The 123,982-nt window shown below is 35.7% G+C and overlaps 1 protein-coding gene, 1 long non-coding RNA gene and 1 pseudogene across 9 annotated transcripts; 1 reads left to right on the forward strand and 2 right to left on the reverse strand.

Moving 5' to 3' along the window:
- Nucleotides 1-14,299: 14,299 nt before the first annotated feature.
- LOC141506961 (uncharacterized) lies at nt 14,300-22,850 on the reverse strand. Of its 2 annotated transcripts, XR_012474041.1 has the most exons (3): nt 22,702-22,850; nt 22,364-22,602; nt 14,300-14,965 (listed from the first exon to the last, which is right to left on the reverse strand). It is a non-coding gene; the product is annotated as an uncharacterized LOC141506961 (long non-coding RNA). The 2 variants fall into 2 exon arrangements; XR_012474040.1 differs by having other exon boundaries at nt 22,364-22,850.
- A 25-nt stretch (nt 22,851-22,875) lies between these two features.
- On the forward strand, nt 22,876-99,867 carry RPGR (retinitis pigmentosa GTPase regulator). Of its 7 annotated transcripts, XM_074214187.1 has the most exons (19): nt 22,876-23,058; nt 28,764-28,812; nt 29,471-29,596; nt 30,027-30,119; nt 32,045-32,107; nt 39,157-39,315; nt 40,435-40,584; nt 43,300-43,458; nt 45,922-46,077; nt 50,147-50,325; nt 56,680-56,862; nt 58,428-58,602; nt 65,154-65,257; nt 69,523-69,588; nt 72,268-73,458; nt 88,014-88,199; nt 90,076-90,133; nt 93,244-93,332; nt 97,943-99,867. In XM_074214187.1, exons 2-19 carry the CDS (start codon nt 28,788-28,790, stop codon nt 98,156-98,158), a joined length of 3,378 nt encoding a protein of 1,125 aa, XP_074070288.1. In that variant the 5' UTR covers nt 22,876-23,058; nt 28,764-28,787; the 3' UTR covers nt 98,159-99,867. The 7 variants fall into 7 exon arrangements, with proteins under 7 accessions (XP_074070288.1, XP_074070289.1, XP_074070287.1 ...); XM_074214188.1 differs by lacking the exon at nt 28,764-28,812 and having other exon boundaries at nt 43,303-43,458; XM_074214186.1 differs by lacking the exon at nt 28,764-28,812 and having other exon boundaries at nt 22,877-23,058.
- On the reverse strand, nt 36,581-36,809 carry LOC141506960 (small integral membrane protein 1 pseudogene; annotated as a pseudogene).
- Nucleotides 99,868-123,982: the final 24,115 nt, after the last annotated feature.

Raw genomic sequence — 123,982 nt, forward strand, 5'->3', positions numbered from 1 at the left:
AACAGGATTTCTGTTATAGTATTAAATCAATATGGGGTGGGGTAATATGCTAAAATACATACTAAGTACAGATTAAATTCCAAATCAATATCATAAGATATAAATGCTGATTATTTTCTCTAATATTACCAAAAAGAAAATTCTTTTATAAGTGTTTTCAAAATATATTGTTTTTTAAAAGTTTTTTTGCAAGGCAAATGGGGTTAATTGACTTGCCTAAGGCCACACAGCTAGGTAATTATTAAGTGTCTGAGACCAGATTTGAACCCAGGTACTCCTGACTCCAAGGCTGGTGCTTTACCCATTATGCCACCTAGCCGCCCCACTATATCACCTAGCCACCCCGATAGTTTTTTAAATCACATTTATTTTCATTTACAACATTTCTCATTTTACTAACAAGCAAGACTTTTCTAGTTAATAAGCAGAGTTATACTCATCTACTGAGTATAATTAGACAATTCAAAAGGTTAGAAAACCCATCCTTCTTATACTCCTGGATCCTGGGATACTGAGTCCCTAAAGTAGTTCATCTCCTCTAATGATGTAATGAATTGGACATTGGATTTGAACTTGGGAGGACTAGAGTGGAAGCCTGCCAATGGATACTTAGTAGTTGGAGAGATCCCTGGACAAGACATTTGACTTCTTCAGGTCTCAGTTTCCTCATCTATAAAAGAGGGGGCTGGACTCTCAAAAGTTCCTACTAATTCTAAATCTATGGGCCTATGACCTTTTCCTCCCATTTGATTCTCCACTTACCTCAACTTCATCTCTCCTTTGTCCCAATTCACTGTGCTCTTGGAGTCTCCCATCATAAAAAGTCCAATGTTTTCACTTTCTTCCTAGACCCTCATGTCATCACCATCTTCTGGAGTTCATGAGACCAGATGGAACTGTATGCCTAAACATTATTTCCAGTACTAGGTATACTCCTGACACCTGGTCCAGAAATGGAAGTTAGAAAATTTCTGTATATTTGGTTTATATGTATATAGATATATGTGTATACATGTGTATTTATATGTGCATACCTATGTGCTCAAATGTATATACGCATGCTAGATATGCATATGTATAAATACATAAATATGTTTATTCTCACTTTTCAAAGTATATTACTATATCAAAATGAATGACTTTCTACTTTTTAAGGTTTTTAGAAAAAATTAGTATTACTTTTTGTCAGCAACCTTTCCTGCATCTGTTGATTAATAATGCAATTCTTCCTTTGGTTTTAATGTGATGAATTGCTTTAATTGTTTATCTAATGGACTTCCAGTGCCGACATAGCAGAGTGAGGAGGGAACCTTCAGAACTGCTCCTAAATTTCCTTCTCAGCAACCAGAAATAATCTCAGAGCAGGGAAGCAGTTTACCATTCTGCCAAGAACGGTCTGTCTCACTGGGGCGGGAAGGCAGGAGCAGCAGTAGCCGGCCTCCAATCGGAGGACCACTAGCATGGCCCCGCTCTCCTGCAAACTAGCAACCTCTTAAGTAGGCTCCACCTCAACCAGCTCCCTCACTCAGCACAAGCCGCCAGAAAGTTCTGGACCCCATTGGTCATCAGTGGAGCCCGGCTGCACAGCTGGCCAACAATATCCCCCCAAAGGGATGGGGGAGCGCAGGGCAGGACAGAGTCCACCAACTGAGAAACTGTTTCAATGGCAACCCTGTAGCAAGGCCACAACCCTCGGGCTGAGCAGTAACAAAATTATTCCTCCAGGGCCTGTTAGCAGAGAGGGCCTGTTTCCATAGCAACGCAGCTACCACTGGGACTAACCACCAACCAAGATCCCTTCTTTGGGGTCGGCCACCAGAAAGACTCTGTTACCATAGCAACCCCACAGCAAGGCTCCACTCCTGGAACAGACCAGCAGCTACATCCCTAACCCAGGAGAGGCCAACAGGGAGGCCCCCCACCCCACAGTACAAGTCAGAAGGGAAGCCCACCCTCTAAAGAAAGCAAGCAGCTAATAAGCCCTGACAGACATTGAAAATCAACAGTAAGACCCAGAAACCCAGCTCAGAAAGCTTGGGATGGTGGAGGGACCAGAGCCCAACTCTCACATAAAAAAATCTAAGTCACAAAAAAGGGAGAAAAATTAAGCCAAAAGCCCCACCAAAACAAGGAGCTTGACTTTAGAAAGTTACTATGATGATAGGGAAGATTAAGGCAGAAACCAAGAATAGAACAATAGTGCCAAAATGACTACAAGTAAAGCCTCAAAAAAAAATGTAATTTGATCTCAGATCCACAAAGAATTGTAAGAAGAATTTTTAAAAGGATTTTTTTGAATTATAAAGACTATTTATTTGAGTTTTACAATTTTTCCCTAATCTTACTTCCCTTCCCCCCCCCATAGAAGGCAATTTGCCAGTCTTTACATTGTTTCCATGGTATACATTGATCCAAATTGAATGTGATGAGAGAGAAATCATATCGTTAAGGAAGAAACATAAAGTATAAGAGATAGCAAGATCAGACAATAAGATATGATTTTTTCCTAAATTAAAGGTAATAGTCCTTGGTCTTTGTTTAAACTCCACACTTCTTTCTCTGGATACAGATGGTATTTTCCATTGCAGACAGCCCCAAATTGTCCCTGATTGTTGCACTGATGGAATGAGCAAGTCCATCAAGGTTGATCATCACCCCCATGTTGTTGTTAGGATGTATAATGCTTTTCTGGTTCTGCTCTTCTTGCTCAGCATCAGTTCATGAAAATCCCCCAGGCTCCCCTGAATTCCCATCCCTCCTGGTTTCTAACAGAACAATAGTGTTCCATGACATACATATACCACAGTTTGCTAAGTCATTCCCCAATTGAAGGACATTTACTTGATTTCCAAGTCTTTGGAAATGTTTTGATGTTTTTACCCTTTTTCATCATCTCTTCAGGTTATATACCCAATAGTGGTATTGCTGGATCAAAGGTTATGCACATTTTTTTGTTCCCCTTTGGGCGTAGTTCCAAATTTCTCTCCAGAAAGCTTGGATGAGTTCACAGATCCACCAGCAATGTAATATTGTCCCAGATTTCCCACAACCCTTCCAACAATGATCATTGTCCTTAAAAACAATTTTTAAAAGTAAATTAGGGATGTAAAAGAAAAGTTTGGAAAAGGAATGAAAGTAATTCAAGAGAATCATGGAAAAATTTAGTCAATAAGATGGAAAAAGATAAATAAAAATTTATCAAGGATATTTACTCTAAAAAAATAGAATTGGTCAAATGGAAAAAGAAACACAAAAGTTCCTTAAAAATTAGAATTGAACAAATGAAATATGATGACTCTATGAAACATCAAGATATGATAAAACAAAAAAGTTTTTTAAAAAAGAAAATGTGAAATTCTCATTAGAAAAGCAACTGTCCTAGAAAAATAGATCCAAGAGAGATAATATAAGAATTATTGAACTACTTGAAAACCATGATCAAGATTTAAAAAGTCTGGACAACATCTTTCAAGAAATTATCAAAGAATATTGCCCTGATATATTAGAACCAGAGGGCAAAATAAAAATTCAAAGAATCCACGAATCACCACCTGAAAAGGATCCCAAAATGAAAACTCCTAGGAAAATTATAGCCAAATTATGGAGGTCACAGATCAAGGAGGAAATATTGCAAGCAGCCAAAAGGAAACAATTCAAATATCACAGAGTTACAGTCAGGAGTACACAAGATGTAGAGCAGAGAAGCAGTTTGCCATTCTGCCAAGAAACCTCTGTCTCACTGGGGTGGGAAGGGACCAAGGTCCAAGAGCCCCAGTAGCCAGCCTCAAATCAGAGCACCTCCAACCCCAGGGCAATCCATCATTGAGGCTCCACTCTCCTGCAAACTAATAACCCCCTAGGTAGGCTAGAGGACTTGGAATATGGTATGTCAGAAGGCAAAGGAGTTAGAATTACAGCCAAGAATCACCTACCCAGCCAAAGTGAATATAATCTTTCAAGGAAAAAAATGATATTTAATGAAATAGAGGACTTTCAAGCAATTGAAGCAGATTTCAAACTAATTACAGGCCAGAGATGAATAAAAATTTGACCTCTAAATAGAGACTCAAGGGAAATCTAAAAAAAAAAAAGAAACAAGAATGAGAAAAGCATTTTTGCTTATATTTCTATATGGTAAGAACAATTAGAAGGAGTATATATAGATAGAGGGTATGGATACAAGATGAACTTGATGGAATGATACTCCAAAAAACAAAGAGGTGAGAAAAAATTGCATTGGGAAAAGAAGGTGGTGGTGGGGGTTGAATGATGTAAATTATCCCACATAAAAGAGTTATTCTAATGGAGGAGAATGGGGGGGGAAGAAAAGCTTAAACTTTATCCTCATCAAAATTGGCTCAAAGAGGGAATAAGATATACACTCAATTTAGAAATCTATCTTCCCTTATAAGAAAGTGCAAAGGGATGGAGATAAGAAGGGGAGAAAGGACTGATAAAAGGGAAGGTTTATTAGGGAAGGTGGTGATCAGAAGTAAAACTCTCCTGAGGAGGGAAAGGGTGGGGTATAAGAGTGGTGGAAATAAAAAAAAGCATGGGGAAAATACATAATTATTATAAGTATAAATAGAATGGAATGAACACATCCATAAAATGGTTTTAAAAACAGAATTTGGGGAGTCTAGGTGGCGCAATGGATAGAGCACTGGCCTTGGAGTCAGGAGTACCTGAGTTCAAATCCGACCTCAGACACTTAATAATTACCTAGCCTTGTGGCCTTGGGCAAGCCACTTAATCCCATTGCCTTGCAAAAACTAAAACAAAACAAAACAAAACAAAACAAAAAATAACCCCCAGAATTTTATAATATATAGTTTACAAGAAACACATTTAAATCAGAGAGATATTCACAGGGTAAAGGTAAGGAGTTGGAAAAGACTATTATGCTTCAGTCAAATCAAAGAAAGCAGGTAGCAATCATGACATAAGACAAAGGAAATGCAAAATAGATATAATTAAAAGAGATAAAGAGAATATATCATGCTGAAAGATACCATAGACAATGAATTCATAGCAATACTAAACATTTATACAATAAATGCTATAATATCTAAATTTTTAAGGAAGTTGAAAGAGTAACAGGATGAAATAGATAATAAAACTAAATTAGTGTGGGATCTCAACTTTCCTCTTAGAATGAGACAAATCTAACCAAAAAAAAAAATAAGCAAGAAAAGAAGTTAAGGAGGTGTATAAAATTCTGGAAAAGTTATATATGATAAGACCTCTGAGAAATTGAAGAGGAATAGAAAGGAATATACTTTTTCTCAGAAGTACATGATACCTACACAAAAACTGACCACATATTAGACGTAAAAGTCTCAAAACCAAATACAGAAATGCAGAAATAGTAAAAGCATCTTTTCCAGATCATAATGCAATAAATATTTTACTCAATAATGTACAATGGCTAGAGAGAATAAAAATTAAATAGTCTAATTTTAAAGAACAAGAGGATCAAAGAATAAATTACAGAAATAATAATTTCATTAAAGAAAATGATAACAATGAGACCTATCAAAATTTATGGAATGTAGCCAAATGGATTCTTAAGGGAAGTTTTTTTATCTCTAATGCTTACATCAGTAAAAAAGTGAAAAAGCAGATTAATTGAGCATGCAAAAACAAAAAAAAAAACTAGAAAAAGAACAAATTAAGTATTTCCACCAAATTGGAAAACTAGAAAACTAGAAAAAGAACAAATTAAGTATTTCCACCAAATTGGAAATTCTGAACAATCAAAAGAGAGATTCATAAAATTGAAAAGAAAACAACTGAACTAATAAAACTAGAAGCCAAATTTATGGAAAAAATTCAATAAAATAGATGGACCATTCATCACTTTGTTTTAAAAAAAAGAAAGGATAAACTCACTACCAATAAAAGGAAATTAAGACAATATTAGGAACAATTTTGCTCAATTATGTACCAATAAATTTGATATTCTAAATGCAATCTAAATGATAATCTACAAAAATATATATTCCCCAGATTAACAGAAGAAGAAATATTAAAATAATCTATTTTATTTTAGATTTTTTGCAGGGCAAATGAGGTTAAGTGGCTTGCCCAAGGCCACACAGGTAGGTAATTATTAACTGTTTGAGGCTGGATTGGAACTCAGGTACCCAGACTCCAGGGCAGGTGCTCTATCCACTGTGCAACCTAGCCGCTCCTAAAAGAATCTATTCTTAAAAAAGAAATTCAACAAGCAATGAACTTCCTAAGAAAAAATTTCCAGGACTAGAAGGAAGTGAATTCTACCAAACATTTAAATAAGAATTATTCTCAATACTATATAAATTATTGGGGAAAATAGGTGGAGTCCTAGCAAATTCTTTTTATAACACAAATATGGTGCTGTTAACCAAACCAGAAAGAGCTAAAACAGAGAAAGAAACTGACAGATCAATTTTCCTAATGAATATTGTTGCAAAAATTTTAAATAAAATACTAGCAAAGAGATTACAATAATATATCACAAGGATCATATACTTTGGGATTTTTTGTTTTGCAAGGCAGCTAGGCAATTTTTAAGTGTCTGAGGCCATATTTAAACTCAGGTACTCCTGACTCCAAGGCCGTTGCTCTATGCACTGCCCCACCTAGCTGCCCCGGATCATATGCTTTGACTAGGTAGAATTTATACTAGAAATGAAAGAATGCTTCAAAATTAGGAAAACTAACAGCATAATTGACCATATAGCAACAAAACCAACAGAAAATATATGATTATCTTAACAGATGCAGAAAAAGTCTTTTGGCAAAAATACAGCATCCATTCCTATTAAAAAAAAAACACGTTATCGAGCATAGGAATAAGTGGACAAGACAATGAGCCTGGAGTCAGGAAGACACATCTTCCTGAGATCAAATCTGGCTTCAGACTCTTACTGTGACCATGGGCAAATTAACTTAACCCTGTTTACCTCAATTTCCTTATCTGAACAATGAACTGGAAAAGGAAATTCCACACCATTCCAGTATCTCTGCCAAGAAAACCCTATATGGGGTAATGAAGAGTTGAACACAGTTGGAAAAAACTGAACAATAATTCCATTCTGAACTCTCCTGTCTGTGTCACAAACTACTGTGCAAATTTTCAACATGATAATCATGAATTTAGGCATCAGAGTAGCTAAGCAGGCATCATTAGGAAAATTCCTCCCACTTCAAATGTCAGCATTTATACACCCTGCCTCCTCATCTCACTAGTGTACATTTGGTCATGGTGGATAATATTTGGCTGAGTCTGCATCCTAAGAAAAATAACTTGGACCTCATACATTAGTAGCTGAGCTTACCAAATCATAATTCTCATTTTTCAATACCATTCATCAATTATGCAAAGTTTTTGCTAAAATTGAGATAATAAATTTGTCTTTTCTAATGTCAGTCAGATCCCAGTTCTTGCTATTAAGAAGGTTTAATTTTTACAATTTTAACAAATGAATTAAAATTCACTGATATTCTTTTATTTGGACACAATAGAGGTTAAATTAAAAGTTTTTCACATTGAAGTTTTTTCCCCCTCTTTGTTCTAATTAGTATTCATGCTGTCTCAGATAAACATTTGCTGACTTGCCTTCTATGCTTCATCATTTGTGACCAGGAAGATGTAAAACAGGGAGGAACTGTGGTAGCACATTATGTGGGTGGGAAGGAAAATAAAAAGCATAGATCTTCTCCATCTGACTTTGTTAGTGGAGGGAGAAATTTTTTTCCTTCCTAGCTGAGGTCTGCAAGAAGAGAATCTTATGGATTTTAAGATTTTTATAAACTTCCCCAAGTGGGGTAAAAGAAACCATAAATCTGAGGTTTGCCCTTAGGCAAAGTGCAAGTAGACCATTTGCAAAAGTATTTTTTTCTGACTGGTTGGAACTGAGCCTCATTCCTGTTTTCCACCAGAAATGATCATAGCTATTCTTTGGTAACAAAGTCAAAGAACAGTGACTACAGAGGGGGGAAATTGGAGAATATTGTATATGGTAACAGCAATATTGTTTTAAAACTTTGAGCAAACAAGTCATTTTGACTATTCTAAATGCCCAAATTAAATCTAAAGAACATATGAAGATGATTTGCATCTATAAATAGAAGTATATATGGATTAATTATATAAATATATACGTATGTATGTATAAATGTGTGTATGCCTGTTTGTGTCTAATGGTAGCCATATCTAAAGTGAAAGTCAGAGGTGAGGTGAAGGTAGCGAGGGGAAAAAATACAAAAGAAGAAAAAAAGAAATGTAGGTGATATTTTTGTTGCATATTTGAAAGGAATGGCAAATTGTACATAATAGGCTTGCAGTTTCATGTGCAATCATCTTTTTTATACTATGTTTTGTAAATGCTTATTCCATTCCATAAATTGAAAATAAAATTTTTAAAAAAGAGAGCGAGAGAAGGGGGAGTGGTTGGACAAGCTTACATTCTGAGCCAGAGCAGTAGGAACCTCTCTCCTCTTGTAATAGCCCAGTAGATAGATTTCTCTACCTTATGCAAATAACTTTCTTAGACCTCCCTAAAGAGGATATACTTTTCTCCAACATGAGAAGTCATCATCGTCCTTGGGTGACTTCATAAATTAAGCTGCGGAAGCTTCCTCCAGACAATGGTTACTCTTGTACCAGTGGTTTCTTCTCAAGTGCTGGCGAAAGGAGAAAAATGCCCATCTATAGCCAGTGGAGCCTCTGATGGCACCTTAGGACCTCCTGAATGCACAAGATTATCTGGCCACTCCCATCTCAGAACATTCATTCACCTAGAAAGGAATGAATACAAAGGAAACAGGTGCCCTTGGACAAATGAAATCCAGATTGGGGAACTACAGCCTGGATGCCACTCATGGTAGTCTTTGTTTCACTTAACAACCTGGAAAGAAAAGAGATCAAGACAAGAGCAAGTCCCCTCTTTTGTAGGCATCCTCAGTTTGGCCCAGTACCCCCTAAGTCATCAGTTCTTCTAGGTCCAAAGTCATTTAGTTTCTTGTCATAACAAAGGACCAACCCCTAAACACACACATTTTCTAAATCCTTCATTAGGATTAAAAATAGACAAGGAATATCTATGCACACTCTCTATAAAAAAATAATAATAATGCTAATAGCTAGCATTTCTAGAGCATTTACTATGCATCATTTAATTAAATTTGGTTAAATTTAATTAAAATTTTCACAATGATTATCACTTTTAACCCTTACAATAATCCTGAGAGTTAGATACAATTATTATTATTCCTATTTTACAGATGAAGGATCTGAGGCAAATAGAAATTAAGTGACTTGACCAGGAAAACAGAGCTAGTAAATGTCCAAGGTCAGATTTGAACTCAGAACTTCCTGGCTCTTGGCTATAGTGCTCATCCATTTATCACCTAATTGCCTTTGTTATTGTTCATCCTTTGTTTTGAAAAAGACCAATGTGGGGCAGCTAGGTGGTGCATTGGATAGAGTACCTGCCCTGGAGTGAGAAGGACCTGAGTTCAAGAATGGCCTCAGACACATAATACCTTGGGCAAGTCACTTAACTTTCATTGCCTTGCAAAAACCAAAAAGAAAGAAAAAAGAAAAAGATCAATGGCATCACTGGGTGATGTCTTGACTTTTGAGTGAATTTGATTTAAGCCAGGTACAGTTGCATGGAATCAGCAATCCCACTCTCTTCCAGGGTCATCAAAGTCCAGTAGCAAGATAAAAGTCATCCTTGGCATCCTTGAAATCTGACTAAGCTCGAAGTCTCCACAGTGCCTGCTTAAACCCTCTTCATAGTTGTTGGGAAAAAAATTGTTCTAATTTTCCCATTCCGCCTGAGGTAGCTTTCATAGAGGTAGGGTGGACATCTCCCCATATTACTAATGGACTTTAGGCCTGCCAATTATCCTCAACTTACTTTAGCCCATCTATCTTCTGAGATGGTTTTACCAGGATGTGGTTGCTATTCATGCCATAGGTTCTTGGAGTCATAAATGAGAGTTGGGTGAAAGGTGGATACTAATGGTAGATGAGCAGCCCTGAAAAATGCTTGGCAAGTCCTCACACCAGATATATTAATCCTCTCTTAACACTCTATATGACTCTAGCTAGCTGAATCCATCAGGAAAGGCAATTCCAAGGAAACTTTAAACATTGGATCCTCTTTGGCCAGTTTCCTATGACATATAAATTTGGATTTCTGAAGAGTGAAATTTCTCTACTCTGGCATGAAAAGCATTGGGATAGGCCCCATATTTTGTTAGCCCATAAGTACCCATATTTTGGAAAAACACTGCAGATAATCAATGAGCTGAATCTTGAATGACTATAGAGAAAAGCATATAGAGAATGGTCTAGTTTTTTTTCAACAAATTCCTGACACTCTTTATTGCAAAACTCCAATCTTTTTAATGCCAGAATTCTCTGAATGATGTCATACAACTGTGATAGATAGAACACTGCTTTTTAAGAAAAATAAAAATTTCAGACACCAACTGGAACCTACTCATATATTCTGAAGAATCATTCCCATTGCCTTTCACCTCCAGTTTGGGACAATGAGGAATGGGAAACTTTTATTTCTTTCAGAGGAACAACCAATGAAGTTGAAGTGTGCTTGAATCATAAATTTTTCCATTATTTTCTAACAATTTGGAGCCATATTTTATCATGTCCTAATCTAAAATTTGAATTGTCTGGCCATTAGTTTTTGTTTTTGTTTTTTTGAATTTCTGAACCCTGTGATTTGACCAAAAAAGAAAGATGAACTACTACATAGCAAGAATGAGAGGATATTCAATGGATAATTTGTCTGATCCTACTCCATTCTGTAACAAGGGGATAGAAGATTTCTTTGTATATGAGTCTGAAAACTGAATCTAGACTATTAGACTGATGACTTGAGAAATGATAGTCAAATTTTATATTTTTCTTCCTCATTGGGTACTTAATGCTTTACCCTCCTAGAAACTTAGGGATCAGCTTTGGTAATGAGGAATATCTGTTAGAGTTCTCTACTAAAGAGGCTTGAAGATTATCAAATACCTTGTAGCTCTGACCATAAAAGATGCTGACTAACAATCTGGCGACATTATTCCCATGACCTACCAGGCAACTTTGGAAAAAAACCAAACTCTTTGAGTTCTAGGAGTATGGTTGTAGAGCTGAGTAGAACAATTCAACCACCTTACTGACAATCAGCCCATCTAGAGACAAATGAACAATTCTTCATTGTCAAAGATTATACCATGCTCATGATTAGACACTGACAGATAGGCTTGCTTTACTGTGATGTTGCCAATTGGTTGCTAGAAATTACATATACTAGAGCTTTGCTACGCATTACTGGAGGGACCCACATCCAAAAGGACAGTGACTCTAGTCCATCACGAAAAGTTCTTTTTTCCTATAAAATCAGGTCATGGAGTAAAAATAGTTCTAGAAAAGGGAGTTAGAAGGATGTCTTTGCACAGCATTACCCTCACTATAATAAATATATTGCGCAGGTCATGCTATCATTTATTTCATGTCATGATTTTTTTTATTAGAAAGGACAACAGTAAGAGAGATCTCTATAGTATGGGCAGGGCTAATACTTTTCCTTAAAATGTATTGAGACCATCCTCATTACTTAATTGATTCAGGGGACTAAAGACCCAGGCCATTGATATCACTTCCCAGTCCCCTGAGTATAAGCCAGAGGAAATTCAAGATGCCTCTTGATGCTTAACCACTGAATCATCATTTCAGAGTCAGGGGAAACTACACGCCTCTGAATCAATGTGATGACCTCCATTCATATCTTTGTTGAATACCTTTCCCCTGCTCTAACTAAGAAAGCCAGAATTTGTTAGTTATTAAATGGACTTTTTTATTCAGTCATGTTTAAAATCATATGACTTCATGATCCTCTTTGGGGTTTTCTTGGCAAAGACACTAGAGGGGTTTGCTATTTCCTTTTCTAGTTAATTTTACACATGAAGAAACTGAGATAAACAGGGTTATACAGCCAGTAAATGTTTGAGGTCAGATTTGAACTCAAGAAAATTAGTCTTCCTGATAGACTAGTATTCTATCCACTCCACCATTGTAGCTTTCAATATCAAAAATGGACTATGAATATATTCTTTCATTCCAACCTGGAAACTAAAGTACCAGAGAAGTGGCTTGATTAAGACCTGACTTGTAACAGTAGCACCTGATTTTTTGTGGTTTATTATTGCTAATTCAGTATGCCAAATTTCACATGCTGATTACATATATGTTAGGCCAATATTCTAATACTCTAATGGATCTATGATCTCACTGATGTGGGTATTCCCTCCAACAATACATCTCATATTCTACCTTTTCCTGTCTATCTTGCAATGATCTGATCCAAGTCCTCCCATGAATCCATCACAAAGAATTCCTTCAATGTATTAGGGTCTTTTCTCCCATTCTCTTGTCATGGTGTAGAGCTGGATTAAATAAATTGTCCACTGAATAATCCCTCACTTTTGTTATATAGGTAGTTTATTTTTCTTTGAGGTTATGCATATCTCTAGTGATAAACATTGCATGGGTTTGTTAACTATAAATTTCTTAGGCTAAAAATGAAATAGTCAAAAGTTAGTTTTATCCATGAAGTTTTATTTTCTAGGATTTTATTGAATCTATGGGTGAATGGTATCATTAAAGATACCAACCAAGAACTTAATGATGAAACAATATTTATAGAACTCTTACAAAGACTCATAAAATTTTAGTGGTCAAACAGTCAGATTATACATTATTATATAAAGGATCTTTAATAACTTTATGATTCTCTAACCCATCTATAAGGTCTGTTCTACGTCAGAACTGACAAAGGTCCAATTAACAACTGGCCTATTGTCTCTTCTTATGATTTTATATTTTATATTATTATCAGATATAGTAAAGACATAAAAAATTTCCACAATGTCATAAAGTATAAGAATTTGTTCAGATAGCCAGACCAGTTTTCTACCTTCTCAGGATGGTTTTTACTCTGATTGTATGAAAGGCCAAACTTACAGATACAATTAGAGGGGAACTAAGTTGTTTCACACAGACAGAATCTACCTTCAGATTTATAACTGGAGAGACACAGACCTTGGGGAGGTAAAGGTTAACATTAAGACCCCAATTAGAGGCTGATAAAAACATTTTTTGATCAGGAAATATAGAATTAAAGAGTATCAGATTTAGCTTCTTCTGGATGCTTCTTCCTCACTTGTGAATGTATTACTACTGCTTCACATCCACCATATACCCTTACAACATTGCACTTTGGGTGATTCTTTTTTAGAAATCACATTACACCATAACTTCCAGCTAAAATAAGATCAAAAGAATATTGATGGGGGAAAATGGGCCATTCTTCCAGAGAAAACATTGGGATCATTAAAAGGACTGTTCAAAACTTTTTTTTACTTGATTCTGGGTCATGCCCAATGTCAATTTCAAAATTCACCCCAGACCTAATATATACTGATAAACTATCCATATAGATTGACTGTTTTGGGGTTTGGGTTTTTTTTTTTTGTCCAAACCTATTTCATCAGTGTTAAGTATCTCCTGGATAAGAAATTCCATCCATTAATACAGATCAACAATTGTTCTAGAACTTATAGAGAGCTGCCTAGGGCTGATGCAGAATTAAGTATCTCATACAGATTCAAAAAGACAGAATGTCTTTAATCCAGACTTAAATCCAGAATTTCTTGCCTCTGAGCCTGGTTCTCTATACACTATGTCATGCTGTCTGTCTTTTCCATTAATAATCAATACATAGCATGAAACAGCAATCTAATAGAATCCATTTGATTGAATTGAAGCCTTAGAAATGTTATTTCCAATTATTTTTTTAAAATTCATTAGATAAGACTGGAAGCCTTCAAAATTTTGTTAAAATACTTTCAGTGAAGTGTATCTTAAAGCAATCCATAAAGCACATATCTTGTCCCTAGATTCATTTTTTGACTCTAGAAATAAAAATAATCAGAATTATAGCAAATTACTGAGAACTATATATTTTATCAGAAGTGATAATTTCTACATTTTTTAATTACTTGTATCACTCATAGCCCTGGGCATTCTAAGGAGCCTGTGTTCTAACAGAATGGCTTCAATATTGGAATCCTGAAACAAAGGAAGTAATTTTTTTCTTTGATTTATTCCCTCCTCTTTAACCCCCCCCCCTCTATGGTAGAGAGGATTATATCCAAAATAAAGCTTAGTTATAGCACATGTCTAGATTTACTTAAAAATGAGTAATAGCAGGCATTCAACATACTAACAGCATTTCAGTGTGGGAGTGGCTTTATTTTACCTGCATAGGAAATTATTCAAGTGGAAAATATTCATAGAAGACCATGATCAGATAGAGAAACACTGCCCATTAGACTTCCCCCATAAGGTGAGTATACTTTCCCATGTGCCTGTGTCGCCTGAGGATCTTTCAACAATAGCGGTTTTAGAAAGTTTGAGATCTCTTCACAGAATCACAGTATTTCACAGTTAAAGGGGATTTCAGCAGTCATCTTGTCTGACTGTGAATGAAAATCATCTCTTCTAAGACATACCTAAGAAGTGGTGAGCCAAACTCAGTTCAATGACTTCCAGAGAGGAGGAACTACCTCATCACCACTTTTTGACAATGCTGACTGATGACATCTCTACTACATTTTTTTTTTCATGCAACTTCCTCTCTTGGTCTTCCTTCTGCCTTTTCAGTTTAAACAGAAAAAGTTAAATCCCTTCTCCACATACCAGCCTATGAAGATAGGAGTTCTACTCCTTGAGTCTTCTCTTAGAATTAAGCATCTCAGATTACTTCAACCAGTCTCCATATGACGCAGATTCGAGACCCTTTACCATTCTGATTGTCTTCTTTGGACACTCTCCTGTTTATCAATGTCCTTTTTAAATTATGACACCCAGAATAGAATATGGTATTGCAGATAAAGTCTAAAGAGAACAGAATACAATAGGATCATTACCTCTCTATTCCTAGAAGCTATACTTTTCTTAACACAGCTCAAAATTATATGTTTTGGTGGCCACATCACCCTACTGATTCAGACTGAGGTTACATTCCATTTAAACCCCTAGATCTTTTTTCAGGATCCTAACCATGTCTCCTCTATCCTATATTCATAAAGATGGCTTTTTTGGTAGCTTAATGTAAATCATTCCATTTTTCCCTATTTCATTTCATTTTATTAGATTCTCTTTGGGGATCCTAACTCTTATCACTCAGTATGTTAATTGTCTCTTTTACTTGTATATCACTTGCAAACTTGAGGACTGTAGTTGGTTTTGGTTGGTACCCTGATGCAAATAGCACTAAGATTTGAATCCTGGACAAAGTTTTAGAATGAAGAAGTACCCCGAAGCCTGGAAGAAGGAAAATAAAGGTAAAGGGGAGAGAGGGAAGACTGCCCACCCCCACAAAAAAAACCCCAGCCCTGACAGCTCTCACATTCCAGATTTGATTTAGGAAGAATATCCTCAGAATCTTGCTATTTAATCATTTCAGTCATGCCTGGGGTTTTCTTGGCAGAGTTCCTGGAGTTGGTTTGCCATTTCCTTCTCCCACTTCATTTTACAGATGAGACAGGGTTAAGTGCCTTGCCCAGGGTCACAAAGCTGCTAAGTTATCTGAGGACACATTTAAACTCAGCTCTTCCTGACTTCAGACCCACTTCTTTTTCCCTTTCCTGTCTTTTCTCTCTCTTCTCCCTTTCCCTTCCCAGAGAGATGTGTCCTGTGATTCAATAGCATCAGCTGGCAGAAGATCAGGGACTCCCTAGGTTTAAGGAGCAAAAATGCCTTCTTGCTGTGATTACTTTATATCCTTCCCAATAGGTGCTCCATCAGTGCAAGAGTTTGGTCAAAATACCTCTAAGCCTCAGGGCCGTATGTCCCTGACCTCTGGACATTTCTTCTCCCTTAGTAGAGTGGGTTTTGATCATAGCCTGCAGCAAACAACCACAAGACCTGACTGCTGACTGTGAATGTAGGAGGAAATATTCCACTGGCAAATGATATATAATAAGATTTTGACTGGACAGGAGAAGGAAAACAAAGCTGAGTTGGAGGAGGTTGGGAAAGTTCAGAGACACAGAATTATAAATTAGGGGAAGGGGATAATCTAGAGACATCTTGCTCAAAACAATGTAGTTTTTTTGCAAGGCAATGGGGTTAAATGACTTGCCCAAGGTCATGTAGCTAGGTAATTATTAAGTGTCTGAGATCAGATTTGAACTCAGGGTTGATGCACTAGCCCCTGCACCAACTAGCTGCTCAATGTAGACATTTTTTGACAATTTCCCAAGCTACTACTAGAGCTGACTTGTGATCCAAATTTGGAACACTTACATAGAGAAGAGGTCTTTGTCTGAACTGGTGTGACCCTTACCTTGTATAAATTGCTGCTCTTTGGAAGAGCCTGTTTGTGGGGAGAACTGAGAGAGAGAGAGAGAGAGAGAGAGAGAGAGAGAGACAGACAGACAGACAGACAGACAGACAGACAGACAGACAGACAATGATAGAAAGAAACAGAAATAAAGGAAGGAAAGAAGGAAGGAAGGAATGAAGAGAGGAAGGAAGCAAAGAAGGTAAAAACAAAGTAAGGAAGGGGAAAAAGACATAGAAGGAGATAGAGACAGGGAGTAAGATAAACACACACACACACACACACACACACACAAACAGACATACAGCCAGAGACAGAGAAAAAAATTCAGGTCATCCATCCAGTTCTGAATCCATCTAATTATATTATTTTCCAATTCATCTAGCCAAAGGTCAGGGACTCTCTGAGCCAGAAGAGCAAAAATACTTTTTTCCTGTGATTCCTTTTTATCCCTATAAAGCTAGGTGCTTTAGAGTTGGTTAGGTGTCAAACAACCATGAACAGTCAATTATAAGTCAATTATTTTCTACACAAGTATGGTAGAAGATACTTTATCAAATGCTTTACAGAAGTCTATGTGAATCCCACAGCACTCCTTTGTTAGTAACTTTGACCCTGTAAATAAATAGATAAATAAATGAACAGTACATAAATCAATGAATAAGGTGGAGTTGACATGATTTTTTTTTAATAAATATTTATTTTTCCAACTACATATAATGGTAGTTTTTACCAATCTTTTTTCTTAAGGTTTTTTCCAAGGTTTCAAGGTTTTACAATTTTTTTTCCTTCTTTCTCTTGCCCCTCCCCTCGCTCCCAATAGTACCAGTCTAATATAGGTTTTATATCTGTAACTATGCTAAACATAGATTAAAATTGAGTGTGTTGTGAGAGAAGAATCAGATCCAAATGGAAGAAAGAATTAGAGATGACAAAATTGCTTAATAAATAATACATAAAACAAGTTTTAAAAATTAAAGATAATAAGCTTTGATCTTCATTTAAACCCCACAGTTCCTTCTCTGGATATGGATGGCATTTTTCCATCACAAGTCTTTTAAAATTGTCTTTGATTATTGTACTGCTGAAATGAACAAGTTAATTATGGTTGATCTTCACCCCATGTTGTTATTAGTGTGTACAATGTTCTTCTGATTCTGCTCAATTCACTCAGCATCAGTTCATACAAGTCTTTACAGACTTTTCTGAAATCTCATCCCTCACGATCTCTTATAGTACAATAGTGTTCCATCACATACATATACCACAATTTGTTCAACTATTCCCTGATTGTTGGGCATGCCCTCAATTTCCAATTCTTTGCTACTATGAAAAGAGCTGCTATGAATCTTTTTTTGTACCTTTGAGATTTTTACTCCTTTTCAGGAGCTCTGAAGGATACAGACCTAGTAGTGGCATTCCTGGATTAAATAGTATACCCATTTTTATTGCCCTTTGGGTATAATTCCAAATTACTCTCCAGAAAGGTTGGATCAATTCACAACTCCACCAGCAATGCATTAGTGTCCCAGTTTTCCTGCATCTCCTCCAAGATTGATCATTATCCTTTCTAGTCATATTGGTCAATCTGAGAGGTATAAAGTGGCACCCCAGAGATGCTTTAATTTGTATTTCTCTAATCAATCATGATTTAGAACAGTTTTTCATATTACTGTAGATAACTTTGATTTCTTTTGTCTGAGAATTGCCTTTCTATACCCTTTGACCATTTATCAATTGGGGAATGACTTTTTTTTTATAAATTTGACTCAGTTCTCTATATATTTTAGAAAGTCCTTTGTCAGAAATAATAGTTGTAAAAATTAATTCCCAATTTACTACATTCCACTTAATCTTGGTTACAGCGATTTTGTTCTATAAAACTTTTTTAATTTAATGCAATCAAAATATTTTTTATATTTTTTTATAATTTCTCTTTCTCTTCTTTAATCATAAACTGTTCTCCCCCTTTCCAAAGATCTGATAGGTAAACTATTCCTTGTTATCCTAATTGACTTATATTATCTTTTATGTTGAAATCCTGCAACCATTTTGACATTATCTTGGATAGGGTGTGAGATGTTGGTTTATTCCTAGTTTCTGCCATATTATCTTCCAGTTTTATTGAAGAGCAAGTTCTTATCCCAGAAGCTAAAATCTTTGAGTTTTTCAAACCATAAATACTATAGTGATTTACTGCTGTCTCTTTTACATCCACTATTCTAGTAATCTACTACTCTGTTTCCTAGCCAGTACCAGACAGTTTGATGACTGATGCTTTATAATATAATTTTAGATCTGGTAGGACTAACCACGTTCCTGTGCATTTTTTCCCCTCAGTTCCCTTGATAATCTTGACCTTTTGTTTCTCCATATGAATTTAGTTATTATTTTTTTTCTATCTCACTAAAATAATTTTTTGGAAGTTTGATTGGTATGGCACTAAATAATTTAAGTCAAATTGTCATTTTTATTACATTAGCTTGGCCTACCCTGAACAATTGATATTGCCCAGTTATTTAGATTTGATTTTGTGTGAAAAGTATTTTATATTGTCTTAAAAGTTTTATTTCATTTGTTTATTTAGTGATAGTTTTATTTATTTATTTAGCCAAAGCAATGGGGTTAAGTGACTTGCCTAAGGTCACATAGCTATGTTAAGTTTTAAGGTTTTGAGGCTAGATTTGAACCCAGGTGCTCCTGACTCCAGAGCCAGTATGCTATCCACTGTGCCCCCTAGCTGTTCCTGAAGTTATTTTAAATGGGATTTCTCTTTCTATAGCTTGTTGCTGTGTTTTGTTAGTAATATATAGAAATATTGAGGATTTTTGTGGGTTTATTTTATATTCTGCAATTTTGCAAGTTAATTATTTCCAGTAGTCTTTTAAATGATTTTCTAGGATTCTCTAGGTATACCATCATATCATCTGCAAAGAGTGAGAGTTTTGTTTCTTCATTAATAATTCTAATTCCTTCAATTTCTTTTCCTTCACTTATTGCTAAAGCTAACATTTCTAATACAATATTGAATAATAGTAATGAAAATAGACATCTTATTTTATCTCTGATCTTATTGGAAATGTTTTTTAGCTTTCCCTAATTACATATAATACTTGTTGATGGATTCAGATAGATACTGCTTATTATTTTAAGGAACAATTCATTTATTCCTATGCTCTCTAGTGTTTTTCAGTTTCATTTTTTTTGCAAGGCAAATTAATCAAAGGTTTATCTATTTTATTGGGTTTTCATAAAGCCAATTCTTGCTTTTATTAGTTTAACAGTTTTCTTTTGATTTTTATTAACTTCATTCTTAATTTTCAGAATTTCTAATTTGCTATTTAATTGGGGATTTTTAATTTGTTCTTTCTCTCACTTTTTAGTTGCATGTTCACTTCATTGATCTCCTCTTTCTCTATTTTATTAATGTAAGCATTTAGAGATATAGTATATTCCCCTAATAACTGCTTTGGCTGTATCCCATAAGTTTTGGTATGTTGTCTCATTATTGTCATTGTCTTGGAGGAAATCATTCTTTCTATGATTTATTATTTCATCCACTCATTCTTTAAAAATAAGTTATTTAATTTCTAATTAGTTTGGGTCTATCTCTCCATGGCCCTTAATTGCATGTGATTTTTATTATATCATGGTCTAAAAAAGGATGCATTCAATATTTCTGCCTTTCTGCTTTTGATTATGAGGTTTTTATGCCCTTATTTATGATCAATTTTTGTGTAGGGACATGAACTGATAAGACATGTGTAACTTCTTGAGGAAGGTATGGTTGTTCTTTGCAATTTCTACTTCCCTTTCTACATATTTTTTTTTTTTTTTAGATTTTTCAAGGCAATGGGGTTAAGTGGCTTGCCCAAGACCACACGACTGGATAATTATTAAATGTCTGAGGCCGCATTTGAACTCAGGTACTCCTGACTCCAAGGCCAGTGCTCTATCCACTGCACCACCTAGCCACCCCCTACATATTCTTTTTAATGATTCGTTCTAAAATTTTTCCCAGGAGTCAAAGTCAAGCTTATTTTATGATAGTTTATAGACTCCTGTTTTCCGTTTTATGAAAATTGGGACATTTTTTACTTCTCCAATCTTTTAGTAATGCTCCCAGTTTCCATGATCTTTTAAATATCACTGATACTTGCTCAACAAAAACATCTGCCATTTCTTTCAGAATCTGAGGGAGTAATTCATCTGGGCAAGGTGACTGGAACTGATCATGAGCAACTAAGTACTCTCCAATTGATGTTGGATTTTTGACTCCCTTTTAGTTACTTTTTGTCATTTCTAATGCAAAGGCCATTCTGCTTGGCAGAGAAACAGAAATAAACTAATTATCTTGTCTCTGTTTTCAGTTACTGTCACCCTATCCATTCCAAAGGTCCTCTACCTTGTTTTAATTCTTTTTCTTTCAATTGAATGCCCTTTTGTTTTTGCTTGCTACCCAAGCCTCATTTCATTCAGCACTTCTGACACTAATTTTATATATAGGAGTATTTGATGTATCTTCTGTTACCTATCCTTGTTTCCATTTTCTGTGATTTTCTATATTAGTCTCTTCAGAGAAATCACATTTTCTTACTGATTTCATATTTTTTTCCTGCTTCTACCATGGTTTTAGTTCTTCTTCATCCTTTGGTTGGAAATTATCTTCTTTCTTCAAGAAGCATTAGTGCTTACTCTAAGAGGCCAAATCCTGAATTCTTCAATATGGAGACAAATTGACAAGAGCTGGTACTGTTACCCTGGAAAATTCTCTTCTTTGGCTAAAAAGGCTAGATTTCAGATTGGAAAATTCAGTTCAAAATTCCCTCTTCTTTGCAGAGGAGACTGATTCAGTAATCCTGCCCTTGAACTCTATGGCCTCATGTGTACTGCAGAAATAAGGTCCTCATTGATCTGTCATATGTGTTGGAGGAGGGAAAAGCAAAAAATCCTTTCCCTTTAGCCCAAAAGGAAGGTCATTTTGCACATTCTGATGTGGAAGCTTAAGGAAGTGGGAGTGAAAGTCAATGAACTCATTGACTCTTTTGATAACATCTTGTCTCTCACTGAATCCAGATCTATCTCTCTGATCCATATCTGGTCACTGGACCAAGATAGCTCCTTGGAGAAAGTGAGGCTGGTGACTTTTCATAGTCCTCTCTAACTGAAATCCAATTCACTTACTTGTCACAGCATCATATCCCTTTTTTCATGGTCCTCAAAAATCAAGGACAAACAAGTACAACCACTTAGTCTCCAATTACCTTGGAGGCCATCCCTAAAAACAGAGGAGTTTCTTTTGTCCTCTCCACAAGGTGATAAGGACTTATGCCTACTTCCATTGGAGGTGCCCTTTGAATAAAGGATCACATCCTTTAAATCCCAACAAACTGATTGGGATTCCTTGTCAAATTAATTAGGGGCTGACTTGATCACTCTTCTTTTCAGCAGCCACAAAAATCACCCAACTGCAGCATGATCCGATCAGGGCTCTGAAGCTCAACAGCACCTTTTGGTGAGGAGGTACATCCAGAACCTTATCTGCCAATAACAACAGGGCTGTGTCTTTGAAATACTTTGCTTCATCAGAATGGGCCTTTGTAACTTCACAGGGTACCAAAAGCTGAACTTTGTCGCCTTTGTCGCTTCACTACTAAGATTACATTCGATTATAATCCAATCAGCAAACTATTGATTATACCAGTGAGTGAATAAAGTACCCTCTTAGCAAGCAGTTCTTCAAACTTGCTTGGCCCCGGCAATACTTGAAAAAAATAAAAAACCCACCCAATCCCAATTACTGGTACAATTAAAAAATGTACTGGTGCATCAAATGTGATCTATGATGTGTATATAACATATATATATATATATATATGTATACATACATATATATATATATATATATATATATATATATATATATATATATCCACACACACACATACATGACTTTCCTTCGCAGATGTCTGGACCCGGCCCGATGCTGGAGGTAATTCCAGCTCAAGGGCATTCATTAAGCACCTGCGATGAGCTTGCGTGTAGCCTGGAGTTCAAGGGCAGCGGCACCAACTCCACCAGCCCCTGCTGGACGCAAGGCGGGAATCTGGAGACCAACGACGCTGCCGGCCTTCCCTGCCAGGGGAAGGCGGGAAATCCAAAACACCGCCTGTCTCTAGTGCGTGCCCTGAGAAACGGAGAACCCAGTTAAGTCCACAAGCACTTGCTCGTTGCCTGCACGTGGCCGCCTCTGCTTTGAAACAGACGCCGCTACCTTTGCCCATACCGGGTAGAGATAGGGACAGCCTCGGGAGCGCAGTACGCACGCGCGGCAGCCGCCCCGTCAAGGCCCCGCCTCCCGGCTCCGAGTCCTCCGGGCCGGGAGGGGGCGCTGGCGGCGGGCCCCGGGCGCCCTCCCCGCCCGCTCTCTCCCCTCCCCCGTTCGGCGGCTTTCCGTTTGCGCTCCGCCCCGCCCCCGTTGCCCCTGGCGGCTCTTTGTTGACTTCCGGGGGCTGGGGCGCGCGCTCCGCGGCCCGTACCCGGAGCGGCGCCATGGGGACGGCGGGGGCCGAGGAGAGCGGGACGCAGCCCTAGACCGTGGCCAGGCCCCCCGACATGGAGGAGCCCGAGGAGCTGGTGCCGGGTGAGCGTGGCCGGGGGCTCCCCGGGGATGGATGCGGGCAGCGGGGGTCGGGCGTCGGGGGCGGGGCGGAGGCCGGAGACTGGGGGGGGGAGGCCCGAAGACCGCCGAGGCGGGACAGGCCCGGGCCCCGGCCGCCCGGAGGTTACCCGCGGGAGGGCGCGGCAGCAGCTGCTCGGCCGCCCCGGGCCCGCCGTACCTGCCCCGGCTGCCTCCCAGGCGGCCTCGAGCAACGGGGCCCCCGTGTGAGCCCCCGCGTGGCCCGGCCTCGAGTAGTGAGGGAACGCTGGCGGCGCCGAGTGGGGGCGGCCGCGCCCCGCCAGCACCTGTGGGCCCCGCGCGGGGGGCGGGGATGCCCGGGGCCGAGCCAGGCACGGCGGGCACGGGCCGCCTCGCCCGGAGCCGGGGCCGCCATGCAGGCCGCTCCCCGTGAGCGCCCTCCCGAAGCCCCCAGCCTGTGGGGCTGTCCCAAGTAGGGTGGTGCCGTGCCAATACACACGTATGTGTGCACATATATGTATGTATATATACACATATATATATGATATATATGTATATATCATTATGTATCCCATGTGATGCATCAGTGATTCTTTAATTGTACCACTATTTGGGATTGGGTGTTTTTTTTTTTATATTTTTCCTTCTCTATTGGTCCGAGTATTGCCAGGGCCAGGCAGGTTTTAAGAACTGCTTGCTAAGAGGGTACTTTATTCACTCACTGGTATAAATCGATAGTTTGCTAATTGGATTATATCTGATGAAATTTTGGTAGTGACGAGAAGGCTACGGGGAGTAACTTGGGTTGATGGAAAGAAGGCCTGAGTCGAAGCCACAACTTTGGCATCAAGTTCCAGGGACAGGTTGAGGGGATGAGCCACGGGGATGAGGGCAGCTAAGAGACTATGATGTTCAAATGTTGGTACAACTGACGTTTTGTCATTGAATTATATTACATGGGATTTTAGGGAGGGGGAGTGGTAATGGTAGTAAAAGAGGGCTAGGCAGTAAGTTGGGTTGAAAAAATTATATTACATGAAGTTTTAGGGAGGAGGAGTGGTAATGGTAGGAAAGAGAGGGCTAGGCAGTAAGTTGGGTTGAAAGAAAGGTTGAGTTGAACCCACAACTTGAGGATCAGGTTCTGGGACAATTACTAGATTGAGGATATGAGATTAATACTCAGAAATGAGTGAAACTGATCTGGTAAGAGCCAGGACTAGCAGAACCCTGGGGTCTCCTGCTGGAGAATTTTGTTTCTTTTAGAAGGTTTCTCAGAGATCTTTTCCAATCTCCTCAATTTACTTATCTGTAAAGTCCAGAAGGGTAAGTAATATGATCAAAGGTCAAAACTCTGGATTTCTCTCTTTAATCTTCTCTGAACTCTCTGAGCAACTTCAGACACCCCCTATGTCTTGAGCTTCCCATCTGTAAAAGGAACCTCATGGTTCTCACTGATCTCCAGACAGTTGTAAATAAAATAAGGAAATTATTGAAAAATGGAATATTGCTTGTCACAGTAGGCACATCTGGCCAGAAGGCCAGGTCTGGAGTCAGGAAGACTTGTCTTTCTGAGTTCAAATCTGGCCCCAAATATTTATTAGCAGTGTGAATCTGAGTAAGTCACTTAACCCTGTTTGCCTCAGTTTCCTCATCAGTAAAAAATAAGTCAAAGAAGGAAATGGCAAACTACTCCAGTATCTTTGCCAAGAAAACTCCAGATGGGGACATGAAGAGTCAGACATGACTGAGACAACTGAACAATAGAGAGTAATAAAAATTGAAACAGGAAATCTTTGTTTGAAATTCCTTTTTCTATTGAAAATTTCTTAGCTTCATAGAACAGCTTGTATTCTGTATTGATTTTTGCTCATTATCCTGAAGTGGATAAATCTTTGACTAATCTCCTTTTCCACCTATTTTTATTCCTTATCTCCTATGTGTTTGTGTCTTTCCTCTCCTTAGCCTTATGATTGTAAGATTCTAGTCTTTTTATTCTGTTTAATTTTTAATTTAAATAATAATTCACAATTTCACATGTACTTAACAAATTACCTGAAGTTTTAAAAATATTTAGGATAATATAAGTTTAGATAGTAAAGAGAAAAATCATAAATATGTAAACCATCTATTTTATCATTTAATTTATTAAGTGCTTAGTTGAAGGAAAAATCAGGCCCTTTCCCTTAAGAAGCTCCACATTCTAATTGGGGTTGGGGAGACAACATGTGGAAAAACTAGATAAGGATAGCATAGAATAAATGGAACATGGTGTCAGAAAGGAAGCCATTAGGAGTCAGGGAGACTGGGAAAGTTCTCCTTAAAGGTAGGATTTGAATTATCAAGCAGTCAATAAGTATTTGTTAGATACTTATTATATGCCAGATGTGCTAAGTACTAAGGATATAAAAAGGCAAAAGACAGTTCCTGTTATAAAGGAACTCAGAATATAATGGGGAAGACAGCTAGAAAACAATTGTGTACAGTTGAGGCACATACAGGATAAACTGGAGATGGTCAGCGGAGGGATGGTGCTAAGATTAAGTTATCAGGAAAGGCTTCTTGTAGAAGATTAAATTTTAGTTTGAACTTGAGAAAAAAAAACCCCAGAGAATCTAAGAGAGATGTGGAAGGGTGTCTTGCAAGGAACTGCAAAGAGGCCAAAGCCACATGATTGGAAAGTACATGGGGGGAGTAAGGGATGCGAAGATTGGAAAGGTATGAGAAAACCAGATTGAGAAGACTTTGCATGTGGAATAGAGAATATATTAAATTAATCCTAGAGGTAATAGGGAGCTAATGGTGTTTATTGATGGGGTGACTCGGTCACACCTGTTACTTGGGAAGATCTATTTGATGACTGAGTGGAAGATGGAGTAAGTAAAGATTTGCAGAAGGTGGACCAACTAGCAGACTGTTGTACTATCAGGCATGAGAAGATGAAGACCTGCATGAAGTAGGAATCAAGTGTCAGAGGAAAGAAGGGGGCAAATGTTATGAAGGCAGGGGCAGTTAGGTGGCTCAGTGGATAGAGCACTGGCAAATCCAGCCTCAGACACTCAATAATTACCTAGCTGTGTGACCTTGGGCAATTGCCTTGCAAAAACAAAAACAAATGTTATGAAGGTAAAATCAACAAGCATTGACAATAGATTGCCAAGAGACTGTCAAATCAGGTTAAAAATTTGGGTGATGGCGAGGGTAGTGTTTGTCCTTGACAATAGAGAAGTGAGATGTTTTGGGGGGGAAATATAGTCCATTTTTAGACATGTTGAGTTTAATGTCAAAGGGACATCCAGTTTGAGATGTCCAAAAAGACTGATAAAGTCTGGAAGTTAGGAGAAAGGTTAGGGCAGGAAAAGGTGATCTGAGAATCACTAGCATAAAGGTAATTGAATCTGATGGGAGTTGTTGAGATAGCCAAATGAAATCATTTGAACGGAGAAGGAAACAGAGCTCTAGGAAATAGACCCCTATCTTTAGTGGACTTGATAGATGAAGATCCCAGCAAGGAAGAAGGAAAAGAATCAAATGGGAGAACCAGGAGAGATCAGTGTGATAAAAACCTAGGAAAATGAGAAAATCAAGAAGAGAGTGCTTGGAAATGTAAGTGGTCAACAGAGATCAAGAAGGGAAACAAATTAGGTTTAGCAATTAATAAGAGAACATTAGCAACTTTGGAGAGAGTAGTTTCAGTTGACTGATAAGGTTTGAAACTAGACTAGAGAGTTGAGTGAGAGAAAAATGGTGAAGCATTGTTATTGATAGACTTTACAAAGAAGCTCCAGGAAAGAGAAGATCTTTGTCAATAGCTAGTACAGACTGACAGAACAAGGAGGATTTTTTTGACAATGAGAGCAGACAGTGACAGTTTTGTAGTCATTAGGAAGCAGACAATGAAGATAAGTTGGAAAGTGAGGATGATGAAAAGGGCAGTCTGCTGAAGATGATGGTTTGGAATGGGGTCACTTTAACACATACGGAGGAGTTTGCCTTGACAAGGAGAAGGGCCACTTCATAATAGACAAGTAAATGAGGAGGTAATCACAGAAGACATCCAGGTGATATAAAATGAGAAAAGAGAGAGTTCTTGGCCAATGATTTCAAAATTTTTTTTTCCCCAAGTAAAATCTGAGGCAAGAATTTTGGCACTGGGAATAGGTTAGGGAGACGGAAGTATAGGAGGAAGAGAGCTATGGTAAGTAGATAATGCATTAATTAGGGTGGTGTAAAAGGATTGCCTTGCCATAATGGTTATTTAAAAAAAATAGTAATGGGCTCAATCCGAACAGTTTTGTGGTTTTCTCTAGTTTTATTCAGTAGCATGTGTCTGTGGGTGGTAGGAATCATCCAAGGCTGAGGCTTGTCAGGGAGAGATTGTTATCTTAAGGGGCAAGGGCCTCAAAAAGAAGAAGAATGTAGAGTTGAACTTGGTTCACCTTAGCTAGTGCAAGGATTATAGTTTGGGAAAGAATTGAGAGGTTAGGATATTGGGGAAAAAATGAGCTTGTAGTTGCAAGGCTTAGGGAAGAGGTCAAATTATGATAGATTGTGATAGTTAAGGGAATTTCAGAGTTCATGAATTTTGAAATGAGACTTCTGGGGGATGGCAAGATCATGAATATGACTGTTTTAATGTGTGAATTAGGTGGAATGTAGGAATAGGTCATGGGAAATTCAGTTAAGGTGAGTAATTTTTAAGTTTGTGGTGTTAGAGGAAGCATCTATATGTATGGATATGAAGAGAAGAGGAAGACTGAAGGCACTGAACTTCTTGAATAAAGGAGAGAAAAGGAGTAATTAGGTGGTACAGTAGATAGAACGGCTCAGGAGTCAGGAGGACCTGAGTTCAAATGTGGCCTCAGGCACTTGATAATTACATAGCTGTTTGACTTTGGACAAGTCACTTAACCCCCTAGCCTTGCAAAAATTAAAAAAAAAGAGAGAGGGTCCTAGAGGTTTTGAAGATAACAGCAACCAGATGGATAGAATGAATCTCAGAAGCTTTAGAATGGACTTTGGAGGGAAGGGCTGTTTTATAACACTGATGATTAAGTCTGTTAGGTCATTGGTCACATTCATCAAAGAAACTTCTTAATGATTGGAAAGGAGACTCCTTTTTGAAGTGAGAGTCTTTGTGATTGTTCTGAAGTCCAATACGTCTTGGTTGTATGAAAAATGATTTTTGCTTGTTATGCAGAATCCCTTGTGCAGATTGTTTTCTTACATTTAGATCAGTGATGTTTTCAGAATGCATGAATCATTCTCAAGACTTTATAAAGATGAGAAAGACTTGTTGGTCAGTTATTGGATGTTCTCTAGAAGCTTTTCTTTTTTTTTTTTTTTGGAAATGAATAACATCCATATCTTTCTCCATTTTCCATCTTCCATCTCATTAATGTATTATAAAGGAGTCTTTTATTGCTAAGATAGTATAAACACCAGCACAGATTTGCTTGGTTTATTCCATTTGTTTTTTTTCTCAACATTACTGTTGTTAGAGATTTCTTGTTAGTACAGAATATCAGGTACTAAATTATTAATATTCTTCCATCCCTGCTGATGAAAATAAATCATCATAAAAATTGTTGATAAACTTGTTAATTTTGTTTCCTACTGCCAATATCATCCATATATGCTTTGGTTGATATGACTTATTTGATTCTCATATCAAGGCTTTCTCTAGACCTGTTTTTCCTTCCACTTGTTAGGATGATGTCTGATGCAGGGTCTAAATGGAAATAGGATTCCCTATAGAAGGTGAGTTCCTTGCCATGCTCCATTCATAAATGATGACGTACTGTTTTCATGAAACCTAGAATATCATCATAGAACTTCCAGTGAATTGGTACTAGTAGTCAAAAGTGAATGGTTTAATAATCCATGTAGAAAAAAAGCAAAGTAGATGAAAAATGCTTATTGTCCAGATTGTAACAAGTAGCTGGATGGCCAGCCCTTTGAGTTAGTACATCAGTTTCATATATTGGTATAGGCATTAGAGATGAGCAGTGAGTTGGACCTAGAAATTAATAGGAAAGAATGGGAGGATTACATTTGGGAAATCATGTAATGCTTTTAGCTATTTCAAGCTGATTCTTTGTGCAAAAGTGCATCTTTTCAACATGTTATGTTTTCCATGCAATTCTGTACAGCCAATGATTTCAGAATACTACAATTTCTAGAAAATGAAATTTTAGGTGATCCATAGGGCAAAAAGATTCATAGTGGGTTCAAGCAGGCATTAAGACTATGGTCTTAATGAAGGTCTATGGTTCAAGCAGGCATTAAGACTATGGTCTTAATGAAGGTCTATTATCAAGTGAAGTGACATACAAATTCTGTATAAGTGAATTTTTGTTTTGATTTGTGATGGACAGTGTAGTACAAATTCTAAAATAGAAAATATTTATATTTAAAGATTCTGGTGCTGTTTTCACTTTTGGAAAAAGCAAGTTTGCAGAAAATATTCCCAGCAAGTTCTGGTTAAAAAATGATATACCTGCATATCTGTCTTGTGGAGATGAACATACTGCTCTTGTAACAGGTCAGTAAAATCTTGTATGATAAAAATCAAATTTGGGAAACTTGTATTTTTACAGCTATAATTTGCTTTTAGCAATGTGATCTATGAACATCTAGAAAGAATAAGGGTGATTATTCCCTTGACCAAAGGACTCATCCAAGATTTACTTTAATTGTAAATTCTCTTAAAGTATGATTAATCTTACACACAATTTTCTAAGATTAGATCTATTGGATTAAGAAGATCATCTCTGTTAAATTAAAAAATTACTGTGTAGGAGTAGAAATTGTGTTTTGCCCAACATTTTTTAAAACATGCTTTACAAAATAGCTTAATTAAAGGTGAGATACAGTGTTGTTTTTCGAAGTATGGCTTACTTAAAGGTAAATGATCTTGTCTAACATTTTATGTTTGGGATGATCAATTTTATTAATTTTCTCTTCTTTTTCAGGAAATAATAAACTTTACATGTTTGGCAGTAACAACTGGGGCCAGTTAGGGTTAGGCTCAAAGACAACCGTCAACAAGCCAACTTGTGTAAAAGGTTTGTTTGCTTTTTTATTCTTTGCCCATTTAAAAGTAATTGACTAATATACCATTTAAGTTCTGTTAAGAGTCACTACTTTAGATGTTTATTTTTTTTTGAAGTCCTTTAACATTCATATGACATTAGTTTTTACTTTTTCTTTAATTGTACAATATAATAATAGTTTTAAGATTACTTTGAAAAAAGCTATTTTCCCCTTTGTCTGAACCTATGATTTCATCAATGTGAGGAAACTGTTGAGCTCCTAACAGCCTAGGAAAGTTGCTTAGGCCCTCCAGGAGATAACTAACTTTATCAGTTACATGAATGAAAGGGTTCCAAGGCTGAAATTGAGCCCACTTTTTCCTGACTACCCACTATGTCATACCTTATTGCATGACTTTAAGGTCAATATTTAGAATTTTAACCCATGTGAAAAAGCAGGTATTATGTTCTAGTTGACCTTGGGAGGCAGCTGAGCACCACCATAGTGGATGATTCTAGGACTGAAATCAGAAGACTTGAGTTCAGATTCTGTGCTTGCTAGCAGTGTGGCCTTGAACAAGTCACTTTGCCTACCTCTGTTAGGGTGAATCATAGCCACTACCTCCAGGATTGGTGTGAAGATCAAATGAGATATTTAAAAGTGCTTAACCCAGAGCCTGGCAGACAATAGATGCTCTATAGGTGTCATTATTGGTATTTGTTGTCATCATTATCATTGTCACCATCCTGTTGATCACAAGGGGGATACATGTTTTATCCTTTTAGGTTTCACTACTTTTTAAAATGACTTATTTTGTAGAACTGTTTTTATCTGTTGTTTTACTTTAGATCTTTAACTCTTGGTTATCAGATATTTGACATCAGTTTCTATGTAATTTCTAGTGTACCTTACTATGTATTTTCAGTTGATCTCACATGCTGATAGTGAGATGTCAGTCAATCGGCAAGCATTTACTGAGCATTTCTGTGTGCCAATCACTGGATTCTATGGTCATGGAGGCATTAAATTAAAAGATACTTCAAAGATTTAACAGTGGCATAAGGGCTGGGGTCAGTCTAGGTTGGGAATCTAAATGGGCTTTGTTTTTATGTCAGTCCATATTAAATTTTATGTATTAGTCAGAACCCCTAGAGATAGGGGAAAAATAGGCCAACATGAAGTTAGCTTACATAGTTATAGAGAATAAAAAAATTATAACAATCTAATGGCTAGATAAAGGGAAACTATGTGGTGAGAAGAAGAGAGTCAAGGGAAAAGACAAGCTTCTTTAAGAGGATAAGGACTTCAAATTGAGATAGAAATGAGAGTGAACTCATACACATATGCATGCTTGTGACATACAGAAACACACACACACACACACACACACACAATGGGCCTTGGAAAAGTTCTTAAGTGATAGAAGAGAGAAATGTGAAGCGCAATAATGAAACTGACTTTTGGCATAAGGCTACTTATGTATAACACATACACAGGGAGAGAATCCTATCCTGTCAATAATATGAAAAATAAGAGGATGGTGGAAAGCTTTGAGTGAATAAAAAAACCCCAAAAAACACATTCATTAGATATTTGCTATGTATTAGGCACTGAGATAAGTGCTTGAGAATCAAAAAGAAAAAGCTAAAATAGCCTTTGTTTTCAAAGAGCTTAGTCTTAACTTGAGGAGACTATGCCCCAAAGAAAAGTGTCTACAGGGCTAAATAGAAAGGCCAGCAAGTTGCATCTAAAGGTGCAACAGTGAGGTCAATGCTAAGTTTATTAGACAGTAGAAGACAGTTGGCAGAAGTTTGTATTAATGTAGAAGGTTCTTGAAGTCATTGATAGACTATAAGTAGTGTAATAATGTGATTAAAGGAAAATTATTTTTCTATAAAGTAAATTTTCATTTGTCAGAAACAGCCTGTATATGTTCATCTTTTTTTTTTCCTTTTAGCTTTAAAACCTGAAAAAGTAAAAATTGCTGCATGTGGAAGGAACCATACTTTGGTATACACAGGTACAGTAGCATATGTTATTCATTATAATCTCTTAGCACAATCTGAGGACTGAAATCTGTGTTCCTATGAAGTTTATGGATTTTGCATATTTCTATAAATAAGCATTATTTACTTCAGATTTGGTTTGAACATTTTATTCAGTATTGATTCTGTATAAGTCACTGCTTAAAAGTTTCTAAATGAAAATGTTTAGTATACTTAAATTGTCTTTTGGATAAATTTGGCAAAATGAATATTTAGTAGAAGAATTTGAATAATTTCTACCATTGTTGTTTATAAAATGTCCACTTGAAGAAATTCATTGGACTTATTTTGTTAGGAGTTGACACCTTATTGCACACACTATGGTCAATTGCTGCTGTTACATTTCCTTCTCCACTACTCATGAGAACTATTCATGAGTTGATTATCAAGCAACAAGCTCAACCTTCCTTGTCTCAGAAATCTGGAGTTGCCTTTGGAAGTGGAACACTTTATTCAAAAGAAACAGAATGGATTGAAAGGGGAGTTAAGATAGCATTGTATATTAAAAAGACATATTCATATGAAGGAATACAAGAACTATTAGGAGAAAGGATGGTGGAAAGCAATTATCTGAAGATCAGTGGAAGCCAAAATGGAAGCAACATTGTCATGAGAGGAGACTACAGACTAGCTGGACAAAAGAGGAAATAGGGGAGGAGTTGGGGAAACATGATACATTAGCAATGAGGGACTTGACCTGTCCATCTCTATGATGGTGGTTTCTGTCAAAAATAGCTGCTAAATATTTTCTGATTTCATGTAATAATTATTTCATTTTTCAAAATGTGAAATAACCAACAAAGAGAAATTCTGTTGTAGATCTAATATTCACCAGCAGAGATAAACTGGTTCTGGAGCATAAATGATAGGAATCTTGGGAAAAAGTAACTAGTTCACTTTAGAATTTGTGTAGAGATTGAGAGGAAATCTGGGAATAGTTTAACATCCACTTTAGATTTTTGCAAAGGAGCTTTAAAGGGCTACAGAGGAACCCTTGAATTCCTACAGGGGAGGTCACCTGAAGAGGGTTGGTAAGGATTCATTGAGAATGAGTTCTGGAGTCCAGAGAAAAATAAATCCAATGAAAGATGCGAAGTCTTGTATACAGACCTGTATAAATGCATAGGTAATTCACAACCAACTTAAATTGTAAAGACGTGTACAGAAAATAGAAGCAAGGGAAGATAATGGAAAATAAATATGAAAGCAAGTCAGTCTTTCAAAAAATATCAATAATACTAAAGCTCAAAATGATTTGTGGATGGCAAGAAATGCTTAACTTTTGGGTATCAACTTCCTAGTTACCATTTTTGTTCTATTTCTAATCCAAGGATCATTCTTGGCAAATTTTAAAAAAATCTTAGCAGATTTGCCTTCTCTCTCTCTGTCCCTAGGTATCATCTCATCCATTTAAAAAATGCAGTAGATCTTTTCTCTATCTTCATCATTTTTATCATTATGTCTCACTTATGTCTTTCTTTTCCATTCAGACAACTGCCAAGTTAATTAACTCATTATCTCTAGCTTGGACTATTGAAACAGACTCCTCTTTGGCCCCCTAACTCATGATCTTCTACCCATTTAATACATTGTCTTCTCAGCTAGCAGTATAACTTTACTAAAATACACACACATACCTGTGGCCTTTAAAAATAATTCTGGACTCTGTTAACATTTTTCTTTTCATAGTAAAATTTCTTCTTGTCTTGCCAGTCTTCTTATACATTTACTTCCCTGCCCACACTATGATCTTTCCATATTGACAAGTTGCTCTTCTGTATACATAGCATTCCAATTCTGAGCTTCAGGATTTTACAGAAAACAAGAATATTTTAGGACTATATTATGGGGGCAGCTAGGTGGCACAGTGAATGGAGCACCAGCCCTGGAGTCAGGAGGACCTAAGTTCAAATTCAGCCTCAGATGCTTAATAATTACCTGGCTGTTTGGCCTTGGGCAATCACTTAACCCCATTGCCTTGCAAAAACCTAAGAAAAAAAAGACTATAATATGCCAGATTAAGGTCATTTCCTTTCTTGAGAGAGTTACTAAAGTGGTAGGTATTGTTACCTAAAATTTAGTAAAGCAGTTGTTAAAATGTCTTGTGCTCTTCTTGTAGAAAAAGATGGATAGATGTGGGTTAGATATATATAATTTAGTAGATTCTGAACCAGAGGAAATTGGGAAGATCTAAGTCAAGATTGTGAGTCAGGAAATTGCAGGACCCTGTGCTAATTCGAATTTTTATTAGTTAAAAACAAATTATTTGTTTCTGTACTTTGTAGATGACTCAAATTTGAAAAGGGATAGTTGAATACACTTTTGACTAAGTCTGGATGCAAAATGTTTGGACTAGCTGAATCATTAGGCTCATTCTAATAAGGTAAAATTTAATAGACATGAAGGCCTGCACTTTTTCTTATTTTAAATTAGATGTCCAATAGTCATCTCAACCTTAGCATATCCAAAAGAGGTCTCATTAGTTTCTCCCCTCCTCCCATTCTTTCAGACTTCACAGTTTCTGTTGAATTAATATTTATCCTGCTTGCTACTCAGATTCATATCCAATCAATTTCCAAGTCTTGTCGTTTCTACCCCACAGCATCTCTTACATGCATCTTCTCTTCTCTACACACAGAGCCACCACCCTGGTTCAGGTTATCTCTCTCACCTGAACTATTACAATAGTTTGGTCTCTCTTACTTTAGGGGCTGTCCCAGTTATAGTCCTTACCCAGTGTGGAGGCAGTTCTGAAGTGCAGGTCTAATCATGTTGTCTCAACAAACTTAAATAACTCCCTATTAAACTCCAGGATTAAATATCAATTTTTTTTTTTGACATTTTAAAGCCCTATGCAACCTGATCCTTTTTTAACTGTTCTGGACTTTTTACATTTTCCTTCCATGTACTCCATGGCCCAGACATACTGATCTGCTTGATATTCTGCACTAGGATACTTCCCACTTTCCATCTCTGTGGTTTGTTCAGACTGCTCCTTATACCTGGAAGTTCCTCTTTACCTCTTCTTAACTCAAGTCCCATCTGATATTTGAACCTTTCCTAGGTACCCCAACTATTTCATTCACTGCTCCTTGTACTACTATTTCCACCTCCCAACAAATTTACCCTTTATCTATTTTATAAGCTTAATATCTTCATATGTGTAGGTATGGCTTCCCTCATTAAAATGTAAACTTTTTTTTTGAGGTCACACCACAGGAAAGTGGCTATTTATTAGAATCCTTCCAGTCTAGTCTTTTTTTTTTTCTTCTTTTCCATTATATTCTACCTCTTTGGAAAGGGACGAGAAGGGGTGGGGTTGAGGAAGAAGGCTGGGGGCTCAACCCTCAGAACACCTCAGTCTTCCATGGCTCAGCCTCTGCTTCTTGGGTAACGTCATGGATCAGGATGGGGACTGTTTTCTCTTGGCTTCAAGAGGCTTTGTGACATCTATGACTAGGGCCCTTCAGAAACATCAAATCCCCAATTCAGATTCACTGGGGTTTTTCCCCCTTCAGGGAAGGTCAGGGGATCTAATTCCCTGGGCATAGTACAGCAATCAAGTGCAAATCCAGGGGAGGGAGCAAAGGAATAACTTTAAAATGAAAACCTCTTTCAATGGCTCCAGAGCTGAAAGGCTAAGACAACCCGCCCCCCCCCCCCCCCCCCACCACCACCACCACCAGACACACAAATATAAGGGGAATGGGCAGTGGCACAACTGTAAGCCTGTGAGTTCAGAGAAGGAACCTAAAGCTTCAACAACAGATGGGGGGGGGGGTAAGGTTATAAATTTCCCTGCTGAAACCAATGGAAAATTTTTGGCTTTGCTATGATTCCATATTGAATCATTGCCACAGAAACAAAAATTTAGAGATGGAGGGGACCTTCAAAGCTATTTGGTGTCATTGCTGACTTTTCTAATTTTCTGATGCTCATACATATCCGGAAGAGTTGGGATTTGAACCATACATGTTGTAGTAACTCCCTGGAGGGGTGATCCAAAGGAGAGGTTGTCTGCTTTGTGAATAAGAACACAGGGGTAACCAAGGAGGGAATTAATGGGAGATGTAGTGCTGGGGCCTTAACATTTGAGTATAGTAACTCTTTCTGGGTTGAATGAGGATGGTTTGGTCTGGAGTTTTATCCTGGGACAAAGGAGAAGAGAGATTTGTATGTAGGTTGGTGTTAGTATATCTGTCTTTCTGTGGGTCTGTGTCTATGTACGATTGTCTCTTCTTCTGTCCAGTGTCTGTTTCAGTATGTGTCTGTCACTCTAGTAATGTTGTCTCTCTGAGACTTAGAATGTGTCCATCTATCCCTATGTGTTCATATCTATATCTATTGGTTACATGTGCTCCCAGAGGCCAGCCTTGGTGACCTAAGCTGAGAAGTAAGAGGTTTCTGGGTAGTGGAGGGCTCCTGGAGAAGGTATCCAGTAGACTCTGCTATTTGCACTTGTGGATGTAGTATCCGGTAGTATAGCCGAAGATGAAGATGACCCAGCAAAGAATAATTCCGCTTATCACCTTCATGGCGATGCCCATCTTCCCAGTGCATAGTTTGGTACAGATGCGCTCACAGCCTTGAACTCTCAGAGTTTGACACATTCATGCTGACCTCGTCCTGGCTGTTGTCCCATCTGCTGTACTGGACGGCGCTCTCCTGGGACTCCATTCTTCCATTACAGGAGTGGGAAAGCTGAGCTCCAGTGGGGTGGGGGGCAGGTCAGGACTGGGCGTCTGCGGCTCTGGGGGCTCCAGCGTGCGTGGATCTGGGATGCAGGGGCGCTGGCCGCTGCCCCCTCTCACCTGCAGCTGTCAACCTGGGGCTCCCCAGCTGGCTCCCAGACCCCCGGCTCCTTCAGCCTTTGGCAGAAGAGGCTGGGAGTGTCTTGCCAAAATGTAAACTTCTTGATGACGGGATTATTTTACTTTGGCTTTTGGCACCCAGGATAGTGCCTGACCCATGTTGTGGTGTTTAACAAATGTTGTGTGTTGGATTGATTTCCAGATATCTCTTTCACATGAATAAGCCTGGGACAGGTGTGGTTTGATAGCACTTCAGATAATAAAAAAAAAGTTTTGGTCTTTTAGTGGATTGTAGGCTCAAGAGAAACTAACATTCTGATATCACAACCAGCAAACATATGTAGTGTACAGATAAGAGTGGCAGGGGTTTTTGCTGTACTTTGCTTTTGTGAGATCTCAATCTGGAGTATTATGTTTCCACAGCTTAAGAAGGGCATTGATAAGCTGATAAATATCCAGAGAAGACTTACTATGTAGTGAAGATGGATATAAGTAGGGTTGTTGAGCATAAAGATATATAGGATACCAATAGCTTTCTAGTCTTTGAAGGTCTGGCATGTGTAAGAGGCATTAGACTACTGTATTCAGTTCCAGAGGATGGAAGCAGGAGTATTAGATTTAGATAGAAGTTTCAAGGCAGCAAATTTAGACTTGATGTCAGGAAAAATTTCACCTCAAACTAGAGCTAACCTTAGCAGAATGGGCTTTTTTCAGGAGCAGTCGTGGTTCCTTTTTAATTAGAAGTTATCTCTTTCACACAGAATGCATGTGGTAGACAGAAGTATTTGGGGGGAATTGGTTGACCTCTGAGGTTTCTTCTAACTCGAGTTTTTTGAATTCTCAATAATCCAGTGACCAGTTCTTGCTTAGTACCTCAGCCTCCTATTCCTTAGGAACTTCAACTTCAGCATAGCCAAAGCAGTGCTCATTAGTTTCTCCCCTCCTCCTATCCCCTTCTCTAAACTTCACAGTTTCTATTGAATTAATCTTTATCCTGCTTGTCACTTAGGTTCATATCTAATCAATTTCCAAATCTTGTCATTTCTACCCTATAGCATCTTTTCTCTTGTCTACACACAAAGCTATCATCCTGGTTCAAGTTAATCCCTCTCATCTGAACTATTATGACAGATAGGAAAGGTACATGACATGTTTATTTAAAAAGAATGATAAGCCACTTTATGTGAAAATATTACAATGAAACCTGAGATTTTGAATGACTTTTTATTTGTATTTATTTTAATAGCAAATGAAATCTCATGGGCTGGCATTGTTAATTTTGTCTTTTGTTTACCTAGTGCAATGGTTTGTATATAGTGTATGCTTTATAAATGTTTATTAAATTGCATTCCTTTTTTTCACTTAAGATTTTTGAATATATATTAAAGTAAAAATATTCTGATCATTCTTTATGTTATGTACATTTTCTATTTTTCCTCATTAACTTTTATCATTTGGTACAAATTTGTATAACCAGATGTCCCTGTATATATTATACAGAATAAAATAAAACCACATTAATTTAGATGTAACTGTGTGTTGGAATTTATTTGATAATTGGGACATAGTTGGGATATTTCTTTGTATTATGATGAATAAAAGGTTTCTAAACAAATTAATAGTGACAACACATAATAAATTGTAGCAGATTTTCCAAAAATGGTTCACAACATTTAAAATTTATTTCTTACAGTACAAAGAACTAAAGGATTTTTATTATTTATGCGACATTTGCTTTCAAATTTATCCAACCTAAGCATATAAACATACAACAATTTTTAACATCTAAAACTATAGAATTAATCTTCTTTAAATATTGAAGAATCTAAATGAGAAAGACTTCTATTTTTGTGATTATTCCCTTGTATCTTGTTTTAATGCTGTTTATTTCATCTTTAAAACATTCAACAATTGGACTTTAATTCAGGCAAGTATTTTTTGTATTCAATAGGAGTACAGTTCAGTTTTACTAAGCAGATGCATGTAATTCAAGTTGCACATTCCAACTTCTAGTTAACATAGAAATTTAGAAAAGAATTGATCTCACATCAACATATTCCCTCAGTTGCGTTTTATTATTTCTGTGATTTGTTGGATAAATTGCAATTGTAATAGGAAATTGTAGTTATAAGTCAAACTTTTTGTATTTTTCAATTTATTATTGCCACAGTAAAGATGCCCATAAGTACTTATATGTTCTTTTCTCTGTGCAGAAGAAGGGAACATATATGCAGCTGGAGGTAATAGTGAAGGGCAGTTGGGACTTGGAGACACTGAAGAAAGAACTACTTTTCACCTAGTCAGTTTTTTTTCATCCCAGTACAAGATTAAACAGCTCTCTGCTGGATCCAATACTTCAGCTGCATTAACTGGTAAGGTTCGTGGCTCACCAAATATTCCTCAGTGTCCCAGTAAGTCTCTTCTCTTCAACATTCCTAAAAACAAACCCCAGAACTTTGTGAATTTTTTTTTTTCCTTTCCCCTAAGGAAACATTCTATGTTTTGATTATAGCTTCTAACATTTTTTTTTTCCATTTTGAAATCTTAAGATTTCTTTCTTATTATTTCAGCCAAGGACTCTCAAGTACTTAAATTTATTACAAAGGCCACTTTGCATTTTCCGGGGAGTTGACAATGTAGATTAGGGTCATAAAATTTGTTTTGACTAACTTCTTAGACGCCTCCTTTGGAAATAGAAGATGTCATGCATTTAAATATTGCTACTTAATTGTCTTTGATTTGAAAAAAATTTAAACTTTTAACATTTTCTGAAGTACAAAATCTTCTTTTAAGGCTATAACTTGTTCTCTTCTAGGGAACAATATTTTAGTACATGATCTGTGCAGATGTAATTGAATAGTCTTCTTTGAAACATACTTCTTTGTTCAGTATTTTTAAAAGTACTTTGTAATTAAAGTACTTTATTTACATATTTGTGTATATTTAGAATATGTATACCACTGAATGTGAGTAATAAATGATATAATCAGATATACAGTAATTTCTTTTTTCCTTTCTTTAGAATCTACTCGTTTTGAATGTTTCAAGAATATTACTTCCATAATGTATTTAAAAGGAAGAATACCATAAACCCCTTTCAACATCCCCTCCTGAAAGTATATTAGTTTTAGTTCAGTTGCAGGTATACTTTTCTAAAGAAAAGAAAACATATTCTGATAAACGTCATTCATATAAGTTAAAGGCAGCTGTAAGGACAAAATCATCCATTCATCTCATTACTAGGTTGAAAAAATATGAATGTGACTGATACATGTTCAGTAAAATGTTTTGTCTTTAATGATTATATAAGTACTTATTTAGGAACTTGAACTAGAGAAATTGCTCTAAATATTAAGTTTATTTCTCAATGGCATTTTTTTCCTCTGAATAATTGATAGTTGAGTCTAAACACTGTTACAAAATCTTCTGAAAATGTTTAATAGCTTATTGGCACACTGTTTTAAGCCTTTGTTCTTGTCTTTTCATTTTAGAGGATGGGGACCTTTTTATGTGGGGTGACAATTCTGAAGGGCAAATTGGTTTAGCAGATGAATCTAATGTGTGTTTCCCCTGTCGAGTGGACATTGGAAAACCTATCTCCTGGATCTCTTGTGGATATTACCATTCAGCCTTTGTAACTAGTAAGATAATTATTTTTCCATTTTACTGATTTAAACAAATTAATTCTGATTAGGAAAGTTTTCTATATAGCACAATAATAATGGTTATAGTGAAATATTTAAAAGATTTTTGTTACATTTCCTTGTAAATGAATGTGGCTTGTATTTAGAAAATTAACACATTGTTTTGGTGTAAGCCTTTTATCACAGAAGTTCTTCAACTTTGTGGACCATTTTTGACAAAATAAAAATACAACCCTACCAACATTAGGCTTCTTCCTCCATTTGTAATTCATTGTTACTTTTCTCCCTTTCTCTTCCAAAAAAAACCAATTGCAAACAACTCAAAGATCATTAATTATCCTTGTCTCTTCTCTGCCTAACTTTTGTCATCTCTTGCTGTGAAAGAAAGTATATTTAATGAAAAAAGAAAACAATGAAACACAAGATTTCATTGATGTTGGCCTGGAATATAGAAGTGGAAGATCCTTCTACCAGTGTAAACTAGTACCTTCTCTTTAAATTAATCTTAGGGAGTTACTTACAATATGGAGAAGCTAAATGACTTGTCCAGAGTCACAGAGGTATTATGTGTTAGAGGGAGGGCTTGAACCTAGGCATGCCTCACTTCAAGGCCAGCTCTCCGCTTTAGCATAACAGAAAATAATTTTGGCAGTGTTTACTTAGCAGAAATCACTTTATTTCAATGAAAAGGAATATTATATGCATGAGTAGATGCATATTTAATACATGTGTTTATGAATTATATATGCATTTATATATGCAATTATATATGCATATTTAGCAGAAATAAATGCTTTAAGTTAGACTTGGGAAAATTAATTTGCTCCTTAGTTTCTGTGGGCATTTGATTCGAGTCAAGAATGCTCAATGACAGTATTGTACTAGACTAGATCCCATATAAACCTGATACATACCTTCATGCAACTTTCTGGATTATATGCTTAATTTAAGTAGTCTTTCTTGTTATTTATTTGTTTTTTGATTCACCAATTTTTGAATGAACTAGGATCCTTAAGTATAACAATAGATTAGCAAGAGAGATCAGTGTAATCCTTATTAAAAGGAAGGGGCAGCATGGTGAAATAGAAGACCTCTGAATTTGGAGTCAGAGGACTTGGGTACAGATTGATTTTGCTTCTGTTGACCATAGTGGGTGTGACTTTGGGTAGGTCACTTCATATCTGTCTGCAAAATAAGGAGTTGTTCCTCCAGACATCAGGGCTCAGCAACTTGAATTATAATCTACACTTGGAAAATATTAAAAACCTGAAAATACTTAAAATACTAATTTTTTTTTAGGTTTTCTGCTACTGTTTTTATCTTCTACTATTTGTTTTAAATAACGATTATGAAACATAGCACCTACAAGGTTTTTTTTAAATCCATGTAAGAAAAAATGGAAGGATGATTTTAAAAGAGTAGCAGATATACAGTAGAAACTGTTAAAAGTGTTTTCAATGTGAATCAGGATGTTACTAATATGTTTTATTACAATGAAAGAGAGTGGGGGGAGAGAAACTTTTAAAAAAGCATCAGTACGATCCAGCTAAAGTAAAATAAATTTAATGTTCAACTTTTTAATGGACTTCTAAATAGTAAGTGACATTGATCTTTGACCTAAACAGTTTAAACTTTTATATTTATGTGCTCTTAGTCAAATAAGGAAAAAGTTTTGGAAAATAGTAAAAAATTGAACATACCTAAGATAGATCAAGTTTTTACTTAAAGACCTCCATTGAACTTACCTACCATCTCCTGAGGTGCTCTGCTCCTCTTAGGAATAGCTTCATTGTTAGGAAGGTTTTCCCTAACATCCTTACATCAGTTTACTTCTGTGTACCCATTGCTTCTAGTTTTGCCCCCTGGGATCAAGCAAAATAATTCTGTACCTTCTTCCACATGATAGCCCTTTAGATACTTGAAGATGGCCACCATTCTTTTCTCTCCCCTTTGTCTCTCCATCTTTTAAATATTTTCTTTTCAAGACTCTACAATCCATTCTTCTGATATTTTCTTGAAATCTTGCAGAAGTTGTCCAATTTGTCATTGTTTTTCCTAAAATATAATATGCCTGAATTAAATTCAACACCCAAGATGTGATCAGAATAGGCCAAAGTTGAATGGGTCTGTTTGCTTGTTAAGCCTGGCCATTGTCTTGATGAAGTCCAAGATGGTATCATACTGTGATATTCTGGATGTTTTTTAGTTTAAATACTCTGCTTTCATAACCTTCTTGAAATTCTTTTTTCAAAAAAGTTACAAGTGAATCAGATTTGAGGATTATCATCACCTAAAACAACTGACTACTTCCTCTAAACATGAGTTTTTTTAAAAAAAATATCTGTAACAAGGAATCTGTTTACTGTCATTTTCTATCATAAGCATCTTGAGAATAGCATGTCATTTTTACTTTGTAAGTAATCTAATGTGACATATTTCTTGTATACTTGTATACTTGTGTGTGTGTGTGTGTGTTTACTCACATAGGAGATAATGACATAAAATTTTGTGGGTTATTGAAATAAAAATGATTTAAGGAAAAAATTCATTTTTAATCCCTTGCTAAATTGCTCAATTATAAAAAAGTTTCATCATTTAAGAATCACTGTTGAACATATGAACATGGACCTAGTTTAGGATCCATACTTGAAAGAAAATGGTCATATATTTTAGTTTTTGGATGAATTATGATTAAGTCTCCATCTTCCACAGCAGAGGGTGAACTCTATACATTTGGAGAACCAGAGAATGGAAAGTTAGGTCTGTCACCTGAGCAACTGAAAAATCATAGAATTCCCCAGTTGGTTCTTGGAATTCCAGGGAAGGTGAATCAAGTAGCTTGTGGTGGAGGCCATACAGTAGCTTTAACAGGTTGGTACCCAAAAGAATTTGAATTGATTTTTGTCCTTTTTTTCTGTTTGGGTAAACAAGAAGCTTAGAATAACTTTAGACTTTCAGCTAATCTCTAATATGTATTCTAGTCTGTAGTAATAAAAATCCTTTTGTATTAACTGCTTAAAATAGCTTTTGTTGCTTGTATAACAAAGGAAAACTGCCATTTTGGGTATCATTGTGGTCATCACTATTTTAATAACTATAAATTTGATGTGGGCCTAGTTTTTTAAAGGCAAAAAATGTTATAAATATATATATATCTTCTGGCTTACAAATATACTTAGTAGGATTTTGTTACCATTTTATTTCACCTGCTAACTATTTGATGAGGAATATCTATTGCATAATTCAACTGGATAAAGAAAATGTGTTACTTTTTGAAGCTTATTAACTTTTAGTTAGTGGATTCATGTAATAAAGGTTGCTTTCATGTCTAGTAAGAGTTAATGCAACTTCTAAAGTGATTTGATATACTCTTCTTGAGTTATTTACCAAATCGCATGTAGCCCATTATTTTAATTGGACTTAAAAATTGAGCAGAAGGAGAGGTGATTTGATTGCCTTTGGAAAATTGCAAAATTCTTTTCATGATACCAATGCTGCTCTCTGAAATCAAAACCCTTTAAGATTTTTTTTTTAAGCTGCTAATATCTCAGTTGTGGAAGTAGGGAATAATGTAAGTTCTTTAAAGACTTAAGGTGAGAATTATTCAAAAGGCAGTGGAGAACTACATGAAGGATATGATCAGTCTGCAGTACATTACAAGTGAAGAATTCTGTGAGAGAAACAATATAAAGATGTTCTTTAGAGAAGGCCCTCCATTAAGTATACATTAAGATGGATGTATGGAATGATGTGCTCAAGAGTTGCACAGGATGAGCAGACATAGATGGGTCACTTTTTAAAGTAACATACACGGAAAAGGCAGTAATTGGGATAAAGAGTGATTATCCTTGCTTTTGATATGACACATTCTAGTGATTTGAATTGATAGTACTTTTTAAAAAATAAATTTTAAAATTTAAATAAATTTTCTTTCAAAAATAAATTATCTCTTGTTTTTTTGTTACCTACATTTTCAAATATTGACCTTCAACAACTTCTTTGTCCCTCTATCTGAAAGCTATCTCTTAAAACAAGGGGGAAGGAAGGAAATGCCCTTTCACATTTCTTTTTTATTTCATCACTAGTCACTATAATTTCATAGCATTTCAATTATTTTTTTGTTTATTCTTTCCATTTTTGCTTTATTGTATATGCTGTTTTCCTGGTTCTGTTTATATCGCTTTGAATCTATTCAAAAGTTACCTTGCTTCTCTGTATGTATCATATTCATTGTGTTATCATAAAACACAGTATTATTGCATTTTATGTTCAGCTGGTTTAACTATTCTCCATTTGATACGTATCTATCCACTTTGGTTGTTTGCAGTTCTTACTATAACCAAATTTGTATGTATTATTTCCCTTCATAGAAGATAAGTCCTTAAATATTTAATACAACTTTTAAGTTAAAAAGTGACCACTTGAAAAATAGGAATTATAGTGCTAAAAATGAAGTTGCTTGCTTGTGACTCTTGGAGATCTTAAGAAGAGAAACCATTTATTTTTTCTGAATTGCTCACCTAAAAGAAAGAACCATTGATCTTGGAGGTCCTCTTTGCTTTATTTTTCTGTATTTATTTAATTTATTTAAATCTTTTTGTGTTTTTTATTAAGAAAATGTAATACCTCAGGAGCAGCATGGTATAGTAGAAATTCTAGTTTTCTTGCTTCTGACACATATTAAGTGATCCTGGGCAAGTCACTAGGTGCCAACCTGCATTGGGAGAGAGAGTTGAAATACCTGGGGGTTTCTTTGCCAGTGAAATTACAGAACCATTTCCTAACTATATCTCCTATTATAATAATAACACTAAAATTAATTAGGAAATTTTATTTCAATAATTTTTTTTAAATTTTTATTTATTTAATTTATTAAATTAGTTGTTAATTTATTAAATTTAAATAAATAACAAAATATAAATGTATAAGTATATATGTATATATGTGTATGTATGCATATATATGCATGTTTATGCCCACACACGGTCACATATGAACTTATATGAGAATGATAGAGAAAAGTAGGCCTATAATAAAATTACATTTACAAGTTTTTCTTTATATCTCTTTGTCTTACCAGATTAAGTCCACAGCCTTGACATCAAAAAACTTAATTTTTTTCCTTTTTCTTCCAGATTTTCTTTGTCATTACAATCTTTAACTTGGGTTTTAGAAATTCTTTTGAATTCATTTCTAAAGAATGGTACTTCACATTTTTTACAAACTATTAAATTTCTATAATAGTACATTTTTAGTTAAAATATTGATTATATTTATTGTTATTATTAAAAAGTATTTAAATTTAAAAAATATTTTGCTCCTTTTCATTTTCAGAGGAAGACATATATTCATTTGGCCTTGGACAGTTTGGTCAGTTAGGCCTTGGCACTTTTATATTTGAAACTTCAGAACCAAAAGTTGTTAAACATCTTCAGAATCAGAAAATACATTATATTGCATGTGGGGAAAACCATACAGCTTTAATATCAGGTAAGGATTCAGTATAACAATGCATTTAACTTTATAATAAAATGATTATACTGAAATGTTTCTAGAGGATAATTTTTCATAGAAATCAAATGGTTGAAGATAAATTTTTGAGCAACACTTTTCTATTATCTTGATATTCAAATATTTAATTATAATAGTACTTACCCATTTGTCTGTTTTACTTAAAACAGGAATACATAAAGGATTAGGATTAGGGTTTTGTACTCTAAAAATCCAGGTACATAGCATATGCAAGAGGGGGGATGGTTTACTAGAAATAGAATGGAGCTTAGGAATCTTGCCGCCAAGTGGTCTTTCCTTCATAAAGCTTTCTGTGTTCCTCTCTATTACTAATAACCTTTTGGCTCAGCTGCCCCAGGATACTTTATTTTGCATTTTTCTAAAGTGTTTATATTATATTATATTACATTGTATTATAATTATAGTAATGTTATAGTAATATCTGCTGATATATTTCCCCCTTACTAGATTGTTGACCCTAAGAAGCCAGGGCTCAGGAATCTAATCTTTGGATCTCTGCCCATTTTCTATTCCTATTGTGCCACATACAGTAGGCATTTGATGCTTGTTAAATTGAAATTTTTCAACTCAAAACAAGCAGTTAAAAAAAGCAATCAGGATACATGCACCATTTTGGCAATCTCTGCTAAATCCTATTCTAAAAACTCCTTGTGATGTGACTTTGTATTGTCAGACTATATAGTCTGTTAACCAATTTTGTTAAGTGCCTTCTGTGGGCCTGGGACTGTGTCCCTGCTCTAAATCACATCTATGTGCAGACAAACTCTAGTCAGGGTAAAGGGATCCTAATCTCAAAGGGAAAGCAATTCTATTAAGGAGAACTGGGAATAGCTTCTTGTGAGACTTTAGCTGAGGAGGCAGATAGGAAGAGAGTGAATCAGACATGAGAGATTGCAGTGGAAATGCTCAGCCAGGAAATAATCATGTGCAGGAACTGCCAAGAGGTGAGGGTCACCGGATCACTGGGTATATACCAAGGACGAGGGGAAGGTGTTCAAGGGTCAAGAGACAGGAAAGGTGATAGAAGACTTAAAAAATTGATCAGAGGATTTTCATCCCTGAGGCATTTGATGCTTGTTAAATTAAACTGGTGTTCAATAGGAGGGTACATGATTAGATTCATACATTAGTTAAAACAGATTTAACAGTTGTGGAGTATGTACTGGGGTTGTTTGGGGAGTGGAGGAAGGGAGAGTCAGAATTTCAAGAATTAAGAGATTGAGAGGGAAGGAAATAAACTCATGCATATGTTTATTCATGAGTCATGGGTTCTGGCAAATTCTACCAAATGGAAAGACTTGAAATTCAAGCTAGGAAAGTGAGATTGTATAGCACTAAGTTTGAAGAGGTTCATCATCAGGCTGGCTACAGAGGTGGATATGTTGACCAGAGCAATTCTTTTTAGGCAATTTAAAATTTTTATTGATGCTCCCTGCCCCGCCCCCCACATTGTTGTCATTTCTTAATTTACCTGTCCTCTTAAAAGAATTCACCTTTTAAACAAGATACAGTTAAGCAAATCAAGCCAACACATTGATGATGTTGGAGTCCTTATATGTCTCATTACATACTTTTGGTCTTCTACTTTTGCTGAGTTTAAGCAGATATATTTATATGCCATCATCATTCCTCTAGGGTCAAGATTGTATTGATAGAAGTTTAATGTCTTTTAGCATTATTTTCTTTTTCACATTATTGTGATCATTGTATATCTTGTTCTTTTGATTTTCTTTCTTTGATTTACTTTCTTTGATTTGCATGAGTTCATGAAAATTTATCTATATTTCTCTAAATGCTTTAAGTGTGTTATTTCTTATGGCTCTTGCCAAGACATAGCATGGTGTCATGGATTGAGAATTGACTTCAGCCTCAGGAAGATGTGTGTGGGTTTAAATCCTACTTCTGGACATACACTGACTCTGTGACCTTGGCTATAAGTTGATTCTTCTTTTCTGAAAAACAGTTGGGATTGAGCTGTAAAAATTATTAAATTGTTCACACAATTTTCCTTGATGAAGTGATATCAATACTGAACATTTTGCTCTAAGGAGTTTTATGACAAAAAAACCCACTATTATATTTAGACTAAGATAATTATTTCTGTGTTCTGGGAGCAGAAGACTGGAAACAACATAACTTAGAGAATACCAGAATAGATTGGGATATATAATAAAATGGAATATTAATAACCATTTTGGGGAATGGAAATTCCCTGGAATTTCACCAGTGTAGGGAGCTCTCTGTAAAAAAAATTCTTTTTTCTAATGCACAGATATACATCTATTTTTTTTTTTTTAGATTTTTCAAGGCAATGGGGTTAAGTGGCTTGCCCAAGGCCACACGGCTAGGTAATTATTAAGTGTCTGAGGTCGGATTTGAACCCAGGTACTCCTGACTCCAAGGCCAGTGCTCTTTCCACTGTGCCACCTAGCCGCCCCAACATCTATTTTTCAATAGATAGTCTTAGTTGAATCTGACAGATTGTGTGTATGAAATGCTTTTCTAAACCTAATGTTTGCCAAACTTTCAATGTTCTAAGAAGTTAGTGTTAAATAATCAATCCTCCAGAGGAATTTGGAAGGCTACCTGTAAGTTTTAGAGAGTTGTAATCTTCATTTAGTGGAAGGAGCACTTAATACAAAGTATTTGGGGATGATAATATACAAAGCGATATGTTCTAGGTCTCCTCTTGACTTTGCCATCCTGCCCCTTTGTACCACTCTTACTCTCCTCATCCCCTTTCAATTTCTGTGTGTTGCAAACTCATTGAGTTAAGGACTGTCTTTTTTTTGTATTTGTATTCCCAGTGCTTAGCTCAAGTGAGCTCATAGTAAGTGTTTGTTGTTGTTGCTCAGTTCTTTCAGTCTTTCAAATCTGTGAACCCATAGGGCTTTCTTTGGCAGAGATACACAAGTAGTTTGCAACTTCCTTTTCCAACTCATTTTACAGATGAGGAAACTGAGACAGACTTGGCTAGGGTCACATAGCTAGTAAGCGTCTGAGGCCAGATTTGAACTTGAATCTTTCTGTCTTCATGACCAGCATTCTTATTTCGTGCACTGCCTAGCTGCCAGAATGGTGCGTGTATATGGATTGCTTTTTTACCTGCTTGTTTTGACTTCAAATATTTCAATTTTGCAAACATCAAACATTAGAAAATTTTTTTTGTTTGATATTTTCTTTTTCCACTTAATTGTTATGAAAAATTTTCAACATTAATTCACTTACATATTTATTTATAGGTTAAACATTTTTCTATCCCCCTCCCCTCAGTGGCAGACAGTCTGATAAAAGTTGTACATGGTACATTTGTGTTTAACATGTTTACATATTAGCTATTTTGCATATGAGGAATTAGGACTAAGGGAAAAGAAAGAAAACCTTTGGATAGGAAGGAAAAACATTAGAGTTTTTTAACAAGTGAGCACAATATGCATTCAGATGCTGTTTTTCCCCTCCTCTGGATATAGATGGCATTGTCCATAACAGTCTCCCAGGATTGTCCTAGATCTCTGAATGCTGAGAGGAGCTGCAGCTATCCTAGTGGATCAATTCACAATGTTAATGTGTACAGGTCTTCTTGGAAAATGTTTGTTGACTAAAGCCAGGAGAGATACAGAGATAAATCAGAACATACCTTCTGTCAGGACTCTCAGTGTTGAATATCTTCACTTACTTTATCTATAGAATAGATATTGATAGCTTTTATGACTGTCTTTCAAGGTCATTTGAGAAGATTTAATACAAAGATATCTGTAAAAGTCTCATTACATGGAATTATATCTATTCTGTGTTGCTTCAGAAAGTAGAATCAGTAAAAGTAACTGAGGCATATTTTGACTCAATAATAAAGAAGTAGTTCCTAATAATTATAGATGTTAGAAGTAAGGCAGTTAGGGGGTACAGTGGATGGAGTCCTGACCTTGGAGTCAGGAGGAGGGGAACTTGAATCTGTCCTCAGACAATTGATACTTACTCACTGTGTGACCTTGGGCAAGTCACTTAACCCTGATTGCCTCGCATCCAGGGCCATCTCCAGTCGTCCCGATCCATATCTGGCCACTGGACCCAGATGGCTTTGGAGGAGAAAGTGAGGCTGGTGACTTTGCACAGCCCCCCTCACTCAAATCCAATTCAGATGCATGTTATGGCATCATCTCCCTGACGTCATGGTCTTCAAGAATGAAGAACAAACATCATCATCAGGTTAGAAAATGTGATGTGCTGCTTTTAAATTGACTTCTCTTTTACTGCAAGGATTTGAGACCTTCAAAAATCATTTCTTAGAGAATATAGAGTGATTTTCTGCATTTGGTGTGAAGTTGTAATGAATGACCTTCCAACTTTTAAGATGTCAATGTTTAAACTTTATTCTAAAGCTTGATAGAACTTGGTGGGTTTTCTGAAATTAGTATCAGTTTTAATAGGTTTTTTCCTTCCCTGTGGATAGAAGAAAACCCCAAATGTAAATCATCATGAAATTTTAGAATTGGGTTTTAGAAATAATCTAGTCCAATTCTCTTTATCAGATACTACTACCAGGGCAATTGGGTACATACCATCATTTGGAGAGTTTCCCATTCAGAAGAGACTCTAAATTATTTTAGTTCCTTCACTTAATCTGTTACTTATTCTAGTATGGCTAATGTACACTAGGAAAAGAGAGTGTTTTATCCATAGATCATGGCAGAGTAATTTTAGGGCATTGATGGTTTGGAGGCAGTGATCAGGTGATTGGAAGGATGGAAGGGATGTTGTTTTTTGCAATTCAAACTTGGGGGAGGGAGAAATCTGTTAGATTAGGGAATCAAAATATAAGAATATTTTTAGATCTAAAGAAATTCAATTCAGTGTAGGAATGACTTGCATGTTCTTGTTTTATTCTTCTAGAATAACAAAATAACTAAAATAACAAAAAAATTTTTTTTATCATCATCTTTCACTGAAAGGCATATGATCAACTAAACAAATGAGTACCATGAAGTCCATTACAAATTTGTGTAATGATAAATGCAGGAAAATTTTAAGACCCTTATATCAAGACCACATATATTTTAATACATGGTAGTTTGATTGCAAAGTAAAAACAATCTTGGAAAATATTGTTCCAGAGCAACAAATGAAAGAAACCAAAAACTTTTAGATTATGTATTGGTGTGATAACAGTGAAAAATGTGCTAGATAAGTAATGATGAAAGGATTTGAGTTTAACTCTCTGATTTCCCATTTGTTATCTGTATGACTTTGGGCAGAACACTTCAAAAAAGGCTCAGGCCTCCCACTGCATCTGGGACCATCTCCAGTCATCTTGACTCATATCTGACCACTGGATCCATATGCTCTGGAAGAGAAAGTGAGGCTGGTGACTTAGCACAGCCCCCCCCCCCCCCCCAATCCAATTCACAGGCATGTATGCCATCACCTCCTTGATGTTGTGGTCTTCTTGGAGAACAAAGGATAAACGACTACAGAATCATTTACCTGATTTGGATGCATTTTCCCTTCTGTTATTAATATATTCTCTCTTGCTTTGGATCTTTGACTGAGTTTTATTCTTCCTTTGTTCTTGGACTGTTCTAGTCTTTTTTTCATAATTTTCCCTATTCTCTTTCTGACTCCTTCCGACTTTGATTGTGACTTCTCCAAGGGCTGGACCTCAGAAGTTGACTGGCTTATGTTCTGGTTTAAATAAACAATTCCTACAGGAACTAATAAATATTTCCTTGATCTCAGTCTGTTCCCTAGGTTACTTCTAGAGGAACAGAATCCTCTAGGGAGATCCTAGGCCCCTTGCTTCAGGCAGGTCTGATGGATGTTTGCTTAGACACCCCGATTTCCTTTCCCAGGGACCTCTGCTTCTCTGAGTTCCCTATAGCCCAGAGTATTTCTGTGCTGAAGTCCAGCCAGAACAAACTTTTGATTTTCCCATCATTGGGGAGCTGGTCAGGAATAGAAAATGGGTTAGCATATGTAGCCTTCCAGAACATGGGAATGAAGAAGTGACTGCTGGGCGAGCCTGGGAAGGGTGAGGGATTGATCAACTCTACTGTTCTTTGGTTTTTACCTCGTTATGGGTTCTTCTTATCCTAAACCATGGAGACAGGTGACTTTACTTTAGTCTTTGCACAGAATTCTTATTTTGCAGAGAGGTCATGAGGAATGAAGAAAATGTCTTATCCATTTTATTGGTCTCATATCCTGGAAATTCACAGAGGTTGGGTTGGAGAGAACATCAAGAAATGAAATGAGGGAGAAAACTAGGAAGGAGGGAAGGCATACAAAAGATATTCAGGATAAATAAGAAAATAAAGGGGTCATTTAAAATACCTTTTCCAAATTAATGCTATTGCTGCTGTTACTATGTAGGAAATCCAAGGTGAAGATAGGATAGAACCTTTTTCTAGTCCTAATTAAACATTCTGGTTTGTGTTCTTTCTTCCTGGTCTATAAGGTACTGTTGTGTGTGTGAGTACTGTAAATTTTCATCACCTGGTGTCCTCTAGCACCAGAGCATTATTGTAGAGTTCCATGGGAGTGGATCAGGGATTGGGGAGGGTATTTAAGCACTTGTATTTGGTCTCATAAACTGAGATCTTGGAGTACTTGATGGAGATCTTGGAGAATTGAGGAGAACGTTGTTGTCCTTGTCTCCCTTGTCATCCTTGTCTCCTGCCCCTTCAACGTTCACTTGGGTAAGGATAAGCTAGCCGGCAGAAACCTAACACATCCTGAGCAGGAACTTAATTCTGGTCAACTTATTTTTTGTTTTTGTTTTTTGTTTGTTTGTTTTTACAAGGCAATGAGGTTAAATGACTTGCCCAAGGTCATATAGTTAGGTAATTATTAAGTGTCTGAGGCCAAATTTGAATTCCTGACTCCAGGGCCGGTGCTCTATCCACTGTGCCACCCAGCTGCCCCATCTTCCTGGTCTTCTATTTCTTCTCCTCACCTCATTCCATCTAATATTTTCTTTACTGAACTCAGTGCCCCTCCACCTTTTAAAAACTTTATATTATTTTTTTTTAATGAACTAAAATCTATTCTCTCCCTCCTACCTTTTCATCACTAGAAGCTGGAAAAAGGAAGTGATAACACATATGTATGTATAGTCTTAACAAATCAGATTCCCACATTGGCCAGGACTGAAAAACATGTCTCAGATCTGTACCTCAGTCAATCATCTTGCTATCAGGAAATAGGTAGAATGTTTCATCATTTGTCCTCCAAAATCATGGCCATGTTGTTATTGATTCTATACTTATCAGTGCATGCAAATCTTCAAATCCCCATTTCTTTACCACATATTCCTATAACCAAAATGATTTTTCTTAGCTACTTAGCTTTCTTAGCCTCTTAAATTACCTAGTGACTTCATTTATATAATAATTTCTTTAAAATAGTGCTCAATAAATATTCATTGTTTGAGTCTTATACTAAACTTCAAGACCTTTCTCTGAGTATATTAACTAACTTCTCTTATTTTTTTCCCAAAGCAAATCTTTTTTTTTTTTTTTTTTTTGGCTTCTGTGCCTAGATTTCCTGCTCACAGCCTTTGATATCTTTTCCTACTGCTAGAATAATACACCTCCTTTATTTGGTACATTGTCATTTTTCTTGAAAATAATTTTTCCTTATTAAAATTATTGCTGTTGATAAAACTAAAATTTGAAAAAAGTTTTTTCCTTGCTCTATGGCAGTCTATGATTATTTTCATGGTAAACTGTTAAGTTTAGATTATTAGAAGAATTAAAAATATATTCTATAATAAACATAAGGAGGGGAAATTTTTAAAATCTTGAGAAATAAAGGTTCATCATACATAGATTGGCAACTTGGGAATGAGTTCTTTGGCCAAGACAACCAATGAAGCAAAAGAATTGCGATAAGTTCCAAAGTTTCTCTCTTAACACCCTTCCCATTTAACAGTTGATGGTAGTACTACATATGAAAAAAAGGAGCAGGAGAACCTAGAAACATGTAACTTAACTTTTGGTACTCCCATCCAATGACCATTGAGTTGACAATAGTCCAAGAGGGAAACTCGATCATATCATTATTGATAGAATTTATAAGGAAATTGCAATAAAATATGAGAATGGCTTGCATGTTCTTGAAGTGGCAAATCAAGTAATTGATGGGGTTGATTTTATTCTTCTAGAGGCAACAAAAAAGGTAATTTCATGGAATAATTGATCATCTTACACTGTATGACATATGATCAGATAAGCAAAAGCTATCATTATGTTAATTAAAAATTTGTATGAAGACATTGTAGGAAAATTTTATAAAGAATTTAATGTGGCCCTGTATATCAAATCAGCACATTTTAATACATGGCAGTTTGATTGCAAAGAAGACAAGAGGGGCATGGTTAAAAAAAAAACTTGGAAAATAATGTTCAGGAGCAACAAATGAAACTAAATGCTTATAGAATTATGTATTGGTTTGGTAACAGTGAAAAGTGTGCCAAATTTGTAATGAAAGGATTTGAGTTCAAATCTCACCCCTGTCATGTCACATCTTATATGACTTTGGGCAGAGCTCTTGATTACTTGTACCCATAGTTTCCTCAGCTTCAAAGTGAGGAGGTTTTCCATCTCTAGATCTTTGTTACTGTATGTGTATACATGGTCTCATAGGAATATTGATAAAATTATAGAATGATTTCTGTATAAAGTGAGTATACACTATATGTAGCTTCATTGTTGCTAATCCAAATAATGTCATACACAATACTATATATATACACACATATATATATATATATATATATATATATGTACTTTGGTTTTATGTACTTTTTGAATGTAATTTTCTAGTCATCAGTTTTTTCCCCCAAGTAGAGGATATCCATTAAGTTCAGTATTTTATTTGGGGAACATTATTGCAATAATCATTATTACATCTTAGTAATAATGTGACTGTCCTAGAAACAGCATCTACATAAAAGACAATATTCTGACACTTGTTAATATTTCAGATACAGGCCATATGTATACTTTTGGAGATGGTCGACATGGAAAATTAGGACTTGGACAGGAAAATTTTACTAATCAATTTGTACCCACGTTGTGCTCTAATTTTTTGAAATTTATAGTCCATCTGGTAAGGATATAACATTTCCTTGTTTAGATGTTCATATTATAATTTGCCTGCTAGAAATTCATGGAAAATATTTCATTTTTAAGATGGAAAAAATCTTGAACTTTTATGTGTAATTCAGTTTCAAATTTTCTGACTCATTGTTTTAATCATCTCTGCCCTGAAAAAATTATCTCCTTCAGTTTCCCTCTCTAGTTTTTCTTCTGTCTTCTCCTTTGTTTTTATGCCAGTCTTTTATTTCAAGTCTTATTTGAATGAGACTCTCAAATGCTATGAGGTAGTAATTCCTGAAAATAAGTCCTCCTCATATTCATTCAGTTGCTATTTATTAAATACAAGGCACTGGGTTTGGTGCTGGGTTTATACAAAGAAATTTAAAATGACATAATTCCTCTTCTCAGGGAACTTTCTATAGGAAAAATGCAGCTTATACAGATAAATATAATGATGGGGTTAAAAGGTGAGATTCCCCAAAGGTGCCTTGAGAAAATTTTTTGGTTTTTAGAACTTTCTTACTGGAAAAATATAGTTGGTGTTTTTCACTCTTCCAACTTCTGTTTATCTGATAATGTTCATAATAGTAATCCGATGACATAATAATAATAATAATAATAACTTGATAATTTTAAAATTTCCTCAAAATATCCTATGAAATAGTTTAAATATTATTATCTCTATTTTATAGATGAGGAAACTTACAATGATAATAGGTTTTAAGTGGCAATTATTGGCCAAGAATACAGAAACTTTTTCCCACTATAGCATTAGATATAACTACTGCCTTATGTAATCTTACTTTTATAATACCTCAGTGGCAGTCAAAAAAACACTCGTTTTACCTTTTTAGCCAAAAAACATATAGGAATGGTGCTTGAAAATGGAAGGTAGGCCACTAATGCATACATAAAGATACTAGTGGAGCACACATTGAGTTAGCTTTGATCAGGGTTGGGTGGGAGGGGGGTGTACACATACACACACACACACACACACACACACACACACACACACACACACACTCTCTTAGACACACCAGTCCAAAGAGGAAGGTCTAACTATAAAGTATGTGCTAAGAACTGGAAATATAATTTCCAAAAGAGATAGTTATTTCTTCCTGTGTTATTTTTTTCCTTTGATTTGCCAGTATTTAAGAAATTAGTTTTCTACATTTTCTTAGTTGAAATTATTGAAATCTATTAGTTCTTTTTTTATTTCCTTATTTTTAAGAGAAATTGTATTTTCCAAATAGTTTTCCAGTTTTATTTTCCATGATATATTTATACTAGTCAAAATAAAATAATGGGGTTAGTACTGCCCTCTGCTTTAAATTACAGTGATTAAAGTATTTTTTGTCAAGAGAGACTCTCATTAAAGTAACATTTTAACGGAAAACTACTTTTAAATTAATTTCCATTTGAAGATGGCATAAGTTAATTTAGCTTTTATTTTTTGCTCCAGGTTGCTTGTGGTGGGTGCCACATGCTAGTTTTTGCCACTCCAAGATTGAACATATCTGAAGAAATTATGGAAGAAAAAATAAATGATAGTGACTTGACAGTAGTTTCTTCTTTTGGTGATGATCAATCTTCAGGAAACACCCTGCAGAGTACCTTATCTGCAAGGTCGCGGAGAAGAGAAAGGGTAGCTATTCCACCTTCTATTTATAATTGCTACTTAGTAATATAAAGAAAGCTTATGGGACGGCTAGATGGCGGATAAAGCACCAGCCCTGGAGTCAGGAGTACCTGGGTTCAAATCCGGTCTCAGACACTTAATAATTACCTAGCTGTGTGGCCTTGGGCAAGCCACTTAACCCCATTGCCTTGCAAAAACCTTAAAAAAAAAAGCTTATGAATAATACTGTTAAAAGATCATTAATGTACTATCAACTCTCATTTTAAACTTGTTAACTTAGAATGTTTATGATTTCTGTTGACAAGAATTAGTTTTTAAAATTAAAAATATTTAGTTTGCTTGTAAGATATAAAAAGCAACATGTTCAGAATGATCAGTATGATCTAAAAAATCTTACATATGAAAGCCAGCCCTTTTACCCTGAGAGCAAAAAATTCGCTTTCAGAAAAATTATTCAATGTATGACTGTAAAATTTATGGTTCTCTTTTAATAATGCTGTTGTGAATTTTTTTGGTTATATTTTGTAAACAGTACAATATTTTTATGTGAGATATATTTTTGGTAGAAGAAAATTTACTTTACTAATGCAGGCCACTGGAGCACAGTGGAAAGAGTACTGGATTTGGGAGTCAGGAAGACCTGAATTCTATTCTTGTAGTAGACACTGACCTTTGGCTAGTCACTTTGTCTCTGTCTGTCTCAGTTTTTCAACTGTAAAGTGGGAATAGTAGCATCTCCTTTCTCCTAAGTTATTGTGCTTAGCCGAGACCTCCAATATAAAGTGTTCTAGAAGTGCTTGTATCTTTCCCTTCCCAGAACAAGTAAGCCCTATCCCCCCCAGTACAGGAACATGAGGGTGCTGACTTGGAGACCAGTTCTCCATCCACCCCCTCACATTGTCTATGTTATTATATGAGAACTATGACATTTTTGTGTAAATTAGGGGGTTCTCTGTTAACCAGCTCAAGCCTTCCTGACAGCCTTGTCATGTCAGACTCTGCTAAGGGCTTGAGTTTCAAAGACTTGATCCAGTCCTCCAGGAGCTTATCTTCCAAGGAGGAGACAGGGTGCATGTCTATGGAAGTTCTACCCAGGCAAGAAACTGATTGAAAGTTCTTAGATCAGTAAGTAAAGGTCTTCCTAGACATAGGACTAGGCAGTGAGAATACAAACACAGTCAGAATCTGAAAGCACTTCCATTTGAATGTGGAAGAGTTATGTGGAGCTCAGAAGAATTAAGGGGTATGAGAGAAAGATTATGGAGGCAGCTTGAAGAGGAAGGTTACTCTTTGGTTTTTCTACTTGGATTTTCTACAAGGAAAAAAATTGTGTAGAAAGTTGGCTATAACTTTTTGTAGAAGTAAAAACCTACATTTTCTCATTTTTCAAAATCTCCATTTTGAAATTTTAGATAAAATTTTTTTTTTACATTTTCAGGGACCATTGAAATATGAATACTGGCAACTTTTTTCTTTCATGATTTTTAGCAAATGTGATAAATTAATATTAAATATTGAACTCAGTGCCTGATTAGTCTCATTAATAGTCTTATTTTTATTCTTTTTCAAAGGAAAACTCACCAGAACAGCACGGTCGAATGTTCAGAAATCTACCCCCATTGGAAGTTCCTTTCAAAACACCAGTGCATGCTTCTAACAGTACAATGTCTCTCAGGTTCCCTATAAATAATCATCCTGATGCAAGTACAGTTAATGAAAGTGACAGCCTACAATTAATTGATGCAGGTGACATTTAGCATTATGTTTCTTCGAGAAAATTGCTGTTAAAACTCTTCATATCATGTTTTAATTTGCTAAATGATCAAACTGTTTGTTTCCTAACCCATTTTGGATTCTTCAACAACTAGAAAGAGTCATCAGGAACCACACAGTGCTAAGGACTTTGGAGATAGATATACATATACATATACATATACATATACATATACATATACATATACATATATATATTCTCAAGATGTTAAACTCCTTCCTTAGACATCATAAACCCCAGTAAATAATTTAATTTACAGAGTTGTGAGAGCCTATTATGACACTAGGGCCTAGATCCTAGGAAGGAATGAGAAATCGAAGGGTGGGGCAGATACTTGATGGACCAGGCAGCTATTTGATGATTAGGGCAGGCAACAAGTCTGGAATAAGATCAGGAACCTGCCAAGTGTACTGCAGTTAGAGGGAATCAGGGCAGAGATCTTGTTACTGAACTAGCTTGCCATCTGAAGACTCAAGTTTATAATCTTATTAAAGTATGGATCAGTCCCAAAATGGTTTGTCCTGCAGTTGGAGAATAATAATAATGATGATAATAAGCATTTATGAAGCACCTGTATGTATGTATGTATCTCTTATCTACCTAATAGCATTTAATTGGTAACATCTGGATAAAGTAAAAAATTCAGTGAAAAACAGCAGTTTCTGGTAGGAAATTCCCAGTGTCGAAACTCTTTCCATTGATACACAATTCAATAACTAACATAACTTCATTTTGGGGATTTGTCTGGGGACCTAGAGATTCATCCATGATCACATGGCTTTTAAAATTAAAGATCAGTTAAAGCTGGATCTTCTGGGGCAGCTAAGTGGCTCAGTGTATAGACCACTGACCCTGGAGTCAAGAGGACCTGAGTTCAAATCCAGCATCAGACACTAAATAATTGCCTAACAGTGTGACTTTAGGCAAGTCACTTAACCCCATTACTTTAAATAAATTTAAAAAAAAATTAGATCTTCTGAGTCCATTCCAAGGGCCAACTCTTAGTATATTTCTCAGTATTTATTTGTAACATAAATATAGATAAAAATGTACAAGGAAAAGTTTATGACTTTCAAGGAATTTGTGCTACCTTCTCTCTTCCATTCAGTATAGATATTAGAATATAAATGGTTCTGTATAATTTTGTTGCTGCTTTGATTATTCTAATGCACAAGTGTGACACATTACTTCCATGTTCAAGAAGCTCCAGTGGTTCCCAGTTGATTTTATAATAAAAAGTAAATTCCTCTATAGGCAGTTTTAAGTGAACCATTCCTCAGACTTCTACATAATGATCTTTATATAATGTGAATTTGCCCCAACTCACCTGTGTCACTTAGTCTATATAACAAAAGCATATTCAAAAACACTTTTACACATCATGAAAAGTACTGAACTGCAGGCATATTATTATGCCATGATAATTAAAGGAATTGTAAAATGAAAGGCAAAGTTAGTGATGAAGTATACTCTGTTCTTATACAATAAAATTAATATAGGTGTTGCAGTATGTTGCCCCTTTCCCACCCACTTTATCTAACCTTTATCTCTGATCATTTGTGCAATGTTTTGCTTGCTTGTTTTTGCAAGGCAATCTCCTGTTCCTTTAAGTGTCTTGCCCAAGATCACACAGCAAATAAAGTGTTAGGGGTCTGAAACTGCATTTGAACTCAGGCCCTCCTGACTCAAGGGCTAGTGCTCGATCCACTGTACCACCTAGCTGCCCCCCCCCCCTTTTGTGTTTTTGGTTGTTTGTACAGTTTTTTAATGAAGCTATTGAGAAATGTTTGGACAGTGGCCAACTTTTATTCCTTGATCTCTGACAATCCCTAACTAGTCTTTAAACTTTTTGTTTTGTTTTGTTTTTTTGGCCAGGCAGTGGGGTTAAATGACTTGCCCAAGGTCACACAGCTAGGTAATTATTAAGTGTCTGAGGCCGGATTTGAACTTAGGTTCCCCTGACTCCAAGGCTAGTGCTCTATCCACTGTGCCACCTAGCTGCCCTTAGTCTTTAAACTTTTAAAAGTCTGAACGTATTTGAATCCATCTTTTCAATATGAGAAAAGTTCATGCAAATGATGAAATGCTTCTGCCCACTATTTTGTTGTGAACTTTTTTGGTTTGACCTTGGAGCATGATTTCCCAAAATGACCTCTTAAACCCCTTTACCCTTCTTTACTACTTAGCCCGATTGTCTTCCTTTGGGAAACTATCCCACTCTTGGGCAGTGTCATCCCACAGACCCTTCTGCTTCTATACCCTACTTTCTATTTATCCCCTGATGATTTGTCTTCATTTGGGAGACTAGCCCACTCTGGGGGAGTATGATCCCCCCAGGTAACCTTTCCGTGTTGTTCATCTTTTCATAGCAGCTTAGGTTGTTTAGGAATCAGTGGTTTCCTGCCTTTAATCTTTCTTTCCCTTAGTTTCTGCTAATCACAGCAATACTTAAAATTCCTTCTGGGACAGAATTGGTCTTTTATGTGAATTCTTTTATGTTTTAGTTGAACCTTTACCTGGTTAGATTCATTCCTACTGCCTTCAAACAGGTCAAAGTCTCTCCCTTCTCTAGATTATGATCCAGTGGCTAGAATGCTGGCCTTGGAGTCAGGAGGACAGGAATTCGAATCCAGCCTCAGACTTGACTCTTACTAGCTGTGTGACCTGGGGTGTCACTTAACCCAGATTGCCCCACCTCCAGGACCAACTCCAGTTGTCCTAATCCATATCTGGTCACTGGACCCAGATGAGTCTGGAGGAAAAAGTGAAGCTGGTGACTTAGCACTGCACCCCCTTCACTTAAATCCAGTTCATGTTTTGTCGTGGATTCACCTCCCTGATAGCATGATCTTCTTTGAGAAAGAAGGACAAACATTAGATGACGATCTCCTACACGATTTGTTACTCCTCACATTCCTTAGCCCTTTAATCTGATTTTTAGTCTCATCTGTCTACTAAAAATGCACTCTCTAAAGTTAATAGTGTTCTCATACTTTTCAACTTTGCTACAGCATTTCACCCTGAAGAACCTTCATAACCTTCATAACCACCTTCTTTTCCTGGATATTCTTTCCTCTTAGACTTTTTTGACATTTTTTTTTCCTTGTTCCCCTCTTGTTTTAACCATACCTGCTTGGTCTCTTTTCTTTCATCATTCAAATCACATCCCCTGATTGTTGGTGTTCCTAAGGCTTCATCCTAGACTCTTCCCTTCCCTTTATATGTTTAGTGACTTCATCAACTCTGATGAGTAAATATTGATACCTTGATATCTATATGTCCAACTTATTCTCTGCTGCATTATCACTTGCCTGAAGGGCATATGTCCTGGAGACATCTTAAACTCAACCTGTCCACACTGAACTTACTCTTCTTTTTTCTGGACCTTCTTTTTCAAACTGATCCAGGCATGTGGGTGTTCTTTCTGTTCCTTTCACACATCAGTTTCTTGCCTTTCTCCAAGTCTTTGTACTGATCATCCCTCTGGATTGGATGCATCTTGGGGAAGCCCAACTTTCCTTTAAGATATAGCTCAAGCACCTTTTCTTCATGAAGCTTGATTGATCTTCATACCCTTTTTTATTCTGATTTCAACAAACATCAAATATTGTGAGTATTTCTACAAAGATGTGGATTTCAAATTAAACTGATTTTTCTCAGCTTTCCTCTTCCATTCCCCCCCCCCCCCCTCCTTTTTTGCCTTTGTTTCTTGTGACTTCAGTTTTAGTTATTGTCTGGAGCATAATTTTTTTTTCAATTTTTAGATTAGAGATATATTGAAGATAACCACTCTGACTCTTGTCAGTTAGATAACTTCCTTCTTGTCTCTTCTGATTCTGCTCCTTTAGTTCTTCACCTTTTTCTTCCCTAATTCTACCTCTTCCTTCTGACCATGAGGACTTCCTCTAAATGTATATCCTTCATCACTCCTCCCTGGCCGTTCTGATGTCTCTGAATAAACACTCTCATGTCATTCACTACTTCCTTGGTTTAAAAATTCTACATGGGTAACTTCCAGATCTTTCCTTAGATCTGCACTTTCCCATGAGACCCAGCCACTTATTTCTTTTTTTTCCTTTTTTTTTTCCAGCCACTTATTTCTAACTGCTTGTTACTGTCATGTCAAGAAAATCTAAAGATTCCTTGTTGTAGTCTCTGTTAAACAATGACTGATAAGAGTTATTTCAGAATGTCTGGTTCATAGTTACTATTACCCTTCTTATAATGTATGTTTTCTTTGAATATTTTTATAGCATCTGTTCCCTTTCCTTTCAGAAATACAAATGAATTGCTATCACTTGCATGACTACTCAGATAGACATACCTATATAAATTGCGGCTTTATCTGTAGTAGAATTTTTTTTCATCCTCCTCTAAAGAATGTTATGTTAGCATTCATGTGGAGAATCCTAGGGGGAAATTGGAGAAGAAGCTTCCTCACAGGGTCTTTGATCTTCACTTGAAAGAACAACCCAACCCACACATTTTTAATGATTTTTATTCTTGTTTTTATTGAATCCATTGTTATAATTTGTAATTTGCTGATTCCTGGAAGATGCCTCTCTGGCTCCTGCTGTATGATAGTCTTTCAGTTCTTCAGGGCCGGTGGCATTTCATACCTTTATGCCATACAGTGTCATTGGTAGAATATTGGTGTGGAAAAGAGAAGTTTGGAGTCAAAACAATAGCTTTGCAATGTTTTTAAGTCAGTACTGCTCACACTCCCACTTTATTCTGGGTCTAACATCTGTGTACCATATGGCTGTGAAAAGAAGTTCATTTTTCTCTGTCATAATCTAGGCAATAGAAAGTTTTTATCCATTTGTTCTTTCCCATGTGGATAGTCAAGCCAAACTCCTTTGAGTAGTTAACAAATTTCTTTCAAGAGGCTCTTCAGTATTCTGGAACTCGACACAAGCACAATGTCATCCACTAACAAGAGCATATGGACTATATATCATTTATAGAGAATCTCTCATGAACTTGGACTCTGCACTGGATCTCCTCCAACGCAGTGCTGAAATCCTTTGACAAGCATACAGTCTCTCTATTTGATGTCTTGCTTCATGCTTAAGGTCAGAGAGTCATCATACAGGGTTATTTTGGTTATCAGTATTTTTCAAGGAATTGTAAATGTTTTTGATGTGTGAATGAGAAAAATTTTGTTGGAAAAGAGTCTTTAAGACAGCATTGGGTTCTATTGAATCAAATGCTTTTTCATAATCAATAAAAAATAATCCCAGTGGGATATTCTATTTTTTTAGTAAATTACAGATAGTATATGGCTATAGTTTATTTAAACTATATTACTTGCAAAAAATTGCATATTTTCCTATTAAGGCCCTCATTGAAGATGCCCTTGATTTGTATATAAAAAATTTTGTATAGGCAGCAAAATAGACATACAGGTTGAGAGTTATGATGTCCTCCATTACTTTAAGAATTTTCTACATGTTTATTATCTTCCCTTTTAATTTCCTTGTGAAATGATCCATCAAAAATTTAAAACTGTGTTATTTCCAGTATCAGTCATGTCTATGTATCCTTGGTCAAATCTGGTTGTTTTTCTTGCCTTTATGCACTTTCATTCTATTTCTGACCTTTCATAATGGCACAGGGGACTGTAACATTAGAATCAGTATGTGGTGGCCCTTGATCATGAAAACATTTTCTTACGTTTTTCAGTTTTTTTCTTTTTTTCTTCCATTTTTCAACTTTAAATCCCCTTGGAATGATCTTTTGAAATTGGATCTTTTAAAAATATATTGCTTATAGAAATAGTTACTAATAATTGCTATAATGAAAGATAAATTCAGTTTAAATGCTATAGTGTACCTCTTTTAGTACATCAAAAGTAATCTCTTAGCTATTTTATGTTTTTTTTGCACTCAAAAATTGTACTGGAGTGATCAAAGTATTATAATTGATGCTATTGAATTTTTCTTAAAAATAATCACAGAAACTTATGTCTTGTAAAAAAATTTTCCTAATTTTTTCTATTTTTATTTTGTGAAATTATGATTTAAAGAATTTGCTAAAGATAATAGAAATTGTCTGCCTTACCTATAGATTACTATCATTTATGTAGTTCTTTAATATTTACAAAATGTATACTATACAGCATACCTGTGAGCTTGCATACTGTAAATATTATCCTTAATTTGTATAAAAGGAACCAGAGACTAAAAGAAGGTAAGTCATTGACCTAGTTAATGAGGATTTTAGGTAGAGATTCAAACTCAGATTTTTCTGACTTTAGGTCTCATGTTTTTCCCAAAAGTTTAGGAACTGTTTTTTTTTTCATTTTATATCTAAAGCACCTATTTATAGTAAGTACTTAGTAAATGTTTGTCCAATTCAATTGAAAATAAACTTTAAAAAACTTACCTTATGTTCAATTTGTTTAGCACCTATAGTAAAGTTCCTTTAAAAAAGTCTAGCTCACATTCTAAAAAAAAAATTTAAATGCATGCTTTCTTTTATACTGCAATTTCATTTTCAATCCTTTCATTTTATTTTCAAGATGAACCAGTTCATGAGAAAGAAGAAAGTAGTTCCTCAGCAGAAGAGTCAGAACCTGAAAATGACCAGAGAAGCCTTGGAGACACTACTGATGTTCTAAATATGGTAATAGCTCTATTTGGGCATAACAGACATTGAGAAGCACAGGAAAATCAATGTAATTTCAACAAGCATTTATTGAGCACTTGGCTATGCTTTTAATTTTTCTAGATTTTTTTGTTCTGTGTCTAATTAGAAGTTGTCTTTATTGATGAATATAGGTGAAACAGCAGAGGACAAAGTGAATTCAGGAAAACTTGAGTTTGAATCCTGCCTCAGACGTTATTAATATGTGATCATGGGCAAGATATTAACTTCTCTGATGGGGACCTGTTATAGTACTACTGTTCACTGGTCAATTCACAGAGTTATTGTGAAACTCAAATGAGAGAATATATTAAACCTTAGAGTGATCTATAAATACTAGTTATTATCAATGTCAACATATCCTTGGATATATATTGGTGTTTTCTGGAATCCTGAATCACTTTATTGAATTAATTTTCATATATGTCCTTCAACAAAGTTAAAAGAATGTTAACAATTTCTGGGCTTCAATTTTACCTATAAGATAAGAGCATTGGATTTAATGACCTTTGTCAGCTCAAAGGCTTTGTCTGTTGACCTTGGGATTTTTTGGAATGAACCTGTGATTTCATTGGTATTTAAAGGAGAGGAAAATCAGCAACTCTTCTGAAACTCAGTATCTGAGAGAGTATGTGTTAGAGGCAAGACTCAAAACTACACCACCATCTGTCCTCTCCCATGAATCACGTTATGAAATTGTCTTTGTATTAGAAATTTTTTGTGACAAATAATATAATCTCCTAGACTCAGAAATGAGATATTGTTTTTATGGTCCTTGCTTTTCTGTCAACTGTCAGTGTCCCTTAAAAATAGAAAAATAATATGATTAGGAAGAGAAATCGCACAAATAATTTGAATTCCTGACCTTATAAAAGACAGATTAAAACTTACATTTGATCAGCTTAATTAGGAAATTATTTGATTGTGAGAACTGGGGGCAGCTAGGTGGTACAGTGGATAGAGCACCGGCCTTGGAGTCAGGAGGACCTGAGTTCAAATTTGGACTCAGACACTTGGTAATTACCAGCTGTGTGACTTTGGGCAAGTCACTTAACCCCATTGCCTTAAAAAAAAAGAATAAGAAAAGAAGATTGTGAGAACTGAATGACATCCATTAAACATTGTCTTTACTGTAAACAAGGTAAACTATAATAGTGTAATTCTATCACTGAGACTACTCCACCAACTTATACTCCATTCCAGGGTTGGGGGGGGGGGTGTCACTATTACTCTCAGCATTTCTAAGTTCGAACTTTGAGGGACTGAGTTTCTAATTACTTTTACCCCACTGGAGTGCTTCCAATTAATAAACCACTAAGATTCTCTCAGAAATATATAGAGATCATAAAAAAAGAGTAGGTGCAAGAGTAAAGTAGAATGGTGATTAGACCACACTTATGGATAAAAAATCACAAAAGGCCAAGTGCTTTAGGCTTAGAAGTCTTTTTTTTTTTTCAGTTTAGTTGGCATTCTTTGATTCAAGGCATTATATACTATGATGTTATCTCCTTTAAGTATCTGCCTTTCTATATCAATATGTCTTCAGTGTTACTCTGCTTCTGGCTAAATGTGTGATCATGTAAAAGCGAGAGACAGACAGACAGACAGAGACAGACAGAGACTGAGACTTAACTCTCTCCTTCAAGAGCAGTTCTTTCTCAGAAACTTTGAAATTGGAGTACTCCATCCACTCTTATCTATTGCTCAACCCCTGACTGACCTGTGTTTTCATATACAGAATTATAGCTGATACTTTTATCTGATCACCAGATGGTCCATGTATGGCAAAATACCTTATAATCCTTTCAAATTGATTAAAGGGTTATTCACATATAGTGAGGTTGTAAGTAAATTCCTTAATACTTAAGTTCACTGTGAATTGATTGATTCAGTTGAAGTATGTGGAGCTTTCTTTTATTATATTAGTTGCCAGAGCAAAAGTCAGAGGGTGAGAAAACAGCCAGGTTTCCTTTTTTTCTCTCAAACAGAGAATTTCTTTCCTTCTGAAAGTTTAGTGGTAGAACCTCCCACCCTTAAACTAGGAGAACATTATTACTTTATTACATAGTGAAAATGTGCCTCACTCTCATGCTCAAGGCATCCAGCTTCAGGAGTTAGATAAATAATATTGATCAAGGAATAACTTAAAAAAGCAATCTTACAAGCTTATGCTTCAAGGTCCAGATTTGGGACTTCTAACCAATCTTTCCAGATCATTGATTCAGTTTCAAATCCTCTTAGTCCACAAGAAGTGGTAGACAATGATTTTGTTCAACTATCTACAGATGGAACAAGGGACCCAGCACTCAGGCATTATTGGTGTGGTGCTACCAAGGCAGTAGCAGGCAGGACTCAAAATTCAGTAAATCTACCAGTTTTATAGAGGTGAATTAATTAAATGTTTGATCAAATATAGCCTATGAATAATATACAAATATTCAAATGACTTTTGGCAGAAAAAAGTTCCCCACCCTTATCTAAAGGGAAAAAGAGAGTGACTAGAGTATTTTTCCTAAGGGTATAAGATCACAACAGGGGCAGAACAGAGCTGGTTAGAAGGGAAAGAATTTCCTTATTTAAGAGAAAAAGGATGGGAAACCTTTAGAAAAAAAGCATAATACATTAAAGCTTTTTATAGCCTATCAATGAATTTAATTATTTTCCTCTTCTAATTAATCTGTATACCACTGTGTACTAAACACATTCTTTATAGATCAAAGCATAATGAGAATAGTAATAAAAATAGGGGACATAACCAAAGCAAACATACTTAAATCAAGAAAATACTGACAACTTGCATTATGAAAGAGTAAAAAATAAGAGAAGCATTTAACTGTGAAAGAAAATGAAAATGATGAGACTTATACTAAAATTTCTCAGATGTAACTAAAGCAGTCCACAGAGGAAATACTCAAACTTTTCTTCCTCTTCTAATGTTTTCCATTCTGTACCTCATGGTGTAAAAGTTACCCTAGGTTCTTGAAGTATATACCAGATAAGCTTAGCTTCTAGTCATGCCGGCTTTTAATTTGGCCCTAGTCACAGACTTAATAAGTCTGTTTTCTGAGGACCAAACAAGTATAGAGACAGACATATCACTAGTAGACTGGTCACATGGTGATGATTTTTTTTTCTGGGTTGCATCAACTAAGGAAATGAAAATATAAGATGATCTTCATTCTTCTACAGATCTTTTCGATTTTTGCAGTGTTGTTGGGTGGGGTGGGTACTAAGGATCACAAAGGTTTTAGACCATCAATCACTGTAATTTGACTTTTAAGTATTCTAAATGTACCATAGTTCAAAACCCTAGTACAAAACCTCTGAAACACATATTGACAAATACGAAAAAAATGTATTAATGAATAAACAATATAGTTTCAAAACTAAATAAGCATATCCTAAATAAGCAAATATTAAGCTTCATCAGAAATAACATATCATTTGCATTGGATAAGACCTCAAAGTCCATCTAATTCCATTTTCTAACATCCATTTAATATAATAAATATGCAGCTTTTGCTTTAAGACTTCCACTTGGGAGAACTAAAGGAAGCCCATATTATACTTGGACAGTTCTAATGGTTAGGAATGTTCCCTTTACATTTGACCCTATTTTGACCCAAGAAGAGAAAGTCTGGGTTGACTCAATTTGATTTAAGAGGGCATATGATTATTTAAAATCCAGAAAAATCTGAATAGGGAGAGCCCCAAATCCTGAAACACTAGAACTAAATAGCACTTTTTTAAGTTTCAAAGGTAGTACCTTTTTTTTTTAAATAGAACAGTAATGTCTGAGTTATAGGCAGTTGTACTCAAGTACTCAAGCAACAGGATGAAAATATCATGAGTCAGCAAATTCTGTTATCTTCTTGAGTTAATAGTAAAAAATCTTAAGTCTCTGGCCATCTAGCCCAATAATTCTCAAATTACTCAGAAGAATAGCAACTATTTTTAATATTGTCTTAAGTAAACATAATTATAAAAATAAACTTGTTGCAAAATAAATTGAGGTAACACACCAAGGCATAAAACAAATGACCTTGAGTTTATCGGATTGATGATATTAAGAAACAAATGATCTTGGGTTTATCTGATTGATTTTAAGTTATCTAAGCCATATCTTTGTCAGTGTGGCTGATTGTTAATTATGTTTATTGAACTAATGTCATGTTTATCAATGCAACTTTTTTATAGTATATGACATCAAAATCTTTTTATAGCAGGTATTTTTTTTATTTCAGACACATATGATGAGCCTGAATGCCACTGATCAATCTTTAAGATTGTCACCAATTCAAAAACAAAAGGTAAAATACTGAGAACTATTTAATGATAAAACTTATCAATATCTATTTAGAAAATTACTATTTTTCTTTACTGGTTTATTTAGAAGACCAGCAAAGGGCGAGTATTTGCCTATATTTCAGAACAAAGGAAAAAGTTTGCTCTATCATACACTATTCAGTGTAGTATATATTCATATTTTACTCATGTTTAACTGCTTAGTACCTTTCTTGTCTAGGATTGTAGTCTTGTTTGTTCTTTATTTGGCTATGACATTGAGACTATCACTGAGACCAAAAATCAGTTAATTCTTCTAAGCCTTATTTATAAAATGGTCATAGCACTCATGCAGAAAACTCTTTGTAAATCTTAAAGCTTTTTATATGAATGTGAATATTTTTTGATGTTATATTGACTTGTGACTTTGGATATTATTTTTTTTTCTCTATATCCTTGCTTTCTCATCTGTATGATAGATTTGGGCTAGATTAGTAAATGTTTCTTAATTGATAGTTCTAGTACTGTTCCTCAGCAAATTTTTTATGAGTTTATAATTTTTTTTTGAAGTCAGAGGTTCTTAATTCTTAAAACCCATAAAACCAAAAAAAGGTGATTCTCCAACTCTCAATTTCTTGTTCTTCTCAAATCTGCTTCCTTGTGAGAGTTTGTATTATAACTATGAAATTCCTTGCTATAGAACCTTTTACATTTACCATGCTACAGAAGAGTTTTGAAGTATTAACTAGAAAATCTTATAAGATATAGATCTATGATAATACTTAATTACTGCATTAAACAGTTCAATTTGAGCTATGATTATGGAAATATCTTTGATAAGATTTTTTTAAAAGAAATAAATCTTTAAAATTTACAAAGAGAAAGAATGTGGATTGCCAAATTAATGAGTAAGAAAGATTAAGTGAAGACAAAACATGTCATAATTGAGAAAGAAGGATATTATATGACTTATACTTGGAGGATGCTCTTTTAATAATTTTTATTGTAGACTTAAGAATTGGGGGTATGAGACCTCAGAGAAAACATATTTTTCACTAGCAAGTAATTGAAAAAAATTATAAACTTTTGCTATTAAAATAAAGTAAAATCTTGCTTATTTGAAATAAAATAAATCTTTGTTACTCCTTATGGAAATTTTCCTGGTAATCACATAAATGAAAAAATTATGAATAGTAGAAAACAAAGATTCCTTGAGTTGTCCACACCTTGTTAAATATAAGATATAGTATATATGATGAATCCCATGTAGATCTCTGTTGTCACTGAGTCTACCCTTCAGATTCTGGGGCTGTGTGTGTGTGTTTGTGTGTGTGTGTGTGTGTGTGTGTCTGTCTGTCTGTCTGTCTGTCTGTCTCGGTCCTTTCCCACTTTGCATCATTTAAAAATTGTATAATGGATTATGGGTTACCAAATTTTTAATGTTTTAGTATAAGCCTATGATTTCATTGAAATAGAAAGACTTCCTGGTGTGGAAATTACCTCTTCCATTGCAGATCAGTGCCTGTTCTGTTCTTAGTAGTAGTTTGCAGAACTTGCATGGATCCTTGGCAGGTAGTGACTAGTCCATGGTCATGAGGTCAGTGTGTGTCAGAGGCAGAAATTCTGTTTAGGTTATATTATCTCCAAGACCAGTTTTTTTCCACTTTGCTATTCTGCCTCTCATTGTGAGATGGTTCAGTTAAATAACTTATTCCATTATAGGATTATAGTTAAAGAGTGGGAAGAAACTTCAAAGCTCACTTGTATCTTACTCAGGCTCCTCATTTTACACTTCAGGATATTGAGGCCCAGGGAGATTAAGCATTCTGTGCCAGGTTACACAGACAGTAAGAGGAAGAGCAAGGTAGAATTTGAACCTGTGTCATCTGACTCTCAAACGAACTACATTTTATGTTGGTTTAAGAAGCAACTTGTGCATCAGAAATACCTGGATTTAATTTATCTGATACATACTAGTTATGTGATCATAGATGAGCACGTTACCCTTCAGTGACCCAGGAATAATGTGAAGATTGTTACAGATAAGTTGCATTTATGGAGAAATTTTCCACACTAAGAATTCTCTAAAATGATGAATCATAAGTTTGATCTCTTTCCAAGAAATCCCTACAATAAATCTGGTAAAGAGGACCAGCCAAAACTTTGTGAGTAGAAAATTATGTTCTGAAGATAATTCATTTATGTCTGGTATAATTTCAAATAATAATTCCATTTGAAACCTTCTTTGCTTTATTTTCTTTCTCTCATTTTTATTCATTCTTTTCTTTTTAATTTTGTACTTAGAACTGAAGAAAAAGAAATGTGAAACTAAAAAATGAAGATAGATTAAAATGTATCTTAAGTAGTGTTTTAGAGTTTCTATTTTTTAAGAGACTGTCTATAGAGTCAGTCTAAAAGTATAGTTTCAGATTTAGAAGAGCATCATTAGTGAGAAAACTAAAAAAGTATGAATATAAAACATTTTTAAATGGGCACATCATAATAAATTAAAATGTGGTAAATTAGAACTACCACAAACAAAGAACAGATTATGAAAATGAAGAAAAAAGCTACTAGTGAAATTTAAGATTTTTATTTTACTAATAAAAAAAGTCTAAAAACAGACAATCTAAGTAGAATCTTAGAATAGATAAGCTATTTTTATCAGCCGGAGTTGTATAATGACTAATGCATCAAATTTACAGAGTCTTGAAATAATCGAGAAACAGAAGAAATACGAATTTTATACTAAAAGCAATTCTGAGACCAAAGATGAAAAAGTTAGTGAAAATGAAGAGATGTCAGACACAAGCACTGAGAGGCAGGCACAAAATGAGTCTTTGGAGGAGGAGATACTTATGAATGAAGCAACAATAGTTAAGTCACTTTCAGCTGAACATATAAATAGTGACCCAATCCAGTTTGTACCACAAGAAAACCTTGTTGAAGAAATCTCAAAGAAAGAAACATTTAAAAGTGAAGATGAGTTAATAAATATTGGTGAAAGTTTTTGTCACAAAGTAATGGAGGAGGAAAGTGATGAAGGAAATATTCTGAAGAATTTAGAAATAATAGAAATAGCTACTGACAGTGCAATAGAGCAAGTTACAATTCAGCAACTAGAAATAAAAAGTCTGAAGGATGAAGAGAAGGGAGGAGATAATTTAGAAAGTAATGATAATGAATCCTCTGATGATCCACAGGAACAAGACAAAAAGGAAGAACTTCCCCAGAATGAACTTAGTGGGGAAAGTGAAATTAAAATTAAAGATGAAGAACATGAAAGCATTGTTGAAGAATTTACAAATGAGAAACAAGATAAAAGCTCTGACAATGAAAAAGAATCTTTAGAAGAGTCAGAAAATAAGGCGGGTGAAAATGATAGCGAACAGGTTGTATTTGAGAGCTATAAGCAATCTCTGTTAAATGAGGAATGTTATAATGAAGAAAAAGAAGATAGTGGAAAGATAGATGACCTATGTAACCTAGAAGATGGTGAGCAAGAGAATGAGGAACAGCCTGAAGAGATAAAAATAGAAGTAAATGCCAAAGATGATGGTGGAGATGACCAAGTAATAGAGATGCAGGAAGTAGAAAAGATGGTTAAGGAAGGTGGGGTAGAGGAGGAGGAAGAGGCAGAGAAGGAAGAGGCAGAAGCAGCAGTCGAAGCAGAGAGAGAAGAGGTAGAAGCAGAGACAGAAGCAGAAGGAGAGAAGGAAGAGACAGACACAGAAGGAGAGAAGGAAGAGACAGAAGCAGAGAAGGCAGAGGCAGAAGTAGAGAAGGAAGAGGAACAAGCAGCTTTGGATTCCTTAGATGAGGAAAATATGGCTATAAATGAAGCAGAAGAGGAAGAAGCAGAGCAAGAGACAGGTGAAGGAGAGGAAAATGTAGAGGTGAGTGAAGTAGAGGGAGATCAGTGGGAAATAGAGGGGGAAGATGAGCTTGCTACTGAAAGCAGAGATGAAAGAATATATGAGAAAGAAGGCCCTAAAGTAAAAAAAGGACCAGTGTGGAGAGAGGAGGAGATAGATAAGAGAAAGATAAGACCAGATGAGGAAGAAGAGGAAGAGGGTTGGTGGGGGGAGGAAGAAGACTGGGATAAAGGGGGTATAGAAGATAAATTTAAGGGAAACAAGGAAGAAAGGGAAGAGGAAGAGGAGGAAGAGGCAGAGAAGGGGGAAGAGGAGATATGGGGAGAAGAGGAGATGTGGGGAGAAGAGGAGATGTGGGGAGAAGAGGAGATGTGGGGAGAAGAGGAGGAGGTGGGAGAAGAGGAGGAGGTGGGAGAAGAAGAAGAGGAGGTGGGAGAAGAAGAAGAGGAGGAGGTGGAGGAAGAGGAGGAAGAAGGAGAGGTAGAGAAGGAAGAAGTGGGAGAAGAAGAGGAGGAGGAGGAGGAGGTAGAATCTGAAGAGGAGGGGGAATATGAAGGAGAAAGTGACAAGGAAAATAATGAAAGGGGGGATGGAAAAGAAGACCATGAAGAGGAGGGAGGGGGTGAAAGTGAGGAAGAGGAAAAGATGAGCCAAGTAAAAGTAACTGTAAAATATGGCAAAGATAAAATAGACCTAAGAAACTCTAGTACCAAGTCAGATATGAAAGAACATAATATACAGAGGTCTAAAATGAAATCACAGTCAAAGCAACATTTAGTGAATAGGTTATCCAATTCAAAAAAGTTTTGGAATAATGTACTCCCTCATTATCTGACATTAAGGTAATAGATTTGAAATTCTGATTTAATATTTTAGGTTTTATAAACTGAAGTTTTTAATACAATGATAATTAAATGGATTGAATTGTCACTGGTGCCAACTTGGGGCTTCATAGATTTTTATCAGTTAATTAGATAATTAAAATATTGTTTAATATTTAATGTAAACTTGTTGCATAATATAAAGATTAATTAGGTACCTATCCTTAGGAGAAATTTAGAAAATGATTTCTAAAATTGCTGAGTATTTGCCTCTATAAATTATAATAATTTTAACAAATATAACTTAAGAATTTTTTTAGTTGAAAATATTAACATATTTAATACTCTACATTTCAATTTTAGAGTTGCCTACCATGTTGATTGAACTTATGAAAATATTGTATTAGATTTGAAGCTATAATTGATTTTATAAAGTTATAAAGCAGATTATAAAGAAACAGGGATGTATTTTATTTTCTTATATAACTACATGTTTCTATTTTCTAAAATCCTTTAATTTTTTTCATTCCTCAATAATAATCAATCTTTAGGATATACTTTTTTTTCCATTGAAATGTGGCTTAATTTGAACTAAGAAAATAAAAAATAATCCTTATTTTATTAGTTTTAATACAAGTATACAATTCCTTCAAGAAATGATTGACTTAGGGATAAATTTATTTGGATGATTTTGCAGAAGTAGTCATTAAAGTAGTTTAATTCCATAATTTGATTTTAAAGAAACAACTTCTCTAAAATAGTTAATAACTTAAAATAGTTAATTTTCCATTAATTGATAGTATTTTAATTATGCAGAGTAAAGGTTTTTTGCTATTTTATCTTTATTTACTTTCCAAACATTTGTATTCTACTTTAGTCTCTGTTTATTATATGTTCTCAATATATTCTTCATTTACTTTCCTGTATTCCTTATTTTTATCTGTTTTTTCATTGGAATGTTTCAAATAAAATACTTAAATAAATCTACATAATTATTACTTCTTTTAAAAATGTATACACACACACACACACACACACACACACACACATATATAGAGTCACTTTTAGGTAAAATTTACACAAGTTACTTCATTTTTCCTAAGGTGAACCAGTGAATAACACAACTCAGATTATTTGATCGTCATTTACTCCTGATTCTTTTTAACTGATCTTCCATATTTTTCCTATTTTGTCCATATTTTTCCTATTTTGTCCATATTTTATGAAATTCTTGTTTTTTAATTAATAGAATTTGTTAATAGTGAATGGGCTTCCCATAATCTTTGTTTAGTGCTTTCTGTGCATGAATTTTTAAAACTTAGGACAGAAGGAATCTGTGGATAATAATACGGGCGAAAGATTAAGAGAAAAGCTGAGGTGAAGTTCCCAGAAACAAAATGATAGATTTTGACTGTTAGATATTTAAGAAATACTTCATCTTATCTAAGTTGAGTTGAAACAACCTATATAAGAAATTCTATAACTAGATCAGTTTATTTTTATCTGTACTTTGAATGTAACAAACAGTGAACATTATATAGTTTTAAAAATAGTATTACATTGGGGGCGGCTAGGTGGCGTAGTGGATAAAGCACCGGCCCTGGAGTCAGGAGTACCTGGGTTCAAATCTGGTCTCAGACACTTAATAATTACCTAGCTGCGTGGCCTTGGCTAAACCACTTAACCCTGTTTGCCTTGCAAAAATTGAAAAAAATAGTATTACATGACAGTCATTGAATAAGATGAATGACAAATTTGAGATCTATAAAAGGAAACCTACTGGATGGGTATGTAATTGCTTTTTGGAGGTTGTTTTTTTTTTTTTTTGGTGAGGCAATGGGTTTAAGTGATTTGCCCAAGGTCACACAGCAAATTAATTATTTAGTGTATGAATCTGGATTTGAACTCAGGTCCTTGGACTCCAGGGTGGGTTTTCTATCCACTGTGCCACCCTAGATGGGTATGCAATTGAACAAGAGTATTTACATGAGCAGAACTGTTTGTATATAGTCTGGAATATAATCCCAGTTTTGGCTTAACTAATACAAGTCATTTAATTTGTCTGAGCTTTGGTTTTCTCATTTGTAAAATGGAGTTGGACAAGATTATTTCTAATGTCTCTTCTATTCTTCAGGGAAAATAGTGTTTAACATTTAATAAAGTGATTTTTAGAGCACCAGCTGGGAGTCAGAAGGAACTGAGTTTAAATCCAGCCTCACTTAATCATTACTTAGCTATGTGACCTTGGGCAAGTCACTTAACCCCATTGCCTTGGGAAAAGAAAAAGTGATTTTTAAAAATAGCATTTGGGGGTGGCTAGGTGGCGCAGTGGATAGAGCACCGGCACTGGAGTCAGGAGTACCAGGGTTCAAATCCGCTCTCAGACACTTAATAATTACCTAGCTGTGTGGCCTTGGGCAAGCTACACTTAACCCCATTGCCTTGCAAAAACTAAAAAAAAAACAAAACAAAAAAAAAACATTTATTTCCCTGACACTATCTTCAGTTTATTAACATTTTCCCTTCAGCTTCCCTTCTTCACCATCCCTAAACATCTTTTAATATTTTCTCCCTCAAATTGCCATTTTACTAAGTGCTGAGTGTGTGTGTGTGTGTGTGTGTGTGTGTGTGTGTGTGTGTGTGTACACAGAGAATATATATATATATACACATAGAATAAATTAGAGATAATATCAAAGGAAAGACAATAACCTTAAGGGGGAATTGCAGAGGGTGGAATTTTAGCTTGGATTTGATTGAAACCAGGGGAAGCAAGGAGACAGAGATGAGGGAAGATAGTTCTTGTCCTGGCGTGAGATACAGATATTGAAAATATAGAGTCTTACCCCAAAAACAGCAAAGAATTCAGTGTCACTGGATTACAAAGTGCTTAAGTTTGGATAAGATATGAGATGACTGGAGAAGTAGTAGTAGGGGGCCAGGCTGTGAAGAACACAAAAATAGGAATTTATATTTGATCACAGAGGTAAGTGAGCCACTAGAGTTTATTGAATGAGAAAAAAAGGTACATGGTCAGATCTTTGCTTTCAGAAGATTACTTTGACAGTTGAGTGGAGGATAAACTGGAATGGAGAGACCTGACTTGAGGAAAGGAGACCAACCAGAAGACTATTGCAGTATTGCAAGTGCAAAGTTTTGGGGCCTGAACCAAGGTGGTAGCAATGTTGGAGGAGAAAGGTAAATGTGAGAGATGATACCAAAAATCAGCTGAGTAATAAATTGGATATGGGTTCTGAAACTGAGGACCCAAGTTGTGAGCCTGATGACCAGAAGGGTGCTAGTGCCCTCGAGAGTAATAGAAAGAAAAGTTCAGAAGGGATGTGTGTTGATAGCAGAAAGATAACGAATTTAATTTTGGAAATGTTGAAGATAACCCAGTGAAGTTGATGTTTGTCCTCCATTCTCAAAGAAGCCCATGACACCAAAGCTGATGCTATGACATTCACTTGAATTGGATTTGAGCGAGGGGTTGCTGTGCTAAATGGCTCCTCCAGAGCCATCTGGGTCCAAGGGCCAGATATGAATCAGGACAACTCAAGATGGCCCTCAATATGAAGTAGTCAGGTTAAGTGACTTGCCCAAGGTCACATGACTAGTAAGTGTCAAGTGTCTGAGACCAGATTTGAAGTAAGGTACTCTTGACTCCAGAGCTGGTGCTCTATTACATTATCTAGCTACCCAATAAGAAGTTGAAGACAGGAGTCCAGAGATTAGAAGAGAGAATAAGTGGATCTGAAGGTCATTAACATAGCGATGATAATTGAATCTCTGGGAGCTGATAATAACAAGTGCAATAATAGTATAAAGGTAGAGACCTGTTCATCAGGTGTGACTTTTGAACAAAGAGCAATAGAGACTGAGTTCTGGTTGGGGGAACCAGGAAAAAAATATTGTAAATACTCTTCTCTAGTGAAAAGTGAGAAGACAGTGACTGGCAGTGTCAGAGGCCGTAGAGAGGACTAAAAGAAAGACTGCTGAAAAAGACCATTCTATTTGGTTGGAAACCAAACTGCACAGTGTTAAGAGAAAAGTGAGAGGCATCAGTTATCCATTATCTTTAAAGAAGTTAAGCACTTAATAAGGGAGGAGAAGAGATGGGAAAAAAAACTAGAAGAGAAAGTTGAGAAGATTGGGGGAGATTTGGGAAGATATGGGCATGTTTGTAAGCAGAAAGCAATAGAAAGGGAGAGATAGATGAAAGGATGGAATGAACTAGGAACTCTTCAAGAGTAGCCTTGCCAAGAAGGGTTTCTTGTGACAAGGAATTTGGGTGATGTAAGATGATGTAGAGGGGAAAGGAGGAACCTCTTAGTAATTGTTCTCAATGTTTTCAGTAAAGTTTGACTTAAGGTTTTCAAATGAGAAGATTGGGAAGGTTTGGAGAGGGGTGAAAAGGTTTGGAAGACTCCTTTTGATGATTGGAGTAATTAGGGAAATATAAAAAGATTGCCTTGCAGTAGTGAGGGCCTAAGTGAGGTCAATATAATGTAAATTTGCAAAAAATCAAGTTAGCATTTCTCATAATTCTCAATCTTCATTCAGAAGCACCTAAGTAGAAGGTAAGGCAGCAGGAGTTGGGAGTATTCTAAGGCTTAAGACTTGATAGGGTAAAGAGGTTGAGGCTTGAGAGAAGAGATGGTGTTATGCTGAGCTAATTCACCATAGGGTCATGATGGGGAAGGAAGGGAGAGTATGGCTAGGATTAGGGTGTTGTCCTGTTACAAAAAAAAAGGAGGGGTGGAGGGATTGGAGAACTTGGTAAGGAATAACAGTTTGAGGCTTCAAGACAAAGGGAGGGTTAGAATGACAATGTATTGTGACTGGGTTGTTAGATAAGCTTGTTAGAAGGTTCTTATTTTTGTTTCCTTCTGCAGAGAGGTTTTAGGGAAGGAGGGGAGGAGGTATTTCCCAGGACTGTCTCTCAAATGATTTTTTTATTTGTAAATTGGGGCTCTTATAGAATTTAAGAGGAAATAAAAGAAATAAGGGGCGGCTACGTGGCACAGTTGATAAAGCACAGGCCCTGGAGTCAGCAGTACCTAGGTTCAAATCCACTCTCAGACACTTAATAATTACCTAGCTGCATGACCTTGGGCAAGCCACTTAACCCCATTTGCCTTGCAAAAACCTAAAAAAAAAAAATAAGGGGAACCACCTGTTGCTTAAATTAATCTTAACTGAATTTGAATAATAAATTGTCCTGTTCACTTAACCTAACCCATTAAATTTTTACTGTATTTGCTCAATAATGAGTGCCATGGGAACCACTAGTGATGTGACAATATTGAGGTACAAGTATTGAGTTACAGCTTCACCCTAAGGACTGGGCAACCAAGGATTTTTAGGATAAGCCATGAACAGGGCCTACAGAAGGCATCTGATACTCCTCAGCAGCAGAATTACAGGTAAGTGAGGCTGGAAATAGTTTAGATCAGTAATATTGTTTTTCAGAACTACATCAACAGAATCAAAGGTGGTCTCATTATATATGAAACATAGTTGTAATGAGGAGACCTTTGATTTTTAGGTATGGTTCTAAAAATCAAACTTTTAGCAGAAGAGCTTTATGGATATTCCTTACATAAAAGAAAACAGGTTTCTGAATTATTCAGCTGGATAATGAGCCATAATAAAAATCTGGAAAATTTGGGAGAAAATTCTAAATCTTGAAGGTTTATTATATACATACACACAATATATGCATACACACAATTATTTGAGGAGGAACTGCTTCTAAAGAAATTCATTACTAAAGTAGATTGTTCAGAAAATTATATTTGTGAACATTTACTATAAGTATTAGATGTATACTATATCATAAGAAATAATGTTTTTACTTTGTGGAAAAAAAAGAATATTATAATGCTTAATTCATAATAGACCCTTAAGTCTAAGGGCTTTCCAAACATCTGATTTAATCCTCATAAATAGCCCTGGGGATCTAGGTGCTATAGTTATGAGGAAATTGGTACATAAGGCTATGTAACAATGTGTCTGAAACTAGATTTGAACTTGAGTTTCCTAGTTTCAAAACTCTTCTCGATGCTTTTTCTTTTTATTTACTAGTTGTTCCCTTGCCCACTGTTAATAGCTTGTTTCCACACTACCAATAGTGTAGTGTAAGACAAGTTCTCTTTAGCTTTCTCTGTAGAGAACCCTCAGCAAAGAACACACCATTTCTGTATTCTCCTCTTTTCTCACACTTTTAGAAAGTACCAGAATTAGGTGGTGATGGAGAATCAGCCTTTGAAAGTTCTATATGTTGTTTACGTGACATTTATAGATCTTTAATAGAAATCCCTTGGAGTAAAGAACCATAGTTAAGGTTACACATAGTGAATTTATAGTCAGAGAACCTACATTAGAATTTATAACATGCTTAATGTGTACTCTGAGACAGAGCTCTTAGGGCATAGCTTCCTCATTTTGAGAGGTTAGACTAGTAGGCTTGTAAGATCCCTTCCAACTCTAAATCAGTAGTCCTGTGATCTAGGCCTGTTTTAACTTTTTCCCCCCCTAAATATTGCACAGCAGAACTATAGAAGAGTGAAAGTGGGTCTATTTAAAATAACATTTCCCAAATACGCTAGAACCAAATGTACAATAGAAGCTCAGATAACTTGGCATATAGCATATGAATGTATAGCATAGAATAAATCCTATCCCTCCAAGCATAATAATAAGCACCTTATATTGGCCTTACATTGCAAGGGTCATTTACCATACAAGGTAGCCATTCTAGATAGCCATTCTAGAGAACTTTCAAGGAAACTAGAAATCTAAAAAACAATCTAAGATGGGGCAAAATTGTAGTATCCAAGTTTTTAATGAATATGGCCAAAATAAATGGTAATAAGTAAAAAGTGAAATTAGAGATATTTAATGGCTATCACTGAGACTTGGAATAGTGACTGGAATATGGCTAAAGAACATTAATAACTTATTTAAAAGGATTGCAACAGGTCAAATAAGAGGTTGAATGACAATAAGATTTACTCAAGGGAGTAAATAGGAAATTCAACAGGGACAGAAAGAAGTGATATAATACATATCAGTAGGAAGTAGATATTTGGGAAGCAGTTCAAAAGTCTAGCATGAAGCCATGGTACAATAGTGATGGAGGACTTCAAATATGTGGATAGCTACTGAAACCCAGCTGTAGAGAGAGAAGCCCCCTGGCATAATGCAAATAATATTGGATTCACAATTGGATTGAATCCTACTTCACATGGATACTGAATTATAGCTATATACAATCAGGATTGTCACTGATCCTCCTCCAATTCAGTATATTTCTATGTAAAATGGGTTTCTATCTTCTACCAACTCAACTCACAGGTTTTTTGAAGAGGTCAAATGAAATGTAAAGCGTTTTAAATACCTAGGTTTAAGGTAAAGCGTGTGACAAATGTGTCTCAGGTTGTTATAACAGGACTTTGAGAATCAATGTATGCTGTCAAATAGGATGTTCCACAAAGACCCTACCTCTGCCATTGTTGTGGCATCCGAAGTACAAGCAAAATGAGAGACAAGGGGAGAGGGGATTGCCATGGCCCCCAGGCTAGACTTATAAAGGGGACATTGGGTCCCAGAGTCATCCTTGCCTGGAGACCAGGACAACAGGCCTTGGAAGCTGTAGCAGGAGTAGAACAATAAAGTCCCTAGTACTAGACTCTGGACCTGAGGCACATTTATGCAGATCTGGAGTTTGCTGATTTCACCAAGGGAAGCAGATCTAAGGTGGTTGTTCATTTTTCCCCTTTTCCAGGATTGCATTTATTAATTTCAAAACATTTTTGTTTTTTAAAGTTTTAATCTTATGTTCATCTAGTCTTTAAAAAATTTAAGATAAAGCTAGGTTTAACCTATGTAGTTTTGTTTTTGTTTTTGTTTTTTAGGTTTTTGCAAGGCAATAGGGTTAAGTGGCTTGCCCAAGGCCACAGGGCTAGGTAATTATTGAGTGTCTGAGGTCAGATTTGAACTCAGCTACTCCTGACTCCAGGGCTGATGCTATATCCACTGTACCACCTAGCTGCCCCCTAACCAATGTAGTATTGATGCTAAAGGCACTTGAGGAAAAAAGTGAGTGCTGAGGTACACCAGGAAGAGAAAGATCTTAATGCTTTGGGGTCCTGCAAAGAAGGGACTACTTTGATGTATTTTTTTTCTTAAGCTTTCTTCAAAGCAGGGAACTTTACAGATCTGAAACATGTGTACATAAAATGAGTCTAGCACTTTCTGCTTGGGTAAGATTGTGAGCAAAGGTGCTAGTTTGTATTGTTGAGGAAGGGACCACTTAAGTTAAGCATTTCTTCTATTTTTGTTTGGTGTGCTCTCCCATCTTTCTTTTTCCTTCTCACGTGTATCTCCTTTTTTCCTCGTTTTTTTCTACCCCCTCTATTTTGGTGTGTCTTCTCAAAGGAGAGGAATAGATCCAAGGACCTTAACTATGGAACAAAAGAAAATAGGAATTGGAAGAGGCTGCCCACACAAAGGTGGAGCTGGTTAAAAGGAAGGAATCTACTTCCCTGCTCATTAGAGCAGTAGTACAATTACCCCACCTATTGGACTTCTCTTGTAGATGAGAAGTTGTGAACTAGATGACAGTATATTATAAGATGAGTTGGTAGAAGGGAGGAAAGAATTCCAGGGTATAGTAAAGATCAATAAAAAAAATGTTTTTAAAAGAATTTTATCAGAAACTTGGATAAAACCATACTTATTTTTAATTTTCATATAATAAAAAGCAACCATGATATAGCTAATACTTTAGATGACAGTCAGGATCTCCAAAAAGATCTTAACAGATTACAACCAGTCTAACAAATAATAAAGTTCACAAATAAAAGATGAGAGCTGCAGTTAAACTGAAAAATATTTAGGGATTTTGATGGACTGTCAGCTTGATGTGAGGGACAGCTAGCTGGTGGATAGACTGAGGAATCTGGAATCAGGAAGGCTCATTTCCTTAGGTTTAAATCTGACCTCTGACACTTATTATCTGTGTGACCCTGGGCAAGTCATTTAATCCTGTTTGCCTCAGTTTCCTCATTCATAAAATGAGGTGGAAGGAAATGACAAATCACTCCATATCTTTGCCAAGAAGACCCCAAAAAGGTTATGAAGAGTCAAACATTAGTAAAGGGACATGGGATCAGAGACTACACTGAGAAAACAATTTCACAGGACTTGGGAAGTGATGGCCTCTCTGTCTTCATCAGATTGCCTCTGGAATACTTATCTTTAAGGAGTCACATTTTAGAAAATGAAAAGTTGGGAAGTGACCAGGAAATGGTGAAAAACCCATGAATCAATCATTCAGCATTAAAATCAAGTGTATAGGGGTTTTTTTTTAACCCAGAGAAGGGCCATGAGAGCCTTTTCAAATATCTGCAGATCTCTGGTGTGGAGAAAGGATTGGATTTCTTATACTAATTCCCTAGGGTCAGAACTAGTTAGGAAAAAAAGGGTGATTGAAGAGGCCAAAGGAAAGGAAAAATCTTACAGTTATAAAAAAATTAGCCTTTAGTGTTGCTGGAGAAATTGGTGTCGCCAATTAAGGTTGAGAATTGTTGAAAGTGAAGGTATTCACAACTAGGAATACAAAACAGCAAGCTGCTTGTAAATGGTGAGAGGGAAGGGTGAATAACAGTTTTAGGCTAGACTGCCTAAAGAGGGAAGAAGGAAAGGCCATAGTTCTCCAGTGACCTTGATGGTTCTAGCTTAGAGGGTGTCCATCTTGGTAGGGGGAAGAGAAGGAAAGAAGAGAATTCTCTCTCTGGGGTGCATTTTTTTAAAGATTTTATTTTGAGTTTTACAATTTTTCCCCTAATCTTACGTCCCTCCCCCCACCCCCCACAGAAGGCAATTTGACCGTCTTTACATTGTTTCCAGGGTGTACATTGATCCAAATTGAATGTGATGAGAAATCATATCCTTAAGGAAGAAACAAAGTATAAGAGATAGCAAGATCAGACAATAAGATATCATGGTTTTTTTTCCCTCTAAATTAAAGGTAATAGTCCTTGGTCTTTGTTCAAAAATCCAAAATTCTTTCTCTGGATATGGATGGTATTCTCCATTTCAGACAGCCCCAAATTGTCCCTGATTGTTGCACTGATGGAATGAGCGTGTCCATTGAGGTTGATCATCACCCTCATGTTGCTTTTAGGGTGTATCTGGGGTGCATTTGAATACATTTCCATAGTGGGTTGGAACAAGGGTGACTCTTAGGAAGTGGTTTGGCCAGAACACCTGGCTCCAGGTACTCACCAATACACATGCCACAGGGGCAACCCTCCAAGGAATGACCGAGGCAGTGACGGTCTATGCACTGGTTTTTCTTGTCCCAAAGTGCCTGAACCTTTTAAGCCTAACTTGTCATTTCATCATTTCCTGTGGAAGATGATTGTCAAGCCTGTATGTAATCTAGCATCTAGCTTGACTCACCAGTGAGCATGGCCAAGGTCAAAGGTGAAGGTCAAGAGGAGGAAGTGTTTTTAACAGTACAGACAAGATTTTTTTTTTTTACAATGCAGAAGATTACACAATTCGTTTCCAGTTAGAATATTTCCCATGTCCATAATTCCCTGCATCATTAGGAGCTGGTAGATTTTCCTTCACTGGAGATTTTTATATACTTGCTATATGGTTTTATTATGAAGTTCATTCAATGAGGATTATGTAGTGAAATTAGTGACCTCTCTAGTATAAAAGTAAAAATCTGAGCATTTTGTTCATTACTTGTTTTTCAAGTTCTGCTAGAAGCCTTAAGGTAATTTGAGGTCTGCTTATCCTTGGAGAAATGATGAAAAAGTGCCTGCATACATAACTTTGATAATAGAGTAACATCAGCTAGAAGTGAAATCTATATAGTACAGTATCACAGGATTCTGTCCTTAGACTTGTTTTATTCATTATCCTTCAGCTAATTATGAATGAAAAAGGATCCAAAAAGGATGAGTTTTAATAAGGATAAATGTAAATCCATGGATTTAGATTTTTTTAAAGAATTGTACAAGGAGTAGGGGAGATTTGACTATTTGGGAATTTTGAATGGGCCAACAAGTTCCTGTGATTTTTTTTTTTTACCTGCTTTAATCCAGAAGAAGAAAGGTGGTAGGTCCCCCACTCACCAGATCTGAATTCCTGTAAGTTTGACATTTTAAGATGGACACAGGGAAATAGAAAGTTGAAATGATTCAGAGTCTGGAGAAAAATATGAGACAGACAACACTGTAGTTCTCTTCAAAGGGTAGAACTAAGTCCTGGAAAATTATAAAGATTTCAGTATAAGGAAGAACTTCATTTTTCAAATGAAGAGTTGGGACTAGATCTCTTCCAAGTGTGAAATTCTACCATTCTTTGTGTGTGTTTTTAGGTATAATGCATTTAAGCAATATCTTCATTCCAGTAACTAATTCTCTGTCTGTGGTTTGTAGGTAGTATTTACTTATTTTTCAAAGTGAAAATTCTATTCTGACTTACAGAATGAATTCAGAGGGAAGAACAAAGACTAATTAAAGTAATGATAAAGAGCAGCTAGTTGGTGCAGTGGATAAAAGCACCATCCTGGAGTCAGGAGGACCTGAGCTCAAATCCAGCCTCAGAGACTTAATAGCTATATGACCTGGAGAAGTCACTTAACACCAACTGCTTTCAAATATAAAATAAAATAAATAGTAAAAAGCAAGAATCTCAAGTTGCTTCTGATGTTAGTTGGCAAAATAAACCTATATTGAAATAAGCTGTAGAGATCTTCCAGGTTCTTAGTGAATGGCAAACAAATGAAGTTATTAGGATTTGCTTTAACTTCAGCAATATTTTAACTGACATCTTTCAAACAATTTACTATGGTTGATTTAAATAGAATACAATGGTAGAGTCCTCTATTCTTACCTACTTACACCTTAATACTTGATTAGCATTGTGTAAAGCCATTCAAAATGGTTTATGCTTTGTTGTTTATTTTTATTACGATTAATTGAAGGTCTTTTAGAGCCAAAGACATATGAGGGTCATGCTGGCATTCTGGCTGCTTGAGACTTGTCTGTTGGTTAATTAGAATAGTCCTATATAAAAAATAGATTTTTCCTTTCCTTAAATCTTGCATGATGTGTAAGTATGATTTAATTGTTCCTGTAAACAGAAACAATTAAATTATTATACCTACATCATTATTTTCCTTTTAAAATAGAATAATTTGGTACCTTTTATTTTAACATTTAAATTTTCTTTTAATTTTCTCTCTTCATCCCCTTCCCAGAGAAACCATTCCTTAGAACAAAGACATTTTTTTAAGAAATAGGATGAGCAAAATTGATCAGACATTATATGTGCACTATTCCATACTTGTCAGGTCCTACCACTTTTGTAAAAGATTTGGGGACTCACCATTATTTTCTCTTTTTTTTTTCCATTAAAGATTTTATTTATTTTGAGTTTTATATTTTTTCCCCCTAATCTTACTTCCCTCTCCCCACCTCTCACAGAAGGCAATTTGCCAATCTTTACATTGTTTTCATGGCATACATTGATCCAAATTGAGTGTGATGAGAGAGAAATCATATCCTTAAGGAAGAAAACAAAGTATAAGAGATAACAAGATCAGACAATAAGATATCAGGGTTTTTTTCCCCATAAATTAAAGGTAATAGTCATTGGACTCTGTTCAAACTCCATGCTTCTTTATCTGGATACAGATGTTATTCTCCATTTCAGACAGTCCCAAATTGTCCCTGATAGTTGCAATGATAGAATGAGTGAGTACATCAAGGTTCATTATCACCCCCATGATGCTGTTAGGGTTACAGTGTTTTTTCTGGTTCTGCTCATCTCACTCAGCATCATCAACCATTATTTTCAAACACATCTACCAAATGCTTTGTTGGTAGAATTTTAAGTCAAGCTACATTTGTAGATTAGTCAAGGAATTAATGGGAAGCTTAACAACAAAAAAAGTTATGATTACTGTTGGAGGAAAAAGTAATAAAACAATAAGTTTCATGTTTAAAGTCAAAAATTTATATATTTCCCCTTATGTTCAATAAAGTGCTTAATTTAAAGTTAGGGGGAAAATGTAATCCTTCACTTAGCAATAGTAGGTCCTAACCAAAGAATGGACTTTCTTAGAAGGAAAATAAAAATCACAATTTAAGGGTATTTTTTTTAAAAGCATGTATTTCTAATTCAAAGATATTGAAGGTTTATTAAGTAGTAGATTAGTCTAATAATCTGGTTCTCTTTCTTCTTGACTTAAATACTAATATAAATGGCCAAAGGTAAATCTTTTAAAATGTTTCTATGTTTTTGTCCCCCTTCTTTCCAGATGTCTCTCAATTACTACTTGACTAGATATCTATAAAGAGAAAAGTGTATTTAATATGTAGAAAATTTGACCATAGTGTGACACAATAGTAACAAAGCCTTTTAAGTTTTATTATCTTTAAAAATAATTTAAAAGAATTTATGACACATTTAAGTGTTTTATTGATTTTTTTCATTTTGCCTATTTGGACCTCAAGAATCCTAGGGAATATTTTTAAATACAGCAATTTACTTTCATATATGAGGTAAGTTAATATCCTGTGACAACTGTGTAATATTTTATTTTCTATGACTTCAGTATTAGAATGTATTAGGAAGTATTGATAGACAGTAGAAATTAGGTAGAAATCTAAGACATTTCTAAGAGGCAAGAATGAAAACTTTCTCTGAGTGTTCATTTTGTCACAGGATCAAGAAGAGCAAGAGCCAAAAGAAGAAAGAGTGACACCAGAGCCAGATGACGGAGGCATAGAAGCTAATGATGAACCTGCAGATGAAGAGAGTAAAGCAGTACAAAAGAAGGAAGAGGATATCAAATTGGAGAGCCATAGCACAGTAGAAACAAAAGAAACCCCTGACACCATGGCTGAAAAGGTATTTTGTAAGAACAGGTTACAGATCTCTTTGTTAAGTAGTAGCTATCAAAGAATTTTATTTAAGTTTAGCTTTTAGTTAGCATGATGTGACTCAAGTAACAGAACTTAAATGGCTGCTAGTCTAACAAAGGAAAATTATCTTTCTCTATTAAGTATTGCTTTGTTGGATTTGGGTTAGGTTTTTTTATCTTTTAAAACTTAGCAGCTTTTAAAAGAAAAATATAGAGCATAAATATCAACCCCAAATAACCCAAATTTGCCTTTTTGAACCTTCTAGCCATTGGCCCTAGCTTTCACCTCTAGTGCCAAGCAGGATAAGTGAATTCCTCTTCTATGTAGCAGACCTTAAATATTTGAAGATCAGTGTTACTGACCAAAAAATCTCATTTTAATATCAACATTTAAAATAACATTTATAAATTTTCCAAAAACTATGTAAATTTTTTATATCCTTTGCCCTCACCTTGTCACTGCAGAGGCAGAGGGGAACTGTACAGGACTGCGAGGTTTCTATTTTTTTTTTTTATTTCATGGCCAGAGAAACCATCAGCAATTGATTACTACTAGTGATGAACCTTTCTTTGTAGCCAGATACATTCTTGGGCCAAGATCATTACAAGAAATAAGAGCTCGACTTACTGTTTTGAGCAAGGCATCTAGACTTAATGCACTTTATGTGACTGTCTTTGTAAGCTCTTTCTCAATCTCATGGGGGTGAAAAATATGTTCTTCCTAAAGGTTAAATGTTTATTCATGTCCATTAGTGTTAATTCTAATGCCAATTCTGCTATTTCCCATTTCTCTTGAATTAGGTTTATATCATTCTTCTAAGCTTCACTAATTTGTAAGATAGTGATAATATTTAAACTAGTCTTAAAGGGATGTTGTTAAAGAAAGGGTTTTATAAATTTAATGCACTATTTTTTCTGGGGCTGGTCCTGACCAGGATTTTTTTCTAGTCTCAACTATAGAGTATGGTATAAAGAGCCTAAACTTTTGACACCTTTTAGTTTCTCCTACAATTAAAAAAAAAATCCCAAAACTCTAAATTAGTAAATAATTGCATAATCATTTTGCTTGAATACCTTAAATCCCTAATATTGGCCAGCATGGTGTAGTAGATTATGCTTAGCATTGAAATATAGAGAATCAAGTCCCAGCTTTTAATACTAATTGAGTTTGTGACAATTGGGGAGTTTAACACCCTGCGCTTTAGGGTCTTCATTGATAAAATTAGGAGGTTGAATGCATCTTCTATTATCAGTAGCATTCTCTGATTATGAAATAATTAAATTCAGTGTAATTATTTTTGTTAATAATGGAAAATTTTATTATCAGGACTGTAATACTTTGGCTTATGCTAAAATAAAACTCTTCTTTGAACTCATAAGACTTTAATTTCTTCTAATTCACTCAGTCACAAGATGTGTTAAGATTGTGAAACATCAGTTGTTGATAACATTTGACAAAGTAATATGAGATTGTGAAACATCAGTTGTTGATAACATTTGACAAAGTAATATGATAGTTATATCATTTGTGGCACAGTGAGGACAGCAGCAGATTTGGATTTAGAATTCATATTTGAATCCAGGTCTGTCTATTATTACCTGAAGGGCATTGGATAATTCATTTCAGTTGAGAGGGATGGACTAGATATCCTCTAAGATGCCTTTCCAGTTCTAAATCTCTGATCCTGAGAACCAGTTTACCACAGTCATGTTTAAACATCTCTGCCAAAGATAGTGGCACAAAACAATAATTAGTTTCTAAACATGAAATATTAATAATAGGACAGTAATAACATTATATATATATATAAAATCTTAAAACATAGCAGTTATGTATTTTTATGATTTACTTTACATTTATAGGAAGAAAAAGTTGAACAAGGTGAAGAAGGCATACAGGAAGGCAATGAAAATCAGAAAGGTAAATATTTTCTCTTTTGAGAATTAATTGAAAGTTAGACTTTTAAAGAAAGGATGTTATGACATATATATTGCAGTTGTACCAGGGTTTTATACTTTTCACATTTACTTACTCACTTGTCTTTACAACTGGAAGGTAAGAAATAATTTCACAAATAAAAAAGAGACTCAATGGGATTCTTTCCAAACTCAGTGATATAATCCAGGTCTTTTGGCTCTTATCAACTGAATGTTTCCAATCACCATAGTTTAGAGAAGCAATAGAATAGAATAGAATAGAATAGAATAGAATAGAATAGAATAGAATAGAATAGAATAGAATAGAATAGAATAGAATAGAATAGAAAAATATTAAAGGCATTGGTCTTAATAATTAAGACTTATTTTTATATCCAAGTGCTAACTTTTACCAACTGCATTATCCTAAGCAAGTAACTTAAACCCCAGTTATATGTTTCATCATCTATAAAATGGCAGTAATACTTTACACACCATCTATTTCACTATTTCATCACTTAATTGTGAGGAAAGTGCTTTATAAATGTTAACTGACTATGTCAGTGAGCTCTTTATCATTATGATTATTGTTAAATGCACCCACTTAAAAATTCAAACTATCATCATTCTTGGGTGACCCCTCTGTCTACATTTTTAATGTTTATAACAGCCTTGGGAATGATTATTTTTCCATTCATGCACTAAAAATTAATTTGTATCTGGGACCAAGATAGTAAGACTAAATTAACTTCTTTTACTGACTGAGAGTGAATAAGACTACTTGGCATACTCAACAAATGGCTATTTGGACTTTGCTTAAAGGCCTCTTAATTTCTCCCAGAGTAGCCCAGTCTGTTTTGAATATGTTTATTTGCGGAGAAGATTTTCTTTACATTAAATCTAAATCTCCTCTCTTAACCAATTGATCTTAGTTCTGCCCTCTGGAGTATATAAAAATGTGTCAGTTCTTTGGCTACATGATGTCACTTGAACTACTTGAAGTTAATTTTACCCTTGAGGAACCTGAGACCCAGACCAGTAATTCCCCACATCACCTCCTTGCAATATCTATCCTGTTCACATTCTTTTGGATTCTCTTTAGCACTCTTTAGTTGGCCTCCCTAACAGATGGTGCCCTCAGCTGACCTCTTATACTCCACTTAGGGCCTAGCCAAAGGCAACTTTAGTAGTGTTGTAGACATGTGAAGAGAGAAGGGAATGGTGGGTGTAAGATGTTATGGAGCTACAAACAAAAGAAATCAGTGACTGGCTAAGTGGAGTAAGGGATGGTGAGTAGTCAAGGTTACTTAAAAAATTGACAGACGGTATTGTCAATGTCAGTGGTCTCTTTGAGGCCATTTGGTTGAAGGGAAAATGTTCTTAATGCCAAAGAAAAGGAAGAGAATAATCCACTGAGCTTGACATTGGTGCCTAGCAAAATTGTATAACTTGTTATATGGGTAGAGAAGAAATAGTGATTTAAAAGGGCATGTGTTTCAACATGGTTTCAATAGAGGTAATACCAGACTAATCTCATTCCTTTTTGTGACTGGTTACTAGATAAAGGCATTCTATAGAAATAATTTCCTAGACTTTAGCAAAGCATTTAACAAATCATACTATTATAGAAAAGATGAAAATACATGAATAAAATGAAAGTACAGTTAGATGAATTTAGAATTAGTGAATTTGGAACTAACCAGTTCCAAAGAATAGTCTATTAATGCTATGGGTTTAACATTTAAGAAAGTCTGTAGTAAAGTGATTCAGAAAAATTTCTTCTGCTCTTTAGGTATCAATGATTTGGATAAAGGAATTGATGGCACTCTCGCCTCATTGGCAGATGACAAAAAGTAGAAGCAGTTTGTTAATACAGGATAAGACTTGGGTTTTAAAAAGGTCTTGAGAGAGTAGAATTTTAGAATGTTAAAATTTACTAGGAATAAATGTACAATCTTACATTTGTTCAAAGAATGAACTTTAGAGTTAAATAAACTTTAGAGTTAAAAGTTCGCATTTTATGGGAACAATACCCTGGGGAGTTTAGTGAATTTAAAGGTCAGTATGTATGTATATGTTCTCTTCCATCTAGTGACTCTTGATGCTCTCTCAGCTCTGGGCATTTTCTCTGAGTGTCCCACACACATAGCACTTCCTTCACTGACCTCTCTGACTTCCTTTAAACCTTAATTAAAACCCTACCTTCTCCAGGAAGCCTCCCCTAATGCTTCTTAATTCTAGTGCCTTTTCACCATTATTTCCTATCTATTCTGTATATAGTTTGTTTTGTGTTTGCTTTATTTACATGTTATCATTAGATTGAAAGCTCCCTCTGGATAGGGATATCTTTTGCCTCCTTTTGCATCCTCAGTGCTTGGCAGAGTAACAAGCACATAGTGGTAGCAGTTTAATGAATGCTGGTTGATTAATTAAACTTAAAAAAAACCCAATGCTTAGAATTAAGTGGTCATCAGGACCTTAGGGCTAGGCAAGTTATAGTCTCTCTGTTCACCACCTTGGTCAGTTCTTCAGAATTTTCTGAGATTTCAGGTTTTGTCACCAATACCTTTTGCTATAGTACCTTTTCATGGGGCCAGGTGGATGGCACAGTGAATAGAACTAGAGCATCAGGCCTGGAATTAGAAGGCTTCCTCTTAGTGAGTTCATAAATCTGGCCTCAGACAATTATATGACCCTGGGCAAGTCACTTAACCTGTTTGCCTCAGTTTCCTCATCTGTAAAATGAGCAGGAGAAGGAAATGGCAAATCATTCCAGTATCTTAGCCAAAAAAAAAACCCAATAGGGTCACAAAGAATTGGTTGGGAATGAAACAACTGAACAACAATAATAACCCTTTCCCCAGTAGTATTCTAGTTTGTTACCATCTCATTTATATGTGACGTTTCAGAATTGAGCACAATTTTCCATTTGTGGGCTCACCAGCGTGTCATATATTAATAATAATAATAATAATAATAATAATAATAATAATAATAATAATAATAATAATTTTGGGGAATCATGTCAAATTGATTGCTTTCAGTAGAAATAATAAGTTCTTGCTTCTTTTTAGTGATCAAAAATGTATTTCTAAAGATATAATTCTATTTTAGGAAACACAAATGAACGTATGCCACACAATTCAGAAGTCCCAGAACACTTTCTAATAGTACCAAATAGACTTCTTAAAAAATCACGAACGGTAAGTAAAATTAATTTCTGTTTTGTTGCAGATAAATGAGTATTTAGTCTTTCTTGGTTTCTTTATTCTCCTTTACCTCTGGGCTTTGTGACTTCTAGAGAGGTAAACCGAAGCCACATGTTTTCCCATCTTTTTATAGCGTACAGGCACTGACCATTGAGAAACTACAGTCCTCGGTACTCTATGTAATAAAGTATAAAGTAGTCACAAATATTCTGGAGCTATTGCTGATTTGCTTATTATCCTATATGGAAAGGAAATTTTTCTCTTGGCTTGTGAGCTAGAACAGAACACATATTCAAAAGGTTCCAGAGACTCAATTTTTTCAACCTTGTTCTCCCTGCCTGCCTACATTTGAATGAGGAGGCAAATAAATCTCTCATTAGATTAGTACAATCTTGGTATTTTGCCAAAATTGTTCCAAAGTATGTGTTTATTCTCCCATTCATATTAATATAGTTATATATTAAAATATTATTGAAAACCAAAATTAAAGCTAAGATTGCTTCTGTTAAAGCTGTGATGGAAAGCCCTTAGTGTAGAACTAGGAAAGGAGGAGCCAGGAGGGCAACATGAAAGAAGACTGGAAGTAGAAAGATAGCCATCCAAAAGTATAAAAGCTACCCAGGCAAGCAGAGCCTCTAGTTAACCATCTAATAACATTATCATAGGGAATAAAGAAGTGAAAGTACTTCACTTAAGAATCATGTCTCTTGGGGCAGCTAGATGGTGCAGTGGATAGAACACCGGCCCTGGAGTCAGGAGTACCTGAGTTCAAATCCGGCCTCAGGCACTTAATAATTACCTAGCTGTGTGGCCTTGGGCAAGCCACTCAACCCCATTGCCTTGCAAAAAACCTAAAAAAAAAAAAAATCATGTTTCTTGATTTTTCTAACATTCTCATTTTCTCTAGTAGTATGTATACTTTTTCCCCATTTTGTCCACTGAAGGTCCATCACAGACAGTTCATAACCAGTTTCATTGTACTCAGTTGCACAGGTTCAGAGAAGTTAACATTCCCTTCCAGCTATTTCCTATCAAAACTTCTCATTTAATTTTAATAGTTTGTCAGATAAGTATAATCAACACTGAACAAACCAACAACAACAAAAAACTTTGACATCATTAAATTTTTTTTATTGGTCCTTACACTTGGGGTTACTCTTATCCATGTTAGTTAAGCAACCACTTTTAAATCATAGGTTTAATTAATTACTATCAAATTTCATAACTATTTGGACTTGCTCTTTGACTTTTGGTTGAAATTTCTATCAGCTATACATATCCTTAAGGTATAGACCTAGCTCTTCCCAAGTATCCCCAACTACTGTTTTCCTGTATCCCATGCCTTTGACCCTACTTGTGAGCTGTTTAAAACATCCTTGATAAAATTTATCTTATTTAAAATTTTTCTCCCTCCCTGTCAAACCATCCTTTTCTAAAAAAGTCACTTTAGTTATTCACAATTCTAGCTCTGGCATCATCGATACTTCCCCCAGTCCAAAACGAAACGGTCTTTTTTTCTCAAGTTCAGATTGTTGGATCCTCTTTACAGTAACTCAGATATTTAAGAGCTCATCTCTAGTTCACTGTGTTGACATTTTAATACAGGAAAGTTAACCTTGCCCTGAGATCACTTTTTGCTTAAAGAGCCTTTTGATTTATTACTTTGATTAAAGAATAAGGCCATGCTTGTTTATTACCAAATAAGCAATTATTTTATGATTGTATATTATTTCTGTATTTGAATTGATAGCTTTTCATATTAATATGTGTACTTATTATACCTTAATATTCCCTGTGCTTTTAAAAAATCTCTACAGAATGATGTGATTCCTTAAGTTAATGTTGTAGCCACCCAAAATATTGGTAAGTTATTTGGAGAATAAATAGAGACATGAGGTGCTTTGGGATAGTAGTATTAGGATGTAAGTGAGAATATTACATTTAGAGATGTTGAAAGGTATGCAAGAATTTAATCTAAAAGATAGGCTAGAACAATGAATTGGATCCAATTTTCTAAGTTAAAATATGATAGAGAAGAACTTAAAAACTTCTACATTTTAAAACTGAGGTTCAAAATTTAATGGATGATTATGATATGAAGAAAGACATGCTTAAGCAACAGTTCAATGAAATAAGATATTTTCATGTACTGCAAATTCAATACAAATCAGCAACATGACATGACAAAAAAGTTCATGGAAACTTAGAATGAGGTAAACAGTTGACTCTCAAAATGCCACCTTGGGTCAAAATTCTTATGGTACATTCTGTTGAGCCAGGTGGTGAGTGAGAAAGGTTTTAGATTTCTAGCTCATGAGCTTAAAATGAAAAAATGTGATGAAGATCACCTAACTAACAGTGATTGGTAAAACACATGCACACATATACACATGCATGCAGGTATGTATATATACATATATTTTCCTGAAATTTAACATATATAATCAAAAATGGAAAGATTTTCTATATTTATCTACCAAGTTAGATGCCATGGAGAAGTATCTATATATATAGGAAGAAGAGCAATAGGAAAACTCAGAAATTCAAAATCCAGGAAAGAATTCAATGACAAAACTTAATAACTTCTGATGTTTGTTTATAAATGTACAAAGTGGGTAATAGAGGCAACTTTAGCAATCGTAGATCAAGGGAAAAAATAATCTGATAGATATTACTGATTTTGTGGAATAGGCACATTAGTGGACTTTGATGTACCTTATTTAATATGATAGATAACAAGCAGGAGGTGAGGAGTCGCACCATACGGTAAGAAGATATACTTGCTATATGCAAGGAAACTCAGGGATCATAATGGGGAAATATGATGAACATTTGAGTAAAGATGGTGGAGTAGAAACACAGGTATAATTTTATCTTCAGAGTACCACTTATATAGGGGGCAGCTAGGTGGTGCAGTGGATAGAGCACTGGCTCTGGAGTCAGGCGTACCTGAGTTCAAATCCAGCCTCAGACACTTAATAATTACCTAGCTGTGTGGCCTTAGGCAAGTCACTTAACCCAATTGCCTTGCAAAAAAAAATGAAATGGAAAAAAAAACAGAGTAATACCACTTATACAGAAAAAGGAATGAGAGGAGTTTAGGAAAACTGATAACAAGTCTGAATTTGAAGACATTGTTATAACAGTAATCAGGAGAGACTTCAGTTATCCATGCATCTGATAGTACTCTTGCCAAAACAAAATTTTTTTTTGTCTTAATAATTTATATTTCAAAAAAGTGGAAGAAACAATGAAATTTTCTCACTCCTACTACTTTTCACCAAGGAGATGGTTGATTGCTGAATTAGAAATTGTTGTAGAAAAAATGGAACATTGTCTGTAATACCACTTATACAGAAAAAGGAATGAGAGGAGTTTAGGAAAACTGATAACAAGTCTGAATTTGAAGACATTGTTATAACAGTAATCAGGAGAGACTTCAGTTATCCATGCATCTGATAGTACTCTTGCCAAAACAAAATTTTTTTTTGTCTTAATAATTTATATTTCAAAAAAGTGGAAGAAACAATGAAATTTTCTCACTCCTACTACTTTTCACCAAGGAGATGGTTGATTGCTGAATTAGAAATTGTTGTAGAAAAAATGGAACATTGTCTGACATGATTGGGGGGGAAATAGATATCAGAGAATTTGGGGAAAATATCAATAGGTTCCCATACACTACAACTATTTAAGGGGAATCTGAGGTCACAGAAGGAAATGATCTGAATAGACAGGGGGAAAGATCCCTAAAGAGACATCAAGCAACATAGATTTAAAATAGACACATACAAATATAAGGAATATAAATACAAAATTATATTGTGATCCTATAGAGTCAAGAACTCTGAAATTCTGAATGAGGTAAGGAAATGCTAAGAATAACAAAAAGGGGGAGCAGCTAGATGGTGTACCAAATATAGTACTGGTCCTGGAGTCAAGGAAATCTGAGTTCAAATTTGACCTCAGACACTTACTTACCTTTGTGACCTTGGACAAGTCATTTAAAACCCCATTGCCTTGCAACCCCAACAAAAAAAAACAAAAAGTTGGATGATTTTTAAAAATTATATGGGGAAAAGAAGAGCAGTGATTAGGATGAATAATAAAAGAGAGTAAGACAGAAAACTCAACTCTTAGTTGGTTTCTCTTCCCAAAAATATGGCCTTTGAACTGAAAAGAAAAGAATGCAAATGCCTTCTGTGGAGTTGAGATTCAGGATAGATTGCCATCTTGGTTGGATTTTAGTCATCAGATGTAGACTAATGTCATCTCTGGGTATTACATTTATGATACTAATTTTATAATTAAATCTAAAACTAAGTATTTCCAGAACAGGGTAAAATAATGGTGATGTAAAAGTCTTGCCCTGAGACTTGATTTTTACTAGTTTTAGGTAGAATTGAACATTATCAAATAAGTAGAAACAAATGATGCTTCATATTCTAGGAATATTTCATTCTGGTTTTGCATACTCATAATATTTGTATTCTAAAGATGTGATATAATAATTATAATGCATAATGGAAAGATGTTAGCACATATATGTCATCTTTTTATTCTGTCAGTTCTTTCAGAGTCTTGTCAATTGTCTTTTTTTTTAGGTTTCTCTTTTTAAGAGAAAGTCAACAGGAAGTCCAAAAAATGTGCAGAGTATTCTTGAAGCAAAACCTATGGCTGAGCCACTTGTAGTTGTAGAAGCAAGACCAATAGGAGATCAAGCAAAGGTTGGAAAAGACAGGAAAGATGAAAAGCAAAACCATACAGAACCTTCATCTCCTAATCAGGAGAGAAAGTCAAAGTCATGTACAATTTTATAAATACATATTTATTGTTTGTGGTCTCCAAGCACATGTTGCAATTTATACTTGAAAATAATTATGACTTCTGAAAGAAAGTTGCTGATAATGAACTTTGTACTGTAAGTTAATTTGTTTTCTTGGGGTTTGGACATTGTGACCATGGTATTGGTATTTATTTCTACTGATAATACTAGTATAAGAAGTACACTCAGAAAATCTTATTAAAGTGTTGTTGGCCTTAATTGTTCAGTGTTGTAATAAAAATATATTTTTATGTGAAAACTGAATTCAGACATTTAATAATTTTTACTAAGCAATTTTTACTTTACAGTTCTTGAAACAATATTTCAAACTCAACAGAGTATCTGCTACTTTTTTGCATTGTTTAAAAAACAAGCAAAATTGTTTTTAGTGAGTATATTTTAATAATTTCTGGGGCGTTACCCTCTTAGGAATGATGATAGGAATAAAAGTTGGAGGGACACTTGCAGCTATTGGAAAAATCAGTACAGATTTAAATTTATTGACAACACTGTAATTTTATAAATTGTCATTTATAAGTGCTGATGGAAGCAAAATTTATTTACACAGCTGCTAATGTAAGTAGCCTAGTTTTATAGAAAAATCTGTTTATGTAGTTTCATTGTTTACATTTCCTTTTATTTTTGATTCATTGGTTTGAAATTTTTCTATTATTAAGACCAAGTAGCCCAACTTTGAATTTTTAGACTTGCCCTTTTGTGATAGTCAAACAAGACAGTGATGGTCATTTTAACCTTCTGTACAATAGATACTATGACTAAATAAATCACAATGGCAGTCTGCATCAATCATTGTGGTATAGAATGCTAAGAATATCCATACCACCTACAACAGAAAAGATTATGCAATAGGGCTCTGTACATTAGAAATACACAATATATCTAAAGACTATGCAGTGGATTCTGTTCATTACCCTTTAATGACTAGACTGTTTTGTTCTTATATTGAAATTACTGTCACTTACTAAAGCAGTGGAAAAGATATTTTACTTATTAAATTCTTGTTCATCATATAGACATTACCACAGATCAGGTTAAGATTTGAGATAACCACTTCCATTGTCCTAACTTTAGACTTCCTTGAAGATAACCAACATTGCTAAATTGCTCAGAGACATTTGCCCTGGGCCAAAGCATTCCTCAGAGTCATGGTTTCTAGGTCTCATCAAAATAAAAAGCCTCTTTTCTTCCACCCCTTCTCCAATTCCTGCTCTGGTTGGGTAGGGGAATGTATTATTATACCACTGTACCATCCTAGCTATATGCAAATCTCATACAGAATGGTGAAGCACTTCTCTTTCCATGTAGATACTACCACCAATACTATCACACCACCTTATTAATAAGGTAATATGTCGTAAAATACAGGGTAACTTTTTTGATTTCTTTAGATTAAAAAAGTTTTGGCAGCAGACCCTGTTTGCTGTCTTTTTAATTTTCCCCCCATTTCCATTCAGGTGATATCTTAAATACAAAGATATATAATTCAGTGGTTCCTCCAAGGAGATGTCATTTGGACCCAAACTCGTTCCCTTTGTCTCCCCACCACACCTCTTCTTGCCATAACATGGAAATTTTGTAATAGTCATCTATTCCTTTGAGGAGAATTCTAATTTTACCTAATGATGAATTTCTAAAATTCCTGGTGACTTGCTTGTTGCAAATACAGCACCACTATTATGGAAATGCTTATATGTGCTTGCTCTCTCTCTCAAAACACATACATACACACAAAGTGCGATTCCAATACAAAAAAAGATTCAGGATCCCAGAAAAGACTAGGGAAAGGATTAAATTAAAGATTTTAGTAAAAGAGGGCAGAGGGTCATATGGTTATCAAGTAGATAAATAACACAGCTTTATTAGAGGAAAAGATAACACACCTTTCTCAAGTGTGCTTTGAGGCAGAATATAGTAGCCAAGATATACCTACATTGTAAGCACACTAATGGGACTATTTGGTAATAAAAGCACTAAGAAGATTGTATCTCCTCTGAAATATGCTTACCTTGAATTTGTAATTTGAATTTCGTTATCTGACTTCTGAAGGAAATTAATTTCAGGAATATAGGGCAATAAAAATGCTAGACTGTTATTTAGAGTTTTAGAACCACTTTCTATATAATTTAAACTTCCAAATGATGAAAAGGGGACATTTGAACATAAAACTTTTAGTGAAACCAACTTGTTTTTGCAATTTTTCTTTTTTTATGAGGAAAAAGCTCATTGTTAGAATTAATCCAACAGAATTGTCAGATCCTACTGATTGCAATAATAAAAGGGCTTGCCATTTATTAATACTTTTCAAGTTTAAAGGCTCATTTTATGCCTAAAATTTCCAATGTTTATATCTAATGATTGGTCTGTCTTGTTTAGTAACAATACTCTAAATTTTCCATGATTCAATATTTTGATGGTATGTGACCTCAATGGTGATACTCCCTGCATTGTAAAGCATACCTACCCTCATCATGTGCTTATTTTGCATCATCCCATAATAAAGCACTGAAAAGTAAATTTGCTATATCTCTTTTTAAAGGTCATTAAAGGCATGAATACTAACACAGCACACTTTAGGCACATTTTTAAATACTAAGAAATTAATATTTGTGCATAGGATATTTTGCTTGTTTTCTGAGCAGTCTTGTATCCATCTAAAAGTATTCAATGAAAATGGCAAAGAAAAAACTAGGAGGCTTTAACATATGAAGAAAGAAATATATATGCTTGGAAGAATACTTCAATCTTTGAGCGCAATTCTCTAGCAAAGTAATTATAGTTGTTTGTAATGTTAGTCCTTTTGGATTGACAGTAAAACATTCCATTATTCTAGTGAGATTCTCTTAAGTGATATTTAAGTGGAAGCACTTCTATAATGCTGAGAATTGTACTCCTGACACTTGCCTTAAACAAATGCCAGTATTCACTCCATTAGTACTGTTGTCCTTAAGTTCTTTGCAATGTCCCACAAACCAGGGTATGTAGTCAATATTAAATGTAAAAATTGCTTCTCAATTTGAATTTAGGTTTTAACTAGATTATTTTTGTTGCTTTTTTTTCCCTTTCAAATTGTAATAAACATTCAAAAGTCAGGTCTCTTCCTGCTCCCAAACCATATTTTCCAACATATTTTCTCTCATAGGGAAGCAACAGCATATCAAAGTGTATAGGCTTATTTAATACAAGGACAATAAAAAATATATTGGAAAACATGGTTAAGGTATGTGGAATGAGAGCAAAGATTCAGGCAACACAGAAGCCATATACCTACACATCAGTATTTTCCTTGAAGAAAGTAATGGAATAAACATGACATGGTAAACACCAAGTGATGTCAACAACAGCAAAATATGAACTTGATCAAAAACAAGACAGTAAATGACATTGAAGTAGGAATTGTCCTTGAATCAGCTGTGTAGTCATACATTTAATAAAATGAACAAAGACCAGAAGAATCAAAAATTAGAAAAAATTATATGCACTGCTCAAATCTGACTCCTGTAAACAAGCTTCTCATACTAAAAATGAAAAGTGGATGAACATTGAAAAAAGTTTCTTGGGCATCTAAGGTAGCACAGTGGATAGAGCACCAATTGTGGAGTCAGGGACCTGAGTTCAAATTCAGTCTCAAGACACTTGATAATTTGTGACCTTGGGCAAGTCACTTAACCCTATTGCCTCACAAAATTAAAAAAAAAACTTTTCATGTTAAAAACATGAGAAATAAATGATGGAAAGGATATTGACCTATTTTATAGTAATTTTACATGGAAGTTGAACTAATGAAAAATTCTATTACAATAACAGCCTAAAAACATTTAGAGGTGTAACATGGAATGGTGGAAAGCATACTGGCTCTGAAGTCAATAGATTTGGATTCAAATCATGCCTCTTCCTACCTGTTTGATCTTGGACAATTACTTGGGAATCAGTTTCCTCACCAATAGAATGAGAAATTTAACTAGATATGACCTTGAATTTCCTTCTAGATGTAAAGAGATGATACTTCTTGCCAAACAAATATGTGCCAATCTGGGGCAACAATGGTTTTGGATAAAAACTTGTTTATAAAATCTTACAGGGAAGAATGGTGAAAGATCAGCATTGCTTCCCTAAAACAGAATAATGGTGGTGGGGGGGAATAAACTAAAGACTACTTGGTAAGAGAATTACATAATGTCATCCTGAGGCATTTAAAGTTGAAACCAGAAGAAGGAATATAAATTATTCAATATTCTCAATAGTGGAGTTATCACATCAGTTCTGTAAAACATAAAGGCAAAAACATGTTTGCTTCAAGAAACTTGTCTTCTAATAGATGGAAAGAACACACAAATATATGCATAAAGCTTAAATGAAGACTATTTCAGAGGGAAAAGACTGCAGGAAGACCAGGAAAGAAGGCTAGTGGTGTTGGATCACAGAAGGAAAAAAATGGAAAGTTCAGTCTGAGCCAGGTTGCAAAGGGGATTTTATTTCATCCTAGAAAGTTCTTCCTCTTGGTAGTATAAGGAGATACTGGAATTTATTCCTTGCAGCTTGCTTCATTTTGGGGGCCTTTCGGCGACAACCTCACTCCTGGAGGGGACCTGAGAATAAGGAGTCAAGCCACACTGCCTTATGCCTCAAGCTCAAATTTATTACTGCTTAGCTTCTAACATATATACTGTTAGGTCTTCTGGGGTAGAACAAAGGAAAATAAGGAAATGGGGGGTGTGTAAAGCAGGGTCTCCGTGCAGCATTTGCATCACAGGATAACGGGGTACATTAGGGGGGAGGTAGTTAAACAAAGCTGTGCTTTGTACCCTTGGGCTGTGGGGCAGAAAGACCAGCTCCCAAGGACTCCAGCACACCTTATCTCTCAGGGCAGCATGCCAGCTCCTGAGATTGTGTCCAGGTGACGGTTATTTGGAAATGACCTGTGTCATGGCCGTTAGAATAGCCTGTGTTCCCACATCTCCCCCCTTATTTTTCATTAAGGGCCGGGAGGACCTGGATAGTCATGGCGGAGCCGATAAGGGCTTTTGTGGTTCTACACCAGTTAATCATAGAGCAGAGGAGGAGGAGTAGACAAATAAGAATGAGAACCTCAAGAATAATTTTAGTTGGGGAAGGCCAGCTAAAAAAATCGTGCAAAAATGTGTCTATGGAATCACTATCTAGTCGTGGTCGGATGACCGTGTCATTAAGGTGTAGGACCTTATATGTCACGGTGAGCAGGGATTGCAATTGGGAGTCTCACGGGGAGGAAAGCTACCTATTGAGAAGAGTTTGAGCATGGGAAAGATTTTTCACGCGGAAGGGTGTTACACAAAAGGAAGTTTATCTTGCATAGGGGGGACTCTGTACCTTAATGGGGGCGCCTCAGCCACATCTATATCATCATAAACACTGAGCTGGGAACCGAGGTGGAAACGCGTAGTGGCCTCTGCAGAGTCCAGGGGATCTGTGGAAACCAGAAGCGGGGGAGAGTGTCCAGAGTCAGGGAGAAAAAGACAGGGAGGGGTGTGTGGGGTTTGGGGTCATTAGGTAATATTAGGTCCAGGGTACAGTGTTCTGAAATCCTTGGGCCAGTATACACCAGTACCATTATATCCCCGTAGCCTTCCGGCTGGGAATCTTTGATCAGAGGAGTCAAAGGTGAAAAGGTCCCCTTGGAATGAACGGGTTAGTGGGACCCAGTACAGATGTGCAAGGAACCAGTTAAAAGTGAAACCAACAGAACTGGAAATGTTGAGTCCTGGGCAAAGGCGTAGCTGCTTGTTCCTCCGGTGAGAGTGCGGGGAGGCCCACATTTCCACTACTGGCAAAGAGCAGGGAAGAGACGCATCATGACCTACAGGTTAAAGGATGGGGGGGGATGGGATAAGTGCCCACCAAGGGGTGTTCAGCAGGAATAGCATAGTAATAAGGAGTTGGTGAAGTGACAAATTTCCTATGGTATTAAAGCTCATCCCTCTTTGCCAAGGTGAGGAGCTCGTCCTGGAGTGCTGTGGGAGGTTAGGGGTATCATCTCCTGCCCCTCTGCCCTCTGCATCTTGGGTCTCATCTATTGTTGTTAAGCAACATTCTCTGCATCTCTTTGGTCAGGGCTGCTATACGGGGCATCATCTTGACGTCGGATCAGATGGTGGGGAATCCACAGCCGGGTGGTGCAGTCTGTGGGGGGAAAACACAAGCAAACCCTCTCCCTTGCGGACCCCGCTCCATTTGTTAGAAATAGGATCCTTCCAATGAACCATGGGCAAAGGTGTGGCTGGGAAAAGGGCCCCCCCAATGTTTAAAGGTGGGGGGAAACCTTCCAGAATTGAAAGTCAGGAAGTTCATAGTAAAGAGGGCCCTGTGCGGGGCAATTTTCAGGCTACACCAGTTGTGGGCATCATTGTCTTTTTGTTTTAGGAGGGTATTCTTTAATGTGCTGTGTGTTCGTTCGATAACTGCCTGGCCTTGTGGGTTGATATTAAGCAGGAAGGCCTGAGCGAAAGGTTTGGGCTTGGGGGGCAATTGCACCCCAGCAAAAATCTCTCATCTGTCAGGCATCTGTGAAATCATTAGTTGTTGGCGAGGGGGCCGGGGGGAGGATGTTTTGGGGGAGGCTGGATCCAGCTGTCTTCCCAAGGCAACTCAGGATAGAGACGAGGAGGCTTTGGGGGGGTGGTTGTCGGGTGGGAGATCCGGGAGGACTCAGGAGGAGGGGGGGCTAGTGTATTTCTCATAGGTTTGGGTGCCCTCATCGCAAACCTCAGTGAGGTGGAACGGTTCTCTCTGCCTTTGGTTTCTCTGCGTCTAAGGCTGACTGCAAAATGTTTTGAGTTTCCTCCTCCCTTCTTCCTGAGAGGCAGGCGTGTATTGCAGTGACAATAGGGTAGAAGGGTAGCAGGGGAGAAAAGTCATCACAGACCTCAGCTCTGCAGGCAAGTGTCAAAATGTGCCCCCAAATGTCAGGATCCATCACATGGCCAACCTCAATCCAGGGAGCCAAGGCCAAAACCGCCTGGAGTGTTATCTTACATTCTCTTTCGGAGCATTTCAGGTGATGGGAACTTAGGAAGTGTTTAAGAACCTATACTTGGGTGTCTTGGGAAGAAGGGGGAAGGTTCCCCATTATGTCAAGGGACTATAGGGGGCTCTACAAGTCGTGGGGTCACTGGGGCAAGGGGACCGTGGGAGATGGGTCAATGTGGGGACACTTACCTCATCCAGCTAGGAGTGCGATCTGAGGCGTCCTTCAGAGGGAGATCCTGGGTTTCATCACATTTGTTGCAGCTTGCTTTGTTTCAGGGCCCTTTCAGCGACAACCTTACTCCTGGAGGGGAGCTGAGAATAAGGATTCAAGCCACACTGCCTTATGCCTCAAGCTCAAATTTATTACTGCTTAGCTTCTCACATATATACTGTTAAGTCTTCCGGGGTAGAATAAAGGAAAATAAGGAAATGGGGAATATGGCAAGTGGGGTCTATATGCAGCATTTGCGTTACAGGATAAGGGGGTACATTAGGGGGGAGGTGGTTAAACACAGCTGTGCTTTGTGCCCTTGGGCTGTGGGGCAAAAAGACCAGCTCCCAAGGACTCCAGCACACCTTATCTCTCAGGGCAGCATGCCAGCTCCTGAGATTGTGTCCAGGTGGTGGTTATTTGGAAATGACCTGTGTCATGGCCGTTAGAATAGCCTGTGTTCCCACATTTATTGACTAAGGGAGTGACATAGACCTATGGTTTCCAGAAGATTCCATTGACATTTCCACTGAGTGGAAGATGGACTGCAGTGGGGAGAGGGAAGACTATGAGACCAACCACAAGCCTTTTGCAATAGTACAGGGGTGAGGTCCTCTTTGAGTGAAGCAAAAGCACCTACTAGACATGTGAAGGTGAAAATGGCAAGACAGTACTTGATAGCAATGGTCCTGGATATTGTTATAAAAGAAATGGAAAATGGTACAGAAGAAACTTAAAATAGGAAAAGCAACTGAACTTGACAAAGCTCATACAGAGGGAAGTCAGTTGTAGAGGTCAAACAATTTTGACACTGCTGACAGATTGAGTCCCTTAAAGTCTCCAAAGCAAGAAGAACATGCAGAAAGACCATATTAGCCACAAAATAGCGATGGAGAGAACTTCCTCCACCAAGAACTCACAACTACTTTCTCAACTGCATAAAAATTTTTATGAGAATAGTCAACACATGCATTGAAGGAACCCCTGATGGGGTTACTAGAAGGGAACAGAGGTTCTCAGAAAGGATATACTACAATATCACACTCAACTGAAAGGTGTAGAAAATTCAAATACAAATTCAAATTGTTTGGTTTTTTTGTTTGTTTTTGTTTTTTTTCTTTGCAATACTTGCTTGTAGAACATTTTTAAAAGCATTTAATTTGGTAAAGAAAATACTGTCTTAAAAGTCTATCCTTAGGGAAGTCTCTCATATCAAAATTATATAAGATTCCTCTAAGTATATAATAGATAACATCAATGACCCTCTGATCATTTTTTCTCAGCTGAAGAATGAGAGAAGACTATTTGCAAGAGGTATTATGCCTGTCCTGAAGGAGTTCCACTGCAGTACAAATTGAAAAAGCATTCTCTATAAAGTTTCTCTAGATCCTCCCAATGAGTATAGAGTAGTTTTTATCAAGTTCCAAATCTTTGAAATCTAATTGAGATTTATAATCACTCCAAAATTTAGTGTTATTAAGCACACAGAAGGAAAAAAAGTTAATCAAATAACTTTTATCTAGACTAGGAAGCCCTGTATTTATAACTTCTTTACTCCATTTACCTTTCCCCAAAACATTCCCTTCCCAGGGTCCCCAACATAAATTAGATGCAAGTAAGCCATTTGACTCAAGTCAACTTCTGGCAGTCAACCAGGTCCTTGTCTCTTGGACCCAATGTAACACCCATTCTTCAACTACCAGACCTCTCATTCTAGAGTCAAAGCAGAAGGTCCCTTATCTCCAGGACTAGACCCTCCAACTGCTCTCTTAATCTAAGGAATCTAGGTCAGGACGAAAACCCAGATATCAGATCTTTTTCTGTCAAAACTTTATATAACTGAAGAATTGGTAACAAGTTCAATATTTATTCTTTAACATGTGAAAAATACAGGAATGGAGATTGGGAGCTGTGGGCTAAAGTATATCCTTGATGCCTTAGTAAAGTCTTACCTCTTACTCTTCTAATCTTTATGAGTCAGAATAGGTTGATTAAGCACCCTTCACTCTTCCAGACTTCTAGTTCTCTCATCTCTAAGTTACTCAACCCTATTCATAGAATGCCCCAATCTATCTCTGGCTGCCTTCTTGGACCACTTCTCCTGTGTTCCATCTTCTTACACTTGCATAGACAAGGCTCCTGCCAGAAGATATGATATATCTCATTGAAATATGATGGTATTGGTCAGATTTCTTCAGGTGCTCCTCCACTCTATGCCTCAGGTGTCCTGCTCTCTTTGCCATTTCTAGAATGTCATTTTGTCACCACAGTTTGGCAAACTTTTCTTTTTGAAGTTCACTCATCCAGTCCAGGTCTACTAATTTTTTTTCTTGAGTAATTCAAAACCTTATCATATACTAGGCATCTTCAAAATAAATGATGATGTTGCCTCAAACTCTCTGATCTCCCAATCTCATCAGTTCTCATGATCTACTCCACTCTAACATATCCATATCAAAGAATTGTTATACTTTAAGCCATTATTTAAATCATCAAGGATTTTTTTCATTAAGAATAATAAATTGAATATGACACATATTAGTGGGACTATGGGAAAATACTTAGCTGAAGATAGGGCTGTGGTCTAGGTCAGCCTGTGCCTGCAAAGCTTTTATACTGAAAATCCTTTGAATCTTTGAACTGCTATTAGGTCTACTCCCAAAGAAGTCAGAGAAAGCAGAAAAGGACCCATATAAACAAAAATATAGCAACTCTTTCCATGGTGACATAGAATTGGAAACTGAGAGATTGCCCATCAATTGGGGAATGACTATCAAGTAATGGATCACAAATGTGATGGAATACTATTGTATATAAGAAATTATGAAGGGAATGGCTTCAGAAAAAAAAACTTTGAAAGACTAGCTTGATCTGACGTAAAGTGAGTGAGCAGAAACAGGAAAAAATATGTAATAATAATATAACAATTTTGAAAGATGAAAGAATTCTGATAACACTGATCAACACATTGATCAACCATAATTCTAAAGAATTATGATGAAACATGTGATCTACAAATGATGTCAAAGTCTTTCATTATAAATTTCTGAAAAAATTAGTCTCTTAACTTTTAATTAATAATTATAAATCTGTGTTGTCTCAGTATGTAAAAATATCAGTCTGCTATGTCAAAGCTTCTCTCCTACACTTAAAATGTTGATTTGACCTGTGTCAGTACTACCTTGAAAGTTCAGCGACAGGACCAATAAGTCCCTTTACCCGAATCAACTAACCACAAGATAAGAGACATCTTGGATGGAGAAGAGGAAATTTTATGGCTATTTGTAAACATTCCCTTTCCAGTCTTGGAGGGATTCTTATCAATAGGAATTTGAAGCAAATATTATAAGATATGAGAGTATCATATCGTGAATCTGTCAGCTATGTGAAACCTAATTCAGTTTTGTGATTCTTTGTCCTTTCTGTATAAAATGCCCCCAAAATTTTGTATCAGGGTGGGCATTTGTAAGGATGACACCTACCCATGGGTTTTTGGTAAGATCCTAGAGAATAATAATTCATTTATAAAGCTAACTTTGTTATTTCATTCTTAGCCTAAGAAAATTATGATTAACTCATGCTACCCATCTCCATACTGACAGTTGATGAATTCAGAATACTGAGTGAAGCATATTTTCTTTTGGGTGGAAGAACGTGGGCATCGAGGGAATTTGTTTTGCTTTACATATTTGTAATTTTTTTTGTTTTTCTTGCCTTCTCAATGGGAGGAGGAGAAAGAGGTTGGAAAAAAGATAATTAACAATGGAAAAAAATGAATAAAAGAATTGTGACTTTTTGAGATCTTATAATTGTGCTATAGAAGTCATGTAATTATATAGACTGGGTCCACCACAATTTTATGTTTTCTATATAAGTCTACAACTAACTGGGCTTTCCACAGAAAAGCAATCTTTTTATTTTCCTCTAATTGATTCATTCTCCTAGAGTAGATATCCCCACATTTCTCTTCTCTCAAGGCCCCCAACACTATACCTCAATTTCCTCACATTAGTAGAATCTCTTGCTTCATATTTTGTGGAGAGAATAGAGACTGTATGCTGTGAGCTACTTTAGATTTTTTACCTTTCTTTATATTCCCCTAACTTGACAAAGTGCTTGGTGCACATTAGTTCCTAATTAATACTGTTGACATAACTTGAGTTACCTCTTCCCCTCTCTATACCTCCTAACACTTTTTGATCATCCCTTATTCTCTCCCTTGCTCTAGTTGTTGATGAAAGGACTAAAGCCTTGATACCAACCTTTTCCTTCTCCTCTAAAAGATCCCTCCCACTCCAATCATTCCTCTTCTTTTCTAACCTTCATTTTCTCCCTGTGTTTGCTCTTCATTGTTGCGTAAAACAAACATAAACAAATAAAAAGGACCCATTCTTTAAAAAGTCCTTACTTGACCTACCAAATTATACTAAATTATCATGCCATAGAAATATGTGCTCTCTGTCTCTATCTTTTCCTTCTCTCTATGTCTCTCTCTCCTCCCTCCCTCTCTGTGTCTCTCTCTGTCTCTGTTCTTTGTTTCTATCTGTATGTGTCTCTTTCTTCTTTCTTTCTCTGGATGTGTCTCTTCTCTTTCTCTGTCTCTGTTTTTGTCTCTGTGTGTCTGTGTGTGTGTGTGTGTGTGTGTGTGTGTCTTCTCTCTGTCTTTCTGTCTGTTTTTCTCTGTCTCTGTCTTTGTGTCTCTTTCTATCTCTGTCTGTCTGTTTTCTATGTCTTATGTTACATCAAGAGAAAAAGTGCTCCAGCAATTAGAGTGCATCCCTTGAGATTTGGGGAGGACATGGACAAATCACACAAAAATGAGCAAATGTGAAAGGATTGCAATCTGCCTCATTGGAAAGAATACCCAGAAATCAGATAATTGACTAAGACATTAGTGAAGAAATGATCATAACATTCTTGTTAGTAATATTAAATATCTTTTACCTGTTAGGTAAATAAAAAGAATACACTTCCCCCTTAAGTGTATTAACAAATATTCTTTTTTTGTTAGTAAACTTCTTAAAATTACTTAAGAATTATTGGTTTCATAATTATTGATAATGATCATATTTCCCTATTTGCAACTAAGGTCTAATACTTGTCCCTTAAATGATCACCATTTAATGTTATTTAATGTCTTCAATAATTATTATTTACTGAAAAAATTATTCAACTAATTTGAATGTTATATCCAGTGAAAATTTGAGAATTTGAGTTTTCTCATGTAATTACTGGAAATGTAAGGAAATGGAAAAATTAAGGGTAGGAAGTTAGCAGAGAGATTTAAACTATTCCTACTTAATTTGGGGCAACACTATTAAAATGACTGTCCATCCTGGAAAAGCCGCTTTTCCTCTTGGTGGCCCCTATGCAGTTCTTTTAAGAATTTAAGTTGGAGGAAAAAGATTAGGATATGCATTGATAGAAGTAGTTCCTAAGCAAGTACCACTTACACTGAAGAACAGTACTCAGGAAAAGTACTTGGCAACAACCACACAACAATGAATTTACTGCCTGATAAAGTAGAGAATTCACAGTTATTAAAAAATCTATATAACCTGTCTGTTGGTTTTGTTCACAGTATGACTTTAGCACAGCAGTTAGGTGTCACTGGATGTGGAGTCAGGAAGACTCCTCTGTGAATTCAAATCCAGCCTCAGATATTTACTAACTGTGACCTTGGACAAGTCACTTAATCCTGTTTGTCTCAGTTTCCTCATCTGTAAAATGAGCTAGAGGAGGAGATGGCAAACCATTCTGATTTGTTTTCCTAGAAAACCCAAACTGGGATCATAAAGAGTTGGGTACAACTAAAACAAAAATGACTCCACAAAAAAAATCATTTTAACCAGAATATTAAAACTGCATGTCTTTGAGGTTGTAGGGGAAAAAAAATCAGAAATGAATCTGTTTTGTTAAAATTTCCATTGTAGCTTGGTGAAAGCTAAGTCCCTTTGATGAGAGTGAATAATGGGAAAAAGTGGGACAGAATGAATTTGCCATCACATTTGAGCCTCACACCAGTGTTAAGAATGATTTTTCCAGAAGTCACAAGTTTTGTGTGTTGGGGGTAGGAAAGGATTATTTCTAAATCAGGGGTTGGAGAGGTTGGCAAGCTATTTCTATACTGGCTAAGTTTATTTTTTGTAAGAACTCCAGGAATCACAGGGATTCTTATACAGACTTGGCAGAGTCCATGGACCATTAAATTTTGGTCAGTGAGCTGCCATGCCATGCTCTATCCAGAGTCTATAATTCTCCAGATTTTGTGAAATACACTCAGTCCTCAGTTTTGTCATTGGCAATTTTTACATTTCTTTGAATTGTTCAGGTTTCTCTTATCACCTTTAATTTGTTCTTCCTTGGGCCATTTTATTAGGCAGCTAGTGGTGCAAGGAGTAGAGTATTGGTACTGATATCAAGAAGACTCAAGATAGATTCAAGATAGAGGGAGTATGCCAGAGTTGTTCCTCTGATTATTAAATTTTTAGTAAAAGCATTCACAATTTGGGAATTAACAAAGACTGTCAACCAGGGCTTCATTTATTATTTGCTTGCTGATTGTCTAGACTCGAGTATTTTGTTGAAAGTTATAGAAAAATGTTAATTATACAATTGTGCCCAATAACTGTTTTCCCCCACATTTATCAGTATGTCATGGTTCAAGCATGTACTAGTTGTGAGACTCTGGGCAAGCCACTTAATGTTTGTTTTATTTTTCTCATCTTCATAATGGTGATGTTGTGAAGGTTAAAAATGCAAAAATTTAAAGGTCTGCCAAAGTGCTTTGAATCATATTTTTTCTGATTTTTCTGCCATTTATTTATATTTATTATATAAATATAAACTTATATATATTATGCTTACTTTTACTTATTTTAATTTGCTATTTACTTTATTTCTGATTGATTGATTTATGGTTTATTATACATTGGAATTTGATTATTTCATCATATAATCATGTGGATATCCTAAAACCATGTACTTTGTCCAAGTTATAAACAAAAGGCATATCTGATTGATGGCATTTAACTCTCCAAGATTTTTGTATGAGATTGCCAATTTATAACTAAAAAGAAAGGCTTCAAAACAGAAATTCTCTCACTGTTAGCTGGTGGCCCAGAGGATAGAGTACAGGACCTGGAATTAGGAAGACAAGTTAAAATCTAGCCTAAAGCACTTAGCTAGCTCTGTGACCCTGGGAAAGTCATTTTACCTGTTTGCCTCAGTTTCCTCAATTGTAAAACAGATAATAATAACCCCTTTCAGGGTTGTTGTGAGAATATTAGTAAATCTCTTAGCATAGTATCTGGTATGTTTTAGGTGCTAAATAAATGTTGATTCCCTTCCCCCCCTTCCAAGTTCATTTTCACTGTTTGCTATCTTACTCTCTATTGTTATGATTCCTTCACAAGGTATATTGACTCATGTTCAATATCAACTAAATTGAGGAATTTTAGAAAATCACATTCTGCTTTTCTGACTGTAATCTGTATGAAGATATGTAATCACAAAACCTAGAGACAGAGCTAGCTTGGTACAGAAGAAGGATCATGCTCCAGTATCAGAGGGTCTGCCTGGGGTCCTAGGGTAACTCTACTACTTACTACTGGTGTGACTAGGAGCACCGACCAGACTATTGCTCAGTCCTAGCCAAGGATGTTTGATCACTGGTAACTTGCTTATATTACATGAAGTTAATATGTATTCAGTAAATGGCTTGGTCAGCTCCTACATTTTGGGTTAGGAATACAAGTTAGCAAACTATCACCTTATCCAATTTCTTATAATTTTTTTTATTATTTTTTCCAATTGTGTGCAAAGATAGTTTTCAACATTCATCCATTTGCAAGTTTTTTGAGTTCTAAGGGGGGAAAATATGAAAAAAAGGAAAAACATAAAAGAAGCTTTATAAAGTGAACATAGTATACAAAAGAAGTTTTTTAAAAAGTGAACATAATAGGTTTTGCTTTGCATTCAGAATCCATGGTTTTTTCTCTGGATATGGATGGCATTGTCCATAGGAAGTCTTTCAAGATTGTCCTTGATCATTGAACTGCTGAGAGGAATGAACGGTAGGTATCCATCCTAGTTGATCATCCCACAATATTGCTGTTAATCTGTACAAAGTTCTCTTTGTTCTGTTGGTTTCACTCAGCATCAGTTCATGCAAATCTTTCTAGGTTTTCTTAAATTCCGGCTCTCATGATTTCTTACAGAACAATAGCATTTGTGTCCTGTAACTTATTCAGCCATTCCCCAAATAAAGGGCATTCCCTGCCAACTTCTTATAATACATGTGTAATATATGCAAGACTAGCAAGCATTCCTAACCATAATGTCCTCAGCATCCAAAAGGGTGAGAAGGAACCAGGTCAATGTCCATTTACCCTCCCATTGACTGCCCCTCTCACTCAGTTCCTATGAATGTCCAGCAACAACCATCAGAAGTCAGAGCAGAGACCTAGGAGATCTAGGCTCCCATTAGGGGTACTCAATCCATAGCACACCTGAGTCGTGTGATTAGTTCCATACCTACAAGCCTGTAAGTAATGACTTATTTGATTTGTGATCCTTGGAGTATCAAGAAGTCTTCTTAGGACATCCTAACCCATAATTTCTTTACAGTAACTTAGGACAATAATAACTACTAATAGCAAGTAATAATTAGCATTAAATCTCCCTTTAAGGTTTACAAAATGTCATACACTTTGGATATGGAAAGGGGAGCTGAATAAGCATTTATACAGTACCTATTACATACCTGGCACTATGCTAAGGGTTTTTAATTGTTATCTCTTTAGATCCCCATTTTAATCCTGTGAGATAAGTGCTTGTTAATGCTGTTTTACAAAGCTAGTTCATTTGATGTTCATCGTAATTGGGTAAAAGTTCTTATTATCTCATTTCATAGATAAGGAAACTGAGACACAGAGAGGCTAGGTGCCTTGTCCAGGGTGATTCAGTTAGTAAGTCTCTGAGATACTTTTCAAATTCAGATCTTGATTCCCACATTCTGCATTCAGTCTACTGTACCACCCAGTTACCTGGACATAATCATTTAACCTCCTATATTTGAGTTGCCTCCTCAATAAAATCAAGAAGTGACTGGGCTTACATTGGGAAGACTCATCTTCCTAAAATTAAATCTGGCCTCACACTTGCTAGCTGACTGACCCTGGACAAGTCACTTACCTGTATTTGTCTCAGTTTTCTCATCTGTAAAATGAGCTGGAGAAGGAAATGGCAAACTATTCTAGTATCTTTGTGAAGAAATCCTAAATGGGGTCACGGAGAGTAGGACATGGCTGAACAATAACAAAGCTTGGTGCCCTGGAACCAAACTCCAGTCACCACTCTGTTCTCAATGAGCTCACATTCTAATATGGGAGATATCATGTAAAAAACTGCTATACACATTTATACAATGCAAATATATATGTGTACATGTGTGTTAATATAAGAGAAAATAGAGAAGCTACAATTACATGTGTACACATTAAATCTATGCATACACATATATCTGTGCATATATGTAGCAGAAAATGAAGTGTGTATACATGTGTAATTGAAGATTATATAATAGAAGCTTATTATATACATGTGTATGTATATGTAATAGAAGATTATACTGTATCTTTACTTTTGGCATTTATATTGTATTTTATTGTATATGGTGGCACATTACATATGTGCAGCACTTATGTGTATGAGCTTTGTATATGTGTAATGAAAAAGGTGTGTACATGTGTTCAATGGAATAGTAGATATTTACATATATAAATAATAGAAGTTTCTATTATGTATATTCATCATATATACATGCCTATATGTGTGTTCTTATATGTAATAGATTTTATATAATAGAAGCAAATATTATATATATAGATGATGATGATGATGTTTGTCCTTCATTATTAAAGAACAAACCATGGGGAAGTGATGCCATAAGATGCACATGAATTGGATTTGAGTGAGGGGGATGCTTTGCTAAGCCACTAACCTCACTGTCTCCCCTGGAGTTATCTAGGTCCAGTGGCATTTATTAAGTGTTTATTTTGTGCCCAGATCTTGGTTACAAAAACAAAAGTATAAATAAGATCAGGGATTTAGAGCTGGACAAGAATTTAGAGACCATCTGTAAAATGAGAAGAAACTTTGCAGAGTTGTTGGGAAGGTAAAATTAAATAATATTAATAAAATGCTTTGCAAACCTTATAGTATATAAATTATACCTACTTCTATTATAATCTCACCTAACTTGCTCATTTTACAAATAAGGACATGTATCAGGCTTAGATAGTTTAAGTAACTTGCCTATCAAGTAACTTACATATCAGATAAATAGTATAGTATTTGTACCCAATTCTTCCTCACTCTTAAGTCCCCAAATCTATTCACTAGACCACTCTGTCCTTATGATTGGGGAGCTTTTAATTTAGTCAGCACATAAAAAATATAGATACAGGATAATTTGAAGGGGAGGACACTAGAAGCTTGGAGGAAACAAGACGGATTTCATATATAAGTTATAACCTGAACTAAATTATGAAGGAAACTAGAGTTTTTTAATAAGGAGGGATTATTTTGTTGTTATGGAGAACAGCAAGTATAAAGACTTAGGGACATGAAATAAAGGGTAAGGGACAACTAGGTGACATAGTGGGAAAAGAACTGGTCCTGGAATCAGGAGGACTTGAGTTCAAATTTGATCTCACATACTTACTAGCTGCGTGATTCTGGCCTTCACTTAACTCTGGTTGCCTCAAAGATAAATGACAAAGAGTAAGAACTCCACTGTGTGTACAAACTGATTTAATGTATGATAAGATTTGAAAGATAGGTGGGAACAAGGGCTCTAAATGCTAGAGACCGTATTTGTTAGTAGAAGAAGCAAAGTGCCCCAATGTTTATTGGAGGATGGTGCTGACAAAATCAAACCTACACTTTAGGAAGCTTTCTTTAACAATTCTGTAGAGGATGGACTGGAAAGATGAGAACTGAGGCAAAGACACTAATTAGGAGATTATTGCAATAAAGAGAGATGAAGACCTAAAATAAGTTGATGGCTGTGAAAGGGAAGAGAACATGTTGTGGAGGTAGAAACTAAAATATTTGGCAACTATTTATATGTATGGAGTGCTAAAGAGTGAGGAATTGATAATAAACTGAGGTTGTGAACCCGGGTGACTGTGATCATGGTTGTATCCTTGACAGAAACAGAGAAATGCAGAAGTGGGTGAGTTGTAGGTGAAAGATGATAGTTTGAAATGTTTTGGAGGGAGAGAGACTAGATAAGGCTGAATATATGGGTTCTTCACAGTGATGACCATTAAATCCATGAAGCAATGAGGTTGCCAAGTGTTAGAATGTAGAGTTGGAAGAGAAGTCACTGAACAGACCCTGGTAGACCCCTTCAGTTAAGGGTGATGTGGATGAACTCTCAACAAAGGAGAATGAGAAAGAGATGTGGAGGACCAAGAGAGAGGACAAGAATGGTCAAATGCTTCAGAGGGATCAAGATTGATTAAGACAAAGTCATCACATTTGGTCATTAATTGATCCCTGGGTAACACTGGAGATAGCCATTTCAATTGGCTAACCAGGGTGGAGGGAGACAGGTGATTCAGTGAATTGGGTGCTGGTCCTGGAGTCAGAAAAACCTGGGTTCAAATATGGCCTCCAGCAGAGACTAGCTGTGCAACATTGAGGAAATCACTTAATCTCTCTGTCATAATCCATTGGAGAAGGAAATAGCAAATCATTCCAGTATATTTGCCAAGAAAACTCCTTAAGCAGTATTGGTTGCAAGATCCACAGGGTCACAAATTGAAACAATGAGGATGGGATTCACATTGCAAAGATTTCTAGAGGTGATTGAGGGGAGAGGAAGTGGAGACAATGAGTATACACATTTTGTTTTGTTTTTTCCTTTTTTTCTTTTTCTTTCTTTACAGTATGTACCTCCTGGGGTTATAATGAGGAAAATACAGAGTAAAATGAACTTTTGTTATTATAGTTCTAAAAGAATGGGGGGAGGGAGAACTGTTTTCTGGCTCAAACTCTGATTTAAGACTTTTTTAAACTGATTACTCTTGTTTAGGGGTATCATATTTGCTTAAAACAATTCTTTCAAGTTGTCTTGTGATTCTCTATATCAATTTTCCCTTAATTTGTTAACCTTCTGACTAATAAACCAGAACTCTAAACTTCTTAGAATTAAATGACCTTCCTGTATGGAGTTCAAGTTTTAAACAGGGTCATACCTGGTCCTCATATGATTTACACACTATTGTTCATTTTCTCATTCAAGTATCATCATTTTTCTTCTACATTTTCCCCTCCTTTGCAGCTGTTGTATATAGGTTGCTACATTTTGACACAATGAAAAAACATCTTTTTCTGCTCCTGATGAATATGTGAATTGTACTTTCTTGAAACATAGTGGGACAAAGTTGTTTTTTTAAATATTTACTTTAGGAGGATGAATGAGAAATTGTATGCTTTCTTTTAAAGATGTGAATTTAGGTTAATGGTTTTTCAAAGGAAATCATACCACACAAACCAAAGGGAAATAACTTTCTTAAAAATAAAATTTAAATTTAAACAAAATTTTAATTTTAAACAAATCACTTATGACCTAACTTTTGAGTTCTCAAAGTAATGCTGTTATAGTGGAAACAGCACAAAATTGGGAATCAGGATACCACACGTTCTAGGCTTGGCTTTACCACTAATTTGCAGTTGCCTCTTCTATAAAATAAAGGGTTTATCCTTAATAATTTCTAGTATTCCTTCCAACTCTGAAATTTTATTATTTCTATTTCATAAAAATTTTGAAAAACATTCTAAAATAATTCCTAAGGTATCTTTAGGTCAGATTTCTGGAAACCTTGTCAAACCAAGAAAATACCTGAAAAGTAAGTAAACAAAAATTACCCTCTGAGTACAAAAGAGTAAAACCCATTTCTTTACTTATCACTTAATTCCTATTTGCTCTTGTTTTGCATTTAATTCTAAGAAGTTTAGAGATCTTGTTTATTAGTCCACAGAGGGTTAAAATAACAAATTAAAGGAAAAAAGAAGGGAGAAGCCCTCTACAGAAAGACATAATACCTCTTGTAAAAACTGACGGAAAAGAAAATAAAGACCAAAAATGATACAAGAACTCAGCAGAATAACGTGGAGTAATTCAAAACAGAGGAAGATATATCTTTATACCTCAGTAGCCTCTGAGGACATTATTTTATTCAATCAAACATGGTTGAAGACATGGTGATCCTGATTCATCAGGAAATGTTAAAATGTTCAGGATATTTTTAAGGAATAAAGAAAGTATTCAACACATTTCAGAATGACTTAGAAAACATTTTTGAAGCTTAGATGATTGAATTTTCAAATAGTTTACTTGAAAATTCACTGTTCTCTGTTACCTCATCACTTAAAAACAACTGGTGTTCTTCCAGTTAAAAGGAGCTTGCATAAACATAGGACATGGATGTGAGTTTGTTATGTTGGAATGATCTCAAAAAAAGAAGGGATGAGAAAGAGGGATATACAGTGGGAAGGGAAAGGTAGAATGGATCAGATTTTCTCAAAGAAAAGAGGAAAATGATTCAACTGAATTTAGGAAAAAATGCAGAGGTATAACCATTATGATCTCAAACAAAGCAAAAGCAAAAATAAATTTTTTAAAAGAGATAATCAGGGAAACTATTTTCTAAATACTAAGTACTATAAACAAAGAAATAATATCAAAAGGTTTTAATAGCAAGGTCTTCTAATAAAAAACCTTATTTCTCAAATATATACTGAGTATAGAATTCAGTCAAATTTATAAAAAGAGTCATTCCCCAAATGATTGATGATCAAAGGATATAAACTGGCAGTTTTCAGAAGAAGAAAGCAAAGCTATCTATAGTCATGAAAAAATGTTTTAAATTACTGATTAGAGAAATGCAAGTTAAAATATCTCTGAGGTCCATCTCATATCTATCAGAAATGATAAATGCTAGGGGGGTGAGAGGAAATTAGGGACACTAATGAGCTGCTGGTGCAATAATGAATTTTTCCAACCATTTTAAGAACATTTGAAATGACTTCCAAAGGGTTATAAATTGTGCATGCCCTTTGACCCAACAATACCACTATTAATTCTGATTCCCAAAGAGATCAAAAGAAAAGGAGAGATATGTATAAAAATATATATTATAACTCTTTTTGTGGTGGTAGAGAATTAGACATCTAGGGGATACATATCAATTGGAAAATGACTGCATAAGATGTGGCATAGGACTGTGACAGAGTACTTTTATGCGTGAGAAATGATGAGGGGGGATAGGATTTCAGCAAAACATGGTAAAATCTATATGAACTGTTGCTAAGTGAAGTGATTAGAGCCAGGAGATCATTATGCACAGTAATAGCAATGTTGTAATGACGATCAACTATGAAAGACTTGGCTACTCTTATAAATACAATGATCCAATATAATTCCAAAGGACTCATAATGAAAAAAAGATGCTGTATAACTCCAGAGAGAGAACTGATGAACATGGAGAGCAAATTGAATTAAAATTTTCTCTCTTTATTTTTCTTGTTTTTAAATAATGTTCATTATGGAAATCTGTTTTACATGATTTTACATGTATAATTAATATCGTATTCCTTGCCTTCATCAGTGGGTGGGGGTAGTAGTATGAGGAAGGGAGAGAATTGGGAATTCAAAAACTTTTTTAAAAAAGAATTTTAAAAATAAATAACATGAAAGAATGTTAATTCATGCTACCCAGGCCCCTTCTCCAACCTCCTACAATGCTAATGTACAATGTCCTTGGTCAAACCTTCCCAAGAGAGAGACGGAGCTTCTGAGACTCCCTGGACAGTCATTTTATTTTCTTCTAGGCAGTTTTTCCCAGACTCCTACAACTTCATAGTAGTTTCTATACAGCTCTTCTACCTTCCTCTTCCCAGACACACAAACTGCCTTCTAGACCAGTCTCTAGTCAACCATCAAAGTAATCTTCCTTAAAGCCCTAGTCTATGCAAACTTTTCCCCTTTTTCTACATTTCAGCATATCTTGTTTGATTTTAAAAGCCCTTTATATTCTGGCCCTGATTCGTCTTTCCAGTCTTTCCTGCCCTCCATGTAATCCATAATCCACCCACACTAATCATCTGTACCTCCATTTGGTTTCAATTCCATCGAATGGGATACCCCAAAACTGGGCTCTCTTGGGTTTTCCCTCCTTTCCCAGATTTCTTCTTTGTGTTGTCATCCCCTATTAGATTGTAATCTCCCTGAGGAAACTATTTCCTTTTCTTACTTATTATATTTCCATCGCTTAACACAGTGCCTGGAACTGATTGTAACTGCTTAATAAAGTTTATTGAATTGAATTGTTGGATGAATCCTCACTTAGGATACTGCATCTCACTACCTTTTCCCTGGTTATCCTCTATGCTTAGACAGTTTACTCATTTTGCTCCATCTCCTTTTTGGCCTTTAAATCTTCTTGTTTCAAGTTCTTGCCTACCGTTCTACTTTTCTCATATTTTACTTCCTTCCACATATTCAGATCTATTGTTGCTGGCTTAATTGCTATTCATTCCATCTCTGTGCCCATACAGCAATGGAAACATCAAGTCAAATGTCCATTTAACTCTTTGCCCTCAATCCCATATTCTTATCTTGGTAAAAAAAAAAATCACACATCTATTTAACCACACCACAGATCTTGCTCAACCAATTGACAGGCATTGCCCAAATAAACACTTTACATGATCAGGACATGAATGGTGTCAATGAAAGTGCAATGATTGAAAGAACTAATGGGTGTCATAAATAGCCTTTAGAATGACTATAACAACTAAGCTCCACCTTGATCAGTAAAGGCATTCATTCACTGATCATATCAGCTAGTGTGAACCTGATTTTGAGAACTAGTGGATTCAAAGCTACCATTACCAATCAGAGAATTCACCTAGTAGGTGCCAGTCAATGTACTAAACCCTGTCAATGAAAATATAAAGGATGAAGATATTCTTTCAATGAACTTTTTTTTATCAAGGAATACAAGTCCATTTTTATGTATAGGTATAAAGAAAATAAATTTAAAGTAGTTAAATGCAAGATAATTTGAGAGGGATGACACCAGCAGTTGGGGTTATTGTGAAAAGCTTCACTTAGAAAGTAGGGCTTGTGTTCTATCTTGGAGGAAGAGAGAACTGGAAAGGACCGCAGAGGTCTCCTCTAATCAGTTTTCATCTAGAGAAACTGAAGTCCATAAAACGTAAAGGACTTTCCCAAGGTCATCCAGGTAGTAAATCTTAAAGTCCTTCAACTGAAGTGCTATATTTTACAGATAAGGGAACTGAGATCGAGAGATATTAAGTAACTTGCTCAATCACAAAAGTAAATGGCAGAGTCAAGATTCAAATTCAGATTCCCAGACTCCAATTCTAAGGAGATGGAAATCAAGCCATGATAATGGAAACAACTGCCTTTTTTAGCATTAATAAATAGTTTGGAAGAGACTTGGATCAGGGAAACTAAATAGGAGGTTATTACAATAGTTCAGTGTTAGGTGCCTGCTGGCTAAATTATAGTTTATTCCTTACCCATCATTTTATTCAGGTGAACACTGAAAAGCCGAGAGACTAAGATGGCAAGTTCTCTCTTTATTTCACAGAAAACAAGAACTTAAATACCCCTCCTTGTCCCTGGTTTTCCCCCAACTCTTTAAGTAGCCAATCAAACAAGTGCTTACTCCCTCAGGTTAGTACTGCCATACAATGTGGCAACAGTCTCTTACAAGTGCCCCTTTTCTGTTTTTTTTTTTTTTGAGGCAAATTCTTCCCCTTCAAATTATTCAGGACCAGATTCTTCTGGGCCTTTCAGAGTCCATTTAGAGATGAATGCATTACAGTGAGGGTATCATTGAGGCTGGGTCTAGGGAATGATTGACTGGCTTAGCTGGTTGGCATCCTGAAGAAGCTGGTCTTGGAGCTATACAGCTAAGAGAAGCAAAACTCAAGGGAAAAATTGAGTAAGCAAAAACCAGAGACATTGTAAAGAGGCTATTTAACAAAGGTCCAATAAATTAAAAAAAAACAACTAGAAGGTCTATAAGGGGCAAGAATTATACTTTATGATCCTGACTAGAAAAAAAGCATTTTAAAACTGCCAAAAAAGTAATTTGCAACAAAATGAAAAAAACTTCTAGTAGAAGAATAGATCTCTCCTTTAAAGCCATCAAATATACCAATAGGCATTATCCTGATCCATTGGCTCACTAATTATGCTGCACCTGGGATGATCATGGCAGAGCTTCAATGAGCCAGGTGAGGGAACCTTTAAAAGAATCCCCTAGTTGAGACTAGGGTCATTCTTTCAAAGGTTTGAACATCAAACCCCACAGGGCTAAATGACTTCATTGGCATATTGTCTTTCTGTCATACCTGATGTCAGGCAGCTCAACATGTTGTAATATAACAATGATGTAACCAGAGCTTCAGGTAGCTTGAGCACTAAGGAGAACCAAGAGTGTGCCAGGCTGTAACTTGGTATTAAGAGATCCAGGGAAAAAATCATAATTCAATTTGTTGCTCACATAGCTGAGGACAGAACCCATTTAGTTATTAACTGTTTAAAATAACTAATCATCTCCTTCTGGCTAGGAGGTTGCCCATTATTTCCATACTTCCCACATAACAATTGACTATAAATATCTATACATAAACTTTTAACTACTAGCATCTTTAAAAATACAAATAAATGATTACTTTCAGAGTTTTTTTTAAACCATTGGAACATCTTGGGTAACCTTAAATTTCTAATGTGTTATTGATTCCAGTGCAATAAAACAATAGTAAAAAACAAACCAGGCATTCAAGTCAATGAACATGGGTTATTAAATTTTACAATAATATTTCCATTATATTATGCATGAATCCACAGATTCATCCCAGAATGGGGGTCACAATTTGTGATTTTTCCCTTACCACCCCTTCAAAGCAATTACATATTAAATTCTATGTATTAACATTAACATTTACAATATTTAAATCGCTTACATGTTCACAAGATAACCAAACACTGTTAGTATTTCTTTGAAGTTACAACAGAACACATAGCTGATAAATACATATATATTCCCTTCAATAAACATATGATGATAGATGATGAGATAAATATTATAAACTTTCTTCCTTTACCAACAAAAGACCTTGTGATATTGTTGACAGTTATCAATATTGATTTAACATCAAAACAAATAAGCTTACAAAATTCAACACAATATTTACTAAACCTTTACTAAACTAAAGTCTCAACCTCAGTTGAATACAGCCCTTAATCAACACTAGACCAACAAAAGCCTAGCTCACAGCTGAAATCATTTCAAATTTTGCCACTTATAAGCCTTCAAATGGTATAAGCCGATAAATCCATATCCTAACTTCATTAATTATTTAATTTTAAATTGCACTTTTTCAAACAATTAAATTCAAAACCCAAACCAAAAGGAACAATATTAACTCAGGTAACTAACAACATCAGATCTGAATTACACACACACACACACA

Source organism: Macrotis lagotis, chromosome 1 (genome assembly GCF_037893015.1).
Source record: "Macrotis lagotis isolate mMagLag1 chromosome 1, bilby.v1.9.chrom.fasta, whole genome shotgun sequence".
In the NCBI taxonomy this organism is placed as follows: domain Eukaryota; kingdom Metazoa; phylum Chordata; class Mammalia; order Peramelemorphia; family Peramelidae; genus Macrotis; species Macrotis lagotis.

Coding starts and splice junctions, on each gene's coding strand:
- RPGR (XM_074214186.1), top strand. CDS start 23,031: ATGGAGGAGCCCGAGGAGCTGGTGCCGG. Junction 23,059..29,470: donor GCCCGAGGAGCTGGTGCCGG/GTGAGCGTGGCC, acceptor TTATATTTAAAG/ATTCTGGTGCTGTTTTCACT. Junction 56,863..58,427: donor GGTCGCGGAGAAGAGAAAGG/GTAGCTATTCCA, acceptor TCTTTTTCAAAG/GAAAACTCACCAGAACAGCA.